Source organism: Leucoraja erinacea, chromosome 16 (genome assembly GCF_028641065.1).
Source record: "Leucoraja erinacea ecotype New England chromosome 16, Leri_hhj_1, whole genome shotgun sequence".
NCBI lineage: Eukaryota > Metazoa > Chordata > Chondrichthyes > Rajiformes > Rajidae > Leucoraja > Leucoraja erinaceus.
Window position 1 is genome coordinate 40,324,911 of NC_073392.1, and position 135,291 is coordinate 40,460,201.

Here is a 135,291-nt window from a genome sequence, read left to right on the forward strand (position 1 = left end):
CCATGACCTTTCTCTAGGCTTGGAGAACAGACACTTCCTCGCTCTTGGGCGGTAGTTTGAAGTGCCTGTTCCATCTTCCGTGTCTGTCTCCAGCCCGAGGTTTGGTTGCCAACTTTGCCAAGAGGCTGCCTGCCGATCTCGGGCGGCGTTTCTGCCGTTCTCGGGCGGCGAGTCTCCTTGTCGGAGTATGCAGGGATTACCGGCCGATGCAGGGATTACTGGTAACCAAATCCCTCCAGTCCGCTGCTGTTGGTCAGACAGCTCTTAGCGGACTGGGCATCGGCTCAGTACCCTGACTGTGGACCGCAGCGGGTGCTGTCCAGGTGCCGCCTCTCGCCCCCTCCACTGACGGAACGCTCCTTCCCACGAGTCGAATGGGGGCGGTTTCCCTCTGTGCTGCTTTGCTCCAGTTTCCCCTGGTGCACAAAGACGAGCAAAGTTGTGAGTTTGAACCTGTGGGTAAGTACATTCCTTCAAGCTTGTAGCGGGAGCGCCCGTACTCCCGTTCGTCGCTGTTGCACTGCGTGAACGCTCATGTCGCGCATGCGTGCTGGACGGGTTCTTCACGTAGTCACTCACGTGACTCCGAAGTAAAATGGCCAGATATTTTTGCCACCACTATTATTCAACAAGTGAATTTCAGATCCCTGATACCATCAGCGTGATTTCTCCTCAGTTACCCCTGTAATCCTTCTATAAATGACCTTAAATCCTAGTTTTAGACTACACAGCCAAGAAAAGCTGTTCCTCTCTGTTGAAGGTGTTGGAAGGAACTGCAGAAGCTGGAGTAACTCAGCAGGTCAGACAGCATCTGTGGAGAACAGGAATAGGTGATGTTTTGGGTCGAGAGAGAGAAAAATAGAACAAATGAATGATAATATGCAAAAATGTAATGACCACAGCCTGTTTCATTATCATTATTACTTTTTTACATATCTTTCATTCATTTGCACCATATCTCTCTATATCTCCATATCTCTCTATATCTCCATATCTCTCTATATCTCTCATTTCCCTTTTCCCCTGACTCTTGGTCTGAAGAAGGACCTGAAACGTCACCTATTATTTTTCTCCACAGATGCCGTCTGGACTGCTTTTTTCTCCAGCTTATTGTGTCTATCCTGTCTGTTTAATCTCTCTGGGGCCATCATAACTTCATACTCCTCAATTAAGTCTTCCCTCAGTTTTCTTTGTGCTGTAGAAAACACAAATCTTATCTAATCTTTCCTCAAAGCAGCAATTTTCCAGTCTTGGCAACAGCCTCAGAACGCTTTCTCTACACCTTCTCCAGTATAATCACATCTTTCCTGCAATGTGATGACCAGAACTGTAGGCACAACCTGACAGGTTGCCATTGCAGCAGAAACAATGACTACTTTGTTTTGTTGGTAATAGTTTTAAATTGCACGTTACTCATCAATCATCCTGTTCCCACTCCTACACTTCCAGTGCTTCTTTCGCAGCAAGACAAAAACATAGAAAATAGATGCAGTAGGTTTCAAATCTGCTCCAACATACAACATTTATTGGGGGGCACAGTGGCAGTGTGGAGCTGCTGCCTACACTTACTTAGAACTGTTAGAACGGTAAGAAAATGGGGTAGGCCATTTAGAACGGAGATGAGGAAAAACTTTTTACACCCAGAGATGTTGTGAATCTGTGGAATTCTCTGCCTCTGAAGGCAGTGGAGGCCAGTTCTGTGGATGCTTTCAAGAGAGAGTTAGATAGAGCTCTTAAAGATAGCGGAGTCAAGTGATATGGGGAACAGGCAAGAACGGGGTACTGATTGTGGATGATCAGCCATGATCACAGTGAATGACAGTGCTGGCTCAAAGGGCAAATGGCATACTCCTGCACCAATTGTCTATTGTCTATAGACCCGAGTTCGATCCTGACTACGGGTGCTGTCTGTACGGAGTTTGCACGTCTTCTCTGTGACCGCGTGGGTTTTTCCTGGGTGCTCCGGTTTCCTCCCAGGCTCAAAGATGTACCGGTTTGTAGGTTAATTTGGCTATGGTAAAAATTGTAAATAGTCCCTAGTGTGTAGGATAGTGTTAGTGTATGGGGATCGCTGGTCCGCACCAGCTCGATGGACTGAAGCGCCTGTTTCTGCATTGTATCTCTGAACGAAACCACACGACTGGCCATGAGAGTGTAACCCCAGCTTGATTTCTGCAGCTGGACATTTGGTTTCTGATAAAGCAACTAAACTAAGTTAAAAAGATGAACATATAGTTTTTAAGAGACTTAGAGATAGGCATATGGATATGCATGGAATGGAGGGGTATTGATTATATGCAGGTCGATAAGAGTTGGTCTTGGCATCATGTTTGACACAGACATTGTGGGCTGACAAGCATACTCTTGTGCTGTCCTGTTTTACGTTCTATGATCATGGTTGATTGTCGGTCTCAAGATCAAATTCCAGATCTCTATAATACCACCTCATGTCTTTTGCATCTTGAAATTTTACCATCTCCTTCATTATATTCTGTGTCTGGTCTCTCAACCTCTCCGTGGCAGTAAATTTTACACGTTGACTTCCCTCCCTCCACACTCTATAACTTTCCCTTCGCACTACCAATTGTACTTGTGTTTGGCTTGACTGTATTATATATAGTATTATCTGGACAGCATGTAAGACAAAGCTTTTCACTGTACCTCAGTACACGTGACAATATTAAACCTAAAATTGTCAATGATGAAATTTCTCCATATCTCAATGCTAGATCTCTAGCCAAAGTCAATTTTATTTGTCACATGCACCCGAAGGTGCAATGAAATGAATTTGCCAGCAGCGATACAATTAAAAACACACAATACTCAATAAGATTTAATACAAACATCCACACAGCATTCTTCACTGTGGTGGAAGACAGAAAGTGCAGTCAGTCCTCCTCCTTTGTCAAGTTAAGTCAAGTCAAGTCAAGTTTATTCGTCACATACACATACGAGATGTGCAGTGAAATGAAAAGTGGCAATGCTCGCGGACTTTGTGCAAAAAAACAAACAAACTACAAACAGAATGGAACAGAATCACATATCCACATATTACATATTTGTGGGAGGGAAGAAAAAGGAAAAAAACTGCAATTTTAAAAAGACACCACACACCAGTAGAATGGTACAGTAAAGTTAGTCCCTGGAGAGATAGGAGTTTACAGTCCTAATGGCCTCTGGGAAGAAACTCCTTCTCATCCTCTCCGTTTTCACAGCATGGCAACGGAGGCGTTTGCCTGACCGTAGCAGCTGGAACAGTCCGTTGCAGGGGTGGAAGGGGTCTCCCATGATCTTGTTGGCTCTGAGTTGCACCTCCTGTTGTATAGTTCCTGCAGGGGGGGCGAGTGTAGTTCCCATAGTGCGTTCGGCCGAACGCAGTACTCTCTGCAGAGCCTTCTTGGCCTGGGCAGAGCAGTTCCCAAACCAAATCGTGATATTTCCAGACAAGATGCTTTCCACAGCCGCTGAGTGGAAGACTCATCTGTGGTCAGGGCCATGAACCCTCCGTAGTCGCCGCTACGGACAGCTCGATGTACAGGCCCTCTCGTCGGGATGATTGAAACTCCGACGTCGGGATGGTTGAACACACGCCACGGCTTGGAGTACCTGAATCGACCACTTTCCTACTGGAGACCACGGCTTCAGGATGTGATAGGCCGCAGGCTGGCGGTTGGTGCTCTTCTCCCAGGCGGTAAGTCCACTCCATGCCCACGGCTAGAAGCTCCGCAGACTGCAGCTTCAGGATTCTAAACTGCAACTCTGACCCCTCGTTCGAACTAAGGTGAAACACACTCCTCTCATCCAATCTGTCTAACCTTGTAACAACTTTGTAAGCTTCAATTAGATTCTCTTTCATTCTTCTAACCCTTGTGAATACAAAGGTAGTCACCTTAATCTCCACTCAAAAGACAGTCCTGCCATCACAAAAATGTGTTGTGAAAGTTCACTTTGTTCCTCTGTAATAAGGATATTATTTCTTAGTTCAGGAGACCAAAACTGTATCTAGTGCATAAAGTGGCCCTGCATAACTGTAGCAAGTCATCCATGCTCTTGTACTGGAATACCTTTACTCTGAAGGTCAACATGTCATTTGTCTGTTAATTACTGCTGCACCCAATGAGTGAGTTAACATATGATGAGCGTTTGATGGCACTGTGCCGCAACTCACTGGCATTTAAAAGGATGACGGGGTATTGAAAATAGTGAAAGGCCTGGATATAGTGGATGTGGAGAGGATGTTTCCACTAGTGGGAGAGTCTAGGACCAGAGGTCATAGCCTCAGATTTAAAGGACGTTCATTTAGGAAGGAGATGAGGAGGAATTTATTTTGTCAGAGGGTGGTGAATGTGGAATTCATTGCCTCAGAAGGTTGTGGAGACTAGATAGATAGATAGAGTATGGGTGTCAGGGGTTGTGGGGAGAAGGCAAGAGATTATAGTTAAGTGGGAAAGATAGATCAGCCATGATTGAATGGTGGAGTAGACGATGAGTCGACTGTCTAAATTCTGCTATCACATGAATTTATGAATTTATGAACTTATGGATTAATATTCTACTTGATTCATAACTTTAGATCACTCACTGGCTGATTATGTTTCCAATTCCTTTCTCACTGAAGTATTTCCCAATCTGAGTAACATTGCCATCAACCTAGGTAGACAAAATTGCTGGAGAAACTCAGCGGGTGCAGCAGCATCGATGGAGCGAAGGAAATAGGCAACGTTTCGGGCTGAAACCCTTCTACAGACAAATGCAGGGTGGGAAGAAGAAAGGAAGCTGATGGAGAGCTGAGGGCTGATGGAGAGCTGAGAAGGGGAGGAGACAGCAAGGGCTACTGGAAATTGGAGAAGTCAATGTTCAGGCCACTGGGATGCAGACTGCCCAAGCGGAATATGAGGTGCTGCTCCTCCAGTTTCCGGTGGTGCTCACTCTGGCAATGGAGGAGGCCCAGGACAGAAAGGTCGGATTGGGAGGGGGAGTTGAAATGCTGAGCCACAGGGAGATCAGGTCGGTTAATGCGGACCGAGCGGAGGTGTTCGACGAAACGATCACCAAGCCTACGCTTGGTCTCACAGATGTAGATCAGCTGACATCCAGAGCAGCGGATGCAATAGATGAGATTGGAGGAAATGCAGATGAACCTCTGTCGCACCTGGAGAGACTGCTTCACCACCGGTGCAGAGATATGAACCAACATGCCAACAAGTCATACCTACAACTGGTGAAGGCACTAAGCAGTTAGACATTTGTGAGGACTAAGAATGCTGTGAAGGTTGCAACTGCAGGTTGGAGGCAGAACGCAATAGCCCATATTGTGGGAACTCAAACCCTTATCTCGATTTAAGCCCAGGGATACCAAGGAGCTGGGCACACAGGCCGATTGGTTTAACACGGGTATATATTTAGTTTAGTTTAATTTAATTTAGTTTAGAGATACAGCGCGGAAACTGGCCCACCGAGTCTGCGCCGACCAGTGATCCGCACGCATTAACACTCTCCTGCACACATTAGGGCCAATTTACATGTATACAAAGCCAATTAACTTACAAGCCTGTACATCTTTGGAGTGTGGGAGGAAGCCGAAGATCTCGGAGAAAACCCACGCGGTCACGGGGTGAAGGTACAAACTCCGTACAGACAGCATTCGTAGTCGGGATCGAACCCGGATCTCTGGTGCTGCAAATGCTGTAAGGCAGCAATTCTACCGTGCCGCCCGAGTATTGGTGGTGCACAGAATTGCCATTGTCCGACACTGGGTATACAATGCTGGTAGTCAGCAATCTGTTAACAGAACACTGAGATTTATTACTAGCGAACATAGATCTCTCATTGATCTCTCCATCAAAGGGTTAGGGTTAGTACTGTTGGGCACAGGTCTGTCTATGTATAACATTGGCATACAGAACTGGTATTGGAGTTCTATCAATGTATTATCTGAAGCTTGTGAGAATTCAGGAAGCATGACCAAAGTACATGCTGATTCCTTGAGGGGTGGGAAGTTGGAATGAGGGGGCGGATGGGTTTTGAACTATTCTGCAAGAACGATAATGAATAAAGATAATGTGAATAGGTATGACCCTTGTTTATAGCCACTGCCTCCTATCCCTCCTGCTCACCTGTCCTTATTCATAACTCTTTCATTTGTTTCCATGACTCTTGTAATGTTTCTTCTTGTTAGATTTGACTATATCCACACTTGTACTGTTTTGATTCTAGATTATTTCCAACTATTTTCCACAGTCAATCCCATTTCTACTTTCTGTCCTTAATTGTTATGTCATTTTGTCCTTGAGCCATTTCTACATTAATCCTTTTTTTGGGGGGGGGAGGGTTGTTGTTTATTTCAATTATTATGTTTCCTCTGTTCATTCGTTGTTGCTCATTCTGTGCTGCGTTAATTACTGCCCTTGTCTTTTCCCGCTGCCGATCTCTTTCAGACACAGAAACTGTTGGCAGCAATTTGTTGCAGCTGCTTGAACAGGAAGCAACTGGCCATCTGCAGAAATCATGCTGGGGCTACATTCCCACTGGCAGTAGTTTAGTTTAGTTTAGAGATACAGAGCGGAAACATGTCCTTCAGCCCATCAAGTCCGCACCGACCAGCCATCCCCATGCACTGACTCTAGGGACAATTTACAATTTTTAACAAAGCCAAATTAACCTACAAACCTGTACGTCCTTGGGGTTGGGAGGAAACCGGAATTCCCGGAGAAAACCCAAGTAGGTCACGGGGAGAACAAACAAACTCTGTACAGACAGCACTCGTAATCAGGATCGAACCCGGGTCTCTGGCGCTGTAAGCCAGCAGCTTTACTATTGCACCCCTCGTGAAATAGTGTATACCCTGAAAGTAGAAAAATATTCTGCAAGTGTTACCCTCAGTATAAAAATAAACTCATTTTAATTTATAGGAAACATTCACCAGGATGAGCTATTAACCAGTAAATCAAAAGACAAAGAGCTTGAGACATCGAACAGCAAGTTTAGATTGCACTTGAGCAAAAATGGGAAATAGTAAAATAAAACAAAAACGTAATTTGAGGCGAAACTGGGGCATCCAAGGAAAACCCACGCGGTCTCAGGGAGAATGTACAAACTCCATACAGACAACACCTGTAGTCAGGCTCAAACCTAGGCCTCTGTGGTGTAAGGCAGCAACTCTACCGCTGTGTCACCGTGCCACTCCTAAATTAAAATCAAGCTGAAGGAAAAGGAATGAAATGAGATCGGTATCTAAATCTCCAATACTCCAGGAGTCACAGGTGGCCAGGAGCAGATAAAGAAGGGATTGGACACCACAACTTTAAACACCATCCAAACTAATCTGTGCAAAGTTATCAGGTGGTTCCACATCTATATAACTAAAAAATTTCATCTTGACCACTTTCTGTCCGCGCTGTATATTGATTTTAGAAAAAACGCTACCCTATATAGCTATGATTTTTTGGCCATCTCACTCACAGTCCTCCTCTGCTGAGGCAGCCCCAAGGATTGTTCCGATCAATGAAAAATAAAAATAGTTATGAGTGTTTAATAAAAATCTAGAGCAGCTGATTGGTCCTCTCGCCTGTCAATCTCCAGGATGAAGGTAACGCCCCTTCTGGGGGGGGGGGGGGCAGGGCTATAAAACCCTGGATGCCTGGATGTGAGTCAGTCACTGGAAGATTGTAAGGGAGAGGCCACAACTGTGATTCTAAGATGTGAATCAACTGATCTGTGAGTCTGCAATATACTTGCAATAAATGATTTGTTAGCCCTTAATGAAAATCCAATGACTTGTTTGGGCTGCCCTGTGCTTGAAATTGCAATGGAAATGGAAATGAAATGAAAATGCAATGAGCTGTTTGGCCTGCCCTGTGCTTGAAACTGCAATGGAAATGGCAATTAAATGAAAATGCAATGAGCTGTTTGGCCTGCCCTGTGCTTGAAACTGCAATGGAAATGGAAATGAAATGAAAATGCAATGGAGCTGTTTGGCCTGCCCTGTGCTTGAAACTGCAATAGAAATGGAAATGGAAATGGAAATGGAAATGAAATGAGTTGTTTGGCCAGCCTGAAACCACTAATTTCGACCTACATGGCCCCTATTAGGTGAGAAACCAGTCCCCTTTGCACCAAAATGCCTGTATTTGCCCAGGAGGAGGATTTTGGCCCAAAAGGCCTGTGCCAGGCCAGGAAAAGTCCTGAAAAAGTGCCTTTCGCTCAGATTTTCACTCAGATTTTTATTAAGAGACCCTTTGGCCCATCAGGCCTGTACAAGCCCAGGAGGAGTCCCTTCGGCCCATCAGTAAGTATTCCCCCTGCAAGTATTAGACATCACCCCAGTATTTTTCTCCCTCCTTTCATTGGCTCCCTGTGAGATCCAGGCTAGGATATACTTTCCTCCTTCATTGCTGTGATCTGCAGAAAAAGATGAAAAATATCTAAAATTGATTCCTCACCCTCTCCCCCATCTCTTTCTCACATAGTTTCTCGCCTGTTTTGGGCAGAATTTCTGGCAGTTTCTGAGTTGCCAGCCCACCAGGACTGAGTGACTGAGCTGCCAGCCCACCAGGCCTGAGTGACTGAGCTTCCAGCCCAAGAATCCATTCGGCCTACAATGTCCATACTAGCCCTCTGGAAACCAGTCCCTTCGGCCCACAACACCCATACTAACGCTCCAGAAAGCTCCCCCAAAACCCCGCACTGGCCACCAATATTATTTTTCCATTTTGAGACGTATGACATATGACAATAAAACACTTTTGACTCGGCAATGGCTTTAAGGAACTTACCACTAGAACCAATATTTATTGGTCCACGTATTTTCGACCCCCATCCTGGTTTGAACGGTCATGTGTTTTTTTTCCCAGTAACTTTGATAAGCCCAGCGCAGACAGAGTGGCTTTTGACAGTTCTGTTCATCTTACCGAATATTTGGCATCATCCAGAAAATAAAACAAAACAAAACAGCCATTTGATAGTGTAGGAAGGAACTGCAGATGCTGGTTTAAACCAAACACAAAATGCTGCAGTATCTCAGCGGGACAGGCAGCATCTCGGGATAGAAGGAATAGGTGACGTTTCAGGTCGACACCCTTCTTCAGACTGAGAGTCAGGGGAGAGGGAGATACAGAGGCATGAAAGGGTAAGGTGTGAAAACGAGACATTAAAGGGGACGAAGGTCAAAGAAAATGTAGAATAGATAATTGTTAGCTAGGGGAAGAAGTCAACAAAGCATACAAAGATAAAATGTAATCAGGAAGACAATCGGACTGGCTGGAGAACGATGAAGGGGGAGCGATGGAGAGAGTGGGAAAGCAAGGGTTATTTAGAGTTTAAGATGTCGATCTTCATACCGCTGGGTTTAATAGCATCGACCGTGATGTCCAACTGTGACCGGGCAGTTTTATTTAGAGGAGTCAAAACCTCACACTCTGCATTGTATTGATCAGTTGGACTGGTCACATTATGTGCATCTTCCCCACAGGGACCTGGAACTCTTCAATCATGGTCGGGGGGTTGCAGGAATTCGGAACCCTATTGTATGTGGCTCTTATTCACAGTCCAAATGAAAGGCAGAAATCCATAGGAAGCAGTAAAACACAAATAGAGGGCATTTTAAATAACTTGCAGTTGAAAATGAAATGGATGCAACATGTTGAGAGATTTAATAATAATAATAATAATAATAATAATAATGCATTTTATTTGCTGGCGCCTTTCTGGACACCCAAGGACAACTTACAGGACATAAAATCACAATACATTTATCAATATTAAAATCAAGTTGATTAAAAACAAAAAACATATTTAGCGATCTATGTCAACATTGGAGCTCTATTATTAACCATATGACCATATAACAATTACAGCACGGAAACAGGCCATCTCGGCCCTACAAGTCCGTGCCGAACAACTCTTTTTCCCTTAGTCCCACCTGCCTGCACTCATACCATAACCCTCCATTCTCTTCTCATCCATATGCCTATCCAATTCATTTTTAAATGATACCAACGAACCTGCCTCCACCACTTCCACTGGAAGCTCATTCCACACCGCTACCACTCTCTGAGTAAAGAAGTTCCCCCTCATGTTACCCTTAAACTCCTGTCCCTTAATTCTGAAGTCATGTCCTCTTGTTTGAATCTTCCCTATTCACAAAGGGAAAAGCTTGTCCACATCAACTCTGTCTATCCCTCTCATCATTTTAAAGACCTCTATCAAGTCCCCCCTTAACCTTCTGCGCTCCAGAGAATAAAGACCTAACTTATTCCATTAAGCCATGTGAAACAGGACAGACTAGAGTAGAATAACTTCTTGTCAGCGATCCATTTCCCCCAAAGTCTACCGCTTAACTCCATTGGACAATGCACGGCATTGTTAGCAGAGGTTCTCTTGCACCTCCCCCAACCTCATCTACTGTGTCCATTGTTTGACCAAACGCAGACTGGGCGATCTTTTCGCTGAACACTTTCGCTCAGTCCTCCTGGACCTACCTGATCGCCCGGCTGCCAAACATTTTAATTCTCCGACCCATTGTCACACTGACCTTTCTGTCCTGGGTCTCCTCCACTGTCAGAGTGAGGTCAAACACAAAATGGAGGAACAGTACCTCATATTTCGCTTGGGCAGCTTACACCCCAGCTGTAAGGATAGCAATTTCTCCAACTTCAAGTAACCCTTGCATGGCCATAACCCTTCCACCCCCCCCCCCTCTCACCATCCCTCCCCCACCCCAGTCGCACCGCTTCAAAGTCATCTTGCTGAGTCTCATTGTCTGTAACTCATTTTCACCAGGCACACAGCTGACAATGACCCGTTTCCTTTATCATCATTACTTTTTTTGCATATCTTTCATTCATTTGTTCTATATCTCTCGACATCACCGTCTATATCACTCGTTTCCCTTTCCCCTGACTCTCAGTCTGAAGAAGGGTCTCGACCCAAAATGTTTCTTATTCCTTCTCTCCAGAGATGCTGCCTGACCCGCTGAGTTACTCCAGATTTTTGTGTTTGTGCACAGCAAACTAGCTTCTAAATTTAAAACAAAAGCGATGAAGACATTCAGATTTAAATTCCCATTTCCACACACATTGGAATTGGTCGATTTTATTTTGATAATTAAAAGATAGCTGTCCGGTTTACAGCTGAGCCGGGCATCTCCTGATTCCCCCAATCCTGACTCCAGTTGTTCTGGTGGAAGGCTAGGGTTTGTTCATGCTCTTGTGTCAGGAGTAGGCTACAGCAGGAAAACAACACACTAGAGAGCAAGACAGACAGTTTATGACGAAAGTAGTCTAGTTTAATTTAGTTTAGATACAGCACGGAAACAGGCCCTTCGGTCCACTGAGTCCGCACCGCCCAGCGATCCCCGTACACTAACACTATCCTACACACACTAGGGACAATTTACATTTATACCAAGCCAATTAACCTACAAACCTGTACGTCTTTGGAATGTGGGTGGAAACCGAAGATTTCGGAGAAAACCCACGCGGTTACGGGGAGAACGTACAATGATATAATTGAGGAGAGACACAAAAAGCTGGAGTATCTCAGCTGCTCAGGCAACATCTCTGGAGAAAGGGAATAGGTGACGTTTTGGGTCAAAACCCTTCTTCAGACTAACTTAGTGGTGGAAGCAAAGGGTAGTTGTTTTCAGATTGGAAGCCTGTGCCCAACAGTGTACCATAGGAATCAGCACTGGTTTATATTGTTCATCATTACATTAACGATTTAGTGAGGTGGTAGGTTTGAGTGAGTAGGAGGTAGTGTGCCTTAATGACTACTGTCTAGTGTCCATGACATCCACCATCATGAAGTGCTTCGAGAGACTGGTGATGGCTACACATTGACTCCAGCCTCCCAACCACTGTAGCTAGCTTAGTGTTGCAACATGTCCACAGCAGACGTCATCTCTCTGGCCCTAAACGTATCTTTGGTACACCTAGACTCCAAGGACTCTTATGTTAATCTCCTCTTTATCCACTATAGCTCTGCCTTCCACACCATAATCCCATCTAACTCATCTCCAAATCCTGGGCCTAAACCAGCATCTGCAGTTCCTTCCTACTCATTTTGTCTGCTCCACTGCAAAATCTCCTCAAGGTATGCCTACATTGAGTAAGTTCTTCTCTTCTCTTCTGCAACACCCTCTCTCGCTGCTCCCCTTCATTGATTCCTCCTGCTCTCCAACTGTACACATTCGTTGGTCTATATCTCTCTACATCATCGTCAATGTCTCTCGTTTCCCTTTCCCGTGACTTTTAGTCTGAAGAAGAGTCTCGACCCAAAACATTACCTATTCCTTCTCTCCAGAGATGCTACCTGCCCCGCTGAGTTACTCCAGCATTTTGTGTCTATCCTGGACCTAGGAATCAGTTCTATCCTCCCCCCCTTACCCTCTGCCACCGAACTCTCCACTCTCTGACCCACTGAGCACAGTCAGTGAAGATGGGTGACAACACCTCCTCCATAATAATTCTCAACATTGATGTCTGGCAAGGAAGGAAGGAATCTTTTTTTTTCTTTTAGAATCTTTTTATTAGTTTTTTCCAAAAAACAAAAACAAAACAAAAAAGACAGAGCAAAAAGAGTAATGATAAACATAACAATTATATTGATATGTAGGGATCAGGATTACATTAATAACAGGTATAACCTAATATGAGTCCAGTGTCAAAATACACATTGAATATAGACATCTATGTAAATATAGTTAAATCTTTAAAAGAAAACTTATATATGGAGAGAAAAAACACAAAGATAAAAAGACAAAAAAAAGAAAAAAAAGTAAGAAACAAAACCCCCCTAAACTAAAGAAAAAAAAACAAGAAAAAAAAAACAGAATCTGAACTGAGAATTTCAACAATTTGTCATCAAGTCCGTTCCACCAAATAGAGGTAAAATTGTTTTTATAATGGTTAGAGAGAGAGAAATTTATGTTGTGTGAAAGTGTTGAATACATTTTCCCCAAGTTTTATCAAATTTAACCAAGGGTTCAACAATGTCACTCCTGATTTTTTCTAAATTTAAACATGATATAGTTTCAGAATAACACTGGAGTGTGGTTGGAGGGTTGGAGTCTTTCCATTTAAATAAAATAGATCTTCTGCCGATTAGTGTGGTAAAAGCAATCAACCGATGGGTTGAGCAGGACAAATGAATAAAATTTAACATTGGTAGCCCAAAAATAGGTTGAGGTTGTAAATCGATACCTAAGACTACAGAAATAGTATCAAAAATTTATTTCCAATATTTTTCCAAAAGTGGGCAGGACCAAAACATATGGGTCAGTGAGGCCACTTCAGAGTTATATCAGGAATCTTAATCCCTTACTGTACTCCTTACACACTCACGACTGTGTGGCCAAATTTGTCTCAAACTCTTTCTACAAGTTTGCAGATGATACCATTGTGGTGAACTGGATCATGAACAATAATAAGGAGGTGTAGAAGAATGAGATAGAGAACTTAGCAGCCTGGTGTCAGGACAATAGCCTCTCCCTCAATGTCAGCGAGAGCTAGTTATCGCCTTTAAGAAGCATGGTGAGCCCGATCAGCATCATTGGTGTCGAAGTGGAAATGGTTGAGAACGTCAAATTCCTTGGTATTAATATTGACAATAATTTGTCGTGGATCAGCCGCATTGATGCAACAACCAAGAAGGCACGCCAGCACCCTTCACTGGAGTTTAGAAGGATGAGGGGGATCTTATAGAAACATATAACATTATAAAAGGACTGGACAAGCTAGATGCAGGAAGAATGTTCCCAATGTGGGGTGAGTCCAGAACCAGGGGCCACAGTCTTAGAATAAAGGGGAGGTCATTTAAGACTGGGGTGAGAAAAAACTTTTTCACCCAGAGAGTTATGTATCTATGGAATTCCTGCAACAGAGGGCAGTGGAGGCCAAGTCACTGAATGGATTTACGAGAGAGTTAGATAGAGCACTAGGGGCTAGTGCAGTCAAGGAATATGGGGAGAAGGCAGGCACGGGTCATTGATAGGGAACGATCAGCCATGATCACAATGAATGATGGCGCTGGCTCGAAGGGCCGAATGGCCTCCACCTGCACCTATTTTCGATGTTTCTACTTGCCGAGGAGACTGAGAAAACTCACCATGCCTCCAATAACCCTTACACACTTCGGCAGTTGCACCATAGATGGCATACTGTCGGGTTACATCACAACTTGATTTTGGAACAGCTCTGCCCAAGTCTGCAAGAAATTGCAGAGAGTTGTGGATGTAGCCATGTCCATCACACAGACCAGACACCCCATTATTGCTGCCATCTACGCTTCACGCTGCCTAAGAAAAGCAGCCAACATAATCAAAAGCCCGGTCCCACCCCAGTCATTTCAATTTCTTCCTGGTCTCGTCTGGCAGAAGTTACAGAAGTTTGAAAGCACGCCTCAAGGCGTTTGAGGCTTCAGAATGGCCCTTCCATAAGCGAAGGCACTGTTTGATTGACCTTAGCCCCATTGTGGATATTGGACTATGTCTGTGGGACTGATGAGCTACAATCCCACAAACTATATTCTGCACTCTGTATCTTCTCCTTTGCTCTACCTATTGTACTCGCGTTTGATTTTATTTTATTCATGTATGGTATGTCTAATATGTTTGGATACTGTGCAAAACAAAGCCTTTGACTCAAAAATTAAACACAAAAAATGATACAGTAGACAGTGAAAATGTTTTAACTAAGGATTATTATTATTATTATTATTAATCATTTTTAATAATGCATTATTGATTTATTAATTCATTTATTAGACTTTATTTTTCTGAAATAAAAATATTTAACTGTATTTCAACGGCTGCTAAATGTTTCCAACCATTTAAAAAATGCAAGATGTGGGCAGTCCCTGGCCTGGTTTGTTAATTCACCATGGGAGAATGTGGAGGAAAATGAAATAACAGCATACATTAAACATCTGACACTTCAAGTACTTCGGCAATCAGTCAGTCTGGATCAATAACGTTTGTGTTAACCTTTTATCATCTTTCAGTCACCACACACAGCAGTCTCATTTCAAAGACCTCATGGGTAGAAAATATAATTTCAATAAATTGCTTTGTTTTTTCATTTTCTGCCTTTCAGGGTTACTATTCCTTTGGTAGCGGCAACCCAGTTATTAGTCTGTGCAATTGTCCTTTTTGAGGTGACTACCGATTGCGGGTTTCAGTAGATTAATTGATCAAGAATTGATTCAGACCTGAATCTGATACAGTGCTCCATTTTTTTGTAGAGGCTGGTATTTATTACGCCTGTTCAGAAAACCTGTCTATCTTTACATCCAACCTTCCCTGAGTTTAGAGTTGAATTGTATCTTCATGTCCAGGATTGATAGAAACATAGAAATTAGGTGCAGGAGTAGGCCATTCGGCCCTTCGAGCCTGCACCGCCATTCAATATGATCATGGCTGATCATCCAACTCAGTATCCCGTACCTGCCTTCTCTCCATACCCCCTGATCCGCTTAGCCACAAGGGCCACATCTAACTCCCTCTTAAATATAGCCAATGAAGTGGCCTCAACTACCCTCTGTGGCAGAGAGTTCCAGAGATTCACCACTCTCTGCGTGAAAAATGTTCTTCTCATCTCGGTTTTAAAGGATTTCCCCTTTATCCTTAAGCTGTGACCCCTTGTCCTGGACTTCCCTAACATCGGGAACAATCTTCCTGCATCTAGCCTGTCTAACCCCTTAAGAATTTTGTAAGTTTCTATAAGATCCCCTCTCAATCTTCTAAATTCTAGAGAGTATAAACCAAGTCTATCCAGTCTTTCTTCATAAGACAGTCCTGACATCCCAGGAATCAGTCTGGTGAACCGTCTCTGCACTCCCTCTATGGCAATAATGTCCTTCCTCAGATTTGGAGACCAAAACTGTACGCAATACTCCAGGTGTGGTCTCACCAAGACCCTGTACAACTGCAGTAGAACCTCTCTGCTCCTATACTCAAATCCTTTTGCAATGAAAGCTAACATACCATTCGCTTTCTTTACTGCCTGCTGCACCTGCGTGCCTACCTTCAATGACTGGTGTACCATGACACCCAGGTCTCGCTGCATCTCCCCCTTTCCCAATCGGCCACCATTTAGATAATAGTCTGCTTTCCTGTTTTTGCCACCAAAATGGATAACCTCACATTTATCCACATTATACTGCATCTGCCAAACATTTGCCCACTCACCCAGCCTATCCAAGTCACCCTGCAGTCTCCTAGCATCCTCCTCACACCTAACACTGCCCCCCAGCTTAGTGTCATCCGCAAACTTGGAGATATTGCCTTCAATTCCCTCATCCAGATCATTAATATATATTGTAAATAGCTGGGGTCCCAGTACTGAGCCTTGCGGTACCCCACTAGTTACTGCCTGCCATTGTGAAAAGGACCCGTTTACTCCTACTCTTTGCTTCCTGTTTGCCAGCCAGTTCTCTATCCACATCAATACTGAACCCCCAATGCCTTGTGCTTTAAGTTTGTATACTAATTTTTTATGTGGGACCTTGTCGAAAGCCTTCTGGAAGTCCAGATACACCACATCCACTGGTTCTCCCCTATCCACGCTACTAGTTACATCCTCGAAAAATTCTATAAGATTCGTCAGACATGATTTACCTTTCGTAAATCCATGCTGACTTTGTCCAATGATTTCACCACTTTCCAAATGTGCTGCTATCCCATCTTTAATAACTGACTCTAGCAGTTTTCCCCACTACCGATGTTAGACTAACTGGTCTGTAATTCCCCGTTTTCTCTCTCCCTCCCTTCTTAAAAAGTGGGGTTACGTTTGCGCACCCGCCAATCTTCAGGAACTACTCCAGAATCTAAAGAGTTTTGAAAGATTATTACTAATGCATCCACTATTTCTGGAGCTACTTCCTTAAGTACTCTGGGATGCAGCCTATCTGGCCCTGGGGATTTATCGGCCTTTAATCCATTCAATTTACCCAACACCATTCAATATGATCATGGCTGATCATCCAACTCAGTATCCCGTACCTGCCTTCTCTCCATACCCCCTGATGTTGCAAACAAGGTCAGCTGATGTTAGCTGATGTTGCAAACAAGGTCAGCTAACTTAGTACAAATAAAAGTTTGAATGCAAGTTCTTGCTGCTTGTATTGCCAGCACTATTAAAGTGAGCAGTGACAAAGAAGTTATGATTTAGCTAGGAAGGAAAATCACACAATAGACAATAGGTGCAGGAGTAGGTCATTTGGCCCTTTGAGCCAGCACCGCCATTCAATGTGATCATGGCTGATCATCCCGAATCAGTAACCCATTCCTGCCTTCTCCCCATATCCCTGACTCCGCTATCACTGTAATCCCCTTCTTCTCCCCCCCTTCTCCCCCACTTCTCCCCCCCCCCTTTCTCCCTCCCCCTTCTCCCCCCCCCCCCCCCCCCCCCCCCCCCCCCCCCCCCTCTCTCTCTCGTGCTCTCTGAAGGACTTACCTGTTGTCCTTTTACCTTCCTTTTCATTTCGGGTGTGAATTTCAGACAGCACTCCCCCGCTTTTCCCTGGCCCTCGCCTTTGCGTGCGTAACGGTAGATCCAGCTCACGATTTAATTGCTGAAGGAAGATCCAGTTCACGGTTTTTCAGGCGTGTGCCCTCGAGCTTGAAGGTCGAAGACAGTGCTGAAAAGCCACGTAAGTAGACAGGTACATGGATAACACAAGTTTTGAGGGATATGGACCAAACGCAAGCAGGTGGGACTAGTGTAGCTGGGACATGTTGGCTGGTGTGGGCAAGTTGGGCCAAAGGGCCTGTTTCCACACTGTATCACTCTATGACTCTTTGACAAACATGCCACCCACCTAAACAAAAACAAGACCCAATGTTATCATTAAAAACCTAATATGGAAGATTATCTATCTAATGACAAGTTAACACGGGGTCTTAATTCCGTGGGTTGAGAGATACTTGATATTTCTCCGCTTGCAACATAATCTGAGGAAAGACATTCTTGCCATAGAGGGAGTACAGAGAAGGTTCACCAGACTGATTCCTGGGATGTCAGGACTTTCATATGAAGAAAGACTGGATAGACTCGGTTTGTACTCGCTAGAATTTAGAAGATTGAGGGGGGATCTTATAGAAACTAACAAAATTCTTAAGGGGTTGGACAGGCTAGATGCAGGAAGATTGTTCCCGGTGTTGGGGAAGTCCAGAACAAGGGGTCACAGTTTAAGGATAAGGGGGAAATCTTTTAGGACCGAGATGAGGAAAACCTTTTTCACACGGAGAGTGGTGAATCTCTGGAATTCTCTGCCACAGAAGGTAGTTGAGGCCAGTTCATTGGCTATATTTAAGAGGGAGTTAGATGTGGCCATTGTGGCTAAAGGGATCAGGGGGTATGGAGAGAAGGTAGGAACAGGATACTGAGTTGGATGATCAGCCATGATCATATTGAATGGCGGTGCAGGCTCGAAGGGCCGAATGGCCTACTCCTGCACCTATTTGCTATTTTCTATGTTTCTATAAGAAAACCCACTATCAAATACAGCAGATACATAGTAAGGAATTAAGCTTCAGCCTGAAGGGCCTGTCCCACTTAGGCTATTTTTTAGGTGACTGCCGGCGATTGTCATACTCATAGCACATCGCCGAAAAACTGGCGACTAGACCCCCCCCCTACGACAATGTCTACGACAAGCTACAACAACCTACCGCCTGGTCGACGTCAAGATATGGCAAGCTACTGTCAACCGGCGACACATTAGGACGTCCACCTATGACCACATCTACGACAACCTACGACCAAACAGGCGACAACCTGCAACAACCGAAGTCAACCTACGTCCACCCGGAACAATCTACGTCAAGCTACCACCCTGTCGGCGACAACTGAAGACAATTCAGTCGCCAGTACCTGTGGCCGGTTGACGTAGGTAGTCGCCAATTGAATTCACCGAAGTCAGCTCCGGCGCCAACCTCCGTCACCTGGCGCCATCCCACGACAGCACCTACGTCAGGAGAAGTCAAGCTACGCTCATTGGCGTCAACCCACTGTCGCTGACTGTCGCTGAAAATTTTTGAACATGTTGAAAATCCAGCGGCGATCAGAAAGACGCTACGGCTCTTTGGGCGACAGAGGAGACCACTCACGACCATACAGGCGACACGTCCCGGCGACCATGTGGCGCCTGTAGTCGCCTAAAATATAGTCTGTGGGACAGGCCCGTAATATGATGGGTTTCAGAAAATTAACAGAATGCTGCCTTTTCTCACGAAGTGGGTGATGCATAGTAGCAAGGAGCTGCCGGAGGAGGAGATGGAGGTGAAATTACATCACATCAATTATAATACACTTGGGCATGTACATGTACAGGAAAGGTTTGGAGGGATATGTACCAAGTGCAGGCAAGTGCTCGGTTATGCTACTTGATCGACATGGACAAGTTTGGCCGAATGACCTGTTTCCTATAATGTTCTTACTCTAATACTAAATGCATACAGGTAAACTAGGCATCACTTTAACAAAGGCACACTTTCTTGCATGTATGGTGTAAGATAAAGTTTTTATTTGCTTTCCAAAAATTTGACAACATATATATGACAATCATGCCCTTTTATCAATAACACCATTTAGAACTTAACTACACCATGTAATATATACGTTGAAAACTGTACATTTGATCAATGTAACATTTATAAATCTACAAAAGAATACTCTCTTTACTGGACTCATTATATATTGAATGTATTTTATACAAATTAAATACATAGCTGATGCTCAAAGAGTAACACCATAATTATGTTTTTGTGTTAAGAGTTATTGCAGTGTTAAGGTCTATGATGGAAGAATTGTTATTTTTGGACAAAACTACATTAAATAAGATATCGACATTTATACTTTTTTTTTTTTACATATTTGCTATACAACAACATTTTGACAGATATAGTTGTAATAGATTTTTTTAAACAACCAATATTTAATCAATGCACGCGTACTTTCTATGTTTTTTTACTCAGAATACATTATACAATATAGTTAAAATTTCTTCCGTGGTTCTGTTTCCCTGTCACATTTGCTTAGCTGCCATAGACACAAGCTGATGTCTGCCTCAAAGTGGAAAATTGTTGATGTCTTACCTTGATCTGCTGCTACCTGATGCTCTGAGATCAATAAGCGTTCACCACTCCTTGGATTATTAAGTACACTGTTACTTCCTAGATCTGAATTGATACACGTGACAATTCCAAAATATTTTTTGCAACTATTTTTGTATTCTACATGAAATGGAAGGAATATATGGGAGTGAATACAATGTTCATACAAATATGTAGATATATTCAAATACTGAACTGACCCAGATGTAATAGTTTGGCTTCTGGCCATCAGGGTTTGAAAGAGTATACGATGATCTATTTAGTTGAAGCTGTGCTTTGTAGCTAATGAAATCACTTCGGAGTTGGAGTCGGATAAGATAGTTGGAGATATCTGAGAATACTCAGAGGAGAAAGTTCAACATTTGCAGCAATCGAGCAGCAAGAGCTGGAAAAGGGAGGTGATTGATCCAATTTCCAATCCGTATGTTCACTAATCCCCTCTGATCCTCCATGCATTATATCACATTCATCCATATCTACTCATGAACATACCCTTTCCCATACATCTTCCCCCCTATTTCTAATTTCTATCCCCCCTCCTTACTCCAGTCTGTATGACTTATGTTGCCTATTGTGGATAAATGAGTCATTTTCACATTGTTACAATAGACAGCAGTGGAACCGTATTAAAGGTGATTATCTCAAACACTGTAATTGAAATTATAAAATTCTATGAACTATATAAAGAACGTCTTTACATTTATTCTTTCTTCTAATATCAATACTCTGCTTTCCCTAACAGGATAAAAAATAGTGAATGCCCACATTGGCATTTGACAACAGTGCTTAGGTGGATCAGGAACATGATGTTTCCACACTGACAAAAGAGTGGACAACAGTGGCACAGGCAATTTCATTATGGGAGCATATGGAATGCAGGAAAAGAGAAGTAGACTCCTGGGAAGTATGGCTGGGACAATTAAAGTGTAGGAAAGGAAATTCTACACATTTATCGTAAAACCATAATTTTGATTAATGCTCTTAGTGCTATAAACTTGACGGACTGAAACGTTGATGTGCGTACAATAAGACGGTGATTATAATCACGTCCATGTGATCACAAAGTCTTTGACCATACAACTCAGGAGGAAGCCATTCGGCCCATCGTGCTTGTGCTCACTCTTCAAAAGAGAAAACCATGGTTTAAAAATGCTAACAGTCTGCCTCTGTTGTTGGTCGTTTGCCAAAATTACATTGTTATCAAAACCTGAAATGATTTTCTTTTAGTTAAGAGTTTTACTTGATGTCCAAGAACAAAGGTTTATAGCCTTTTTTTAAAAAACTATTGGTCATATTTGTGGTAGGAGGTAGGTGCACAATAATGTAACTACAGTCCTTGGTCTCGATCAACCATTGTAAGAATTTATACTCTGGGCAGTGTTAGTACCTTACACTTAATAAATAATCTACATATATGCTTCGTCACTTGGAGTAATGCCATGCTCGGGTTGTTCAGGTCCATTCTCCCGGCATTTCATGTCCTCGGTTGGTTGAGTCATCAGCCGCAGGCGCTGCAAGCAGAATAACACTGACATCATTACACGCTTTGAATATGGAGAGTGATGGCCGTGGGAGAAAATATCAGGAACTAATCTCAACACAAGGTTAACAGTTCCACTTTGTCAATTCCTAAGATCTCGCTAATAACCGTGATGGATGTTGTCCTAAATAACCAGTCATTCTTTGACTTCAAGAAGAAAAACATGAGCAAAATGTTGCCAAATCCTTCGACTTTTCTAATTGTATGATTCATTGGCAACTGAATGAGGGATTTCCTATCTGCCAAGTGATATCATTTTTGTTTAGATTAAATATGTACCAGCATTCTTTCAGAGGAAAAAATATAATTGTATTCCCAATCATTTAATTTATCTTAATCTAGTGCTCTGGATTAACTTTGATGCTAATCCAGAGGCATTCAGAACAGGAAAGATAGACACAAAATGCTGGAGTAACTCAGCAGGACAAGCAGCATCTCAGGAGAGAAGGAATGGGTGACGTTTCGGGTCGATACTCTTAATATTTGTGCTATAATGTCCTGGCTGAACAGTACTTAACCTGAGTGCCTTGATCTTTACTCTGATCCATGCTAACTGATAGCAGATGAAAGGTGATGCCGATAGGTTCATGCTGAACCCCCTTCCAAATGTGATGTCTATATCTGGATTGAATGTATGAATGATAACCAATAAAGTCAAGGATAAAATTGGATAATGAATGGAAATCTATGGTTTGGATTAAGATGTGTGATCTGCTCACACCAATTCAGAGACGATTTACGAGGATGTTGCCAGGACAAGAGGGTGTGAGCTATAGGGAGAGGTTGAGTAGGCTGGGTCTCTATTCCTTGGAGCGCAGGAGGATGAGGGTTGATCTTATAGAAGTGTATAAAAAAAAATGAGAGAAATCGATCGGGTAGATGCACAGAGTCTCTTGCCCAGAGTAGGTGAATTGAGGACCAGAGGACATAGGCTTAAGGTGAAGGGGGAAAGATTCAATAGGAATCTGAGGGTAGCTTTTTCACACAAAGGGTGGTGGGTGTATGGAACAAGCTGCCAGAGGATGTAGTTGAGGCTGGGACTATCATTTAAGAAGCAGTTAGAGGGGTACATGGATAGGACAGGTTTGGAGGGATGTGGACTAAATGTCGGCAGGTGGGACTAGTGTACCTGGAACATGTTGACCGGTGTGGGCAAGTTGGGCTAAAGGGCCTGTTTCCACACTGAAAGGCTTGGATAGGGTCGATGTGGAGAGGATGTTTCCACTAGTGGAAGAGTCCAGGACTAGAGGACATAGCCTCAAAATTAAAGGGCATTTCTTTAGGAAGGAGATGAGGGCAAATTTATTTAGTCAGAGGATGGTGAATCTGTGGAATTCTTTGTCACAGAAGGCTGTGGAGGCCAAGTCAAGGGATATGTTTAAGGCAGAGATAGATAAATTCTTGGTTAGTACGCATGTCAGGGATTATGGGGAGAAGGCAAGAGAATGGGGTTAGGAGGGAGAGATAGATCAGCCATGATTGAATGGCGGAGTAGACTTGATGGGCCGAATGGGCTAATTCTCCTCCTATCATTTATGACCTTATGGCACTCACACCCTGCCATCCACCACCACGACACACCCATCCAAACATATGACAACTAATATACTTCCTCCACAGGGCTAATTGTTGATGAACATGAGTGATCCATATAGTGGACTTGGTACTTGCATTCACCAATACCCTGTGATGTTTCAAGTGGGAGTATTGCATTCAGAGTAAGTACGTCTTCCTTATTCGTAGGTTACAGCCTGAAGTCAGAGGCCACGTGTAAAGGGATGGACTTTGTTATCCTGGCAGGTAAACCATGCCCTCCATATATGGAGGACACAGTGACTGGCACAGAACATGTGTATCATCTGTTTGTCTCTGCCCATCATGACAAGCCCCTTTTGATCGTGCAGTGGCTATGTATTGAGCAAGTCCAATCCACCTGTTCCATAGGTTTTCTTTATTTCGCATGCACTGTTTCAGTGGGACTACAGTGACAAACATCTGACCCCACTGGGTGCCTCTTTGAAACTGTAGAAACTCTCTGCCAGAATTCTGCTCTCCGGGAATTGGATTCCATCTTTGAGCTTCTTGAAGTTCCCGTGTGTTAGAAACAGTGCAATGCCGCAGATTCCAAATGTTCCACTTTAGAAGGAAATTTACCTCAAGAATCGTTGCCAAAGCAGACTGACCTTGCTCAACAGTTGTAAGTGTCTTTACAGAAAGTGGCTGCAAGTTCCTGTTGGGACTTAGACAATAAACAATAGGTGCAGGAGTAGGCCGTTCGGCCCTTCGAGCCAGCACCGTTCCACACCCATTGGACCTCTGAGGTGTTGGTAGAGATTTGCTCTGTGAAAACCCTTATGGATAATACCCCCCTGTTGGGGATCATTTATCCCTTCCTCAGCTCTTCCCCCCCCTTCTGTAAATCTCTCCTCATTCCAGTATGGTTTATTCTGATCGGAAATATTAACTAAAACTGTAGCAAGCAGTTGGATTGTGCTAAAGGTTTGAAGTGAAAACACAATCTGCTTTACCACTGCATGTGCACTCCAGTTGCAGATAGACACAAAAAGCTGGAGTAACTCAGCGGGTCAGACAACATCTCTGGAGAAAAGGAATAGGTGATGTCACCTATTCCTTTTCTCCAGAATTGCTGTCTGACCCACTGAGTTACTTCAGCTATTTGTGTCTATCTTCGGTTTAAACCAGTATCTGCCGTTCCTTCCTGCACGACGCTAAATTATAGTTTGCACAACCCCAGTTTGGAGATCGAAACCAATCATGAATTATTATTGATTCCCTGAAGCAGCATGGGACAGGTATCTCTCCGTCAGCTTAATCTGGTTGCTCTCTATAAACTGAATACACACCATTGAGTTGGTGGCCCAGGCAGCCATTCAGCATTGTGCAGTGAGCGATACACACACAGTCTGTACACGTGCACCACATGTTGAATGTTTAGTAGAGTGTTAAATTTGTTCATGTTACATGTATTTTTTATTTCTATTTATTTTTTCATGCACACTGAATGGACACTGGTTGAGCAACGTTTTTTTGTTTCCTCTGGGTATGCGAATACTCAGGAAATGACAATAAAGATATACAATACAATACAATACATGCTACATTAGAAGCTAATCAGCATCAAACAACGGGAGACTTGCAGCCTCATATCTTAGATCTTAGAGAATAAATCATCACATACATTGAAGGATTCGCCAGAAACAGTTTAGTTTAGAGATACAGCGCGTAAACAGACCCACCGAGTCCGCGCCGACCAGCGATCATCCCGTACACTAGCACGTTCCTACACATCATTTACAATTTTTACCAAAGCCAATTAACCTAAAAACCTGCATGTCTTTGGATTGTGCACCGGGAGATAACCCACGCGGGTCATGGGGAGAACATACAAACTCCGTACAGACAGCACCCGCAGTCAGGATCGAACCCGGATCTCAGGCGCTGTAAGCGCTGTAAGGCAGCAGTTCTACCGCTGCACCACCGTGCCACCCGTTCTCACGACCTCGATCTCAAGCACCAATTACAAGAGCAGCAGTCTCATAGGATATATAACCTGCAGGCTTCCTTCAAGTGATAGACCATCCTATCTTGGAAATGGATCACCGATCATCATTGGGTCTGAATTGTGGTACTCACCACTCAACACATCCTCACCACAAATACTACAGCGGATCAAGAAGGCGATTCACTACCATCTTCTCAAGGGCAATTAGGGATCGGTATTCAACTCTGGCTTTACCAGCAAAGTCCATATTCCAACCAAGGAATACGTAAATAAATAAAATCTGTGATGTATTTCACTGTATATGTGGGAAATGATATGTATACAAAGTATCTTTCCCTTGACACTGAGATAAAAGTAACGTTAAAAATGAGCTATACGTGAACAAACAGGCTTTGACATTTCTAAAAAAAAATATCACTTGTCTTAAGATTTCCAATTGAAGAATGGGGAAGCTAGCATTACATCAACAGTATATATATATATAACTCACTTTTATTCACTGGCTTTCGACACTGGCTGAGACATTGCAGTTTTTAAGAAATAGTGGCAATGGTTTTTGAACACCAGCACTTTGTGGTAACTTGCTAAAAGCGCTTTATAAATAAAGTTATTATTATTATTATTATTATTATTATTATTATTATATTACAGAAATTTACTGTACAGCAGAGAAGTTGGCCATTTGAACCACCATTCCTTGCTAAGAATAACAACAGGATAACATTTAACCAATTGGTTTGGTTAAGGTTCTAAGATGTTTTCATAGCTTTGCTAATTTGGGCAATTTGTAAAATAGGTAACAAAAGTCTGTAGATGTTTTCCAGATCTGCTGTAACTCGAGTGGGAAGGCAACAGTAAAACAGTCACAACATGCTTGGTGGTGGTGAGAGTGGAGGCAACAGGAGGCTGCAGATGCCTCGAGCAAAAACCAAAGTGCCGGAGTAACTCAGTGGTCAGGCAGCTTCTGTGAAGTACAAGGACAGATGGCATTTCGAGACTGGGCCCTTCTTCAGAATGATGAAGGAGTGGGGACAAAGCTGGAAAAGAGAGGGATGAATGGGACAAAGCTTGGCAAGTGAACGGTAGATAAAGGCGAGGGAGATAATTGAGAGGTGGGAGAGATAATACCGAAGGCTAGAGCTGAAATACAGACAAATGAGTGTCAAATAAGGGAAGGAGGAGTGAAATGTAAAGCTGGAGGGAATGATATGGTGGGTGGGGAGGGACAGGAGGGGAGGGAAAGAGGTGTGGGGGGGGGTGAATTGGAAATGGGGGATGGAGTAAGAAGGAGTGGGAGATGAGTGGAAAAAGGGGTTGAGGGAATGCCTCCTCTTGAGAACAGATGTGGTGGAGACGGAGAAATTGAGAATAAAGGGCCTGTCTCACTTGGGCATCATTGGCGCGTCACGCAGATGGCGAGCGAAAATTTTGTACATCCCAAAATCCTAGGGTGCCGCACGCAACCGCCTACGTCACCACGCACCATGCGTGCATCACATACGAGTCACGACGCGCGTGTTGTGTGTCGTGATGCATAAATGATGTCGCGTAAATGACGCGCAAATGGCGCCCAAGTGGGACAGGCCTTTAAGGGATTATAACACCTCCTGCCAAGTGGCAATGGTAGGAGTGTGGTCAAGGTAGCTGTGGGAGCCAGTAGGTTTGCACTAGATATCATTTTGATAGCTCTGACCGAAGTGCTGGCTTTCAAAATAATTGTTTTGCATTGTTTTGTGTTACAAATAGCAGGCATGTTTCAATTTGGGCATCAATTTCAAAAGGATTGGACAAGCTAAATGCAGGAAAAATGTTCCCAATGTTGTGCGAGTCCAGAACCAGGGGCCACAGCCTTAGAATAAAGGGGAGGTCATTTAAGACTGAGTTGAGACAAAACTTTTTCACCCAGAGAGTTGTGAATTTGTGGAATTCCCTGCCACAGAGAGCAGTGGAGGCCAAATCACTGGATGGATTTAAGAGAGAGTTAGATAGAGCTCTAGGGGCTAGTGGAGTAAATGGATATGGGGAGAAGGCAGGCACGAGTTATTGATAGGGGACGATCAGCCATGATCACATGATGAATGGCGGTGTGGCTCAAAGGGCCGAATGGCCTCCTCCTGCACCTATTTTCTATGTTTCGATGTCATTTTATCTGGTGCATTTGAATGGATTGGACCTGGCAGAATTCAGTCACTTTAAATTGATCAAACACAGCTTTTCAAGTGTTCACACCTACCTGTTTTAAAGAGCCCTTCGAAGTGAGGAACAGGTAACCCATGTAGCCAGGAATCAGCATCATGGAGGATAGAGCCATGAACCAGCCCACACCTTGGCCCCACTTTGGGAAGATATAACTCCCCATTGTGAGTGGTTTCATTTGAATTGCGCTGAAGAGAAACACACCCTGAAGGTACAAAAGAAAACTAAATTATATTGAGTTTTAATTAACAGATTAAAACAAAAATTCAATTCAATGAAGTACTTTGAAGCATAGTTAATGGTGATGTGTACGAAACTGCAGTTCAAAGATATTCAAAGAACGTTTGACGGCACTGGGCCTCTACTCGCTGGAGTTTAGAAGGATGAGGGGGTACTTCTTTGAAGCTTACCGAATCGTGAAAGGCCTGGATAGAGTGGATGTAGAGAGGATGTTTTCACTGAATTAGCAGGAGAGTCTAGGACCAGAGGTCATAGCCTCAGATTTAAAGGACGTTCCTTTATAAAGGAGATGAGGAGGAATTTCTTTAGTCAGAGTGTGGTGACTCTGCAGAATTATTTGCCAAAGGTTGTGGAGGCCAAGTCAATGGATATTTTTAAGGCAGAGATAGACATATTCTTGATTAGTACGGGTGTCAGGGGTTATGGAGAGACGGCAGGAGAATGGGGATAGGAGGGAGAAATAGATCAGTCATGATTGCATGGTGGAGTAGACTTGATGGGCCGAATAGCCTAATTCTGCTCCTATCACTTATGACCTTATGACCTTATGAAATCCTCACCATAACAATGAGATGAATGAATAGTTAAGAGATTTTTAAGAGGAAATTGGTGTAACATTGTTTAGCATTTAATATTAACTAATGCTGTTGTGCATTGATCCTGCCACTTTAAAATACCAACATATTGTGGGCAAATATTCTCTTTCTTACCCCCACGATAATTGGAGTGAAGAATGACCAGCAAAGTTTCCACCACAGGCATGGTTTATGGCCAACCATCTCCTCGATGTTACCAAAGAATCTGTTCACACCTGGAGAAAGGGAACATCACTCTTATTTGGACATGTCAAACTATTGTAATAAGATTAAACATATTCCTATGCATCTGAACATACTGATACCAAGTACTAGTTAACTAACAGTTCAATAATTTTATTTAGAGTTATTATTTTAATAAAATGTAACCGAGAAGAATAAATTGTATCTGTGAAGGCGAGAGGCAATGCTTAATTACAGCACATAATATTCTGCAACAGAAAGTATTGTTAGTGTCTTTTCCCAACCCTGTTGGTTTTTGAGGTGATCTGAGAAAAGATGTTGCCTGCTGTACAGATAAACAGATATCTCCTGAATTGTATTGTGGTGTGGTACCTTATTGCTGAATACACCTCACGATTTGCAGACTACGGATGGAAATGAACTGTGAATTGCATAGGTTTGTCAGGGATAATCTGTGTAGGAATAATGTGTAGAAGATATCCTGTGTTGATTTTGGATTTTGTTGGGTTATATGTTCATCGCATTTATAAATGGGTTAATCTTCTGTTGTTTAACTACCCCTAAAGACAACCTCTCTGTTACCAGCAGGAAAGTTAAGGTAGCCACTTTCAACTGTGACAATGAACTGATTATTTTCCAATCATCTTATTTATAGTTCTTTCCAGTCGGTGCTCAGTAATTATTTACAGTGCAGTTTCACTTTGAAGCAAGAATCTTTACCACAACAGCCCCCCATGTTCCCATGGATCGCCATTAGACTTCCACCTATTGTGATTAATAAATGCTGAGTTTACTGCCCCCAAGCAATCTATTTCTTTTTTTTGCTGTATCCTTCAGCTTTGTAGACAGATCAAAGAGAAAATGCACCCATTTCTCTTATTGGACTAATGATAAATAAGTGCAGACATTTTCCCTCGCTCTTGAGAGAGACCTCTATTGTGTACTGTTGGAAATAAATCTTTCCCAGGAAGTTTCAGTGAATCCAAATTAAGGGGCTATAGACTGTGGGGCAATCTAACATATTCTTTTGATCATGTTTGAATAAGAATTTTGGAGGTTTCTTTGAAAAATTGAAGCAACAGCAGAATCTTTTCCAGTGAATCGAGTATTACTTAAATAAAAATTGCAAGGACCTTGCTATCATGATGAAAAACTTGGGATTATTCAGGTTGAGCATTGGGAATTTATTTGCCTGCAAATTCAGATGTATCGGAAAATGCTAATGAACTAAAATAACAAGTAAGTTTCTCATGAGATTTTTGGCCAAAATATTTACCCATAATATTTGATTACTTATTTAATGATTCTTTAACCTTAGATCACTGTAGAGCAAATTCTGCTGGAATTAACTCCAGTGACCATTCATGACGATGTATTTCGCTGTTTGATACTTGGTTGTTATCCTTACTGTACAAGGGTGATGGGCTTTTTTTTGTTGTCAACATCTATTTTGTGCAAATTGTCATTTAGTTCCATTTTTAATAAATCTTCTTCAGCTGAAGATGCTATTTGTCTTTCGCTCTGTTCACCTATGGCCACAGTTGAAAATTCCTCCGTTCAATTCTTCCTCATTACTGTGTGTATTTATCCATCTTCTTTACAGATGATTTTCTTTCTTCCAGTATTCAATCTTCAGTCATATAGTCGTCTGAAGAAGGGTCTCGACCCAAAACGCCTCCTATTCCTTTCTCCAGAGATGCTGCCTGACCAGCTGAATGACTCCAGCTCTTTTGTGTCTATCTTCAGGCATCATAACAATCCTGTCCTATTGCAACTGGCAAATATGGTGTTGCATTTCTTTACATTCTTCATATTCATTCTTCAGTTGCATTTCCCATATTTTGTTGATGCGTTCTATCAGCTGATTCTGCTGTCTTTCAGGAATCACTCGGCTTTCCTACATCAACTACAGAAACTACATTAAACGGGAACCCTTCATTGTTTCCAGTCAAAGTGCAGAACACTGCATTATGCTGAGCGAAACATAGCGACATTTTGACGATACTGATAATATGATATGAAAGCTCAATGGTTCTGTCAGGAGAGCCAAGCAATATTGGATGGAGAAGGAATGATCCGCTTAATCCACCTTGAGAAGGAAGGACTGTGAGAGAGTGATGGAATGATACAGCATGGAAACAGGCCCTTCAGCCAACTCATCCATGCCAACCAAGATGTCCCATCTGCACTAGTCCCATTTGCCTGCATTTGGCCCCTATCCCTCTAAACTTTTCCTATCCATGTTCCAGTCCAAATCTCTTTTAGATTCTGTTATAGTACCTGCCTCTTCTGGCAGCTTGTTCCATATACTCACCACCATTTGAGTGAACAAGTTGCCCCTCAGGTTTGTATTAATTCTTGTCCCTCTCATCTTAAACATGTCCTCTTGTTTTTGATTCCCCTACGCTGGGTAAAAGACTCTGTACATTCACCCGAACTATTCCCTCCAATGTTGGTGAATTTCCATTGGGAATGATTCCACACTTTCCAAAATTTGGGCTTGGACAAGAGTGACATAAACATTCATGCATATATATTCAATGCATTTATGCATTCCTGAGTATATAATTTTTATATATATATACAATTTAAATGAGCAGAGCAGGCTGATCTAACACTGTAAAAAATATTCCTGGTCTACAGAAAACATAAAATAGAACAAAAGCTTTGTTCCAGCAGGCTGGAGAGTTGTAATTATCACACCTTTTGTGGATACTACAGAAATGCTATCAAAATAATTGTAACAGAAATTATATTTTACAAAATTAGCTACTATTTGCCAGAATATTGAATGTCAGATTAAATAGTGATTCTATTTCCTATGAATTTTAGCCCTAAGTTACAATCATACTAAACCTATCATTACTAGATTATTGGGGGTCAAGGAAAGAGCATTCAGTTTCCACCAATCTTTCCACCACCACGGACAAGAAGCACAAGAAGCGCGAGACGCCATTGTATGCGGGTGCCGAGACGTGTGTTCAGCTCTGGATGAACAATTTCTAATCTTCTGATGTGGACTCGATAAGAAGAAGGCTGGGTTATTAAATGCACAGTGTGACACCCAGTTAGCAACAGATGAATTGAAATTGAGTCTGAAGAACGGTCTCGACCCGAAATGTCCCCTATTCCTTCGCACCATGGATGCTTCCTGACCCGCTGAGTTTCTCCAGCATTTTTGTCTACCTTTGATTTTTCCAGCATCTGCAGTTCTTTCTTAAACAATTGAAATTACAATGTTGCTTTGAGCACAGTAAGCAGACATCTTTGCTTGATTTTATACTTGTTAACCAATTTATTTCCAAAGGGCTTGAAAATACATCTTGGAAAAGCAAGGAGCAAATTTCCACTACATTTGTGCTGACTTCCTGCCTCCATTATCATCAGAAGTGACAACTTACTTTGTTTACATGTGTTAATAACCCTGAAGTTGGGGTTATGTGGAGAAGGCAGGAGAATGGAGTTAGGAGGGAGAGATAGATCAGCCATAATTGAATGGAGGAATAGACTTGATGGGCCGAATGGCCTTATTCTGCTATCACTTATGAATCTATGAAGTAGGTCTTGAGAATGAAGATCATGCTGAGCCAAATTTCAACCCAATTGGCCTTTATACTTCTTGATACTTTTACTATAAAGAAATCAATCAAATGTAATCAGAATTATTCCAATATCTCCAGCATCCATGACATTTTGTACAGTTCCAGATTTGAGGGTGCTATCTGAATCCCCCCCCCCATTGCCCCTTACCTCTATCAAGATTGTGTTCCAATTACCAGCATCTATTCAATTGAAAATAAAAATGTGTTAAAACCCTGCACGATTGGTTCCAGATATTAATTATTACATAGCTATACATTAAACTTGTTTAATATAGTCCTTAATAAAGTGTTAATAATCTTCTGAACCTAATTTGGGTTCTTATTCCCTCTCATCTATAAAAACATTTCCATCTTCATTTGGAGAACATGAAATTATAAAAAGGTTGGCATAGTAGGGAGAATTATTTTCATAATTTGAGTGAATTTCCCAAAGAAAACTAATATATTTATCCAATGGAGGACAAATAAATAAGGTAACATCTGAGGCAAATAATCTATCCATATCTTTTTAATTGCATTCTAGAGAAAACTATTTAATTCCGTAAATTTCTTTTTTTTTTTTTCTATACAATGTGATTTTCTTCTTCCTTTTTTTTATGAATCATTGATTTCTAAAATTATAACAATATTTGTTACACAAGATTGATGTGTTTTTCATTAGAAAAAACATATGGCAATTTAATTAAAAACCATATAATTAAATTAAATTAAATGGGTTCTAGCTTGATAAACAAATAGATTTACCTACTAAAAAACAAATAAAAAAAATTGGCAATTTTACATTAAAAATCATTTCTACAAAACAATAATATAATTATAAAAAGTAAATATTAAAAAAATTATATAAAATATATAAACTTATAAAATTGAATAATTATAGAAATAATGTAAATTTATTAATATAAAAATATAGATTTTATTTCAACTATAATATTATCGCAGACTTTAATATATATTAAATATACCCAACAATAAATTTTGTATATTGACTATAAATCTCATTAACTTGTCTAAACAATATTAAATAATATTCAAAATATAATAAATTCAATAATTCCAATAATTCTAAAAAAATTCATACTGAGAATGAATGACATAAATTTATGAAATTACATCAGAAAAAAATATAAAATCATAACTCATAAAAAAAAATTATGATATGTACAAAACCTCAATTACAAATTATTAAAAATAAATCTAAATAAATTTTACTTTTATCTCCTTAAATAAGTATTTTAACTAGGCCATATATATAATTTAATAATATGATATATAATAAATAACATATATATAATAAATAAAATAGAATAGATGAAATATTAATAAATTAAAAATATGGAACATTTTGTAATTATAAATTACTATGAATCATAATAATCCTCATCAAAATAATATAAATTATAATAAAAGATTATAAAAATTATGGAAGTGTATCATAATTGATTTATAATATAATATTTAAAAATAATATATTGCCTTATATCAAATTTGAAGGGAAATTGGCTACTGAAATGTAAAACCCTTATAGATTTTTCCCTATTAATAGCAAATATTCAATTATTAAATAAAATATTTTAATAATAAATATAAATCAAGATATATATTAGAGTGATTTATAAATTAACAATACCTAGAATATCTTAAAATTTTAGAAATATATTAATAATAATATTCATATTTGAAAAGATATATATAATCACAAGTATGGATAGATATATATTTTATTAGAATATAACAAAATAATATCTCCTTAATCATAAATAATAAAATAAAATTCATAATTATATAAATATAATATTATTATAATATTAGAATGTAAATATATAAATTTCTTTATAAGCTAATTAATCTTAACCACTCTCCTTCCACATTAAAATAAATGTATAAATAAATTTAATTCACCTATTAATATGAACTTAATCTTATATATGGTGAACTATTTAATATTCAATGATTCTTTCTAGATCTTAGTAAGAAAAATTATAAATCTGTTAGGTCCTCAGATCTTACCCCTAATTTAGGGAAATATACTTATTCTAATGACTAATATGAAATTAATATCTATAAAGTACCTTTTCATTAAGATTATGAAATAAAATAATGATAATAATATTTTATAAATATATATATTAAATCATATTTCAATATTTATTAAACCTTTAAGATTTATAAATCTAGAATTTGAAATAATACAAATGTCTAATGCTTCTATATTAAACACTCTCTTATCAACCCTTTTATCTTCCTATAAGATTTGGGAGAATAATGTCTGACTCCCCTGTGATTAATTTACCGTTCAAGAATACTCCCATTTGTCTTTTCTTTGAGTGCACATCCAATTCATCAGATTAGGTTTTAAGTCCTTCCAAACATTTCACACTTCATAAAAGCAACCCCTTGCCCTATTCGTCTTTTTGATCTCATCTTATTCACTTTTTTTTTAAAACTTACTATAATTCACCCTTCCAATTTTCAGGCCTTGATTTCTTGTTGAAGAAGCAAAAGATCAATCTAAGCATTAACAACTTGACGTTTGAGAAGTACTTTATTCTTTCGTAACATTTGTTCATTCTCTTTTTCCTCCCTCTTCCCCCTTCTTTCCCTTGCTCTCCTCATCACCCCTAACAGTGCCCTCCCCCGCCCTCTGGTCCAAGACCATCCTTAGATTCTTTCTAAATTCTCAGTGCATGGCTTAGATCTCATTTTCACTCTTCCCTCTTTCTGATTGGTTTTCTTTTCCACTTTCATACCTCCCCTCTCTTTCCCCCCCTCTCCTCTCTCTCCTCTCCTCCCTTCTGGTGCCCCCTCCTTCCTACCCCTCTCTTTCTCTATTCCCTCTCTCTCTCTCCTCCTCCTCCTCTCTTCTCTCTCTCCTCCTCTCCTAAGATACCTCCTCTCCTCTCTCTCCCCTTCCCTCCCTTCTCCTCTCCCCCTGCTTCCTTCATCCCTCCTCTCCTCCCTCCACTCCCTTCCCTCTCTAGACTCCTCCTCCTCCCCCATCTCCTCTACCCTTTCTCTCCCCTCTCTCTCTCTTTTCCTCTCCTCCTCTGTCCTCGCCTTTCCCATTCCTTCTACCCCCTTCTCTCCTCAACCTGCCTCTCCTTCTGTAATCCCTCTCTTCCTCTCACTCCTCCTCCCCTCTCCTCTCCTCTCTCTCTCTCTCTCCTCTCTCTCCTCTCCTCTTCCTCTCCTCTTCTCCTCTCTCCTCTTTCTGCCTCACTCCTCTCTCCCCTTCCCTCTACCTCCCACTCTCCTCTCCTTCTCCTCTCCTCCCTTCATTTCCTCTCCTCTCCTCTCTCTTCTCCTCCTCTCCTCTCCTCTCCTCTCTCCTCCCCTCTCCTCTCTCTCCTCTCCCCTCCTCTGTCCCTCCTCTCCTCCTCCTCTCTCCTTCTCCTCTTCTCTCCTTCTCTTTTCCTTCTCTCTCCCTCCCTCCCCTCTCTCTCACTCTCTCTTTGCCATCGTCTCCTTCATCTCTTCTCCTCTCCCTCTCCTCTCCTCTCCTCTCCTCTCCTCTCTTCTCCTCTCCTCTGCTCTTGTCTTCTCCCCTCTCCTCTCCTCTCTTCTCCTCTCTCCTCTCCTCCCCTCCCCTCCCCTCCCCTCCTCTCCTCCTCTCTCTCCTCATTCTCCCCTCTCCTAACCTCCTCCTCCTCCTTTCCTCTCCCTCTCTATTCCTCCTTCCTCCTCTCCTCTCCTCTGCCCCTCCCTTCTCCCTCTCCCTCCTCTAATTCTTCTCCTCCCCTCCTCCCCTCTCCTCCTCTCTCTCCCTCCTCCTCTCTCTCTCCTCCCCTCTCCCTCCTCTCCTCCTCTCCCTTCCTCTCCTCTCTCCTCTCCCTATTCCCTCCTCCTCTCCTTCTCCTCCTCTCTCCTCCCTCCTTCTCTTTCTCCCCTTCCTCTCTCTCTCCTCTCCTTTTCCTCCCTCTCTCCCTTCCCTCATCTCCCCCACTCCTCCTCCCTCTCCTCTCCTCTCCCTCCTCATTCTCCTCCCCTCTCCTCCTCTTTCTCCTCTCCTCCTCCTCTCCTCTTCCTCCTCTCCTCCCCTCTCCTAAACTTCTCCTCCCTTTCTCCCCCCTCCTTTCTCCTTCCCCTTTTTTCTCCTCTCTCTCTCCTACTCCTTCTCTACTTCACCCCTCTCCAACTCTCCTTTCCCTCTTCACCTCCTCCTCTCACATATTTCTCCCTTCTCTCCTCTTCCTTCTCCCTTCTCTTTCACTCTCACATCTTCTGTTCTCTCTCCACTCTCTCCCCTTTCCCCTTCTTCTCTCCCCTCACCTCCTCTATCTTCCTTCCCTCTCTCGTTACATACCCCCCAATCCTCTCCCCTCTCTGCCCTTCTTTCCTCCATCCACCTACACCTCTCTCTCCTTCCCTTGTCCCTTCCGCCTTCCATTCCCCTCCCCCCTCCTCTCTCACACCCTTCCTATCCCCTAAGTTCTTCTCCTCTCCCCCACCACTCCACCTCCCCTCTTTTCTCTCTATTCCCCTCTTCCCTCTCCCCTTTTCCCATCACCCTCCTCGTTCCTATCCCCTCCCCTTTACTCTCCCCGCCTCTCTTTCCTTTCTCTCTTCTTTCCTCTCCGCTCCCTCGAGCTCTCGATTCCCTTCTCCTCTCCCTCTCTGAAGTCTCTCCACCTCTCCTCTCCATCGTCCCCATCTCTATCCTCCTCTCCTCGCTCCTCTCTCCTCCTCTCCTCTCTCTCTCGATCCCCCTCTCCTCTTCTCCCCTGAATGTCTTCCCCACTCTCATCTCCTCTCCTCCCTCTCCCTTTTCCCTCTCTCCTTCTTCTCCCCTCCCCCTCTCTCTCCTTCTCTCCCTCCTCCCCTTCCTCTCCCCTCAAAATCTCTCTCTCCCCTCTCGCTCCTCTCCCCCCTTCAGTTCTCCTTTCCTTCTCCCCCTCTCCCTATCCTCCTCCTGCTCCTCCCCTCCTTTTTTTTTCCCTCTCCTCTGTTTCTGTCTTTTCTTCTCTCCTCTCTTCTAGTCGGGGTTCTCCTCTCCTTTCTCTCTATCCCCTCCCCCTCTCCTCTCTCTTTTTTTTCTCTCCCTTCTCCTCTCCCCCTCCTCTCCTCTCTCTGCCTGGCCCTTCTCTCCTTCTCCCCCTTCCTCTCCTCCTCCTCTCCTCCCCCTCTCCCCTCTCCTTTCCTTTCCTTCCTCCTCTCCTCTCCTCTCTTTCCCTCTCTCCTCATCTCTCTCTCCCCTCCTCCTCTCTGAGACTCTCCCCCTCCTCCCCTACCTCTCCTTCAGGCCTCCCATCTGAAGCTCTCCTCTCCTCCCCTCTCTCCCTCCTCCTCCCTTCAGGCTCCGCCTATCTCTCTCTCTTTCCACCCTCTCCTTCCCTCTCCCCGCTGACTCCCTTCTCTACCTCTGTTTCTACTCTCCTCTCCTCTCCTCCCCCTCTCCTCTCCTCTCCTCTCTCTCCAATCCTCCCCTCTTCCTCCCCTCAGCCTCCTCTCTTCACTAGTTGAGCCCTGTCCTCCCTCCTCTCTCTCCCTCTCCTCTGATCTTCCTCTAGTCTCCTCTCCTCCCCTCTCCTCGCATGCACCGCTCCTCCCCTCCCCTCTTCTCCCCCTATCGCCTCTCTCTCTCCTCCTCTCTCTCTCTGCCCTCTCCTCCTGAAGCCCCTCTCCTCTCCTCTCCCTCCCTCTCCCCCTCTCCTCTCCTATCCTCCCCTCTCCTCTCCTTACCCTCCCCTGAGTTGCCTCTCTCTCTCCCCTCTCCTTCCTCCTGCTCCCTCTCTCTTTTCTCCTCCCCTCTCCTCTCTCATCTCTCTCCTCTTCCTCTCCTGGTCTAATCTCCTCCCCCTCTCCTAGTCCTCCCTCTCTCTCTTCTCCTCTCTCTTCTCTTTTTTCCCCCCCTCTCCTCCAACCTCCCTCCTCTCCTCTCCCCTCCCCTCCCCTCTTCTCTTCCTCTCTCTCTCTGCTCTCCAGACCCTCCCTCCCTCTTCCTCTCTCTCCTCCTCCCTTCTTTTCTCCCCTTCTCTCCTCATCTCCCCCCTCCTCTCCTCTTTCTCCTATCTCTCCCCCTCTCCTCTCCTCCCCCTCTCCCCTCCTCTTTCTCCCCCTCTCCTTCTCCCTCTCCACCTCCCTTCTCCTCTCCTCTCCCTCTCCTCTCCCTCTCTTCCCTCTCCTCTCCTCTCCCCTCCCCCTCCTCCCCTCTCCTCTTTCCCTCCCCCCTCCCCTCTCCCTCTCCTATCCATTCCCCTCCTCTCCTCCCTCTCTCACCCTCCCTCCCCTCTCCTTCCCTCTCCTCTTCCTCTCCTCTCCCTCCATTCTCCCTCCTCCCCTCTCCCCTCCTCCTCTCCTCTCCTCTCCCTCCTCTCCTCTCTCGTCTCTCCTCTCCTCTCCCTCCCCTCATCTCTCCTCCTCTCCTCTCCCCTCCTTCTCATCCCCTCTCCTCTCCCCCCTCTCCTCTCTTCCTCCCCTCCGTCCTCTCCCTCTCCTCTCCCTCTCCTCCTCATCTCCTCCCTCTGCTTCTCCTCTCCTCTCCTCTTCCCTGTTCCTCTCCTCCCCTCTCCTCTGCTATCACTGTAAGACAACCGAACTGTGAGTCTCCTCAACTCTCCTCTCACCGAACTGTGAGTCTCCTCTCCTCCCCGCCCCTCCCTCTCCTCTTCCTCCCTTCCTCTCCCGCATCCTCTCCTCTCCTCCCTCCTCTTTTCCCCCTCCTCTCTTCCCATACCTCTCCTCTCCGCTTGTTTTCTCTTTTTCCTCCTCTCTCTCTCCTCCTTTCTTCTCGCCTCCCCTCACCTGATCCCCTCTCCCCTCTCCTCTCCACTCCTTTCTTCCGTCTTTCTTTCTCTCCTCGCTACTCCGCCCCTCTCCCTCCTCTCCCCTACTCCCTTCTTTTTTCCTCCCTACTCGGTTTCACTTCCTCCCCTCGGTTCTCCCTCCCTCTTTCCTTTCTTCCCTCCTCTCCTTTCCCCTCTATCTCCCTCCCCTTCCCCCCTCTCTTTCTTCCGTCCTTTCCCTCATTTCCTTTCCGCTCCTCTCCTTCTCTTTTCCGCATTTGTTATTCATGTAAAACCATTGTTCCTGAGTCTTTTTTTCTCTCCTCTGCACAATAGTCTTTTCCCCCCTTTCCTTGACATGCCTCTCACTTTTCCTGGTCCCCCATTGTCTTCACTCAGTCTCCTTGCATCAACTTATTCCCCCTCCTCCTCCCCCCCCCTCCCCCTACTATCCCCCTCTCCGATCTCTCCCCTCCTTCCCCTCCTCCTCTCCCTCTCCTCTCCCTCTCCTCTCTCCCCCCCCTCGCCTCCCCGCTCCTCTCCAACCCTCTCCTCCCATTCCTCCTCCCCACCTCCTCCTCTCCTTCGCCTGCCTTCTCCCCCTCCTCTCTTTTTCCCTCTCTCCTCTTTTTCTCACCCTCTATCGTTTTTCCCTCCTCCCCTCCATTTTCCTCTTTTCACCTCTTCTTTTCTCTCTCTTATTCCCTCCCCCCTCCCTTCTTCGGCTTCTCCCTTCTTGTTCTACTCTCCTCTTCCCCCGGAACTCACCCTCCCCTGCCGTTTCTCCCATTCCCCCTCTCTCCGCCAATGGCCGACATTCCTTGCCCTCTCTCCTTTCTCGGTGGCCTCCTCTCCCTCTCCTCCTGTTTTATGCTCTTTTCTCTCCACTCCTTCTTTCCTTTCTCCTTCCTCCTTCCTTTCCCCTCTTGGCCCTTTCCTCTCCCCCCTTTATCCTCTTCTCCCCTCTCGGGAACTTCTTCCTCCTCTTTCTCTAGCGTTACGTTTTATCTTTGAAAACCTCTCCCTGTTTATGTTCCTCTCACTTTCCCCTATTTCCCTTCTCCCCCTGGTCCCACCTCCTCTGTCCTCATCTCCCCCTCTACCACTCCCCCCTCTCCGATTCCCTTGTCCTCCTTCCTCCACCTTTGTCCCTTTCTCCCCACTCTCTTTCTTCTCTTCCTCCTGGATTTTGTTTTCCTCATCTCTCCCTTCCTATCTTCATCTCTCTCCTTCTCCCTCCCCTTTTTCTCCCCCTCTCCTTTCCCTTCTCCCCCTTTCTTTTTCCTCCTCGCTTCGTCTGCCCTCTTCTTTCCTTCTCTTTCTCTTTCCCCTCTTTCCTCTCTCTCACCATTTTCTCTCCTCTCCCCTACATCTCCTCTTTTTCTCTTCTTCTCCTTATCTTTCTCCTTCTCCTCCCTTCTTCTTCTTCTTCCCCCCTCTCCTTCTGCATTTCTCTCTCGTTTCCCTCTTTTTCCCCCCTATCCCCCTTTCCTTCTCTGTCTCCTTCCCTCTCCCCTCCCCATCTTTTCTCCCTTTCCTCCCCTCTTCCTCCCCTTCTCCTAATCCTAGACCTCCTCCTCCTCTTCTCCCCCCTTTCCTGCCCTCTCCTCTTTCGGTCAATCCTCTCTCTCCCTCTCCTCTTTCCCCTCCTTCCTTTCTCTCCCCTCCCCTCCTCTTTTCCCTCCTCTTCTTCCTTCTCTTCTTTCTCCTCTCCTCTCTCTTCCTCCCCTTCTCCTTCTCCTCCATCCCCTTCCTTCTCTCCCCCCCTCTCCTCTGGCATCTCTCCTCTTTGATCAACCAGACCCTCCTTTTTATTTTTTCTTTTCCCCTCCCTTCCCTCTCTTTCCCTCCTGTCCCCTCTCCCTCCCTCTTCTCTCCCTCCCCCTCCTTTTCCTCCTCCTCTCCTCCTCCTCCCCTTCCCCTTTCCTCCCCTCTTCTTCCCCCCCCCCTCTTCCTCTCTCCTCCCCCTTTCCCCCCCCTCCCCTCCCCTCCCTTCCCTTCTTTTTTCTCCCCTCTCTCTTCCTCCCTTCCTTCTTCTCCTTTCCTCCCCTTTTCTTCCCTTTCTTTTCATCTTTCCCCTTTCCCCTCCCTTCCCCCTCCCTCTCCTTCCCTCCTCTCCTTCATTCCTCTCCCTTTCCTTCTGGTCCCTCCTTTTTTTTTCTCTCCCCCCCCTCTTCCTCTCCTCCTCCCCTCCTTCCCCTCTCCCCCTTCTCCCCCCCCCCTGCTCTCCCTGATCCCATCCAAAAAAGCTTCTACACAGAAGTGGCAGCAGGGGTGCAAATTAACACATCCAACAAGAAGAGAAGGGCCAGAATAATGGCATAAAAAGAATCCCCATCCATATGTCTGCTAGCAGGATTGAAATAATTGGCTCAAGGCCATATGAGAACAAATCCACTTTAGCTTAGTTAATCAATTTTTCCCCCCTAGTGATTCTAGGTCAACGTAATCTCTCACAATAGGTTCACGGTCCAGCGATTTTAGATCGGCCAGATGGCCAGATCAGCTAGCCTTGTCATTTTCCCCTTGATCAAAAAAGGCATTGAGACACAGGAGTTTGGGGGGAGGATAATCACACGAGGACATATATACTAAATGTGTCCTGCTTTTTTTAAGAAAGCCCACCCCTGTTGCCTACCCAAAAGCCACCCCTGTCAATTTAACAAAGGCATTGACATAAGTTTGTTGGAGGATAGATCACACGATGGAAATTCATATCTAAAGTGGGCTGCTTGAGCCCCTACCCCCCTCCACCCCCCCTCCACCACCATCACCACCTCCACACCTCCAGCCCAACTCTCCATCAACAATCATCTGGCCTTTAATAGACACAAAATGCTGGAGTAACTCAGTGGGATCAGGCAGCATCTCTGGAGAGAAGGAATGGGTGGCGTTTCGGGTCGAGACCCTTCTTCAGGCTGACGTCAGGGGGGAGGGAGGTACATAGATAAGGAAGTGCGAAGGTGTGAAAACATTGCAAAGGGAATGAGGATCAAGGAAAATGTAGAATAGATCATTATTAGCTGGGAGAAGGTAACAACAAAGCAAACAGAGATAAAATGTAGTCGGAGGCAGTAAGACTGGTCGGAGAACTTGGAAGGGGGACGGATGGAGAGAGAGGGAAAGCAAGCGCTACTTGAAGTTAGAGAAGTCAATGTTCATGCCGCTGGGGTGTAAGCTGCCCAAGTGAAATATGAGGTGCTGTTCCTCCAATTTGCGCTGGGCCTCACTCTGACAGTGGAGGAGGCCTAGGACAGAAAGGTCAGTGTGGGAATGGGAGGGGGAGTTGAAGTGTTAAATCGTCTGGCCTTTTGTGCTGTGTTGTTATAAGTTTTAGTTTTTGAGTTTCGATTCAGAATGAAGCTATTCTAGAGAGTAGATTCAAGGTAGTAGGAAGTAATTAATTTTTTTAAACCCAGCATGTTGCCTTGCATTACAGCTTGCCTGGAGAGATTGATGAAATTAACAGGCGTGAATCTGTTTGAATTCTGCCTCTCTGCTGGCATTCTGAAAGAGGGGAGATATCACTCGCTCTGAGATGTGATATGCTGCTTATGATTTCTTCTTTTGTATTTTTACATTAGTATGTCGGTCTCTTCACTCTTTGTCCCCTGCTTTAACCATTTGTTTGTTTACCATAAACATAATTGATCTTCTCAGCCATGTTGCAGATGCATTTCCACTTGCTTGACTATTATTTAACATTCTTTGCATTTCAACAAAGATTTTCCTCTTTGGAAATTGTAATCCATTTATCAATCATCTGTGAGCACTGATCCAAGATTGCAATCTTAATTTCCATCTTCTGGGAGACTTTGAAAAAAACCCGGCAATTTTTCATCAAGAGATTTTTGCATCCAAACAGTGAGAGATTTGAAATCAATCCTTTGATTAAATCAATATCATAGAAGTTGCAACATCGAGTATACCTCAAGTTTCAGAAGTCAAGTAGTAATTAATGTTCAGCACATTTGGAAGGTCCTGTGGATTTTATGTCCTATCGGTTCATGCATTTTGCAATGTTCAGTTGGTCAATAAACTGAAGCAGATCTGCTTGTTGGTCCAAGAGACTTGATGAAACGTTGATTACTTTTGAAATGAATGGGCTGAAGAATAAAGTGATCGTATCTTTCCTTCGCATTTGCTGTCAGAATATTTTTCTTCATGTGCCGTCATTATTTTTTTTGGCATTTTCATTGCATTGCCTTTCTGTGTGCCCTTGGGTCCAAAGTGCCGGCCAGTATAGTGAACAGTAGGTAAAATATCCCATTACAGCTCCAAGTATTACAGCTCCACGCTTTATCTTGCTGATCGTCTTAAGACCATCTTTGATTGGGATCGTCTTTGTCATATAACTTTGGATTGGAATTAGGGAGCTAAGCATTTATGGCCAAGAGTCTTTTTTTGCATTCAAACGTGTTATTGCTGTTGAAGGTCATTCGAAAATACACTTTGTTCTGCCCTTTTGTGGCTCCCATCTTTTTCCTTAACCTGCAGTTTTCCTGGTGTTTTATACATGGTGTGTTGGGGGTGAGGCCGTGTTATAATCTGATCCAACAAATACTATGTTTCTGCGCTCTACTGATTTGTAGAGTTCCACCATATCAGTTTAAGGTACAGTCTATGCTTCCATCCTTTCCCACATTTTAAACATCTTCAGACAGATTCCTCATCTGTTTTTAGTTCACAAATACCATGGTTTGTCCCCACTTTCCCCTTGATCTCACTAAATGCGCTTTCCTTTACTTCCAACGTGACTACTGTTGCCCCAGTTTGTTATTCAGAGCCTGAGTTGAATGGTTGAAATAAATAAATAATGTCAGGTATGTGTGTAATTCAACTGAAGTTATTTATTTACTTCAATAATGAAGAGAACCAAAACAACATTGTGAATTCCAGAGAGCTGTGCCCTCTGGCTCCCTCTTTCATCCATCACTCCCTCCCTTCCATTCTACTTTTTGGTCATGGTGGGTTTTTTTTTGGTATTTTTGGTAATGGAGGTTTTTCTATTGATATTTCACTTGGAACTCCGGTAAGTTTCCAATTGCCACAAGTGTGAAAGCCCTTGGGGACATTGATATGCCACCCCTCCGGGCATTGAATAGCAGTGCCGGCTCAAAGGGCCGAGTGGCCTACTCCTGCACCTATTTTCTGTGTATCTATGTTGCAAACTTGGAGAAGGGAAATTGCAGGACCTTCGAAGGCTTTGCGTGAACTGATAATTGAATGGCATTGGAAAGAAGCAAAGGAAAATGTGCACATACGTTTTAGGACTTCTACGATGAAACTTCATTTCATGGATCAAGGATCAGGTGCAGTGAAAATCGGTATAAGTGAAAAAAAAGTCACAATGACTCTGGTCCATCATTTTGTTTATGGATATTTGCTGTATGATACTGATGTTTAATCTTTTTTTAGTATATAATAAATTTAAGCTAATCATTTTTTGGCCTGATGGGCATTTTTACAGATGCATTTTTATCACATCTCTTATTGACCCTGAATATTGTTCAGAAATGTATTTAATAATAATTTCCCATTATTTCTGGACTTCTTGCTGAGAGCTTTTTGATTTTCAAAGCATTGAATGGATGTGAGAAACATGGATGTGTTTATTTCCTTCAGGGAATTCTGCATCAAGGCAGACTCTTCCTCAGTTGAATGATAGCATGAACGGAAAGTAGCTTCATTGAATGTTGATTCCCATTTGTGTTGCAACAGTAGTAAATGGCAGCCTTGCCTTTTTCTGCTACAGTCTATGTAACAAACTAATTTGTTGGTGAATTAAATGCTTAACTGTGGCTTAGCTGTTGGGAAATAAACGATCGGAGCATAGCCAATATCCAGATGAACTAATTACATCTGAGATGATCACTGTCTTCTATGGTGGAGGTTCAAGCCATTCCAGAAGCAGAACGGGACGTGACTGAATTTGGTTAATGAGCAGAGCAGGCTGATCTAACACTGATTAGTATAGAACAATAACATTAAAACAAATCATTACCATGGCCACAGTTCAAGCATTCAATGGGACTATGTATGCCATCGCCAAATAGTGTCAAATCATTGCTTGAAAGAAGTGTGAAATTTTAGTTTTGTTTAGTTTAGAGATACAGTGTGGAAACAGGCCCTACGGCCCACCGAGTCTGCACTGACCAGTGATCCCTGCACATTAACACTATCCTGCACACACTAGGGACAATTTTACAATATACCAAGCCAATTAACCCACAAACCTGCACGTGTGGGCGGAAACCGAAGATTCTGGAGAAAACCCACACAGGTCACGGGGAGAAAGTACAAACTGCGTACAGACAGCACCCGTAGTCAGGATCGAACCTGGATCCCTTGCGCTGTAAAGCAGCAACTCTACTGCTGCACCACTGTGCAGTCCAAATGTTGATTGCTTTAAGAACATTTCATTTGTAACAATAAGGCACGAGATAATGGCCAAGACGCCAAAGATTAATGCACCCGGCCTAGAATTGTGAATCTGCACATTCCCTTTGTCTATCAAAATTAGATTTGATCACCTCGGTCTCTTTGGGTTTTTTTTAAGTTGACCGCAGAATGTTCCTTCTGAATCACTTATTCCGATATCTCCCAAACTATGATAGACACAAAGAGCTGGAGTAACTCAGCGGGACAGGCAGCATCTCTGGAGAGAAGGAAAGGGTGACGTTTCGGGTTGAGACCCTTCTTCAGACCCTTCCAAACAATAATGTGGTAAAGAGGAAAGCATCTTTAACCCACTTTAATAAATCTACCTGAGGAAATGAATCACTGGTATATTTAATAATTATCTGCTTTAATTTAGGCTGGATAAAATGACTGCTTTTTGAGGAACAGTAACACAACCTGTTGGCCATTAGTTAGAACAGAAACATGCAAAACTGTAACTTTTCTGTTTTTACATTGCTATTCCTCGAGGAAGTGATGATTGCAGAGTTAGTCATTAATAACCAAGCATTTGTATACATCATGCAGAATAGTTACCATCCATATTGACCATGCAAACCTTCCCTCTATTTCAGTGGTAATCAGCTACTTTTGTGGCCGTAAATAGCTGACCAGCCTTTATATGGCCTGCAGTGGTATTGTGACCAATTTGGTTGTTGAAGGGAACACCAGCACATTTGCCTGGCCTTTACAACGCTCATTGTTTTCATGTGCTGACCATTTTACTCGATAACATGCTGATGAGAAGTGTTCTTAGAAAGGATACATCAAGGCAGTGGCAATAAGGGAGAAGTGTAACTAACATGCCGCAAGTTTTGCTCTGCGGTGCCTTCATAAGGATCAATCTCCATATCAGCCAAAACAGTACATGCCCCACCAGCATTGCTGACAAATAATCTTACATACTCTGCTGGTACAGACATAAGAAATGCATTTTGTCTTTCATATAGAAATATGAAATATGCGTGGGAATAGGGTTTAATTGTCAAGGAGTTGAATATATTGCTCCAATGATCTGGTAAATGTAAACCATGATTACGTCTTGATAATACATGTTCTCCACAATTGCTCAGAAACGGTGAAATGCTGCAAGCTTGCACACTTCTTGCTAAAGCTCGTAAGGTTGTACATGCTAGTATGTTCTCCTTATAGGAAGACCTGGGATCTTACCACCTGTAATGTCCGGAATGTGGTTGAATGTGATTTCCAATTCTGAATTAAAGCCAATTTCATGAGCAAATGTTGGTTCTGTAATGCCCCTGTCCCACTTAGGAAACCTGAACGGAAACCTCTGGAGACTTTGCGCCCCACCCAAGGTTTTCGTGCGGTTCCCGTAGGTTGCAGGTGGTTCCCGGAGGTTGCAGGTAGTGGAAGCAGGTAGGGAGACTGACAAAAACCTCCGGGCACCTCCAGGAACCGCACTTGGGTGGGGCACAAAGTCTCCAGAGGTTTCCGTTCAGGTTTCCTAAGTGGGACAGGGGCATAAAGGTTGTAATAGCCTCTGTAGAATATAAATGAGTAAAACCATTATTGGGTGGTCAGATATCCAGATATCTGATAAAATCACCATTACTTCTCTCCCCTATTGTGCAATGGGGTTGAGCAGCCTGGCAAGATAACTTATTATGGCTTTGTAATGGTTACATTGAAGGAAAAAGGACATTAGTGTATTTCACATAGACCAAGGGTTCCCAACCTGGGATATATTTTGCCTACCCAGAGGGTAAATTTGTTGATTCTAGATTTGTCCATTAACTGACTCTGATTGGTTCTGGTATCTGTTCATCATTAGTTGCTCATAAATAAATGAAATACCATTGTGTTTAAGAAGGAACTGCAGATGCTGGAAAATCGAAGGTAGACAAAAGTGCTGGTGAAACTCAGCGGGTGCTGCAGCATCTATGGAGCGATGGAAATAGGCAACGTTTCGGCCCGAAGAGTTGCCTATTTCCTTCGCTCCATAGATGCTGCTGCCCCCGCTGAGTTTCACCAGCACTTTTGTCTACCAGTGAAATAACATTGTTATGAGTGAATCTATTAAAGTTGCCAGGGGTAAACAGGACGGAAAATGGTTGGGAACCCCTGATATAGACTCAAACTACATTTAGCAGGTAAGTTTCACAGTGCAAAATCAACAAAAACATTTGTGGTTAAAAATTCTTACCATAGCACCACGATATTGAGATGGTCTCAAAGAAAACTAGAAAGAGCAAAGACATTCCACTAGCAGAGTAGTAGTCAAAAAGTTTAAAGACATATAGACCACCCTAGGGAAGAAAAATACATCACTTAGATATCAGTTTTTCATGCATAATTCTTCCGTATCTCTCAGTCATGCAACGGTTAACGGACTGTAAAAGACATCCTAGCTGCATACTCAATCTGTAGTCACCCTACATATAATTAACAGATTCAGAAGTCTGACGGCTGCTATTCTGAACTAATTCTGATCCATCAGATTAATGAAAGATTACAGAGTGTGCATAATTTCCACATCACAAAACTGAAATTACAATTAGCATTCCATCCCCTGTTAGTTACACATGAGTTACACACTTTAATTAAAGTACCCACCATCAGTGCTTGAGTGTACTTGTACAGATATGCCGACATTTATGAGTTCCCCTGTATCCGCTGCTAAACTTTAATAACAATTGATTATTAATTTTCATTGCACTTTCATGGGAAAAATCCAACAGAAACATACTCCCAATAGCCCTAGTATCCAAAATATATGTATTTTGTTTAAGCAAAAACACAAGTTCCTCTTGAAACTCCGTAAGAGGATAGCACTGAATCGATCCATTTATAACAAATTTTATACATAAGATGGATGTAAAATGCTGGTGTAACTCAGCAGGACAGGCAACATCTCTGAAGAGAAGGAATGGGTGACATTTCGGGTAAAGACCCTTCTTCAGACTGATAATCAAGCCACTTAATACCTTTTCTATATTAAATTAGCATCTAACACATTTTTATACTGAGCATGCATTTAATTAGGAAACTGGCAATCTTACTTTAATTACTAATCTCTTTAATATGAATATGAGAAATTATATAATAGAAAAATTGAAAATAGGTGCAGGGGTTTTCCATTCGGCCCTTGGAGCCAGCACTGCCATTCAATATGATCATCCAAAATCAGTACTCCATTCCAGCTTTTTCCCCATATCCCTTTATTCCTTTAGCCCTAAGAGTTAAATCTAACTCTCTCTTGAAAACTATAAATAGCGTATATATAGAAAAATATCCTAAAAACCATTAACCAATTTTGGTAAAATTTTGTTTCAACATACAAAAGATGATTTTATAAATGTATATTTATGTGCAAATATAACCATACATCTGCAATAGATAGAACATCTGCAAAGTGCAATACTTTGAGAAAATGTGGGAAGAGATTGTTTGACCATGGTTGTATATCCACATGAAAAGCTGACATCAAATACCAAGGACTGAAGTCATATCAATGTCCATGGCAAAATATAAATCAATTTTGGAATGAAATGGTTTTATGTTAGGACTGCTAGAAATTACCCTAAGAACTGAGTGAACAATATCAAATAGTGCTGATATCATTAACCTGCAAAAAATATGATGAGAACGGAAATATGATTTCATCTGTAGGTCTGGGCTGATAGATGTTAGATACAGTTTCTTTTAAACAAGAAATTGCTCAAAGGAGAAAATATAGAATGCCCCGATTTAAATTTTGCCAGAGGATTGCTGGTCCCTGGATATGCAGAAACAACTTATTTTCAGTATGGCATAAAGGGATAAATCACGAAAGGACAAACTAAGGAATACAAAATACAAAAGGAAGGAAGCAATGTTAAGATTCTACAAATCATAGACCACAGTTGGATTACTGAGAGGGATTTCTAACATGCAGATATATGAAGGGTGTAGAAATAACAGAAAAAAAGTTCAAATTAGTGTTAGTTGGTGTGTGACTGCCAGGGTTATAACAAGAAGTTAGAGGGAACCAAGAAACTGCAGATGCTGGAATCTTGAGGAAAATACAAAGTGCTGGAGTAACTCAGCAGGTCAGGCAGCATCTCTGGAGACATGGATAGGTGACGTTTTGGATCAGACTGAAGAAAGGTCTGAAGAGGGTCCCAACCCTAAACGTCGCCTGTCCATGTTCTCCAAAGAGTTGCTCTAGCACTTAGCATCTGTAGAGGGAATGGACAGACGACATTTTGGATTGGAACCCTTCTTCAAACTGGATTAGAGTTTCAGTTCACTGTATCTAAAAAGTTGAAGTAAGACCTGCTCAAAATGAGAGCTCTGAGGAGCAAGAGATAATAAACTGCAATAACTGTTCACATTGATGGGTATGCAGTGGCAATGCAAAACGTATTTAAGCTAATGATAAAATGATTTGAAAGACTGTTGGTGCCACAAGTAATCATTGAAGTAAAATCAATTGCTTGTGTGAACCAGGAATTAGACAATTGCTTAATAAATGAAAGCATAGAATGAAAGGTGAAACAAATGAGAAAATTGGACGAAAATAGCTGCCTCATGTCGAGAGGGAAATCTGAGATAAGCCCGTCAGCCTCGATGTATCAACTTTTACAACCAGGTCTGGAACATTTACTTGACTTCAGTCGGAATGTGTGACAGACCTGTTTTGATATTTTGTGCACGCGTTTTAAAAATAGCCAGGTTAAATATGGCTGAGAGCTACCGCTGCATGGTTTTGATTGTAGTGCAATCTGACAAAAAATGCCCAGAAGGAAAACATTTGTAGGTTCTGCAAAAAGGAACTTGAAGATTTTTGATTGGTAAACTCATTTAAACAACCCTCACACCCAAAATCCTATACAATATAATCTTCACCTGCTGAAACTAAATGATTACAGATGCAGATTCTTATGGCTCCATAACGTTATATATTGTGTACGAAGGAACTGCAGATGCTGGTTTACACCAAAGATAAACATAAAAGGCTGGAGCAATTCAGTGTTGCAGGCAGCAACTCTGGAGAGAAGGAATGGGTGACGTTTCAGGTCAAGACTGTTCTTTAGACTGAAGAAGGGTCTGGACCCAAATCATCACCCATTCCTTCTCTCCAGAGATGCTGCCTGTGCCACTGAGTTACTCCAGCATGTTATATTTCGTACCTGAAACACCTGCTAAAATTGCAAGTGCCCCCAAACCAGAATGAAATAGAGTTAAAAAATTCAATTTGGGAAAATCACAAAATCGTTTCAGTGATTCTGTTGGGGTTTTGTTGGTGTTACATGAAACAGTAAGTACTTTTAACCACTGAGAATGCTGTTAGGTCTATATAAATCAGTTGGTTTAGCACAGCTGGGGATGGAATAATACAAGAACTGACTTTGTTCTTGTAGACGATGGAGATGCCAATCAGTTTGGATTGTTCTTCCTCATCATTGTTCATTGAACCTCAGAAAAGACCAAACTCAGCGTTTTCCATAATGCTACTTAGAATTTAGGTTTAAGAATTAAGATTAACAGCAGGGATGAACCAAGCCACATCTGCAGTTCCTTATTATTACATTATTCACTTTTCAGGTTGAAATAGATGCTGTGGAGAGTAGGAAGAAGGTTGAAGCAACAAACCTCAATGATATTAAAATCTCATAACAAAATGCGTGTGAAAAAGAACCACCAATTTTCCTGACCTTAAGTTGAATTGGTGTTGACATGTAGATAATAGACGCAAAAAGCTGGAGTAACTCAGTGGGTCAGATGGCATCGCTGGAGAAAAGGAATGGGTGACGTGTGGGGTCAAGACCCTTCTTCACCCAAAAGCTCATCCATTCCTATTCTCCAGAAATGCCGTTTGACCCGCTGAGTTACTCCAGCTTTTTGTGTCTATCTTCGGTTAAAACCAGCATCTGCAGTTCCTTCCTACACACTTCACATATAGTTAGTAATTTTCAATTTATTAAGAATGTTTACCCGATCTAACCACAGGGGAGCAAGGTGGTGAGATGCAGTGAATTCACAGCAACACATTCACTGCCATTTAAGTGCAAATAGACAGAAAATAAATCACGGAGTGTGATTCTCTACATTCCCAATACTAAGTTACAGTGACCAATTTTCCTCATGGGAAAAATAAAGTTTGATTATATCATATCATATCTACTCGACATGTAATGCAATTTGTTACATACAACGGCTTGCAGTTCAATATTTAAATCTCTTGTTTTTGTATCTTGTCATCTCCCAAATTGCAGGAAATCTATACCAAGCAACGCAACTTTTATCCACATTATTAAAAACTACCTGATATATTTTTTAGTGTACAGGAATAATATTGATACCTCAAGGTAAACCTGAGAGAATTGGCCTCAGCAGAACTTGTCCGATTCCGCAGGTGAGATTACACTTCCAGCGCAATTACTGTTGCCAATTTATGTAACCATTTGAAAACACAAGCTCATTGCAATTGGAATCCTCATGTAAATGGAATTAACAAAGTTTCTAGATAGGCTGACGGTCAGTTTAAAGATCTAGCCATTAATTTAAAAATAACCCTAAATTCTGTAAGGAATATTTAACAAGTAATTGATTTTTTTTTTTTAATTAAGATTGCAAAAATTTAAATAATAGAAATAACATTTTTAATAACATATTCAGTATTAACAATCTAAACTGTGGGCTCAGCTGTTCATTTCATATAGGACAGGACAATCAGTGACTACTTGCTATGGATATTAATCAGCTGTATGCAAAAGACATGATATTCTCATCAGACCCCTGCAATATTGAAAGGCAAAGAATGGAAAATTGTGTTCATTCAATAGGCTGTTCAGGGAGAGCAGTGATTTTTTTTTTAAAGTGTGAAGAAATACAATGTTTGTAATAGAGTTGTGATTTTTTTTTACTCTTCAATTTTATTGAAATTTGAAATATCTCTCGGGATGGTCAAACTAGTTTCAGGCAAGTTCAATGGTACATTGTTCTAAAGTGACACTGGGAAAAGTGAAGCCATGCTTTGTTTAAAGGTAAAACCCTTTAAAGCCCCAGAGATTCAAATAAGGTTCCTGAGGTAAATTATGGAATAATTGTTGCTGTATAAAGAGCTGCGTATTATGTAAAAGATGTCTGATTGTGGATAATAAGAAACCATTTAAATTAAACACACTTCTTTAAGCATGAATATTTCTGGTTTCAAAATGTTTAGGACAAACATGTGTGGTTGGTGGTGGTATGCCTTTTTTATTCGTGCCGTGAGATCCAGATTATACTGTGACATGGCATCTATTTCCATCTGTCTAGCATAAATCAAATCAGGTCAAAAAAGTTGAATGGCATTAAGGTAATAGAGTCTGAGGACTTTCCATAATCTACCCAGAAATGCATGGTATGCATTGTCTAACTCAGAGTCCTGGAGTCATAGAGTGATACAGCATGGAAACAGGCCCTTCGGCCCAACTTGCTCACACCGGCCAACGTCCCAGCTACACTAGTCGCACCTGCCAGCATTTGGTCCATATCTCTCCAAACCTGTCCTCTCCATGTACCTGTCTAACTGTTTCTTAAATATTGGGATAGTCCCAGCCTCAACCACCTCGTCTGCCAGTTTGTTCCATACACCCACCATACTTTGTGTGAAAATGTTACCCCTCAGATTCCTATTAAATATTTTCCTCTTCACCTTAAACCTATGTCGTCTGGTCCTTGATTCACCTACTCTGGGCAAGAGACTCTGTACATCTAAATTGCAAAGAAAATTGCAGTTGGAGTATCATGTACTTCATGAAATCTCAGTTTATCTAACAGAAGTGGCCAGGAAGTAGCCTGGTGCTATTTTAAATAGCATTGAAACATAGAAACATAGAAAATAGGTTCAGGAGTAGGCCATTCGGCCCTTCGTGCCTGCACCGCCATTCAATATGATCATGGCTGATCATTCAACTCAGTATCCTGTACCTGCCTTTTCTCCATACCCTCTGATCCCTTTAGCCACAAGGGCCACATCTAACTCCCTCTTAAATATAGCCAATGAACTGGCCTCAACTACCCTCTGTGGCAGAGAATTCCAGAGATTCAACACTCTCTGTTTGAAAAATGTTTTCCTAAAAGATTTCCCCCTTATCCTTAAACTGTGACCCCTTGTTCTGGACTTCCCCAACATTGGGAACAATCTTCCTGCATCTAGCCTGTCCAACCCCTTAAGAATTTTGTAATTTTCTATAAGAACCCCCCTCAATCTTCTAAATTCTAGCGAGTACAAGACCAGTCTATCCAGTCTTTCTTCATATGAAAGTCCTGACATCCCAGGAATCAGTCTGGAGAACCTTCTCTGTACTCCCTCTATGGCAAGAATGTCTTTCCTCAGATTAGGAGACCAACACTGTACACAATACTCCAGGTGTGATCTCACCAAGACCCTGTACAATTGCAGTAGAACCTCCCTGCTCCTATACTCAAATCTTTTTGCTATGAATGCCAACATTCCATTTGCTTTCTTCACTGCCTGCTGCACCTGCATGCCTACTTTTAATGACTGCTGTACCATGACACCCAGGTCTCGTTGCATCTCCCCTTTTTCTAATCGGCCACTATTCAGATAATAGTCTACTTTCCTGCTTTTTTGCCGCCAAAGTGGATAACCTCACATTTATCCACATTATACTGCATCTGCCATGCATTTGCCCACTCACCCAACCTATCCAAGTCACCTTGCAGCCTCCTAGCAGCCTCCTCACAGCTAACACTGCCCCCCAGCTTCGTGTCATCCGCAAACTTAGAGATGTTGCATTCAATTCCCTCATCCAAATCATTAATATATATTGTAAATAGCTGGGGTCCCAGCACTGAGCCTTGCGGTATCCCACTAGTCACTGCCTGCCAAGGACCCGTTTATTCCTACTCTTTGCTTCCTGTCTGCCAGCCAGTTCTCTATCCACATCAATACTGAACCCCCAATACCGTGTGCTTTAAGTTTGTATACTAATCAGTTATGTGGGACCTTGTCGAAAGCCTTCTGAAAGTCCAGATACAACACATCCACCGTTTCTCCCTTGTCCACCCTACTAGTTACATCCTCGAAAAATTCTATAAGATTCGTCAGACATGATTTACCTTTCATAAATCCATGCTGACTTTGTCCAATGATTTCACCACTTTCCAAATGTACTGCTATCCCATCTTTAATAACTGATTCTAGCAGTTTCCCCACTACCGATGTTAGACTAACTGGTCTTAAAAAGTGGGGTTACGTTTGCTACCCGCCAATCCTCAGGAACTACTCCAGAATCTAAAGAGTTTTGAAAAATTATCACTAATGCATCCACTATTTCTGGAGCTACTTCCTTAAGTACTCTGGGATGCAGCCCATCTGGCCCTGGGGATTTATCGGCCGTGTTTTTAATTTTTTCCATTCAAGTTTTTTACCTAACAACACTTCCCGGCTAACCTGGATTTCACTCAATTCCTCCAACTCCTTTGACCCCCGGTCCCCTGCTATTTCCGGCGGATTATTTATGTCTTCCTTAGTGAAGACAGAACCAAAGTAGTTATTCAATTGGTCTGCCATGTCCTTGTTCCCCATGATCAATTCACCTGTTTCTGACTGCAAGGGACCTACATTTGTTTTAACTAATCTTTTTCTCTTCACATATCTATAAAAACTTTTGCAGTCCGTTTTTATGTTCCCTGCCAGTTTTCTTTCATAATGTATTTTCCCTTTCCTAATTAAGCCTTTTGTCCTCCTCTGCTGGACTCGGAATTTCTCCCAGTCCTCTGGTTGGCTGTTTTTTCTGGCTACTTTGTATGCTTCATCTTTTGTTGAAGCCTCTGCTGAATTAACACTTGACACTTGACACATTGGTTCTATCATGTACCAGATTATATCAAAGGTTATAGTACATGGAAGAGCATGGCAAAGCAATGGGCCTTTTAGCCTACGATATCTGTGCCAAATATGATGCCAAATTAAATGAATCCCTACAGTTCACATATGATCGGCATCCCTCCATTCCCTGCGTATTCATCATTCTATCTAAAGTCCCCTTAGATGCCACCATTGAATTTGCTTCCATCACCACTTGTAGCAGAGCATTTTAGTCACCCATCACTCTCTGTGGAAATAAAATGATCCACACATCTCTTTTAAAGTTTCCCCCTCTCACCTTCCAGCTATGTCACCTTGTATTTGACATTTTCACCTTGGGAAAAAGGTTCTGACAATCTGCCCTCTCATCATTTTTATAAACTTCTATCAGTTCTCCTTTCACTTCAGAGAAAACGATCCAAGGCTATCTGATCCCTCCTCATAGCTAATACCTCTAATCCAGGCAGCATCTGTTCTGCAATCTCTTCTGCGCCCTCTCCAAACCTTCCACATCTTTCTTGTAATGGGGCGACCAGAACTGCATGTAATACTCAAAATGCCGCACAATCAAAGAACTGTAAACTGCAACATGCCTTCCTCATTCTTGTACTCAATGACCTGACCAATGAAGACAAGCATACCATTCATCTTCTTTACCACTCTATCTGCTTGTGTTGTTACTTGCAGGGATTTGGACCCCAAGATCCTGTGGTACATGACCGCTGTTAAGGGTCCTGCCATTAACTGTATACTTTCCCTTTACATTTGACCTCCCATAAGTGCAGCACCTCACACTTGCTCGGATGAAACTCAACTTGCCATTTCTCCGACCATATCTGTAACATATCTTTATCCTGCCATATACCTTGACAGTCTTCTTTGCTATCCGCAACTCCACAAATGTTGGTGTCGTCTACAAACTTACTAACCAACTCACATATATTTTCACCCGTCATCAGAAACAACAAAGGTTCCAGCACTGATCCCTGCAGAATCCTACTGATTAAAGATCTCCAACTAGACCTGACAAATCTCCACCCCCACCCACTCCCTTCTGTAGGCTACCCTGTTCTGAATTCAAACTACCAGGTCACCATGAATCCCATGCATCTTAATCTTCTGAATCAGCCTAACATGAGGGACCTTACTAATATCCACACAGGCAGCATATGCTGTGCTACTCTATTTGTTCATCTTTATCACCTCCACAAAAAACTCAGTCAAGTTTGTAAATCATGACCTGCCCCCAGACAAAGACATGCCGACTGCCCCAAATTAGTTCCTTCTCTTCTGAATGCAATTTAGTTCTATCCTTATGGATCCTCTCCAATAGTTTCTCCACCACTGATGTGAGGCTCACAGGTCGGTAATTTCCTGGATTGTTCCTATTTCCCCTCTTGAAAAAAAGGCAAGATTGTAACTCTTCTGTTTATAGATTTTGTAGATTTACTTTTCAATTTCGGTTCAGGTGAAATCATAGCTGAACACGGATAAATCATGTTACATTACAAGATGCAAAATATTAAAATATAGCTGTCACTTTTTCAGGTGGAAATCAACTTACATCAAAAGATTTCATATAGTTTCATATACATTGATCATGTAATTTACCTGGGTTATGTTCGATAAACCTATCAAGTAAGAAATAATGCAGACCACAGCAATGAAGATTTCTCTTCTTCCTCGTAACAATTTGGGAAACTCATCCACCAGCGCAGTTATGAAACCTTCGACGGTGCAAAACTGAAAATTAAGAAACAATTTGCATGAACGTAAGTTTATTTGTCTTAATTTTTGATAATTATTTCTTGCAAACAACAATATCTAATTTAAAAGGGAGGTGTTCTGATGGAAGATCATTAATCAGAAACTCTTTCTTACTCTAGGGATTCCTCACCTGTTGGCTATTTCCAACACTACCTGGTTTTAGATTGGGTTTCCAGCCTTTTACAATTTATTGCATTTTAATAGCTTATTTATACTTCTTATTACTGTATAGAATTAAAAACAAAATGTACAAATGTAGACATTTCCTATTATCAAACCAGTACAATTGTAACTGTATTTGGAAATTAGTCAGGAATAAGGGTAGGCTGTGATTTCAGAAATATTCTAGACCAGATGCAGACGGTGTGCGTTGGGAAGCTGATGGAGCTGTTTTTGAAAGGTCCTTCCCCTGACGTCACTGGAAGGTGGTGGAATATTATGTTTCACTCTACCGTTGGGGGGGAGGGGGACATTGTGACGTCACTGGAAGCTGGTGTTCTAAAAGGTGTTTTTTGTTTCTTTGAAACTTTTATCATGAATAACCCGGGGGGGAAGGGGATAGGGGGTGTGAATAACCAGGGGGGGGGGAGGGCATTTGGCACTCGGCAGCCTGAGTACCCATTGTGATTATCATCACTGGAAGCTCCTTGAAAAAGATTGTCTGTGAGAATCTGCGGTTACCGTTGGCAACGGCCCATTGTGATGTCATTGCTGCACTCTGCAGTTTGAGAGCCCATTGTGATTGGTGCACTGTACATGGCATTGTGACATCATCAGTGGGAAGTCCTGGAAAAAGGCTGTGTGTGAGAACCGTTTTTTGCCTTTTTTAAAAACTTGAATCGTCAATAACCTGTGAAATGTAGGATGAAATCTTAAGTGAACCTGATTAGTGCGTGGATGGGAAAAACGTGAGTCAGAATATGTAAACATTTAAGCGCTACCACGTAACGTTTTGACGAAGGTACAAAAATGCATACAGACACACGCACGTATACATACCTACAAGATGAGACTTTTAATAGCATACTAGACCAAGGGGGACCCGTTGGGTCCCGTCCCCTCAATCGCGCAGGTTGCAGGGGGGGGGGGGGGGGGGGGGGCATCACACAGACAGTAAATAAACCCCCACACACACAGGGGGTGGGGGGGGGAGGCGGTGATCAAAAAGGTTTTCATGAAAGATAACGAGGACATGGAACATGCGATCGGAGGTCAGGGTTGCGAAGAAGAAAGGGGACCCCATGTGGTGGGGCACTGAGAACAAAGGGGGAACTCAGTGTGGGGGGCCACCAAGAACGTGTGGGACCTGTGGTTGTGGTGGTGGGAGGTGGGAGGGAAGAAGAAGTGACCAACAATATTCAAGGGTACTTTGTAACTTTGTCTGTGACTTGTCTTTGTGTACTGTGTGTGCAAAAAAAATCACTATACTTTCATGGTACATGTGACAATAAAGTATCTATCTATCTATCTATCTATCTATCTATCTATCTATCTATCTATCTATCTATCTATCTATCTATCTATCTATCTATCTGTCTGTCTGTCTGTCTGTCTGTCTGTCTGTCTGTCTGTCTGTCTGTCTGTCTGTCTGTCTGTCTATCCTACATTGGATCCTTCCATTGTGGTTTTTTATCTTCCTCTATTAGGCTTATCTGGTTTAAAATTCATTTTTGTTTACACCACATCAACATGCATTGTGTATAAATCTTTTCTTTGAATCAGTTTGTAATTCAAATTTTCTATTCATCATTCATATTGGCATGATTGCATTAAGTATGACAAGCTCTAAGCAAATGAATGCAGAGTTTCTGTTTGAGCAAATGGAATTTATATATTGTGGGAAGTTCCCTGTAAAATACTTTCACCTTGATATATGTAATTCAACTCCATATCTTTAAAAATCTACCTTGGGTTTGATAACTTCTGGAAATTCCATTCTCTGGAACTGGATGTAGATAGGAATCAAAGGTGTCTCACAGAATCATAGAGCTATGGGAAAAGTTATTTTGGACTAACTCATCCATGCCAACTAAGTTGCTTAACTGAGTTAGTCCCACTTGCCAGTGACTGGCCCATATCCCTCCAAACCTTTCCTATTCATGTACCTTTCCTATCCATGTACCATTGTAGTCTTTTAAATATTGCCACTGTACTTCCTTTGTGCATGCTCCAAATACACACCAAGTATACAAAATAAGTGTCCCTATTTTAAATCGTTCCCCTCTCACCTTAAACCTATCCCTTCTAGTTTTAATCTCTTCTGCCTTGGCAAAAAACTGTGGCAATACAACATACCTATGCACCTCATGATTTTATACACCTCGACAAGGTTACTCCTCAGCCTCTTATGCACCAAGGAAAAAGACCCAGACCTATCCTTATATTTCAAACTCTCCAGCTCTGATAACAACTTCCTAAATCTTTTTTGCACCGATTCAAGTTTAATGGCACCCTCTCTATAACAGAGTGAACAAGTTGTACACACAATTCCTAACATGACCTTACCAACGTCTTGTACAGTTGTAAAATGATGTCCCAACTCCTGTACTCAGTCCATGTACAATGAAGGCACACACACCAAATACCTTCCTAACCACCCTGTCCACCTGTGTCGCCCAGTTTGTGGAATTATGTACCCCAACAGCTCTCTATATTACAACACTCCCCAGGACCCTACTATTTATTGTGTAAGCCATGCTCTGGTTTGTCCTAACAAAATTGAATGCCTTACATTTATCTGAATTAAACCCTATTTCCATTGTTGTGGACCATAGTCCAGTTGGTAATCATACTGTTGTAATTCTTCAGCATATCACTCGGCTGAGTGTCGTGCACACGTTTATTATCGATGCCACCCGTATTTAGGTCCAAATCATGAAATAATGAACAACAGTGGACCCAATACTGATCCCCGTGCCACACCACTCATCACGTGCCTCCAGTTTGAAAAACAACCCTCTACCGCCATCTTCTGTCCCCCTTCAGGCCAATTTTGTAGCCAATTGGCTGGATCCTATCTGAACTAACCATCCAGATCGACCTACTGTGCAGTAGCTTGTCAAAGCCGCTGCTAAAGTCCACGTCAAGAACATCTATCATAATGCCATCATCAATATTCTTGATGACCTCTTTCAACACTCAATCAAATTGGCAAGAACAATTTTTTTCACGCTGCCTTACGGCGATTAGTTCGTTTAGAGCTGAAGTTATCTAGACCTTACTAAACCCCTCTTCCTATAAAAATGACTGTGTGTGTGTGTGTGTGTGGGGGGGGGGGGGGGGGGGGGGAGGTAAAGAGGTGAGTGTGAAGTTACATCTCACTTGTCCATTACACAATGAGCACATGGGCAGTAGGAAAAGGAATTGACCATTGAACAGATCAAGTTAAATAGCTCCAGCAATATATGATAATAACATCTACCTTGTCAAATTACAGTTGTGTTGTAAACTGTCCAGGGCAGTGTGCCTCAGATCACCTTTTGCTTTTTTTGTGCAAATATTAAATAATGAAAAAAAAATTAAATTCCCTGTCTCAGTCACTTTTGACATTAAATGCTGACCAGACTGCTACATCTGCTGTCAAATATTAGCTCAAAGTAAATCCCTCAACCTGCAGAGTGAGCTGGAGTTTACTTAGACTGTTATATTCTGCAGCCTTCAATGCAAGTCTAAATTGAGAATAGAAGAATTCTTCACTTTGACATATGTAACCTAACTTGAACTACTGTTGACATACAGAACATTGATTTTATCCAGTAATGAGTTTGTTTTTTTAAAGTACTGCTATTAATTTCGAGCATGACAAAGCTTGTGGCTATAACTGGGATTGTACACTTCTGTTATTGATAAGATTTGAAATGTAATAGTAATAATGTTAAAATGTATTCAATATAGTTGAACGTATCTTACATGTTTAAATAAATGAATTGGACTTCAAACATTTACAGTGTATTGAGCGTCTTGTATTATGCCTCAAGAATGATAATTGACACACATTGCAATGCAACACAAAATTATAGCTTTACAGTCAGGGCTAAACAACAGTGTTACCCTTAGCAACAGAATGCTGTTCAGTACTGATGCTTGACTGAGGCAGAGATTCAATATGTCGACACCTGTCAGATGCAATCAATAAAGGCATTCTTGAAGGGTTTTATTTTCAGCCACTCAACTATTAAATTTATGGTGCTAGATTAATAGTGGCAGAACACATCTATTGCTAAACCTATCTGTTCTGTAACTGTAACATTGTAATGTTGTCCTGCATTAAAGCATGCACTCATCATCTTTGTTAAGGTGCAATACAAAATGTTCTACACACTTTAAAATTCTCTTTCATTTAAATTGCATTTTTAAATGTCCATCTACATTGTAAATTTAATACACTATTTGCATTAAATTTTAAATACTACTACTAACAGATGTGCAGATGCTAGATTCCTTTGCCTATTGCCCACAATAATTAGAACTACTTTCAAAGGTTTGGCCTTACTAATTTTATTTTGCCTTAAAATATTGGTGAAATGCTATTAAGAAAAACACAGAACTAATGATTAATTCAATTCAAAAATGAACTATCAAGCCTCACATCAAACGGTGTGCATGCTGAAAGTAAAACACAAAACGCCGGAAGTAACGCAGCTGGTCAGGCAGTATCTTTGGAGGACATGGATCGGTGACATTTTGGATCAAGGCCTTTGTTCAGTCCGAAGAAGGGTCCCAACCCAAAACATCACCTATCCATGCTGCCTGACCTGCTGAATTATTCCAGCACTTGGTGTTTTACTCAAGTATCCAGCATCTGCAGTTCCTTGTGGCCCGTAAATGAAGCTTACCTGGCTGTCAATACCCAGCATAAGTAACATGGAAAAGAACAGAATAGACCAAAACGGAGATATTGGTAACTGTGTCACTGCTTCAGGATATGCCAAAAATGCCAGACCAGGACCTTGAAAAAAAAAAACAAGTATACATCTGTCATATCTGGTATGAGTTATATTCAAATATTAAATATTTTTTATTATGTTTAACATTATTATGTTTGTAAGATAGCATATTTTAGAATGCCAATTTTTCAAACCAGTTTTCAGTATAGGATGCACATTATAGCAATAAATGTCAAAATGTTATTTTCCAAAATGAATGTTCAGTTCAGGATCACCCATTAAAGTGTTGAAAGATTCCCCACTAAATATTCAACATTACTCTTCTATGTGTGTGGTCTTCTGTTGATATGCACATCCATGTGGTGTAGACCATTGTGGTGTATTAACCTTTCCCTTGCTAACCTTTTAATCAGGTGTTTCTGCTCCTGTTTTTTCAATGAGTAATTCTCAACATTCATCATTGTGCCACTGGCAACGTTGATGGAAGACCAGAAAGTACATTTATAGCGAGAAAAAAAACTATTTTGTCAATAAATTGTTTTTACTCTAATTCACATTAGTCATTAATAACTATTCTTATATGTGACAGGAATATGTGACTTCTCATTTAAAGTTTGCTTGATTTCACATACTCTTGACCTTCTGACTTAACATGCTTCCAAGAGCATAAAACTGTAATAATTTTCAGGAAGGTTAGATATGATTTATTTTATATTGTTGCCAGCAGGCTTCAAAGAATGATTAAATTTTACATCACTGTCAACATTTTAGTGGGCTGCTTCCCGCTCTGTCGCTAAATGGAAATATGATTCTGCATATGTCTGAATGCAATATGCGAGTCCTAATGAATGTATCATGCATTCCCTTGGCAAGTTTTAAATCATAGAATTAATGATGTGGAGTTTATAATGGGAAAATGATGAAGCTGTCAGTCCATTGTATAATCAAGGGAATCAGCCAACAATGTCTGGAGTACACATATCCACAGTAAAATACAGACATGGAGAATTGCTGCTGTATAGTGCGGTGCATTGTTGATCCTTTCTCCAAGACCATCAATGTAGAATCAGTGAATTGAGATGAAATGCTATTTTTTACGAACTGTTTGCACTGTAAAAGTACATTGGAAACCTGGCTCTTTCATGAGGTGTAACTAATGTTTTCTAGCCCTGAAATGGTGATGTTATGTTTGTGGATTGTTATTCACACAGAATTTTTATTTCAAATTTATGAGGATTTAAAAAAAAATCTAAGAAAGTTTCTATGATATGCCTTCATCTGCTTTAATCCTTGTATATGTATATTCCTTTTCCCTTTGAGAATAGGGAAGATTCAAACAAGAGGACATGACTTCAGAATTAAGGGACAGAAGGTTAGGGGTAATATGAGGGGGAACTTCTTTACTCAGAGAGTGGTAGCGGTGTGGAATGAGCTCCCAGTGGAAGTGGTGGAGGCAGGTTCATTGGTATCATTTAAAAATAAATTGGATAGGCATATGGATGAGAAGGGAATGGACGGTTATGGTACGAGTGCAGGCAGGTGGGACTAAGGGGAAAAAAATTTGTTCGGCATGGACTTGTAGGGCCGAGATGGCCTGTTTCCGTGCTGTAATTGTTATATGGTTATATGGTTCCAATATTTATTTTACTCTGTAAAACATTCAGAAATGTAATTCATAATATTTCAGTTTTCTTGCTGTTTTTTTGTCTGAGAATGTTTCATTAAGATCACTGGACAACACTGGGTGCCTTACAGATATTAAAGAAAGAGGAAATCTATCTCGCATCAAAGCTCAGTGACCAGATTCGTTAAGTGAAAAGTGAGCATTGGTGTTTCACTTGCAATTCCGAGCCGTCAATTGTGAACTGTTGCTAATCTAATGGTGTGTATGATCACATTTATGAGTTTTTCACTGTCCTGTAAAGGCAGCATGAGCTGTTCAAGACCTTCCACATACTTATGTATTGCAAAATATTCCAATTGCCGTCTATGCCCATTCTACGCTTGATCTTGGCTGGCCATGCAGACAATGCTTCCCCTCTTTGAGCTCACATTGGAGCAACCTCACCGCTCTTCCCTTTCTCTGTTCAGCAACATGCAGTCATTCCTTTGGCACCAGCCTTGGATTCACAGGGAGGCATTTAATATGAGAAATTGTGCAAAAGTATAGCATCTGAAGAAGGTCTGAAGAAGGGTCTCGACCCAAAATGACACCCATTCCTTTTCTCCGAAGATGCTGCCTGTCCCGCTGAGTCACTCCAGCATTTTGTATCTGCTGGTGAAAACCAGCATCTGCAGTTCCTTCCTACACATATAACATTCAAACCCTCCCGAGGCTGTAACTGTCCAAGTTGGTAGGATTTCATTCACAGTGGCATGCTGGGCTTTGATTCCACTCTTCCATTAGGCTGAAAGCTTCTTAGTCCACTCTTCCACATTGAATAATTGTCTGTGAATGATATCGGATTCCAAGGTTGATGGAGAGACCACACTCTGGACGCAGGCTGACGAGTCACTTCTTTCTTCTTCGGCTTAATTCATTGGCGAAATCAGCCTGCAAGCCACTTGTAAATCAGCCGCTAGTGCCTGGCAGATGCCCCCTCAGTGTGAGCAAGGCTATGCATGAGATCTGTTTTGGCAGGGTGTCAACTGCAACCCATAAGTATAGCCCTCAGCAAACAATACCTTATTTTGAGAGTAATGCTCTGAGTGATAGAAAACATCTATGATCTTTTCTAACCCCCACCCACTAAACACATCTCTTATAATAATTGTGTGGGAAGGAACTGCAGGTGCTGGTTTACACCGCAGATAGACACAAAATGCTGGAGTAACTCAGCGGGCCAGGCAGCATCTCTAGAGAGAAGGAATGGGTCAAGACCTTTCTTCAGACCTGATTGTTTCCGGTTCTCAGTCTGAAGGAGGGTCTCGACCCAAAACGTCGCCCATTCCTTCTCTCCAGAGATAATGCCTGTCCCGCAAAATTACTCCAGCATTTTGTGCCTATCTCTGTCATAATAATTGCTTCAAAATCAAACAAAATTTTTTTCTTTCCCAGTAAGTGCCATTGTCATCATTTTGAGGAGGTGTCATTGGAAAAAAAATGCTAATATTATTCAGAAGTGGGCAGAAAATGCTCACCCCCAGATGAAATCCGTGGGTCTAACCGTGGGCCTTAAGCATCTAACTAAAACCCAGAGAAAGGTGGGGATGTTTTCATACCTGAAGCTGCCACATCGGCGATAGGCCTGTTGGTCACGTGTGCCATGAAACCGACAATGGAGAAAATGACAAATCCCGCAAACATGCTGGTGGTGGAATTTATGCAGCAGACAATGATCGAGTCTCTGAAACAAGGAGGGAAGAAACGAGGTTGACTTTTGCCCGCGGTGTAACTTGAATCATTCCTTGGGCACCCGTTGGGATTTTGATTCGCCCTCGTGATGTCGAGCTACCCATATAGGTGATGGTCTATCTGGGGTTGTCACACCGTGGGAAGCGGGATGTGGAGGCTGGGCATCCCCTCCCAGGGCCACTGCGAGAGTGGGAGAATCTGCACGGCTCCCTTGGCCGCTAATGCCGTACACTCATGGGCCAAGCCGAGGGACACTTCAGCGCCCTGCCTTCTCCCCTGCAATGTGTTGTCCGGTTTGGATTTACTTTGGAGATGCATTGACAGATATATTACGCGAGAGAGATAGAGGGGGTGGGGTGAGGATGGGTCGGGGTTGGGGGGGGGGGGGGGGGGGTTATAGATCGTTTTAATTTCCAATATATGAAAATTATCAATTTTGCCCGAAGTCTCAATCGATTTAATGAAAGAACTTGTGTAGGAAGGAACTGCAGATGCTGGTTTACACCAAAGATAGACACAAATGCTGGAGTAACTCAGCGGGACAGGCAGGCAGCTCTGAAGAGAAGGAATGGGTGACGTTTCGGGTCGAGACCCCTCTTCAAGTCCAAAGAAAAGTCTCGACCTTCTCTCCAGAGACGCTGCCTGTCCCGCTGAGTTACTCCAGCTTTTTGTGCGCCTATATTTAACGGACGAACTTGCTGGGAATAAATACTGAACCCCCAACAGCGGGCCGTGCAGAGGCGAATGCTTATTGCGATTACGTGACATGAATTGGCAGTGACGATTTGTTTTTTCACATTTAAGGATGAAATAAGCGGTGGCCTCGCTGTTATTTAACCAGCTGCTGATACGCATTAAGCATGGTTTGCAAAATGTTAGGTTTGCTCATTTTGAAAAGGCTGCCGCCGAGAATGAAACGTGGCAAAGCGGTGCTGATGAATAAAACAATGAAACGTTCATCTCGTCTATGTAAAGCCCATTATAATCAACTGCCCTTCCCCCTCCCCTCCACATCACACACACATATATTAGGACCAAACAAAGAATAGTGTTCGACCACGAGCTATTGTTATGTACTAATGTCGTTGTCAGATTTAGACGACTCCTAAACTAAAGTGAAGTTAGAGAGAAAAATAGATGTTGCTAGATGCTACAAGGGGGAAACGCCAGGTTTCTGCGCAAAGCGCCGGGTGGAGATGAATTGGGGACCAAATGCAGATGCTGAAAGTCCGAAATTAAGTGGGAATCGATGGGAGCACCCAGCAGCTCAGGTAGCGACTGCGGGGCGAGAAACGGAGTCAATGCTTCTGGTCGAAGATTTTTTAGTCAGAACTTTATCCTGACGAAGATGAAGGGAGTTCATCCTGAAACGTTACCCCCGCCCCCCTCTCTCTCTCTACGCGGAGTGTTTCGGTTTTCATTCTGGATAAAGCGTGGACATGGACGCGATGGGCCGATCGGACTCACGCCCAGCATGATCCAAGTATCCATTAGACATACAGGATTGTGAGCAAGACCACGTGGATAGTGTGAACGCAGATGAGATTAGATTAGTTAGGCGATGGTCAGGTCGCATTTGGAGTACTGTGTGCAAATTTGGGCCCCTTATCTGAGGAAGGATGCATTGTGTCTGGAGAGGGTCCAGAGGAGGTTTACAAGAATGATTCCAGGAATGAGTGGGTTAACATACGATGTGCGTTTGACAACACTGGGCCTCTACTCAATGGAGTTTAGAAGAATGAGGGGGGATCTCATGAAATTTACAAAATAATGAAAGGCATAGAGTGGATGGGGAGAGGATGTTTCCACTGAGTTCACGGCCTCAGAATTAAAGGGTGCTCTTTTAGAAAGGAGGTGAGGAGGAACTTCTTTAATCTGTGGAACTCATTGCCACAGATTGCTGTGGAGGCCAAGTCAGTGGATATTTTTAAGGCAGATATAGACAAATCTTTAATTAGAAAAACGGGTGTCAAGGGTTATGGGGAGAAGGCAGGAAAATGGGATTAGGAGGCCGAGGTCAGGCATGGTTGGATGGCGGAGGAGGCTCGATGGGCCGAATGGCCGAATTTTACTCCTGTAACTAGTCAACGTGTCTTGGCATTGTGTTCGCCACACACGTATTGTAGGGCGAAGGGCATGTTTTGTATGTAATGCATAAAGCTGCCAATGGGAAGTCAGTTGTTACCTGTATATGTTGTTGTGGAATGTGTTGTAGCTGCCCAGCGCCACCAGCGAACCAAGACCCAACCCGTAGGAGAAGAATATCTGCGTGGCGGCGTCCAGCCATACCTGAGAGACAGAGAGAGAGAGATAGATGGTCCAATTGTCCACGAGTAGTGGCGATGCCAGTGATTTCACGCACACACTGTAGGGGCCTGACTGGCACAAGTGCCACAACTGACATACCTCGGAATCGGTGAGGCGACTGAAATCTGGAGTGATGTAGAACAAGATTCCTTCACGGGCGCCTGGCAGTGTCACTCCACGGAAAAACAACGTGAGGAGCATGATGTAGGGATAGATGGCTGAAAAGTAAACCACCTGCGGAAAGACGCGGACAGTTTTTTAAAAAGTGGATACAATGATGTAGATTGCACCATGTGTAGCGAGGGTCAGCATACCGTTTTATAACCATACCGATGGTTGTATAAGATTGTGAGTACTGGAAGCACCAAAACACATCTCCAATTTCAGGGACAGTTTCTTCCCAGCCGATGTATTCAAGAGAGAGTTAGATATAGCTCCTAGGGCTAACGGAATCAAGGGCTATAGAGAGAAAGCAGGAACCAGGTTCTGATTTTGGATGATCAGCCATGAGGAAACACTTTTTTCTCACAGTGAGTGGTGAGTCTGTGGAATTCTCTGCCTCAGAGTGGAGGCAGGTTTTCTGGATGCTTTCAAGAGAGAGCTAGATGGGGCTCTTAAAAATAGCGGAGTCCAGGGATATGGGGAGACGGCGGGAACGGGGTACTGATTTGGATGATCAGCCATGATCACATTGAATGGTGGTGCTGGCTCGAAGGGCCGAATGGCCTACTCCTGCATCTATGCTTCTAACTGAATCATCCTACCACAACCAGAGAGCAGTCCTGAACTGCTATCTACCTCATTGGAGACCCCCACACTATATCCCTGATCGGACTTTGCTGGTTGCTGGACCATGCACTTAACATTATTCGCTTATCATGTATCATGTATCCATGTAGACTGTGAATGGCTCGATTGTAATCATGTATTTCCTTTCGGCTGACTGGTAACACGCAACGAAAGCCTTTCACTGTATCTCGGTACACGTGACACTAAACTAAACTAAAACATGGATTGCATGACCGGCCTGTTATATCAGCTACGTGTTCTGAGCGTTTCAAAGTTTTAATTGCATCCACGACCCCCACCCCCCCCTTCATTGGACGAGTTTCCTTGTTCTGTACCACGAGGTCAGTGTGGGGATAAGAAAGGTGGGATCGTATGTGAATAATGCCTCCACAACCCTTGCACATTTCAAACCTTATGTCACCTAATGGCCATACTTGTAGGAAGGAACTACAGATGCTGGTTTACACCGAAGATAGACGTAAAATGCTGGAGTAACTTAGCGGGACAGGCAGCATCTCTGGATAGCCCGAAGAAAGGTCTCGACCCGAAACGTCACCCATTCCTTCTCGCCAGAGATGCTGCTTGTCCCGCCGAGTTACTCCAGCATTTTGTGTCTATCTCTAATGACAGTACTTCCGATTGACCTGTTGAACATTCCCCCTTGGTTAGTTGAGGCTAGGCCATCTATTTATTCAAACTGGGCTGGGAGGGAGGAGGGTGGCAAATGTACGATATAGCTCGTAGGACTCCCTCGCTCCAAACAGTACAGAGACGATGGGCCGAATGGTCTGGTTCTGTGATTGAAGTTCATTCGACTGCTTAGGTAGCAACGCCCACTGTCCAAACCGCCGACCAAAGCCAATTTGGGACGTTCTGGGCGCACAGTGAACTACTCCACGCCCTAAGGTGGAAAAACTCGGCCGTTTTTCCCGTCACACGGGTTCCAGCTTCTGTGCACTGTTGCTCGTTATCGGCGTAAAGACTTTACCTTTCCCGTCCAACTGACACCCTTCCAAATGCAAAAATACACAAGAACCCAGGCGATGGCTAGCGTTATTGCAAGCGGCGCTCGAATTTGCCCCGGCTGATCCAATCCGTCAGATAACTGATGCATGTTCCTCCTGCGGACAAAGTCAGATAAAGTTATCTCCCATTTCAATGTTTGTGAAAGGTACGCATTAGTTGACAGAATAAGAAAGAGATAAAAAGACATCTTACTCCCAGAACTCCACGATCGGGTTGGTGAAATTGGTTGTGTTGGACATACTGTAGTTTGAGGAGCATCTTTCAGTGTTCCAGGCGTTTCCGCAGCTTTGCCAAGGAAGTTCCTGCAAACGAAACGTTGCCATTACTTTGTAATTTATTCTGGATATCCTTTATCCTTTGCCATTTACCGTTCCCCGAACCTCCCCGCTGCTCTGAGCGCAGATATACGACCTCATTAAAGGTGCTTGGCCGCCACTGGACTGATTCACACCGCGAATTTTACATCACCTTGTTTTTGACTGTCAGCTGCGGTATGTTCTTTTTAATAATAAAACCGCGAAGAATCCATTTCGCGCTCGGAAATTGACAGAGCAGTAACTTACCGACGTGAAAGAATTATACAAGTAATAAATGGCCCAAGCAATGATCACGACGTAGTAGATATTCAGCCAGAAAGAAAGCACGGCGGCTGCGAGACCCACGCCTGTGGACAGATAAGCCCATACGGATTTTAATAACACATTAACTTAAAGGCACGGTAACAAGTATAACCAAAGCTAACGGGAGTTTCAAGCGAATACTTCACAGCTTATTCTGTGCAACACGGCGGTAATTTCCCCTGCAGTTTCTTCTATAACATCGAGTGCAGACATTACAGGTGAGTTCCCCCCGCCATGGTCTCTTGACATTCAAACTACACCGGCCTTAATGTTTACAATGTTTATCTATTGTGAGAACAGGTCCATGGAGAAAATACAATGTTCATTACATCCCGTTCAAAACAAATCATGAAAGCTTTAATTCCAAATGTTGCAAACATGTATTAATATTTGTAGGAAAGTACCGCAGATGCTGGTTTAAATCGAAGGTAGACACAAAATCCTTCTCTCCAGAGATGTTGCCTGTCCCGCTGAGATACTCCAGCATTTTATGTCTACCTTGAATTAATATTTGATAGGTTACTAATTATTCAGTGTTTTTTTTTTGTTTAAAAGAGATTGGGGGGGGGGGGGGGGGGGGGGGGGGGGGGGGGGGGAAGCCGCTACGTGATGAAGAATTCTTCCTCGCGACTGCAATGTTTAATATTCTGTCCACCGAGGTCATTGGGCAGATGTGCTCCAGCGCTGGTCACGGTGCTAACTCGAGCCATTACCTTTGAACATTGGCGCCAGTCTCCAGATGCCGAGCCCGCCGACAGATGTGTACTGACCCAGGGAGCACTCCAGCAGGAAGATAGGCATTCCAGCAAAGATCAGTGTCAGGAAATAGGGAATGAGAAATGCCCCTTGGAGAGAACAATAAACAGCTGGTTAGAAATTCAAGGGAAATTGATCTATTAAATTCAGGCGAAATAGACAGATGAATGCATTGAGTTATGTGCCTAATGCCGGAACTCAGCAAGCCATTTAAAATCACAACAGACCCGTTAAAACCATTGAATTCTATTTTTAAAAACGTTTTTTTTTCTTATTCGAACTTCGAATATTAAATAAAAAAAATGTTGTAATCCACATCAACAATCTAGAGTAAATAGTCTTTAACGCGCGGTTGTCTTTGGCATTTGAAATCCAAAACAGAGAAGTGGGAAATAGTATAATTTACACGAAATTATTTTCCTTTCCCCCAACTCTCATTCCGAAGAAGGGTCTCGACCCGAAACGTCACCCATTCCTTCTCTCCATAGATGCTGCCTGTCCCGCTGAGTTACTCCAGCTTTTAGTGTCTGTCAATAGTATCTCTGTTTCAATGCGTGCAACATACATATACCAAGTGTACACTAAAGACATTTTTTACCTCCGCCGTTCTTCCCACAAAGATAGGGAAAGCGCCACACATTCCCCAGGCCGATTGCATATCCAACACAGGAGAGCAGAAACTCATATTTTCCTCCCCACTTCTCCCTCTCGGGAATCGGTTTCGACTTTTGCACCTTCACCACAAGCGTTTTCGGTTTGTCGTTCGAGGTGGGGGCGTCGTGGAGTTCGGTGGAGATTTGTCCGTCGGGCGTCTTTGCGCTGTTGGTCGCCATGGCTTTAAACCTGGGCGCCCAGCGCCGGGGAGCCGATCGGAAATTTTCAGCACCAGACCACGTGGAAAGCAGCTTTGCGGTTCAGTCAGAACTGTGCAGGCCGAAAAAAAACATGCGATGGATGGGTCGGAGGGCGGGTGGGCTTGCTGCGGCCGGTGCCGGGGGGCGTTGGATGAGGCTGGCGTCAGGATTGAACCAAGGGGAGAGATGCTGCAAAGAGACAAGGAATCGCAGGCTAGCTTTGGTAACGATAGAAACAGCCAGACGCACGTGCCTTCACTCGGCGATTGGCTTGGTCCTATTGATGGAATTGGGACACGTCACGTCAATTTCGACTTAAGTTAAAATCAACGCATCTATGATTTGGGAGCAGCGCACAAGGGCCACGCTTTGACTTTCTTTACAAGTAAACCTCGATGTAAAATATCACCTGGAAAAAATAAATAGAAAATATAGAAGTTAATTCAACTGTTGATCATCTCTTGCTATCCACAAACTGCTTCATGTAATGAAACGCTGCGTTTAATATCAGGCACAGTATAGAATAGAGCCGCGGAGATACACCGCATGGAAACAGGCCCTTCTGCCCACTGCTTTTGTGCCGAACATCAATGTTCCCCGCATTCTCATACATACATACATACATACATACATACATACATACATACATACATACATACATACATACATACATACATACATACATACATACATACATACATACATACATACATACACACACATACATACATACACACACACACATTCATACACATATATACCAGCGTAAATACATATAAACATACATGCATACTTACATACATACACGCATGCATACATACATAATACATACACATACACATACATACATACGTACGTACATACATACTCACATACATACGTACACACATACTTACATACATGCATACTTACATACGTGCATACCTACATACATGCATACATACATACACACACATACAGATATACGGACGTACATACACACGTGCATGCGTACACACATGAATGCACACGCACACACACACACCTACACACGCACACACACACACACCTACACACACACACATGTGTACACACACACACACACACACACACACACACACACCTACACACAAACACACACACACACACACACACACACACACACACACACACACACAAACACACACACACACACACACACACACACACACACACACACACACACACACACACACACACACACACACACACACACACACACACACACACACACACACACACACACACACACACACACACAGACACCCACACCCACACCCACACCCACACAAGACAGATTCTCTCATTCCCCGACATACTAGGGGCCATTTGTTGCGGCCAAATTGTCTCCCAACATGCTCGCTTTGGGATGTGATGGGAAAGCGGACACTGTGAGGACACAGTGGCAGGGAGAACGAGCAAACTCCACACCGATAGCACCGGTGGTCAGGGTTGAACTCGGAAGTCTAGCGCTGCGAGGCAGCGGAGATACTAGCTGCACCACCGTGCCACAACCTCTCCTTGCGTATAGTCTCGGACACGGTCACAACATTTAAACAGAGAACTGCCCCAGATTTGCGCAAGCAAGGCGCCTCTAGCTCCGAGCTTTGCCCATCAAGCAGTCTACTTCTGATGTGCACAAACACATCCCTTGTCGCTTCCCATTGATCTAGGTTCGCCAGAGTTTGTCTCCGGCACAATTTCTAAGTCTGTCGCCTTGTCCCTGGAGATGAAAGTTTAAAATGAGAGACCCACGATGAAATCTCTCCCGTTCACCGCTCCATCACATTCCCATACTACAGGATTCCAACTTTTATCTGTATCCCTGACTGAAATAAAGTGCAGGGAATTATTGCTGCAAGACCATCCTAGAAATCTTTCAGAGAAGTGTGATCCTCTCCCACTTTCAATAGGCTTACCGGCTCTATGACTGCGGTTCTATGCTTCTATGTTTCTATGTTCCAGCCCTCGCTTGCTTCTCTGGGAATGTTACACGGCTGAACCGTACACTTACTGTTCCGAGTGCCCGGGTGTCCACTGCTTCCCAAGTTGCCGTTGACAAAAAACCCAATCTTTGTTGTGTTGGCGCTGCTGCCTTTTTGTGAGGCAGGAGGTTGAGAGCCAAGAGCCAGGCAGTGCGCTCTCTCCACCACACAGCGCAGCTCTGGGTACGAGGAGAGTGAGGAGCGGAGAGGGGCAGGGATGATCTAGGCTCCCGCGCAACGGGCTAATAACTCAGGCACCAACGTAGCGTGCGGCGCCCAGCCTGACACCCTCATCTACATAGCGTCAATGTCATCTCAAAGTCACCGTGCACTGGGACTGCTCCGCTCGCCCAACCTTTACCCATTCTGGAGGCTGCTGCTATCGATGCTCGCTGGCCCCCCACAAATCGCCATCGTGCAAATCTCAAACACGCACAATTTCATTTTTTGTTTAATGGGATGGCATCTTATTTTGAAAATCTAATCCTGGGCACTCCACCGAATGCCAGGTCTAGTAATGGAGACTAATAATCTGTTTATTGGGAAATAATGGGAGGGAAATACAGAGCTCACTTTTAATCGGCGTCTTTCCCCCCCAATAACCTCAGCCCAATACAGTCCAATTCCATTGAGCCAACATTTCCCCTTCTTTCTGTTGTGCATTTTGTAAACAAATATAGTCTGTAACCAGTTTGGAAAGCTAAGCACCAGCTTCTCGTTTTCACCCAACGAACAGCTAACAATGGCCTGAATCAGAACAATCAGTCTGAAGAAGGGTTTCGGCCCGAAACGTCGCCTATTTCCTTCGCTCCATAGATGCTGCTGCACCCGCTGAGTTTCTCCAGCATTTTTGTGTACTGACAGTGGCCTGTCTCCTTTTACATTTTTGCATAACTTTCATTCATTTGTTCTACATCTCTCTACATCATCGTCTATATCTCTCATTTCCCTTTTCCCTAACTTGTCTCGACCCAAAACGTCACCCATTCCTTCTCTCCAGAGATGCTGCCTGTCCCGTTGAGTTACTCCAGCTTTTTGTGTCTATCTAAGAGCGTGAACATTTGGTGCCAGGTAATTCAAGTCCAGAAATGGAATAACTGTAGTATGGTATAAACTAGCATTTAAATTGAGTATTTCAGCGCATTCCAAAGCACCTTATAGTCAATAATATATAGTTGCTATTATAAGAGAAGGAAATCGCTCAACAATTTTCATACTGCCAGCTCTCAAATCAGCATTGAAGAGGAGTGAAACAATCCACGATAGAAATGTTGACCGTGAAGTGAAGGCTGGTTAGGACCAAGGAGGTGACTCATACATGGAATCACCTTGCTCTGCCGAACAAGGATATCTGCCTCATGCTACAACAGCCTGGTTTCTTCAGCAGTGCACTGAGATTGATGTGCTTTAAGTATTTGATGTGTACTTGCCATCTTTTCACTAGGAAGCATGAGTGCCAACAAGTTAACTACACTCAGTTCCAAGTTTGGGTTTAAAGGACATTATTTAAGGAAAGAGATGAGGAGAAAATGTCTTTAGTCACAGGGTGGTGTATCTGTCGAATTCTTTGCCACAGAAGGCAGAGGAGATCAAATCAGTGGATATTTCTAAGGCAGAGCGATATATTTTTGATTAGTATGGGTGTCAGGGGTTATGGGGAGAAGGCAGGAGAATGGGATTAGGAGGGAGAGATAGATCAACCATGATTGAATGGCAGAGTGGACTTGATGGGCCGAATGGCCTAATTCTACTCCTATCACATGACCTTATGACCAAGTCATTCTTGCATTAGTTTAGTCTAGTTTAAAGATACAGCATCAGCCCACTGTGTTTACGCCGGTGACACTAGTTTTAGGTGATCCCACTTTCTCATCCACTCCCAATTTGCAGAGGTCAATTAATCTACACACCCGCACATCTTTGGGAATTGCGAAGAAACCGGAGCACCTGGAGAAACCCACTCTGCCACAAAGAGAATGTGCAAACTCCACACAGGCAGCACCCGGGGTGAGCATCGAACCCAGGTCACTGGCGCTGTGAGGCAGTAGCTTTGTAGCTATACGACTACTTGACTTGACTTGACTTGACTTGATACTGCTGCTTAATGGTGAGCCGAAGGACCTGTTTCCACACTGTATCTCTAAGCTAAACTAAACTAAGAGACAAAAAAGGTGCAATAATGATCATTGCAGTAACAATGCATGGGATACGTTCTATTTTACTTCGGAGTCACGTGAGTGACTACGTGACGAACCCCGCCAGGATGCATGCGTGTCATATATCGCTACACGCATTGCGAAACAGTCATGCAGGTGGAACGATGTTCCCCCTCAGCGGCAGAATTTAAAAGCCGGGAACTGCAGGTAAGGAATACTCTGCGTTCTTTTTGCTCCATTTACTGTGTTACAGGTGGAGCCAATGGACAGGACAAAGAGAAATAAGAAGGCTGCGACAAAGCTGGCGGGGGAGGACCTCGGAGTTGCGGGCTGCCAGCAGCGGCCAACGGCCCACGAATTCGCCCGTAATGGGAACAGCTGTGCCTGACTTCGCCCCCGCACCGGACAGATCTACACCGTGGCCGGGCGGCAAGGCAAAGCAAAAATCTGACAGAGTCGTTGACTCCGATGAGACCGACTTTCAGCAGCCGCGAGCGGTCAGTGACCGAGAGCATTGGAGCCAGTTGGAGCGGCTGATGGAGCAAATGCTTCAACGTGACAGGCTCCGGGAGATGGAGGCTAGTCACTGTGGGCAATTTGTAAGTCTTACAGCAATACCTCTTGTAGGGCTGCACAGTGCTTCTCCCTCGTCAGAGGGGAGTACTGGGGGTCACTTCTGGGCTGACCCTGAAGAGGGGTTTGCAGAACACTCACCAAGTGTGCGAGGGGTGCAAGAAAACGAAAATTTACTGGACATGGTGTCCCAATTTATACAACCAGACCTAACTGGCCAAAACCTGGAACCAAAGCTAGCTGCCAGTATTGACTATATGTCATTTAAGCAGCTACAAGGACAGGCATTAATGGACACCACGTCAAGACATTTACCACCAGGGAACTGTACATCACTGAATGTTCCCATTGTAAACCAGTGCATATGGAAACACGACGGAGTAGCAATTAGAGCCAGGGTCTTGAAACTCCAAAAAGTACTGAAGGTCCTAACAGCGGGAATTACAGCTTTCGTCCGCACTATAGAGGAAAAAGACATGTCACAGGATCAACAGGATGCACTTGCTTTATTCTGTAACACTCAATACAAAATAAACAGTATTAGGAAGAGTGCCATCCAACCCGGTTTAGACCCTAAATTTGCAGGTCTGTGCAAACCTGGAACCCCTAAACCACCAATTCTACTATTTGGAGGTAATCTGTGAAAGAACTCGATGAGGAGGCAAAAACCCTGGGGCTCATCAAAGCAACATCAGCTAAAACCTACATCGGCCACAAACAGCACCCTTACGCCCCCACCAGTCGAACAAAACAAACTGGTGAAAGCTCGAAGGCCAGGTGCACTGAACATCGGTCTTTTTTAGGCCATGGCCCAGACCGGCCTTCCTGGAAAATGTGCAAACCCCCAAAACCAACCCAACCACAGACCCAGACACCGGCGCCTCAACGTCCACGGAGGATACCGAGAAAAAAAGTAAACCTACCACTGGTAACCATGGAGGTAGGTGGGTCTGGTTCCTTACGAATTAAAGGGAGCATGGAGGTTGGTGGGAGATTACACTTCTATTTGGATGCATGGAATAAGTTAACTACCGACACATATTTTAAGCAGTATCCAGGGATATACCATAGAATTTATACATAAATATAACCCTCCAGTTCAGCATGTACTGAACCGAAAGTTTGTGCTTTCAGGCAAAGAAAAATCAAAAGCACACGCTGAACTGGAGCGGCTTAATGAAAAACGGGTAATTGAAAAAACCCAACCCGAATCAATGGAATTCGTGTCCAATATCTTTATCAAAAACAAAAAAGATGGTGGTTGTCTCATCGTCATAGATTTGACTAATTCGTACAATATATTCATTTCAAGATGGAAACCTTTGTTACTGCTAAGCAATTGATTTCCAAATGTTAATACATGGCAAGCATCGTTTTAAAAGATGCTTACTATTCAGTACCTATATGAGGTGACTACAGATGTTATTTAAAATTCAACTGGATGGGTCATTACTGGCAGTACAGAGCACTACCTAATGGCCTAACATCAGCCCCCAGACTGTTCACAAACATTTTGAAACCAGCCCTAGCGTTTCTGCGGAAACAAAAACACATGGTGATGGCATATCTAGATGATATACTTATTGCGGGGAAAACTTTGGAATTGGCTAAACAAACGGTAACAGCCACTAAACAATTATTTGAAAACCTGGGTTTTATCATCCATCCAGTTAAATCTAAATTAACGCCTTCTACCACAATGGATTATCTGGGGTTCACCATTAACTCAGTTCACATGTCAGTGACTTTGCCTAAGGAAAAGGTTACAGCCTTAACAGAGGCTTGCAGTAACCTCATTGACATCAGTAAACCATCCATCAGATTGGTAGCAAGAATAATTGGCAAAATAGTGGTTGCCTTTCCAGCCACACAATTCGGACCTTTGCATTATCAAAATTTACAGAGGGCAAAAATACGAGCACTCAAAAGTAATGGTGGTCATTTTGACAGACCAATGAAACTACCAACCGAGGCCATAATGGAACTAAAATGGTGGAAAGATAACATTCAGCATTGTTCCAACCCAATCATTATCAGCAACCCGTCTATGGTACTACAAATTGATGCCAGTGCATTTGGTTGGGGTGCTACCAATTCCATCTCCAGCTGTGGAGGTAGATGGAATGCACAGGAGGCATCATTATTACTCACACCGGGCATAAACTACCTGGAAATATTGGGTGCATTCCATGGCCTTAAGTCATATTGTTCTGGGTTATATCACCAGCATGTTAGACTACAAATTGACAATATTACCATGGTAGCATATATCAACCACATGGGTGGAAACAAATCGACATCATGTGACAATCTGGCCAACACAATTTGGCAATGGTGTATCCAGAAAAATATTTGGATATCAGTTACCTACCTACCAGGTAAACTAAATTTAGTGGCAGACACCAGGTCATGCAAATTTAATGAAAACACCGAATGAATGTTGGATAAAAAAGTATTTGCTGATATTGCAGCATGGTATGGAACACCAGATATCAATCTATTCGCATCCAGGCTTAATCACCAGTTATCAAACTATGTTTCATGGGAACCAGACCCTGGGGCAGCGGCAACAGATACATTTTCGCTGCATTGGGGGAGATAGTTTATTTATACATTCCCTCCTTTTTGCCTCATCAGTCGGGTATTAAGGAAAATACAGCAAGACTCTGCATCTGGTATTTTGGTAGTACCCGATTGGCCTACTCAACCATGGTTCCCAGTGATACTCAACATGGTATTAGAACCATGCATCACCATCCGGCATAGACCAAATTTACTGGTTCATCCCGTAACAAAAGAAAGCCACCCATGTAATAACCATATGAACTTATTAATTTGTAGAGTTTAAAAGCACCTCTACTGCATCTGGGACTGACGGACCGAACATTGGACATTATTTCAGCGGACAGTATGTTGACAGTCCACCAAAAAACAGTACCTGGTGTACATCAGGAAATGGGAAATGTACTGTCACAACAACAACATCAACCACAGATCAATGAACATCCCGTCTGTTCTGGAATTCCTGGCAGGCCTCCATTACGATGAGAGGCTCAGTTATAGTGCCATCAACTGCGCCAGAAGTGCTCTGTCAACATACCTATGGCAAGCAACAGAGCAGCATTCTGTTGGGACACACCCCCTGGTAACTAAACTCATGAGGGGAATTTTTAATGTCAATCCCCTGAGAACCAGGTACTCCCAAATATGGGATGTGAGCATTGTACTAACCCTGCTAAGGAACTGGTCTCCAGCTACAGCTCTGTCCCTACAGAAACTGACACTGAAACAGTCATGCTGATGGCCTTGGTCATGGCACAAAGGGTACAGTCGCTACATAAATTAAGACTGGACAACATGACTTCTTCATCTGGAAACTTAACTTTTCACATCAATGAATTAGTCAAGCAGAACAGACAGGGGTCAGCAGGCCTAAAAATAGAGTGAGGGCCTACCCGACAGATGATCGTCTCTGTATAGTGAGACACTTACTATTATATATGGAGTATACAAAAATCATCAGATGCAAAGAAATGGCACTTTTAATCAGCCACAAACAACCACACAAAAAAGTGACAGTCCAGACCATCTTGAGATGGCTGAAATAATAAAGGCTGGAGTGGATCCTAACATTTTAAAATCTCACTCCACCAGGGCTGCAGCTACATCAGCAGCTATGCTGTTGGATGTTCCAATGGACCAAATCCTCAAGACAGCAGGATGGTCAATGGAGAAAACTTTCCAACGATTTTATCACAAACCAGTAACTAAACCTGGAACATTTGCAGAAACAATTTTGAGTTCTGTAATATAATTTTACCCCATGAATAGGGGCTATAATTTGGTGTTAATAAATTTATCGTTGATTTCAACGTCAAATTCATATCTAATAATGTTAACACTATTCTTCCCATAATCATCAAGGCAGATGTGATGCATGGACTCGTTTCCACTGCATTAAATCACAGAGCTTTAAAATCTTTACGTAGTCACTCACGTGACTCCAGAGTAAAATAGTAAGATTAAAAGAGAACTTACCAGTTTGAAGTTTGATCGTTATTTTATGAGGAGTACGTTGAGGGAATACGTGCCCTCCGCTCCCACCCATGATCATATACTCAACTGGTATCTTCTTCTCTAATCTTACTATGTTTAAGTCATTACAGTTATCTGTGATTTCACACCGCTGCTTTGAAGAATGACACGCATGCGTCCTGGCGGGGTTCTTCACGTATTCCCTCAATGTACTCCTCATAAAATAACGATCAAACTTCGAACTGGTAAGTTCTCATTTAATCTTACTATTGTAGTACAAAAAAAAGGTTTTATAATAAAACCTCAGTAAAAATCAACAGCGCTGTTTAAACAGGCAGAATTTAGAATCCTGACTGACTCAGATAAATGAAACGGTCAATAGTTTTCACACTGGCGTTAGAGAGAAACTGAATAAAGTGTTTATAATCTTCTTAACTTTCACACACCAAAGTGGGAAAAGGCCCAGTGCCCAAACTCCGGAACATATGCCTTTGCTTAAAAGTTTAAATAAATAGATCAGCCCCTCGCCTAGGGACACTGGAATGTTATTCTATAGATGGAGTGATTCCAAGGATAACTGAACTCGTCTTTGAAATGTGCATGTGAAGAGTATTGAGGTCACATCTATTCCCGCACAAGTATGCTGCGTTTCTCCATGTTTGCTCCTCTTTTTAACAAGGAATAGTAAACCAGAACATATACCTGACCATGTACAGAATTCAGTACTCCATTCGAGGGCCTACTCCCTGCCCCTATTTTCTCTGTTTCTATAGATATAGATATGCCATTTATTGTCACTATACATGTACAATGAGATTAAAAGCTGCTCGTACTCAGTGCATACATATAATTTAGTACAAAAAACAAGAAAGAGAAAACAAAACAAAAGGGGGAGGGGGGGGATAGGTGCACAATTCTGCGGCGCTATATACATATCTATAAAGGCAAAATGGTGCAGGATGAATAGGTAGTATTCTTAGGCAGATGTTTAAAGATTATATTAAATATTAAAAAAATAAATAAAAAATATTAAAAATTACAGTTACAATGCACATTGCAGTTCCAAATTTCAGTACGTGGATAGAATAGATGGAAGTCCGGGTGTTGGGCTGTGAAGTCTGTGCACGTGTGAATTAAGAGTAGTTATGACTTTCGGAAAACAACTATTCCTGAGTCTGTTTGTCCTGGATTTGATGCACCTATAGCGCCTTCCAGAGGGCAGCAGGTCGAACAGTCCAAACGCAGGATGGGAGCTGTCCTTGATGATATTCTTTGCCCTGCTAAGGCAGCGGGAGGTGTAAATATCCATCAGGGAGGGGAGAGGGCAACCAATGATCTTCTGTGCTGTCCTAGTTACCCTCTGAAGCCTCTCCCTGTCTGCCATGGTGCAGCTGCCATACCATGCTGTAATGCAGTATGTCAGCAGGCTCTCGATGGACGAGCGGTAGAAGGTCAGCAGCAGGTTAGAGTCCAGGTTGTGCTTCCTGAGGACCCTCAGGAAGTGCAGCCGCTGCTGAGCCTTCTTGATGACCGCTGTCGTGTTGTCCGTCCAGGAGATGTCAGCAGCGATATGGACGCCGAGAAACCGGAAGGTGTTGACCCTCTCCACACACTCGCCGTTGATGTGTAGGGGGACTAAGTCGGTGCTGTGCCTCCTGAAGTCGACAATGAGCTCTTTTGTTTTCCTGGTGTTCAGAGCCAGATTGTTTTCTGAGCACCAGGTTGTCAACTTCAGGACTTCCTCTCTGTAGGCTGCCTCGTCTCCCTTTGAAATAAGTCCGACTACAGTAGTGTCGTCAGCAAATTTGACGATGCGGTTGTTGTTGTGGGCCGGACTACAGTCGTAGGTGTAGAGACAGTATAAGAGGGGGCTTAGCACACAGCCCTGTGGGGAGCCGGTACTCAACCTGCGAGTGGAGGAGAGGTGGGGGCCGAGTCTCACAGTCTGGGGCCGGTTGGTGAGGAAATCCTTTATCCAGGCACATGTGAGAGTGGGGAGGCCGAGAGTGACCAGTTTACCAATGAGAATGTCCGGAATGATTGTATTAAAAGCTGAACTATAATCCACAAAGAGCATCCGGACGTAGCTCTGCCCCTGCTCCAGATGGCTCAGCACAGAGTGGAGAGCTACAGTAATGGCGTCTTCCGTGGATCTATTGGTGATAAGCAAATTGGTGGGGGTCGAAGTCTGGTGGTAGATAGTCCTTGATGTGCTGGAGGACCAACCTCTCGAAGCACTTCATGATTACCGGAGTGAGGGCCACGGGACGGTAGTCATTTAGGCTGGTGATGGGAGACTTCTTCGGCACAGGGACGATTGTGGCTGATTTTAGGCAGGACGGAATAACTGCCTGGTCCAGGGAGAGGTTGAAAATTCTGGTGAAGATGGCAGTGAGCTGGTGGGCGCACGCTTTGAGCACCTTACCAGGGACTCCATCTGGGCCGGTAGCCTTCTTGGGGTTCACTGCCAGGAGCACCTGTCTGACATCATGCTCCCTGACAGTGAGTGGAGTAGTACAGGAGCTAGGTGAGGGTGGAAACAGGGCTGTAGCAGGTGAGTGCTGCTGTTGTGATTTTTCAAAGCGGGAGAAGAAGCAATTTAGCTTTTCTGCCAGCGGCACACTCAGGTCTTCTGACTTTGTGGCATAGCATCTGTAGTTGGTGATGTCTTGATTGCCCCGCCATACCTCCCGTGTATTATTGCTGGACAAGTGGGACTCTATGCTCCTCTTATGGTCTGCCTTGGCTTTTTTAATACCACTTTTCTGATCGGCTCGAGCAGCCCTGTACAGAGCTCTGTCACCTGACCTGAAGGCAGCATCGCGGGCTCTGAGGAGTGCGGACCTGTTTCCATTCAAAGCACAGAATGGAGAGTGTGCTTTACAGGTGGCGATTGAAGTCGTGTTTGAGGTCATCAAAATCCATTGGGATAACGATTGAAAATGTATATATTAATGTTCTTAATTCTCTTAAGATCAAAGATGAGGAAAGGAAAGGAGAGGAAAGGAAAATATCATATATTATGACTTGCCTCAGTGGAATGAATGAGGTGTAAGGATGAAACATTTAAATAAAGTGTAAACTTCAAAATGCATTACCCTGGGATGAGCCCGTGAGTTAATAAAGGGATCAGCAAAGCATTTAGTTTTGCAGTTTTGTTAAATTTTGATTTAATTATATGAATTCCCTAAAACACTTTTCGTGTGCTCCCTTTCCTCACCGCTGGTTCTCACATAAGAGCCTTTTCCGGAATATGTGTCTGGACATTAATTGGGAGGCGTGCACAGACACTTTCAGTATCACCTAATGGTGTTGTATACTAGTACACACACACCTGTTGTATATACTGTAAGATCATAGCATCATAGTATCATTTGGATAATGATTCTGTCAGGATATCAAGGAGCTCACTCTTGGAAAGGTGAATTAGGTATGTAGAAAGGAAGAGATTAGTGAATGTAGGTCCCTTACAGTCAGAGACGGGTGAGTTTATAATGGGAAACAAGGAAATGGCAGAGCAGTTAAATGAGTACTTTGGTTCTGTCTTCACTAAGGAAGACACAAACAATCTCCCAGAAATACTAGGGGACCGAGGATCTCGTGGGAGGAAGGAACTGAAGGGAATCCACATTGGTCAGACAATGGTGTTAGGTAAATTGTTGGGACTGTAGGCAGATAAATCCCCAGGGCCTGATGGTCTGCATCCCCAAGTACTCAAGGAGGTGGCCCTAGAAATCGTGGATGATTGGTGATCATTTTCCAATGTTCCCTCGACTCTGGATCAGTTCCTGTGGACTGGAGGGTAGTCTGTAACCCCACTTTTTAAGAAAGGAGGCAGAGAGAAAATAGGGAATTATAGACCAGTTACCCTTACATCGGTAGTGGGGAAGATGCTGGAGTTGATTATTAAAGATGTTACAACAGCGCATTTGGAAAGCAGTGACAGGATCAGTCATAGTCAGTATGGATTTATGAAGGGAAAATCATGCTTGACAAATCTTTTGGAATTTTTTGAGGATGTGACAAGTAGAATGGATAAGGGAGAGCCAGTGGATGTGGTGTATATGGACTTTCAAAAAGCCTTTGACAATGTCCCACACAAGAGGTTAGTGTGCAAAATTAGAGTACATGATATTGGGTGTAGGGTATTGACATGGATAGAGAACTGGTTGGCAGACAGGAAGCAAAGAGTAGGAATTAACGGGTCCTTTTCAGAATGCCAGGCAGTGACTAGTGGGCTGCCGCAAGGCTCGGTGCTGGGACCCCAGTTGTTTACAGTATATATTATCGATTTAGACGAGGGAATTAAAAGTAACATCTCTAAGTTTGCAGATCACACAACGCTGGGTGGCAGTGTGAGCTGCGAGGAGGATGCTATGAGGCTGCAGGGTGACTTGGATAGGTTGGGTGAGTGGGCAGACGCATGGCAGATGCAGTATAATGTGGATAAATGTGACGTTATCCACTTTGGTGGCAAAAACAGAAAGGTAGATTATTTTCTGAAAATTATTTTAACTTTAGGAGCAAGGAGTTTATTGCAGTTGTTACTACAAGGAGTTACTACTGCAGTTGTACAGGGCCCTGGTGAGACCACACCTGGAATATTGTGTGCAATTTTGGTCTCCTAATTTGAGGAAGGTCATTATTGCTATTGAGGGAGTGCAGCGTATGTTCACCAGGTTAATTCCCGGGATGGCGAGATTGACATATGATGAAAGAATGGATTGACTGGGCTTGTATGCACTGGAATTTCGAAGGATGAGAGGAGATCTCATAGAAACATATAACATTCCTAGAGGATTGGACAGGGTAGATGGAAACATGTTTTGATATTGGGGGAGTCCAGAACAAGGGTCACAGTTTAAGAATAAGGGGGAGGCCATTTAGGACTGAAATGAGGAAAAATATTTTCACCCAGAGAGTTGTGAATCTGTGGAATTCTTTGCCACAGAAAGCATTGGAGGCCAATTCGCTGGACATTTTCAAGAGAGAGCTAGATTTAGCTTTTTGGGGCTATGGGAATCAAGGGATATGGGGAAAAAGTCGGAATGGGGTACTGATTTTGGATGATCAGCCATGATCATATTGAATGGTGGTGCTAGTTCGAAGGGCCGAATGGCCTACTCCTGCACCTATTTTCTATGTTTCTATGGTTTATGTTTCACTTGAAAGTGGGAGATCGGGTTTGAATATACGAAGATTGCAGATGCGGCCAGCATTTGGGAACCCTACTCCTTACCAATGTGATGTGCCAAGATACAACAAGACAAGATACAAGATACATTTATTTGTCATTTGGTCCCCTTGAGGTCCAAACGAAATGCCGTTTCTGCAGCCATACATTACAAACACATAGACCCAAGACACAACATAATTTACACAAAACATCCATCACATCGCTGTGATGGAAGGCCAAAAAAAACTTATCTCTCCACTGCACTCCCCCCCCCCCCCCCATGTCAGAGTCAAAGTCAAAGCCCCCGGCTGGCGATGGCGATTGTCCCGCGGCCATTAAAGCCACGCCGGGTGGTGCGAGGTCGCACACCGGGTCTTGGTGTTAGAGCCCCCGGCGTGCGCTCGCAGTGTCCCGCGGCCATTCCAAGCCGCGCGGGGCAGTGCTGTAGGCCCCGCTCCAGGAGCTCTTCGACCCCGCAACTCGGGCGGGGGAAGTCGCCGTTGTGAGAGCCCTGAAAAGCGGTCTCCCTCCAGGGACCCGCGGGCTCCCGGTGCCGCCGTCCGCCAGACCCGCAGTTGAAGCCTCCGAATCTCCGGTCGGGCCGCAGCAGCAGCAGCAGCAGCAGCAGCAGCAGCAGCGCTCCTCCACCGCTCCACCCGCTCCGGACACGGCCAGCCCCGCGATGGCGACGGTGAGTCGTAGCACCAGAGTCCCCGGTCTCTTCCTGTTGGAGGCCGCTCCTCGTTGCGGCCCCAACGACAACGGAAACCCGACGAGAAAAGATCGGGTCTCCCGTGCAGGGAGAGATTTAAAAAGTTCCCCCCCCTCCCACCCCACCCCCCCACACACACACCCCAACAAAAAATAACAAAAAGAGGCCGCTGCTGACCAGAGTCGCGCCGCCCACCGGATTTCTCAGCGGTTCTGACTGAGACCCAACATCTCAGAGGTTCTGACTGAGACCCGATATTTCCCTTAATAAATTCCATCAATGTATTGGCTCAATTTATCCAGCGTCACCCGTGGTAATCATGTAACTTTAGACTGCAACGTTATTTACCATCTCCTAGTAGGCAATAGACAATAGACAATAGATGCAGGAGTAGGCTATTCAGCCCTTCGAGTCAGAACCGCCATTCACTGTGATCATGGCTGATCATCCACAATCAGTACCTCGTTCCAGCCTTCTCCCCATATCCCTTGACTCCGCTATCTTCAAGAGCCCAACCTTGCTCTCTCTTGAAAGTATCCAGAGAACCGGCCTCTACTGCCCTCTGAGGCACAAAACCCCACAGACTCACAACTCTCTGTATGAAAAAGTGTTTCCTCATCTCCGTTCTAAATGGCGTACCCCTTATTCTTAAACAGTGGCCCCTGGTTCTGGACTCCCCCAACATCAGGAACATGTTTCCCGCCTCTAGCGTGCCCAAACATTTAATGATCTTATACGTTTCAATAAGATACCCTCTCATCCTTCTAAATTCCAGAGTATACAAGCCCAGCCATTCCATTTACTCAGCATATGACAGTCCCGCCATCCCGGGAATTAATCTTGTGAACCTACGCTGCACTCCCTCAATAGCAAGAATGTCCTTCCTCGAATTTGGAGACTAAAACTACACACAATACTCCAGGTGTGGTCTCGCTAGGACCCTGGAGTATTGTGTGCAGGGGGGCCTGTACAACAGCAGAAGGACCTCTGTGCTCCTATTGAACTTTAACTGACCTGTCAGTATTCTGAGTATATAGATACTCCCGAGTTCGCCAATGCAAGTCTTGTATGGCGCCCACACATATGCACCAATGTTTGGAAGATCTGGATTTTCCAGATATTGCGGAGCGACGGACATCTTCTGCGTTGCTGGAAGTCGGTTCGCGGTTTCATTTCCGACTTCTGAGCTGAATTGGTGTTTGTGAACTCGTACAAAATTTGAACATATTTGAAGATTTAGCACAGTAATCCATAAATATTGTCATTTTGGAGACAATCTTGGGAGAAATGGGAAGCAATTTTCCCCTTTTGGAGCGGGTATCCAGAATACATAATCAATAATCATTATTGACGTTCAGGTTCTTCTATGATTTCATATAACCATATAACCATATAACAATTACAGCACGGAAACAGGCCATCTTGGCCCTACAAGTCCGTGTCGAACAACTTTTTTCCCTTAGTCCCACCTGCCTGCAATCATACCATAACTCTCCATTCCCTTGTCATCCATATGCCTATCCAATTTATTTTTAAATTATACCAATGAACCTGCCTCCACCACTTCCACTGGAAGCTCATTCCACAACTTCTTTACCACTCTCTGAGTAAAGAAGTTCCCCCTCATGTTACCCCTAAACTTCTGTCCCTTAATTCTGAAGTCATGTCCTCTTGTTTGAATCTTCCCTATTCTCAAAGGGAAAAGCTTGTCCACGTCAACTCTGTCTATCCCTCTCATCATTTTAAAGACCTCTATCAAGTCCCCCCTTAACCTTCTGCGCTCCAGAGAATAAAGACCTAACTTATTCAACCTATCTCTGTAACTTAGTTGTTGAAACCCAGGCACCATTCTAGTAAATCTCCTCTGTACTCTCTCTATTTTGTTGACATCCTTCCTATAATTGGGCGACCAAAATTGTACACCATACTCCAGATTTGGTCTCACCAATGCCTTGTACAATTTTAACATTACATCCCAGCTTCTATACTCAATGCTCTGATTTATAAAGGCTAGCATACCAAAAGCTTTCTTTACCACCCTATCTATATGAGATTCCACCTTCAAGGAACTATGCACGGTTATTCCCAGATCCCTCTGTTCAACTGTATTCTTCAATTCTCTACCATTTACCATGTACGTCCTATTTTGATTTGTCCTGCCAAGGTGTAGCACCTCACATTTATCAGCATTAAACTCCATCTGCCATCTTTCAGCCCATTTTTCCAAATGGCCTAAATCACTCTGTAGACTTTGGAAATCCTCTTCATTATCCACAACACCCCCTATCTTGGTATCACCTGCATACTTACTAATCCAATTTACCACCCCTTCATCCAGATCATTGATGTACATGACAAACAACCAAGGACCCAACACAGATCCCTGAGGCACCCCACTAGTCACCTGCCTCCAACCCGATAAACAGCCATCAACCATTACCCTCTGGCTTCTCCCATTCAGCCACTATTGAATCCATCTTGCTATTCCGGCATTTATACCCAACAAGTTTAACCTTCTTAACCAACCTTCCATGAGGAACCTTGTCAAAGGCCTTACTAAAGTCCATATAGACAACATCCACTGCTTTACCCTCGTCAATTTCCCTAATAACCTCTTCAAAAAATTCAAGAAGATTAGTCAAACATGACCTTTCAGGCACAAATCCATGTTGACTGTTCCTAATCTATATATATATTATCTCTAAGTATCTTTTCCATTAATTTGCCCACCACTGAAGTCAAACTAACAGGTCTATAATTGCTAGGTTTACTTTTTGAACCCTTTTTAAACAATGGAACAACATGTGCAGTACGCCAATCCTCGGGGACTATTCCCGTTTCTAATGACATTTGAAATATTTCTGTCATAGCCCCGGCTATTTCTACACTAACTTCCCTCAATGTCCTAGGGAATATCCTGTCAGGACCTGGAGACTTATCCACTTTTATATTTTTCAAAAGTGTCAGTACTTCTTTTACTTTGAAACTCATAATATCCATAGCTACTCTACTCGTTTCCCTTACCTCACATAATTCAATATCCTTCTCCTTGGTGAATACCAAAGAAAATAAATTGTTCAATATCTCCCCCATCTCTTTTGGCTCTGCAGATAGCTTCCCACTCTGTCTCTCCAATGGACCAATTTTATCCCTCGTTATCCTTTTGCTATTAATATAGCTGTAGAAACTCTTTGGATTTAAGCAACCTCATATCTTCTTTTAGCTTTTCTAATTTCTTTCTTAAGATTCTTTTTACATTCCTTATACTCCTCAAGCACCTCATTTACTTCATGCTGCCTATAATTATTGTAGATCTCCCTCTTTTTCCGAACAAGATGTCCAATTTCCCTTGAAAACCAGGGCTCTTTCCAATTTTTACTGTTTCCTTTCAACTGAACAGGAACATAAAGATTCTGTACTCTTAAAATTTCCCCTTTAAATGTCCTCCATTTCTCTTCTACATCTTTCCCATAAAACAAAATGTCCCAGTTCACTCCTTTTAAATCATCTCGCATCTCATCAAAGTTAGCCTTTCTCCAATCAAAAATCTCAACCCTAGGTCCAGTTCTGACCTTCTCCATAATTATATTGAAACTAATGGTATTGTGATCACTGGACCCGAAGTGCTCCCCAACGCATACCTCCGCCACCTGTCCCATCTCATTTCCTAACAGGAGGTCCAGCACTGCCCCTCCTCTAGTAGGTACCTCTATGTATTGCTGCAAAAAACTATCCTGCACACATTTTACAAACTCCAAACCATCCAGCCCATTTACAGAATGTGTTTCCCAGTCTATGTGTGGAAAGTTGAAATCTCCCACAATCACCACCTTGTGCTTACTACTAATATCTGCTATCTCCTTACATATTTGCTCTTCCAATTCTCGTTCCTCACTCGGCAGTCTATAATACACCCCTATAAGTGTTGCTACACCTTTCCCACTTCTCAGTTCCACCCAAATAGCCTCCCTAGACGAGCCCTCCAATCTATCCTGCCAAAGCTCTGCTGTAATATCTTCCCTGACTAGCAATGCAACACCTCCACCTCTTGCCCCTCCAATTCCATCACACCTGAAGCAACGAGATCCTGGAATATTTAGTTTCCAAACACAGCCCTCCTGCAACCATGTTTCACTGATCGCCACAACATCATACTTCCAGGTGTCTATCCAGACTCTAAGCTCATCCACCTTTCTTATAATGCTCCTAGCATTAAAATATGCACATTTAACAAACCCCCCGTCTCTTCTTCTCTGTTTATTTCCTTTTTTTTCTTTCTCCTCTTGTGTCCGAGTGCTTCCCTTTTCTGCTTCCTGCCTCCCATTCTGTCTACTAGCTTTCTCTATTTGAGTCCCTCGCCCCAACCATTCTAGTTTAAAGTCTCCCCAGCTGCCTTTGCAAATTTCCCCGCCAGGATATTGGTCCCCCTCGGGTTCAAGTGCAACCCATCCTTTCTGTACAGGTCCCACCTTCCCCAAAAGAAGTCCCAATGATCCAGAAACTTGAATCCCTGCCCTCTGCACCAGTCTTTCAGCCACGCATTTATCCTCCACCTCGCTCCATTCCTACTCTCACTGACGCGTGGCACAGGCAGTAATCCTGAGATTGTTACCTTTTTGGTCCTTTTCCTTAACTCTCCTCCCAACTCCCTAAATCCTCCCTTCAGGACCTCTTCCCTTTTTTTTACCTATGTCATTGGTACCTAAATGTACCACGACCTCAGGCTCCTCTCCCTCTGATTTCAGGATATCTTGGATGCGTTGAGACACGTACGAGACCTTGGCACCAGGGAGGCAGACCACCATCCTGGTCTCCCGACTGCGTCCACAGAATCGCCTATCCGACCCCCTGACAATAGAGTCCCCAATTACTAAATTACCATTGCCCTCTTTTTTTTTCCCTACCTTTCGGAGCAACAGGGCCGGTCTCTGTGCTGGAGGCCCGTCCGCTGTCACTACCCCCGGGTAGGCTGTCACACCCATCCGTACTCAAACAGGAGTACTTATTTGCAAGGTGTACCAACATTGGAGTACTCACTGGTTCCTGCCCCTGCCCCTTGCCCTTCCTTAACGTGACCCACATGTCTCTCTCCCGTGGTTTTGGAGTGACCACCGCCCTATAACTCCCCTCTATGACCTCCTCACTCTCCCTGATCAGACAGAGGTCATCGAGCTGCTGCTCCAGGATCCTAATACGGTCCCTTAGGAGCCCCATCTCGCTACACCTGGTGCAGATGTGGACGTCTGGAGGGAAAACAACTTTCCCAAAATGCCTTCAGCGCATCTGCCTTCATTTGTCTCTGAACTTTGTGCAATTTCTTCCCTCCCTGGTATTTTAGTCTTCCGTAGAGTTTTTTTTCCATCTCACGCCCCAGACAAAAACAAATAATAGCAACAAGGAAACCATTAAGTTGTAACACGCAGGATCCCAATCAAAAAGCAAGTCTAATCTCGTCAACGGGGCCCGGTTCTCTCCAGCTGCACGCTGTTAACCCATCTTAAGGCTACGTGACGTTCAGCTATGATCAGCCTGAATGGCGGAGCAGGCTACTCATATTATTCCTGTTCCTGGGCATCATTGGTGTTTACACTCTGGGGAAGCTACAACGGCAGAACATCCCTGTGCATGCTCCCTAGGATTGCAGGAACATTGAGCAGTGCGGCACAGAAAGAGGCCCTACAACCCAGGGTCTCGACCTGAAACGTCACCCATTCCTTCTCTCCAGAGATGCTGCCTGTCCCGCTGAGTTACTCCGGCTTTTTGTGTCTATCTACAACCCATAACGTCCGAGGAGACAGCTCTCAGTGAAGACCTGCTCAGGGAAAACTTGGCCTGCACATAGAAAAGTCTTTGAAAAGTCGTATCTCCATACTCCAGCTGAACAATATCGTGCTTAATGAATCCATGTTTCCTTGCACACGGTTCCCAGACTGCCTCCGATATGTGCTCCATCTTCGTAGTATCCAGCATGAGAAGAGGTCAAACCCAATTGGAAAGGAGTTTAGAGCAAAGAAAAATGAGTTGAAGTAAAGAAGATTCAATCTTAACTTTGAGCACTCTTCAGAACAAATAAAAAGTCCCCAGGATGGAAACAAATTTGTCATCAGTTAAGATAATTTTATACCTGCAGGATGTTTCCATGCAAATAAAAATCCTGCTGGAAAGACAGGGATGAAATTTCTAACCAAGGTGCTTGCAGACTTGGAAATGGGCTGCATGGTTAGTTTGCTCTGGGCCAATTCTGCACAACATCGTTTTTATTTGGAAATTAACATTAGTTTCACAACACTTGGACAATTATACTATAAATTGGATTATATGGCAGTATTTCTGCTGTTCACTGTGATTTGGTCCCCTTGACACCAAGATTAAGAACGAGCACACTGTTCTAATGGAGCAAAACAGACTTGTTGACCAGTCTAAGTACAGCTCCACCCTAGAAACACACGTGGAAAAGGTTGGAAATACTTGGCTAGTCCAGCAGCATCTGTAGAAACAAATAGAATGAATCCATCAGTCTGAAGTCATTTCCATCAATTAAAATTCTAGATTTTTTCCATACTGCTTTGCTCTTGGATCTTCAGTAATTTATTTGAAACTGAAATTGTGCAAACAGTTCTTTAACTAAGCTACTGCAAATCAGTCAGGAATGTCAATATATCCAAAAAACACACTTGGAACTATTCCAAACTCGAGTAACTCAGCAGGACCGGCAGCATCTCTGGAGAGAAATTAATGCAGAGTTTCAAATTGAGCAAATTGAATTCACTGTATATAAAGTTCTCAGTTATATATTTTCACCTTAATATATGTAATTTAACTCCATATTAAAAAAAAAACTACCTTGGGTTTCACAACTATTGGAAATGTCATTCTCGGAAACTGGATGTAGGATAGGAAGTGTATAGGAAGGAACTGCAGATGCTAGTTTACACCAAAGATGCTGGAGTAACTCAGCGGGAGAGGCAGCATCTGTGGATAGAAGGAATGGGCGACGTTTAGGGTCGAGACCCTTCTTCACACTGAGAATCCACGGAATCAGCATTTATTTCAAGTTACTACTGTAAAGAGATAAACGTGTCAACAACTGCGTTTAAGCCAACATTAAGTAATGATTGTGTGTGCATACAATCAATGCTACCCAGCTTACAGTATCTGAAGAACTATGTTTTGAAATTAACTGCATCTATTTGGGTTATATTTAAACCCAGACATAAATCTTAGTGACTTTGGTGCAAAGTGAGTTATATGTTTGACTGCACAAGCTGTCTTAATAGAGATTGATTAACACAAGCTCGGGTGGTGATCTAAACAGGATAAATCCATTGGATTTTCATTAGATGGGTAATCCAGGATAGAAACCTCCTGAATAGATGGACATACAAGGCTGTGCGTTTGCAGCTGGATTTGTGCAGTGAACTGGTACACGAAAATGAGTCGACTCCATGTGAAAGAATATCAAATCCAATCGAGCATTTCAAAAAGGATTCATAGTTTTGCCCAGACATGGTTGACTGGATTTGATGTTCTTTCACCTGGAGCTGGCATGAGTGATGTTTGTCACCGCGAGCGACTATGCAAACTCACGCTGCAGATTTCAACCCTACATCTGAGCTGCATTTGAATGACCACCGAGTGTAAAACACAATGAAGAGGTAAGTAGTAAAATCCTCACTGCAATAATGAAATTGATGCAGGTACATCGGCCATTGCCATATTCCAGTCATTTTATATCAATATCGTGAGAGAGTCATGAGAGATACAGCGTGGAGACAGACCCTTCAGCCCAACTTGCCCACACCGGCCAACATGTCCCAGCTCCACTGTTCCCATCTGCCCGCCTTTGGCTCATATCCTTTCAAATCTGTCCTATCCATGTACTTGTCTAACTGTTTCTAAAATGTTGGGATAGTCCCAGCCTCAGCTTGTTCCATACACCAACCACCCTTTGTCTGAAAAGGTTATCCCCCAGATTCCTTTCCCCTTCACCTTAAACCCATGTCCTCTGGTCCTCAATTCACTTACTCTGGGCAAGAGACTCTGTGCATCCTTCGTCTCATTTTTGTCAAAGCACAAAGTACTGGAGGAACTCAGCCGATCAGGCAGCGTCTGTGGAAGGAATGGACAGGCAATGTTTTGGCTCGGGACCCTTCTTTAGACTGATTGGAGTCGGTGAGAGAAAGCTGGAAAAGAAAGGTTGGGGCAGGACGAGGCACCTGAGGCTGTTCATCGACCGGAAACAAAGAAAAAAATCTCTACAGGCACTGGAAATTTGAAATGAACATAAAACATGCTGGGGAGGCCAGGCAGCATCTATGGGGAGAGAAAATTAACATCTCAGGTCCCGAAGTCTTCATCAGAATGGGAAAAGTGAGAAAACATGCAGGTGTGACAGTAGGGATGGGATGGTGAAGAGTCTGTGATGGGGTGAAATGTGAATGATTGCCAACGGAAGCAGGAAGAGTGTAAATAGAGGGATGGGAGTTAGCAGAATGCTACCCAGCCAGGGGAGAAACCTGAGGAGATTTCAGAAGGACCAGAAGATGTCCACAGTATGGGTTGAAGCCTCCTGGCCAAAGACATGAGCATAGAGCTGTGGGCAGTGGAAGAAAGCTCAGTATAATGTAATGTAAGACTTGAAATTAATTGAGATGGGGATATAAGGGGAAGGAACTCTGGCGAAGAATAATCCCTCAGGGCCAGAGAGGGGAAGATTAGAAGGGATTACCAACATATATTAAGAGACTGGGGGCTAGACATGGTCTTAACGGAAACTGGAAAAGATCTGGAGTAGTATTAGAATTCTAGTGCTCCTGATGTTTCTACAAGTAGTTTGCTCCAGGATACAATTTATGTTCCTTGAAAACCTCCTGCTGTAGAAAGTCCCGTCACAATAGCAATTGCATCAAGAAGGAAAAGTGGTTTGGAGACTAGAGAGTTTCAGACTCATAATAACAGCTGTTTCTGCAACAGGGCTTTAAAAAAAATGGTCTCTTTAATAACCACAAGTTTATTTTTGTTACTGCAAGTTGAAAGTACTAATGACTTTGTCTTAATGTTTAATATAATCTTATTGTGCAAAGATCAATAGAAGCAATTCCTGTCCATTTCAACACCCATTTAGGGTGATCTTAAGAGACAATAGGGTCTGATTACAAGGCTATTTCCCCAACTTGTCCATGCCGACTAGTGGACACTGTTCCATATTAATCCAATTTCCCATCACTTGGTCCATAGCCTTCTATGCCTTGGTAATTCAAGTGCTCATTGAGACTTGAATGCTGTCAGCAATCTAGCTTCAATCATCTCCTTAGTCATCAGTGCATTCCCAGATCTTTACCCCTCTCTGGGTGAAGACGGTCTTCTTTTTATCCACTCTCAATCTCTTCCCCCTTAACCTAAATCTGTCCTTTAATCTTATCTATCTTTGCTGTTTGCCCTTTGTTGAACCCTCATTATTTCGATCATGTCTCCTCTTACCCTTTTCTTCTCCGGGGAGAACAGACCCAGCTTCTCCAGTCCCTCCTTACAAATTAAATCTCCATTCTAGGCATCATCCTGGCAAATCTCCTCTGCATCATCTCCAGCGCTATCACATACTTTCTGTAGCATGGTGATCACAACTGCGCACAGTGCTCCATCCGAGGTCTGACCAACATGTCATGAAATTGAATCATGAATTCCCTACCTGTATTTGGTGCTCTTACTAATGAAGGCCATTTTACCGTATGTCTTCCTCAGCAAGTTATGGATCTGTGCTGCCGTCTTCACCTCTGTGCCTCAGTATTCTCTAAGGCCCTATTATTTCTGGTGTATGTCCTAGCCTCAGTATATTCCTAAAATACATTGCCTCACATCTGCCTGGATTAAACTTCATCTGCCATTTTGCAGTTCTTTTTGACCAAAACACCAATATCTCTTTGCAGACTAAGAGTATCATCCAACAACTCACCGAACTTTGTGTAATGACTGAACTTATTGATCATGCCTCTCACAAACTCATCCCAATCATTCCCTGCACTGATCCTTGAAGACACCAGTAGTCACAGGCATTAAATCACAAAAGCACCCTCCATTATTGTCTACTCTCCTATTGCCCACCCAATCGTTGCTCCCCCTCTGTGATTCCTCCCGCCCCCCTCCTCTACGACCATGTTTAAGGCCAGACTCGCTACCCCAGGCTCTATATCTCTCTACATCACCTCTCTACATCTCTCGTTTCCCTTTCCCCTGACTCTCAGCCTGAAGTAGGGTCACAATCCAAAACGCCACCTATTCATTTTCTCCAGAGATGCTGCCTGACCCGCTGAGTTACAGGGAGCACGTACAAACTCCTCATTGACAGCACCCGTTGTCGGGATCGAACCCAGGTCTTGCGTTTGCAAGTGCTGTAAGGCAACAACTCTACCGCTATGCCACCATACTGTGGACGAGGATGGGGGTTTAAGTGTTAATGTTTATAGGACTGGGGGGTGAATGGCGAAATGAGTTGTGACAGATTGCATGTTGCACAGCAGAGGCATCCTTCTGCATAGTCCTAATCTCTACAATATCGGGCAAGGCCGTTCTATTCACAAGAATCTGTGGGCCTATGGCACCAGGTATTCCCAGATGGGCTCCCATCCAAGTACTAACCAGGCCTGAGCCTGCTGAGCTTCCGAGTACAGACTGGATCTGGCGTGTTCAGGCTACACATCCTGTGGACTCTGAATTAGGTTATCATGTTATGATAAAAGGAGAGAATGTAGAGGATGATGGGGGTGTAAGTGTTAATGTGTATGTGACTGGCAGGGTGGTGGCACAATGTGTTGTGACAGATTGCATGTTGCGCGTGGTGAGCCTGCTTTACTTACTTAGAATTGCTAGCTAATGAATAACAGGAGGTTTTGCAAAACTGCAAAGGTTGCTGCGCCTATACCCAATACCAAGTAGAACCACAGAGAAAACAAGTCTGTTCTGGACACAATAAGATACCGGTGCAGGAAATGTGCTGTGTGATTAGCTGAACCCGTGACTACTCATGTAGAAAACAAACATAGAACATAGAAAACATAGGTGCAGGACGAGGCCTTTCAGCCCTTCATTGAGATCATGGCTGACTGCCGATGACTCTCAAGTTGCCCACAGTTGCCTGAAAAACCAGCAACTGGAACGGCGACTGTCAGAGTGCAACACACACACACACACACACACACACACACACACACACACACACACACACACACACACACACACACACACACACACACACACACACACACACACACACACACACACACACACACACACACACACACACACACACACACACATCGCTTCCTTCACCAGCCAGTTATGCAGGCGGGGAACAGGGCAAGCGCTGTCTGAGTGAAATTCACGCGGTGCAAAGCCAAGGTGATACAGACACACACTACGATGAACAGGACAGTTGGTGCTGTAATTAAGAAGGTTAAAGAAGGTTAAAGCAGAGTGTATGGTGAGTCCTCTAAAAAGGGGGGGGGGGGGGGGGGGGTGAATGAGGGAGAAGGAGTGGAGACAACTTTTAATAAGCCCAGAGATACTCGGCTGTGAAGCTCGGCGGACATTTAACATTACCGGTCGGTTATCCTTGGTTCTGAAAACTATTGCTTATGTTTTTTTCCCCCAATGAGCCAATGAAATTCATCGGTCAGCATCGGCTACAACCTACGAGAACGTACGAGAACCTTCGACCTCCTGGCAACCCACTAGGACCTCCTGGCGACCCGCCTACGGCACGAGAATTCTCGCTACTCTCCGCTACTCAACATGTTGAAAAATTTGCGGCGACCATAATGAGGCCGCGACTGGTTCCCAGAATGCGGGAACTCCTCGCGACCATGAAGGCAACTCCCCGGCAACCACCCGCGAACATGTGGCGACTAAATGGTGACTGCAGAATCTCCTGCAGTCGCCTGAATAGTCGCCTAAGTGGGACAGGCCCATTACTCTCTTTTAAATTCATGTAGTGAATTGGCCTCTACTGCCTTCTGTGGCAGAGAATTGCACAAATTCACGACTCTCTGGGTGAAAAGGTTTTTCTCATCTCAATTTTAAATGGCCTCCCCTTTATTCTTAGACTGTGGCCCCTGGTTCTGAACTCCTCCATCACTGGGAACATTTTTCCTGCATCTCGCTTGTCCAGTCATTTTATAATTTTATGTTTCTATCCTCTCTTTATGATCCTCTCTCATCCTAAATTCCAGTGACTACAAGCCCAGTCTTTCCAATCTTTCCTCATATGACTGTCCTGCCATCCTGGGGATTAACCTTGTGAATGTACGCTGCACTAGTAAGGATGTCCTTCCTCAAATTAGGAGACAAAAACTGCACACAATACTCCAGATGTGGTCTCACCAGGGCCCTGTACAACTGCAGAAGGACCTCTTTACTCCTATACTCAAATCCTCTCATTATGAAAGCAAAACATGCCATTAGCTTTCTTCACTGCCCGCTGTACCTGCATGTTTACTTTCAGTGACTGGTGTACAAGGATAAACTAGGTCTTGATGCACTTCCCTTTTTCCTAATCTGACACCATTGAGGTAATAATCTGCCTCCTTGTTTTTGCCGCCAAAGTGGATAACCTCACATGTATCTATATTATACTGCATCTGCCATGCATCTGCCCACTCACTCAACCTGTCCTGGTCACCCTACAACCTCCTAGCATCCTCTTCGCAGTTCACACTGTCACCCAGCTCTGTGTCATCTGCAAATTTGCTAGTATTACTTTTAATCCTATTATCTAAATCATTAATATATATTGTAAATAGTTGCGGCCCCAGCACCGAGCCTTGCGGCACTTCACTCGACACTGCCTGCCATTCTGACAAGGACCTGTTTATTCCTACCCTTTGTTTCCTGTCTGCCAATCAATTCTCTATCCATGTCAATACCCTACCATGTGCTCTAATTTTGCCCACTAATCTCCTGTGTGGGACCTTATCTAAGGCTTTCTGAAAGTCCAGATACACTACATCCACTGGCTCTCCTTCATCTAGTTTACTTTTCACATCCTCAAAAAATTCCAGAAGATTAGTCAAGCAGGATTTCCCCATCATAAATCCATGCTGACTCGGACCGATCCTTTTACTGCTATCCAAATGCGCCGTTATTACTTATTTAATAATTGACTCCAGCATCTTCCCCACCACCTATGTCAGGCTAACTGGTCTATAATAACTCGTTTTCTCTCTCGCTCCTTTCTTGAAAAGTGGGATAACATTAGCTACCCTCCAATCCACAGGAACTGAACATTGGAAAATGATCACCAATGAGTCCACAATTTCCAGAGCCACCTCCTGGGATGCAGACCATCAGGCCCTGGGGATGTATCAGCTTTCAGTCCCATCAGTCTACCCAATACTATTTCTCCCCTAATGCAAATGTATAAATATACTGCCTGTGCACAATATAACTGAGTGGAACTGCGAGGAGCTGGTAAGTCTGTGACTATAATTACAGTGACTCTCCGTAATAGAGTTGTGTCTGTACTATGAGCATCAGTGTCTGACTGTATTTATTATTCCAGAGCGCGGGAGAGCTTTAACAGTATCACCCCTTCAGTCTATCTTCAGATTTGATCCAGTTTGCCAACTTGTCCTGGATCCCTAAACATTTAGAGCAGTCTTCCATGTGGGATACCGTCAAAGGCCTGCGTAATGCTCATGTACATTGCATCTACTGCCCTACCCTCATTAATATATGCTGTTACCTCTTCAACGAATTCAATCAAATTGGCCAGACGGGATCTGTCCTTGACAAAGCCATGTAGTCGGCCTTTGATTAATCCTTGCCTTTTCAAATGATCATTCATATCCTCCCTCAGAAGTTTTTTAGAGGTATCTTCCCCATCACTGACGTCAGGCTCATAGATCGACAGTTGCCAGGCCTTTTGCTGCTGCCTTTCTGCAAAAGGGAGTTAATATTTGTTATGTGGAGGAAGGAACTGCAGATGCAGGTTTACACCGAAGATAGACACAAAAAGCTGGAGTATCTCAGCAGGTCAGGCAGCATCTGTGGAGAGAAGGAATGGGTGACATTTTGGGGTGCTAACCCAGCGGTATGAATGTTGATTTCTCTAACTTCAAGTAACCCTTGCTTTCCCTCTCTCTCCATCCCTCCCCTATCCCAGCTCTCTGATTAGTTCCACTGTCCTCCTGATTAAATATTACTGGTTGAATGCCTCGTTGTCAACTTCCCCCCAGCCAACAGTGAAGCATTCTACATTCCCTTATCACCATCCGCTGTGATCTGTTGTTTTCACACCTTATCCTTCTATATCTTTAGACTCTCTCTCCCTTGACTCTCAGTCTGAAGAAGAGTCTCGAGCTGAAGCATCACCCATTCCTTCTCTCCAGCGATGCTGCCTGCCCCGCTGAGTTACTCCAGCATTTTGTGTCTATCTTTAATATTCATTTTGGTCCAGTCATCTGTGTCTAGTCCAGTATCTTGTGTCTCCCATCTGGTAACTACTTTGGTCCAGCAAAGATTTAAAGAGTTCAGCCAGAGCTCCTGCAATATCTTCCTTTGCCTCCTGTGGCAGTCTGTGGTAAACATCCACTCCCAGGGATACATCCACCTTTAAGCCCACTTATGGGGCTGTCCCACTGTACGAGCTAATTCAAGAGTTCTCCTGAGTTTCCCCTGATTCGAGCTCGGGGAATTACGGAATTAGCCGCTTGTAGGTACTCGGGGCTCTCGTGGACATTTTTCAACATGTTGAAAAATCTTCACGAGTCTTCCCGAGCTTACCGCGTTTCCCGAGTACCTGCGTTAGCGTTACGAGCCGCTAAGAGACGTCCCGAGCTCCAACATGCCCACAACGTACATTCTACGTGCTTACCACGAATTTGATTTTTTTTAAACTCGGGAGAGCTCTTGAATTAGTCGTACAGTGGGACAGCCCCTTAAGGCATCGAGTGCTTTCACTTTATTTCACCAAACCCTTCACTGAATTCTCCAATTACAGTCTGGTTCCTTTGGGAGTACATTAAAAGTATTAATTTAAAACCATATTTAAGATCTTGAGGGTTATTATTGAGCAGAGAATTAAAAGAAACAGATTGTCAAATGCATGGTCACAAAACAATATCAGAGGCTCAGTATTTTCTAACTGAACTTCACTCACCCTAAACCTTTTTCACCCTCTGCAAAACACACCAGTGACAGGCAAATTTTGGTGAATAACCTGCTTCTTTCAGCATCGCTTCAGCCATTCATCTGTTGATTAAAACCATCACTGCACTGGGGCAATGGTTGCCGAAGGGCCTGTTTGCCCGCTGTATTCTCTAAAAAAATAACTCACTGTGTGGCAACCCTGATTACAGATTTCACTGCAAAAAGTTAAACATGTTGGACGATGGAAAAATGTTGGCAGCAAGCCAGAAACTGATGAGATAGTGGACCTTGGGATGGTGCATGTTCAAACACTGGTGGATAATAGATTAGATCACAGGAAGTCTCTCTATATCTGAAATACTCTTGTGAAATGGAGATTATAAATGCAGATTCCCTGCCCGAAAGACCATTTGCCATCAGAATGTTTGTGTCATGTGAGTCATAAATCGAGTCATTAAAGCAGTTGACACGAGGAGGAGGCTTCAATAATATCCCCAATGGAACCAGAATGATCCCAGGAATGAGTGGGTTAATATATGATGAGCATTTGTCAGCACTCGGTCTGTACTCGCTGGAGTTTAGAAGAATGAGGGGGAACCTCATTGAAATGTACCAAATACTGAAAGGCTTGGATAAGGTGGATGTGGAGAGGGTGTTTCCACTAGTGGAAATTCATAGCCTCAGAATTAAAGGGTGCTCTTTAAAAAGGGGGTGAGGAGGAACTTCTTTAGTCAGAGGGTGGTTATTCTGTGGAACTCATTGTCACAGAGGGCTGCGGAGGCTGTCAGTGGATATTTTCAAAGCAGAGATAGAGAATTCCGTGATTAGAACAGTTGTCAAGGGTTATGGGAGGAAGGCAGGAAAATGGGATTAGGACGCAGAGATCAGTCATTGATTGAATGGCGGAGTTGACGTGGTGGGCCGAATGGCCTAAATCTACTACTATAACTTGGGAACTTGTGAATTAGTCCATCAGGTGCCACTTAGTCACCAAATAACCTGCTCACCGATATCGAGGTTGCATTTTGCTAGTGCCACTCAGCTCCAAACCACACCACAGCCTTGGTCCGAAGAATCCTGGTAAAACTGAGGGTAACGAGCTTCATGGAGACTATATTCTTTGTACAAAAGATGATGATTGTTAGAGATTAATCATCCTATGCACAGCACACCAGTGCAGGAGTATTCAGGCAGCCATTCTCAGCTGGTTTATCAGTCAACCTCTTTCCATCATAGGCTCAGAAGTGAGGACATTTATGCCCCCGTCCCACTTAGGAAACTTGAACGGAAACCTCTGGAGACTTTGGGCCCCACCCAAGGTTTCCGTGTGGTTCCCGGAGGTTGCAGGTGGTTGCCGGAGGTTGCAGGTAGTGGAAGCAGGTAGGGAGACTGACAAAAACCTCCCGGAACAACACGGAAACCTTGGGTGGGGCACAAAGTCTCCAGAGGTTTCCGTTCAGGTTTCCTAAGTGGGACAGGGGCATTACAGTACACCATGTTTAGGCCCTTTCTCAATTCCTCAAGACATGAAAGAATTTGGGTAAAGGTGCAGCTAAAGACAACATTCAGTTATGGGTGGCAAGTGAAATGCCAAACAATGACAAAGCCGTAAAAGAAAGGATATAACCACTTATCTCTGACAATGAGTGCCCCAACATAAACATCTGGGAATCACCATTAAAGAGAAATGTAACTTGATCAGCTGCATAAATACAGCAGCTACCAGACACATTGGAGGCAAGGTATTCTGTGGCAAGTTATCTTCTGCAATCTCACGTCTTTCCAGCATCTACAAGCATCTTGTGGAGGGTGCAGTGAAATGGTCTCGACATGCCTGGATGAATGCGGCTTCAAAAATACTCAAGAAAATTGAATCCAAAGTAATCTGCTTGATGGGTACTCCTTTAACAATTCTCAACATTCACAGCAGTGGCTGTGGTCTGGGAGATGCAGCCAATGTAACTAAGGCAATGGTAAGTGTAGTGTACCACCTACATAATATTGGCTCGGCTACATTGACTGCACCTCCCAGACCCTTCATCTCTTGGGCTCTATCACCACAAGGGATGCAGGGACATGGCAACACCACCCCTGCATGGTCTCCTCCAAGTTGCATTCTATACTGACTCGGAAATATATCATTGATTCCTTGTTGTTGGGTCTAAATCCCGGAAATGCCTCCTCAACAACACTGTGGAAATGTATTTATCAAAAGGACTGCAGGACTCCAGGAAGGGAATACACCATTGCTTTACAAGTCCTCTTAGGCATGGTCAATAAATGATCCTTTCAATGCTCAGATGGCAAAGAAAAAGAATGAATAAAACAGCAACTGGAGGTAAAAAATGCCCCTGGACACATTTCTATGCCTCCAAGGAGGAGCTTTGCACCTTGAGAAAAGTATTTGTAGGTGGCACGGTGGCGCAGCGGTAGAGTTGCTGCCTTATAGTGCTTGCAGCGCCAGAGACCCGGGTTCAATCCCGACTACGGGTGCTGTCTGTACTGAGTTTGTACGCTCTCCTCATGACCGCGTAGGTTTTCTCCGAGATCTACGGTTTCCTCCCACCCTCCAAAGACATACAGGTCTGTAGGTCAATTGGCATGGTGTATGTGTAAATTGTCCCTAGTGTGTGTAGGATAGTGTTAATGTGTGGGAATGGCTGGTCAGCGTGGACTCGGTGGGCCGAAGGACCTGTTGCCGTGCTGTATCTCTAAAGCTAAACTAAAGGTGATCTGATGGGGATAGTACATAGGTGATCAGACTGGGAATGATTAAACTGAGGTAATTTATTTTCATCTGATTGGTGTGGCTGACCTTTCATTATCTACTTCATGGAGAACTATATCATTGTTTACACAACAATCCAAGGCTTTGCAATGTTTTGGAATGCACCAGAATAAGTAACCAGCCAGTTAAACGAAGTAAGGTTCAATTCACTCTATTACTTGTTCCTATCTTTAATGTCGACATGATGTATGTTCGCTAGCACAAGCCAGGTTCACGTGGCCAGTAGGGCATTTTAAAGAATGGTTTCTTTAACAACTACAAGTTTAATTACAAGCTAAAAGTACTAATGACTGTATTTCATATTGTTTAATAGTCTCAAGCCAGGTTTATGAGGCCAGCAGACTCTCAACTTTATTGGTGTCTGGTTCATCTGTGCCAGCTAGGCCATCTTTGCTATTGCATAGCATTTTAGCATTTGGTCATTGGGACACCTAAAGGGCCTGTCCCACTTGGGCGACCTAATCTGCGAGTTCTGGCGAGGTTGCCCTTGACTCATACTCGCAGCATGGTCGACACGAGGTCGTACGAGCTCTTTGTAACTCTCGTTCATGCTTGAGAGTGGTCTCCGCGTACTCGAGGCCTCAGCTACGTCGCGGCGTATGTTTCAACATGTTAAAAAATGCCCGCTGTACACGTGACAAAAAAATGCGAGTAAAAAAAGGTCACCATGGAAAAAATCAATGCTTTTTTTTACTCGTGGTAGGTCTTAGTAGGTCGGCATGTTAGTCGTAGGTAATCGAGGGTAGTCGAAGGTAGCCATAGATAGTCTTCATCATAGTCGAAGGGAGGTCGAAGGAGATCGAAGGAGGTCGTCTTCACTCTCCACTATTCGGTGTCCAATTTTCCCGAAGTTGAAGCTAGTTGAGCTGGTCTTCAACAAAGGAGGTCGAAGGAGGTCTTCTCCATAGTCGAAGGTCTTCAACATGTCATTTCTTCAAACTCTTCAAAACTCGCCAATTTGGTTGCCTAAGTGGGACAGCCCCTTAATCCTTCTACACTCATCTGCAACAGGATCTTAGATTCAAACTTGCTGTTCATAAATCGAGTGCCTCATTCACAGATCTAGTGTCATGCAAAGTCAATTGCGATCATTGTAGAGAATTGTGGACACATCACAAAAACCAACCTCCTTTCCATTGACTCCATTTATACCACATTTATGACTTGACTGTAATCATGTATTGTCTTTCTGCTGACTGTTTAGCACGCAATGAAAGCTTTTCACAGTATCGCAATACACGTGACAATAAACTAAACTCAACGACTTATGTCATGACCTATGGGCGACACAGTGGCACAGTGGTAGAGTTGCTGCCTTACAGTACTTACAGTGCCAATGACCCGGGTTCGATCCCAACTATAGGTGATTGTCTGTACGGTCTGTACGTTCTCCCAGTGAGCGCGGGAGTTTTTTCTCCGAGATTTTTGGTTTTCCCCCACACTCCAATGATGTACAGGTTTGTAGGTTAATTGGATTAGTATCAATGTAAAACTGTTCCTAGTGTGTAGGATAGTGTTAATGTGTGGGGATCGCTGGTTGGTGCGGACTCGGTGGGCTGAAGGGCCTGTTTCCACACTGGATCTCCAAACTAAACTGGTCAACTACACTATAGATCTTCCCCAGTTACAAATGTTTGAATGAACAATTGGAAGACCATCTGCCAGCAAGAGGATTGATTAGGGCATATCTACAAGGACATAGCTATAAGAGTTTGCAGGGCCTTTGATAAGGTCCCACATAACAAGCTTATCTGGAAGATTAGCTTGCATGGAATCGAAGGCAGGATAGCCACACACATGGATTCAAAATTGCCTTGGAGGAAGGAATCAAATGGTAGTTTTGTTTTTCTGATTAGAAGTGTTCACCCGACGCCGGAGTTCCATCTACCCGGCAAGAGGGCCTGAAAACATTTACTGGCTGCGGAGGCCACAAATAGGCCCCGGCCTTGTGTGATCACAGAGGAAGAGAACTGAAACTTTTTGATGCCTTTCCCCACAGTGGAAAATTTTGATTCTGTTGTGGGGGGACGTTCATGTTGAATTCTATAATGTGTTGTGTCATTTTTTTTGCTATGGATGTACGGAAACTTAATTATTTTTTCTATGTAAAGCACTTTGGTTTCAACGCGAGTTGATTTAAATGTGCTATGTATAAAATTTACTTACTTACTTACTTACTTACTTACTTACTTACTTACTTACTTACTTACTTACTTACTTACTTACTTACTTACTTACTTACTTTACTTACTTACTTACTTACTTACTTACTTACTTACTTACTTACTAGAAGCCTTTGACCAGTGGTATACCACATGGGTCAATGTTGGGTTCACTGCTGTTGGTTATACATTGAATGATTTGGTTGACAATGTAGTTAATATTGTTAGTAAATTTGCAGATTGCACCAAAATCAGTGGTATATTAGACAACGAAGAAAGATATCTAAGTTTACAACAAGATCTCGATTAATTATGAAGGTGGGCCAAAGTATGGCTGCTACAATGTAATTCGGACAAATGTGAGGTATTGCTCTTTGGTATGTCAAACCAGGGCAGGACTTTCACAGTACATGGTAGAGTCCTGGAGAGTGTTGCAGGATAGAGAAATCTGCGGGTAAAGGTGCATGGTTCTCTAAAACTAGTGAGTCAGATAGACAGTGTGGTGACGGAGACATTTGGCGTGCTTGCCTTCATTGGTAAGGATATTGAGTACAAAAATTGTCACAAAAGATTATACAAGTTGTTGGTGAGACCACATTTGGAGTACTGTGTGTAGTTCTGGCCGCCTAGCTACAGGAAAGATGTCATTAAATTGGAAAGTGTGCAGAAGGCATTCAGCAGGATGTCACCTGATTGGGCTTGTGGGCTTGAGTTAGAGGGAGAGGTTGGATGGGCTTGGACTTTTTCTTTTAAGTGTAGAAGGCTAATTGGCTTGCTATCAATGTAAGTTGTCCCTAGTGTGTGTAGGATTGTGATAGTGTGTGAGGATTGCTTTTCGGCATGGACTCGGTGGGCTGAAGGGCCTGTTTCCACGCTGTACCTCTAAGTAAGTAAGTAAGTAAGTAAGTAAGTAAGTAAGTAAGTAAGTAAGTAAGTAAGTAAGTAAGTTTATTGGTCAAGTATTCACATACAAGGAAGTTGCCTTGGTGCTCCGCCCACAAGTAACAACATGACATACAGTGACAGTTATGAATGACTGAGAAAACACTAAACATTAATGATAATAAGACATTAATGATAAAAACACTATTGATCAAGCATGTGAACCAACACAAATTAATAAAACTATTTTTTTTTGCAGGATAGATGAGTCTCCATTGCCAGAGTGAAACTGCAGATGCTGGAATACTGATTAAAACACAGGAACTCAGCAGGTTAGACAGAATCTGCGGAGGGAATGGATAGGCGTTGTTTTGTATCGACCTTTAGATTGTTTTCGGATTGGGGCTTTTCTTCAGCCCCTCCACAGATGCTGCCTGACCTGCTGTGTTCCTCCAGCATGTTGTGTTTTACTCAAGTTTCCAGCATCTGTAATTTCTCATGCATACATAATGCTGTGCCACTGCAAAATCTCCTCATCATATGCCTTCTTCGTAGGAGTTCTCATCCTCTCTCTGAAGGGAGGGCAGTGGAGAAGGAGTCTCCTCTCTGTGTCTCTGTCTCCGCTGTCTCCTCCCTGTGACTCCTGCCATTTGTCCGTATTCGGAGTATTAATTCTCATTGCTACCATCAGGCAGGAGGTAAAGAAGCTGGACAATAGATAATAGGTGCAGGAGTAGGCCATTCTGCCCTTCGGGACAGCAGCGCCATTCATTGTGATCATGGTTGATCATCTACAATCAGTACCCTGTTCCTGTCTTCTCCCCATATCCCCTGACTCCACTATCTTTAAGAGCTCTATCTAACTCTCTCTTGAAAGCATCCAGAGAATTGGCCTCCACTGCCTTCTGAGGCAGAGAATTCCACAGACTCACAACTCTCTGGGTGAAAAAGTTTTTCGTCATCTCCATTCTAAATGGTTTACCCCTTATTCTTAAACTGTGGCCCCTGGTTCTGGACTCCCCCAACATAGGGAACACGTTTCCTGCCTCCAGCATGTCCAATCCCTTAATAATCTTATATGTTTCAATAAGATCCCCTCTCATCCTTCTAAATCCCAGTGTATACAAACCCAGCCGCTCCATTCTTTCAATGTATGACAGCCCCGCCATTCCCACACCTCCAAATTCTGGAACAATCGCTTTCCTACAGCGATCAGGTTCTTGGATTAACCTGCACAATCATAATCCTTCCTTAGCATCATAATCCTACGGACCACCACTTCCATTATCAATAAACTCCATTTGACTTGACATTAGTTACTTTCTTGGCATCTGCTATCTTCTTCCAACCTGCAATCGGTCCACCAACAGAACTTAAAATGACTACACTATCCACCTATATACCCCTAAACTAATCACTCTTGAGGAGAATGTCTGTTAGACATATGCAGGACATGTCTGCTTTTGTGAACTTCATTATTGATAAGTGCAGGAAAGAACTACAGGTGCTGGATTAAATTGAAGATAGACACAAAAACCGGAGTAACTCAGCGTTTAGCGTCGAAGAAGAAGTTTCGGGTCTGAAGAAGGGTCTCGACCCGACACGTCACCCATTCTTACTCCCCAGAGATGCTGCCTGTCCCGCTGAGTTACTCCAGCATTTTGTGTCTATCTTCATTATTTGTAATCTATAATGTTTTGTCCTCTAATCTAGTCTTTGCTGGCCTCCATTTAACAGGATTATTCGACTTAACTCTCAGCCTGTTTGCCAATCAAAAATGCATGTGTTTAACAGACAACCTGCCATGTGGATAGGGAATTACATGGTTTGCACATGATGCTAAAGACATTGATATTGGCATGGTTTTCAGGTGAAAATATGCCCTGTGTTTGCCATTTTTCCATAACAATGGAAATTGGACTGCAATCGTGTTGTATAGATGTCAAATTAGAATCTTGATGCTTTACTTAATTTCTTCTGGGACTTGGAAGAAATTTCATTTGCTCCTTGAAACTTTTACATCTTTGAGTCTTGCCCCCTCCAGGCAATATAATTCATCACCAACAGCTCTCGATGGTGCAAAATATACAAGGCTGGTAGATGGGAATGGAGAATGAAAGGTGAATGCCTTTTCATGCCCTTTGCTTTCAGATGTTTCAGATCAAGTTGTGAGTATTACATTTATATTAATGACCATTGCATTTTTCATATATATTTCCTTTGAACGTAGGCTGCCATTCAGCCCATCAAATCTATGCTGGGGGAAATTCTACTCCCCCCAGCATAGATTTGATGGGCTTTAGTTTAGAGATACAGCACGGAAACAGGCCCTTCGGCCCACTGGGACCGCGCCGACCAGCGATCCCCACACATTAACACCCACCAGGGACAATTTTTACATTTACCAAGCCAATTAACCTACAAACCTGTGCGTCTTTGGAATGTGGGAGGAAACCGAGGATCTCAGAGAAAACCCACGCAGGTCACGGGGAGAACGTACAAACTCCGTACAGACAGGGCCCGTAGTCAGAATCAAACCCGGATCTCCGGCGCTGCATTTGCTGTAAGGCAGCAACTCTATCGCTGTGCCACCGTTTCCATTTCCCCCCACGACATTTCTCTGTAATCTATTTTCTATACATTCCCATCAACCCACTTTGAATCCGACCATGCCATACACCATATGAGGAATTTATGTTTGTTAATTAACCTACTAATCTGTATAACGTTAGGGAGTGGAAGGAAATCAGCGCACATGGGGGAAATGCACACAGTCACAAAGAGAACATGCAAACTCCACAGAGTATCAGAAGTCACGATTGGACCCGTGTGACATCAACTGAAAGACAGCTCCTCTACCACTGCATCACAACTACTTACAGTATAACTTGCCAAGTATGAATCTTTGTTCAAGAAGGAACTGCAGATGCTGGAAAATCGAAGGTACACAAAAATGCTGGAGAAACTCAGCGGGTGCAGCAGCATCTATGGAGCGAAGGAGATAGTAACGTTTCGGGCCAAAACCCTTCTTCAGACTGTATGAATCTTTAACTGTTTTACTTAAGATTTGATGTGTATTAAACTTTGCACTATGTACTTATAAAGGCATATTATAGAACTGTACAGTGCGGAAACAGGCCCTTTGGCCCTAATCACCCATGCTGACCAAGATGCCCATTATGCTAATTCCGTTTGCCTATATTTGACTCATATCCCTCTAAAGCTTTCCTATCCATGTACCTGTCCAAATGTCTTTTAAATTGTTAGTGTACCTGCCTGGGTACAAATCCATCTCAATTTATAAATTAGCAGACAAAACAACCGTGGCGGGCCGGTTATCAAACAATAACGAGACAGAGTACAGGAAGGAGATTGAGAGCCTCATAACCTGGTGTCAACACGACTGCCTTTTCCTCGCTGAGATAGTTCTCGACTTCAGGAAGTGACGTGTTAGACATACCCCAATATACATTGATGTGGAGAAGGTTGAAAGCTTCAAGTTCCTATGAGTAAATGTTCTGGAGAACCCATATCGAAGCAATGACCAGGAAATCACAGCAATGCCTCTATTCCCCACGAAGGCTTAGGATGTTTGGCATGTCCCCGTGAACTTTCACCAACTTCCACAGATGCGCCGCAGAAAGCATTTTATCGGGACGCAACACAGAATAATTTGGGTCAAACTCCACCCATGACTGTAAGAGATTTCGGAGAGTTGTGGAAGTAGCTCAGACCATCATGCAAAGCAACCGGCCTTCTATTGATCCATCTACACTTCACGCTGCCTCACCAAGGCCACCAACATAATCAAGAACCAGTCTCACCCTGGTCACTCCCTCTTCTTCCTGCTCGCATCAGGCATGGTGGGAACACAAGGTACAGAAGTGTGAAAACACATACCTCCAGATTCAGGGATAGTCTCTTCCCAGCTATTATCAGGCAATTGAACCATCCTATCACCAACTAGAGAGTGGATAGACACTAAATGCTGGAGTAACTCAGCGGGACAGGCAGCATCTCTGGAGAGAAGGGATGGGTGACGTTTTGGGTCGTGACCTTTCGTCAGACTGATGTCAGGCCCCTGACTTCAGTCTGAAGAAGGGTCTCTACTCGAAACGTCACCCACTTCTTCTCTCCAGTGATGCTGCCTGTCCCGCTGAGTTACTCCAGCATTTTGTGTCCACCTTTGATTTAAACCAGCATCTGCAGTTCTTCCCTACCCAACTAGAGAGCGGTCCTGACCTACCATCTAACTTATCGAAGACTTTTGGACTATCTTTAATCGGACATTGCTGGACTCTATCTTGTACTAAACATTATTTCCTTTATCCTGTATCTGTACACTGTGGATGGCTTGATTGTAATGTTGTATCGTCTTTTCACTGACTGGATAGCACGCAACAAAAAACCTTTACACTTTACGTCGATACACGTGACAATAATAAACTAAACTAAACCAAAACTAAACTAAATGCAACTCAGGTTCCTATTACATTTTCCCCCTCTCACTTTGAACTCTTGTCCTCTAGTTCTTGATTTCCCAATCTGGGTAAAGATTATCTGCATTCTTTCTGTGTGTGGCCCTCATGACTTTATACACCTCTTAGATCACCCTTTAGTTTTCTATCTTGCAAGGAATAAGATCCCAGTCTTCACAATCTCTTCCTATAAGTCAGTGCTTCGAGTCCTGGCAACACCTCTGTAAGTATTCTCTGGACTCTTTGCAGCACAATGGGATCTTTCCGAGAGCAGGGTGACCTAAAGTCAACACAATAGCCCAAGTGCAGCCTCACCAACGTCTTGCACAACCGCAACATAATGTTCAACTTAAAGACTCAGTGCCCTTGCTGAAGGCCAATGTGCCTCTTCATTACCCTGTCCACTTGTGAAGCCACTTCCAGTAAAGGTCCAGGACTTAGTTCATCTCCATGATATTGATCAATTCTGTTATAAACGATGGCATTATCCATTTTGCTTAGAAGCATTACTGCTTGAATTGCATTCTGCTTGGAAGAATTTTGTTTTTGTATTTGCATCACAGTACTATTGGAGTACGTTCACATTTAAAAAAACGTCTAATACTAACACACGTTCACTTATAACCCTGCTATCAGATCATCATTGCCACAAGCCACTTTAGCAGGTCAGCCTGGAGAAGGTGAATTGTCTACCTTTCTCCTGGTGGCTTCTCAACACTTGCTTCCTCTCAACACTGCAGGCAGTCAGCACCCCATAAGTCAATTGCAGCCTAGAAATTGACGTTACCTTTGGGAAGTAGGCTTCTCCTAGGTCCTCTTCTTCTCGCTGCACTGGGAGGCCTTTGTATCGGTTCCAAAAATGTTTTGCTGCATTATATCAAGCTTCCACTGTCAATCTTTGCCTCCTGAATCTAGCTTTGTGCTGTCTGCCTGGGCTTTGCTCTGTTCCTGCTGCCAATTTCCCATGGATTTTGTGGAGTGCCTCGCCATGGCACTGAATTCAAATGAGCCTGTGCATCATTAACATGTTGTTTGGCATCCTGGAGTGTTGGAGTTGTCTGTGAGTTGCAACTGGTCAGTGCAAAGCTGTGTTGAGAGTTTGTACTAGATCTGAGTGGAAAACACAGTTTTCTTGGCAAAATATAAATGCAGAGCTACTTTCAATTGTGCTTGTGCTACTTCCTGAATTTTGTGTTAGACAAGGTAAAAATTCAGCTCAGAACTAACTGTGTGGTATTTTAAAATCTTATAAAGGCTCCATTTCTCTTGATATATTTTGACGAAAGTAAGTTGTTTTGCAGTCTTTAATAGCTGGAGAGCGAAGATTCTGCAAGGAATTTATCACATTTAATGATTTCACGTAGAGTAGAAATTGTGATGCAATAGCAATCCCTCAGCCAAGTAAATTAATTTGAAATATAATTAGCAAAGCAGCCACTGTGATGTTTCAGCTTTCTTCTCATCATTTATATCTTTGTCCTGGCATGATACAAGAATGGCAGGTATTTAAGAGGATCGATGTTTGCTTTTGGAATAATAATATTAGTAAATACAATCTGGTATTTTAAAGATGTGTGAAGCTCTGGGAAAAATATAGAAATGAAAGTGCCTTGGTGAAACCTTCAGATAAATTGTAAATCAGACAACAGACGGTGATTGCTCAGTTTAGTTAATTGCCACGTGTACCGAGGTACAGTGAAACGCGTTTGTTGTGTGCTAACCAGTCAGCGGAATGACAATACATGATTACAATCGAGCCATTTGCAGTGTACAGATACTATATATATATATATATATATATATATTTCATACAGCAGGATCCCATACTGACTAGTGAGATGAATGATCAGTCTAGGGAGATCATAGGGAAATATGTTGGTGTTCTGACATAATTTTTAGTTGTGTTTAGAGATACAGGGGGAAAACAGGCTCACTCAGTACTCACCGACCAGCGAACTACGCACACTAACACATCGTCCTACACTAGGGAGAATTTTTACACGTATACCAAGCCAATTAACAATCAAACCTGAACGTCTTTGGAGTGTGGGAGAAAACCAAAGTTCTCGGGAAAAACCCACGCGGTCACTGGGAGAATGTACAAACTCCGTACAGACAAGCAGCATTAGCCGGGATCGAACCAGGTTCTCTGGCACTGTAAGGGAGCAACTCTACTGCTGCGCCACCCAAAATAAAACAAGAAAAACAAAAAAAATATATCTCTATTAGAGATAGTTTAAAAAGCTCCTTAAAAAGTTTCTTGAAGAGAGGTGTCAGCATAGATAATATGGTCATGTTGGGAGCGGGGCTCAGACCAATGGAGTAGATGCACATTGGGAGCAGTGTCACCTATAACACCGTGGGCGACACGGTGGCACAGTGGAAGAGTTGCTGACTTACTGCGCTTGCAGCGCCAGAGACCCAGGTTCAATCCCGACCATGGGTGCTGTCTGTATGGAGTTTGTATGCTTCTCCCCATGTCTGGGTGGGTTTTCTCCGAGATCTCCGGTTTCCTCCCACACTCCAAAGACGTGCAGGTTTGTAGGTTAGTTCGCTTGGTGTATGTGTAATTTGTCCCTAGTGTGTGTAGGGTAGTGTTAGTGTGAGGGGATCGCTGGTCGGTGCGGACTCAGTGGGCCGAAGGGCCTGTTTCCACGCTGTATCTCTAAACTTAAACCAAATCTATCAAGGCCCCAATGAATGTGGACAAAAATGCTGGAGAAACTCAGCGGGTGAGGTAGCATATAAGGAGCGAATGAAATTGGCAACGTTTCGAGTCGAGACACTTCAGTAAACAAGGCCCCAATGCTTTCTTTATTGAAGTTAGTGCAACTCAGTGTCATGTGTTGGATGGTTCAGGCCTGAGATTCAACACTGCTCCCGTGATTTTTATCTCAGAGGTGTGTGGAACCACCAATTGAACCATGTTGGGACTTATTTATTATCTGGGTTTATGTATTACATTATCTCTGGCACCTACACTGATTGATCTTCATGCCGGCAGTCTCTGACAGTGGAGTTACGCAGGGATCTATGCTGGGACCTCTGTTGTTTGTGATTTTTATATATATACTAGACTAAGTGGGACCCGTTGGGTCCCAGCATCACACGGGAGGGCTGGTCACCCAACGCAATATTCCACTTGTCCACCAATTCCAATATTGCTCGCCAATGGGGGGGGGCTTTCTGTTGCGCTAGTATGAGTGTTGTGGGCTGAAGGTACTGGTTTCCAGTGGGATAGTATAGATATTGTAGGCCAAATGGAATTCTTGGGCTGGCAGCCAACACAAACTTTTTTTTAAAAGGCAAGGCAAACAATTGGGCTGCAGCCACCTGACAACCAAAATTTTGTGAACACAAACTTTTTTAAAAAGGCGACGCAAAATATTGGGCAGCAGCCACCTGACAACCAAAATTCATTTTGTGAACACAAACTTTAAATAAAAAGGCAAACAATTTGGCAGCAGCCGTGGAGTAGACGTGCGTTCAGTGTTATTCACAGCTCAGAGAGCCGTGACCCTCTCGCTTCCTGGGTCTGGCAGAGACTGAGTGAGGCATGACACTTCTGGGTTTTATAATGCCTCCCTCCTCCCCCTTGCCTCCTTTCCAAAACTTCCACATGCTTCCTGCAATGGGCCAACCAGCAATGCATACAATACTTCAAATGCAGCCTAACCAACGTGCTATATAGCCGCAGCATCACCTCTTATACACAATGCCCCATCCTATGAAAGTAGGCATACTATATGACTCACTTACTACTCTATCAACTTGTATTGCCACTTGCTTGGAGTAAACGCGACCTATCATTTCTGAATGTCTCGACCGAAACATCACCCATCTCCAGAGATGCTGCTTGTCCCGCTGAGTTCCACCAGCGTTTTGTGTCTATCTGATCATTTCTCCACCCACTGATCCATATTCCACTGTATGCTTTCACAGTCTTCCTCACTGTTCCCAACTCCACAAATTTTCGAGTCTGTCTGCAAATTTTCCAAGCCATTTATCTATATTACTAAAAGTCTGATCTTGACCGCTTTTGGCCCACTGTGCTGCGATTTCTGAGAGAACGCCGCCACCTATGGCTGTCATTTTTGGTCACCTTGCTCAGAGCCCCGCTCCGCCTTCCATGACTGGAGGCTTTTTCGCATAGATGAAAACTCAGAGCGATATTAATGTTTTTAACAAATTCGCCATTCTCTCTGCTGCCCCCACTGGCGGCAGGGGGTAGGACTATAAAAACCGGAAGTGTAGTGCCTCACTCAGTCTCTGCCAGACCCAGGAAGCGAGAGCGTTACGGCTCTCTGAGCTGCAAATAACACTGAACGCATGTCTACTCCATGGTGAGTCCCCTCGATGCGGCTGTAAAGTGGCTGTATTGTCTATTGTCTATTGTCTATTGAGGCCCAACACAAATTGGAGAAACAGCACCTCATATTTTGCTTGACCAGACAGTATTGTATTGATTTCTCTAACTTCAAGTAACCCTTGCTTTCCCTCTCTCTCTGTCCCCCCCCCTCACCCTAGTTCTCTGACAGTTTCACCGTCCTTCCGATTAATTCTACTGATTGTATGCCTCCTTGTCACCTTCCTCTCAGCCAACAATGAACCATACTACATTTCTTTACCATCGTCTAGTTTGATTTGTCATTTTCACACCTTGCCCATCCATATCTCTAGACTCACTCTCTCCTGATTCTCAGTCTGAAGAAGGGTCACCCACCCCTTCTCTCCGGAGATGCTGCCTGTCCCGCTGAGTTACTCCAGCATTTTGTGTCTATCTTCTTTTTAAGAGGCATTGGCCACAGGGAGAGGTTGAACAGACTTGGATTGTTTTCTCTGGAGCCTCAGAGGTTGATGGGAAATCTGATAGGATTATATAGAATTATGGAAGCCCTAGAAAAGGTAGACAGTCCAAACCTTGTTCCCAGGATGGAACAATCAATTACTAGAGGGCGTAGGTAGCTTTAAACTGAGAGGGTCAAAGTTTAAAGGAGTTGCGCAGGCAATTATTTTACACCAAGGCAGGCGAGTACCTGGAATGCCCTGCAAAAGGGTGGTGGTTGAGGCAAATATTATAGTGGCATTTAGAAATATAGAAACATAGAAAATAGGTGCAGGAATGGGCCATTCTGCCCTTCGAGCCAGCACTGCCATTCAATATGATCACGGCTGATCATCCAGAATCAGTACCCCGTTTCTTCTTTCTCCCCATATCCCTTGATTTCATTAGCCATAAGAGCTATGAGCTATATCTAACTCTCTCTCTTAAGAGACTTGTCGATCGGCATATGGATATGCATGGAATGGGTTATGTGTAGGCAGATAAGAGTTGGTCTTGGCATCATGTTTGGCACAGGCATTGTGGGCTGAAGGGCCTGTCCCTACGCTGTACATGTTCTATGTTCTACATTCTCCAAAAAAGTGAAGCAAGGACTGTCCATTGTCTCATTTCCACCATTCAAATGTTGGCAGGCATAATAAGAAGCAAAGTAATTCAGAGATAGGTTCCTATTGTGTTCCCATTTACTGGGATGTTGGCCTGATTTTAATGACCTCATTTACTTGTGCCCATAACAATAATCAGAGCGAGCACACATTTTTTCTCCCTCGCCTCTGGCAGCAGTTTTGAAAACTGTGCCACAAAAGAGCAACGACTGAGATGTATTCCTCACCTACACCATCTGGCTGGAATGAGATTTAGAAGAACTGGAAACTGAGGGATTTTTTTCGCTGTTTAATGTCAGTGATAAAATGTGGTTGTGTGTGTTTTTTATAAGGTATGATATTGATTGCAATTACCTCTTCACCAGCGCTTCTGGACAAATATATTCAGAGTTGAAATTAGAGGTTTTATTATCCATATCTAATATCTCTGGATTTGCGATAACATGATTATTAAAATAATTTGTGTACAGATAGAAAACAACATGGAATGGGTTATGTGTAGGCAGATAAGAGTTGGTCTTGGCATCATGTTTGGCACAGGCATTGTGGGCTGAAGGGCCTGTCCTCTTGAACATCAAACAGCCTCCTCTTGAACATCAAAAAAACGAAGGAGCTGATCATGGACTTTAGGAGGGCACATCATCCGAGGACGTACACTCCATTGAGTATAAATGGTGATCCTGTGGATAGGGTGAACTGTTTTAAATATCTGGGAGTCCACATCTCTGAGGATATGACATGGTCATCACACGCCTCAGCACTGGTGAGTAAGGCAAGGCAGCGCCTTTACCACCTCAGGCAATTGCGGAAATTCAGAGTGTCTCTGAGGATCCTCCAGTGCTTCTACGCAGCAGCGGTGGAAAGCATCTTGTCCGGGAACATTACCATCTGGTTCTGGAATTGCTCTGCCAAGGACAAGAAGGCTCTGCAGAGAGTAGTGCGTTCGGCCGAACGCACTATGGGAACTTCACTCACCCCCCTGCAGGAACTATACAACAAGAGGTGCAACTCCAGAGCAAACAAAATTATGAGAGACCTCTTCCACCCCTGCAACAGGCTGTTCCAGCCGCTGCGGTCAGGCAAACGCCTCCGTTGCCATGCAGTGAGAACGGAGAGGCTGAGAAGGAGTTTCTTCCCAGAGGCAATTCGGACTGTAAACGCCTTTCTCACCAGGGACTAACTGTACAGAACGTTTTTCCTTCTATTATTTATTACGTAAAATAATATGTGTGTTATGATTGTGTTTATAATTTGTTTGGTTGTTTTGTTGTTCCGCGAGCATTGCCACTTTCATTTCACTGCACATCTCGTATGTGTATGTGACAAATAAACTTGACTTGACTTGACTTGATCTTATTACAATTCAATCCCTTTTGTTTCTGGGGCTCCTATGTTGTAATAACGGAAAAGACTTGTATTCACATGTGTAGGGAGGAACTGCAAATGCAGGACAGACACAAAAGGCTGGAGTAACTCAGCGGGTCAGGCAGCATCTCTGGAGAGAAGGAATATGTAACGATTCAGGTCGAGACCCTTCTTTAGACTGAGTCAGGGGAAGGGGAACAAGAGATATAGATGCTCTTAGGAGAAATGAATGGAAGATATGAAAAAACAACGATCATCTAGGAAATTCAAGGGATTCAAGATTCAAGAGACATTTATTAGTTGAGTTTGCTTCTAGTTGAGTCTGCAGATGTGGTTTAAACTGAAGATAGACACAAAGTGGTGGAGTAACTCAGCGGGACAGGCATCATCTCTGGAAAAAAGGAATAGGTGACGTTTCGGGTCATTTCGTCTGAAGAAGGGTTCCGACCCGAAATGTCACCTATTCCTTTACTCCAGGGATGCTGCCTGACCCGCTGATTTACTCCAGCACTTTGTGTCTATCTTATTGGAACCTTACATGTCTACTTGGAGAGCAGACGGATTTATATTTTGATGTTTCATCTAAAAGATGGCAGCTCCAGTAGCTGGGATTCTTTTTAAGGGTCTCTCAATTTTTGTGCATTTCACTGGAGTGGGTTTGAACCTACTACATCCAAGCTCAAGGCAAGAACACACTGCGGTCTCAGGCAGGGATGAGAAATTTTGAAAAAGCACTAATCAGCAGAAATATAGAACTTAAATCTTTGCTGTAATCTGTGCACCACATCCCCAGTTTCAAAGCACGGTTCACCACCAAATGCTATCCAGCAAAGATAGACACAAAAAGCTAGACACAACTCAGCGGGTCAGACAGCATCTCTGGAGAGAAGGCATAGGAAACAGGCCATTGTTAGCTGTGTGCTAGATGAAAATGAGTTACTGACAATGAGACACAACAAGACGACCTTGAAGCTAGCACAGCGACTTGGGTTGGGGCTGTGAACTAGTAACATGTATTTACATTTTCAGAAACAGTAAAATCATCGCTTACAAGTTAGTACATAGTGCTGGGAATTCTTAAATCTTCCAATCTTCCTTCTGTGAACAAGGTCCATGTGCATTCATTTTAACTACTATTATGTTCCATATTTTTTACTCATATTAAGCATATTTACCCATATGAAGCTTATGTAGGAGGGGATTGCAGAGGGAGGGGGAATGGACAATTCTGATTTCATACATATTGGACTAGTGTGTGCAGGCAAGTTTTGACATGGGTCTGCCTAATGGTCATTTGAGTTATGAATCGATTTACCAGTGACAAGCTGTAGTGCCATGAAGTATATCTTGCCAGTTATTACTACAGTACATGGCGCACAGCTTTACACTGCAGCACCTGATACCATGATACCTGGTGTACAGACCAATTCATAGCAAATTTACATCTATCAAGCCTACCTAATGTATTAACGGACTTGTGGGTGCCGCCTTACACAATAGACTGAAAGAATCCAGTTCATCCTGAGATTATAAATGCATTTTAGTTTGTTATTTAGGAGCCAACAGAATGCAGCTGTTATTCAGGAGCCAAAATCAAACTGCTGGAGGAACTCAGCATATCTGCTGCTGTTCAAGCATCTGCAGTCTCAGGTCTGTCTGTATTATACTTGGATAATTATTAATATAAATTATCTCCAAGCAGACCATTACCACTATTTAAGCACAAAGCAAAGCACTAAAGGTGTTGAATTCAATATATTTTATACTTCCATCTTGAGATTTTTAAATAAATACACAGATTTTAAATGTTCAGTATTACCATGATATCAGCTCTTTTTTCAGAAACACAACATACTGTACTTAGCCAAAGATGAAATGGCTTTCAAGGCACGATAGCTATAAATTTCAAAATACCAGATGGTGAACAAATGAGGGATAAAGCAATCTGTTAAATGATGGGAAAGACATTTAGCGTTTACAGTTCCCAGCTGGTATTACCCAGCTTCCTGATTGTGCTCTGTTCTCAGGTTCGACTGTGAAACATATCACACACCCTTACGGGTCCTGTAACATAATTTGCAAAGACTTGCCATTTGTTGCAGAGGGCTACGTGGCTGTAGGAGTGAAATAGAGTAAGGCTCGGTGCCAGAATAAGGTATCAATTACCTTTCCTCATGGAGAGGGTGAGTTGGACAGTATTCTGCATTTTGTTAGTGTACTGTCACCCTCTATAAAGAAGGCCTCGCCAATTCAACTCAAGAGTCAAGATTCAAGAGAGTTTATTGTCATGTGTCCCTGATAGGACAATGACATTCTTGCTTTGCTTCAGCACAACGGAACATAGTAGGCATGACGACAAAACGGATCAGTGTGTCCATATACCATTATATAAATATATACACACATGAATAAATAAACTGATAAAGTGCAAATAAACAGATAGTGGGTTATTAATAATCAGAGTTTTGTCCGAGCCGAGTTTAATAGCCTGATGGCTGTGGGGAAATAGCTATTCCTGAACCTGGTTGTTGCAGTCTTCAGGCTCCAGTACCTTCTACCTGAAAGTAACCGGGAGATGAGTGTGTGGCCAGGATGGTGTGGGTCCTTGATGATACTGCCAGCCTTTTTGAGGCAGGGACTGCGATAGATCCCCTCGATGGAAGAGAGGTCAGAGCCGACGATGGACTGGGCAGTGTTTACTACTTTCTGTAGTATTTTCCGCTCCAGGGCGCTCAGGTTGCCGAACCAAGTCAGCAAGCTCTCTACTGTGCACCTGTAGAAGTTAGAGAGAGTCCTCCTTGACAAACCAACTCTCCGTAATCTTCTCAGGAAGTGGAGGCGCTGATGTGCTTACTTAATAATTGCATCAGTACTCTCGAACCAGGAAAGATCTTCAGAGATATGCACGCCCACAAATTTGAAGCTCTTGACCCTTTCAACCATCGACTCGTTGATATAAACGAACTGTGGGTCCCCATCCTACTCCTTCTAAAGTCCACAATCAGTTCCTTGGTTTTGCTGGTGTTGAGAGCCAGGTTATTGTGCTGGCACCATTTGGTCAGTCGGTCGATCTCACTTCTATACTCTGACTCCTCCCCATCAGTGATACGTCCCACAACAGTGGTGTCATCAGCGAACTTGATGATGGAGTTCGGACTAGGACCGACTATGCAGTCATGAGTATAGAGTGAGTACAGCAGGGGGCTGAGCACGCAGCCTTGAGGTGCTCCCATGGTGATTGTTATCGAGGCTGACACATTTCACCAATACAAACAGACTGTGGTCTGTGAATGAGGAAGTCGAGGATCCAATTGTAGAGGGATGCGCAGAGACCCAGTTCTGCGAGTTTGGTAACCAGCTGGGAGGGGATGATTGTATTAAAAGCCAAGCTGTAATCTATGAATAACAGCCTGACATATGAGTTTTTGTTGTCCAAGTAGTCCAGAACGGAGTGGAGGGCCAGAGAAATCGCATCCACTGTTGATCTGTTGTGGCAGTAAGCGAACTGCAGTGGGTCCTAGTCTTTGTCGTGGTAGAAGTTGATTTGCGCCATGATCAACCTCTCAAAGCACTTCATCACCACCGACGTAGTGCCACTGGTCGACAGTCATTGAGGCACGTCACCTTATTCTTCTTGGGCACTGGTATAATTGATGCCCTTTTAAAGCAGGTGGGAACCTCAGACCTCAGTGAGAGGTTGAAAATGTCCATAAAAACTCCAGCCAGTTGGTCCGCACAGGTTTTTAGAACACGACCGGGTATACCATCAGGACCAGGTGCTTTTCGGGGGTTCACCCCTCTGAAGGATTTCCTGACGTCGGCCTCTGTGACTGACACTGAAATACCATCACAGCGAATGGGGGCTCGGGAAGGCACATCAGTATTCTCCCTATCAAAGCGTGCGTAAAATGCATTGAGCTCGTCATGGAGTGATGTTTTGCCGACATTCGAGCTGCCTCCTGGTTTCGCCTTGTAGGAGGTGATTGCATTCAGGCCCCACCACAGCTGCCGAACATCTGTCTCATCCTCCAGTTTGGAGCACAAGTCCCTTTTGGCCTTTTTGATGGCCTTACCACGGTCGTATCTGGACTTCTTGTAGACCCCTGTATCATCAGACATGATATTGGAATTTCTCGGCATCTGCATACAATGGTGTCTGTCTTGTCACTTCTTGTGAGTGGTGGAGGAAAGATCGGTGGAAACAGGGCCGCGACGTGAACGCTCTTTCCTTGACCCTATTAAAATGATGAAATTACAAGAGAAGAACACGGCAAAGTGTTGGAATAATCTGACGGGTCAGGCTGGATCTCTGGCGATAGTTGGTGTCATAATACAACTAAAGAAATCCATCCCTGTGAGTCACAGTGTCAGTTTAGTTTATTGTCACGTGTACCGAGTACAGTGAAAAGCTTTTGTTGCGTGCTATCCAGTCGGCAGAAAGACAATACGTGATTACAATCGAGCAATACAGTGCATGAAGGAACTGCAGATGCTGGTTTAAACCAAATATAGACACAAAAAGCTGGGATACATCAGCGGGCCAGACATTATCTTATTTACTTTACTTTAGAGATACAGCATGGAAACCGGCCCTTCCGCCCATCGGTCCGCGCCGACCAGCAATCCCCGCATATTAAAACTATCCTACACACACTATGGACAATTTTTACATTTAATAAGGCAATTTACCTCCATACCCACATACATGGATTATTGGAGGAAAGATGAGGAACCCGGATAAAACCCACGGGGAGAAGGTACAAACTCCGTACAGACAGCACCCGTAGTCGGGATCGAACCCGGGTCTTCGGCGCTGTACGTGCTGTCAGGCAGCAGCTCTACTGCTGTGTCACCGTGCAGGCCTGGCGAGAAGGAATGGGTGACATTTAAACTCGAGAGCCTTCTTCAGACAGCGTACATTGTATAACAGCACATTTACAGTATAGTATAAGGGAATCAAGTACGAGATAAAATGAACACTGAGAGACCACCAAGTGGGACCTACAACACTGTTGCAAATTAGGCAGAATAACGATGCTTTAACTTTGCCAACATCGTATTGATCCAACATCCCTCTGGGGGTCCGACTGGATTAGGTGGTCTCATTTCACTGTTGCTTTGCATCAGGCACAGTTACATTGCAATTATACTTGGCAATAATTTGGTCCTCAAAGCACAAGGAGAACAATCTATCAACCGTGAGGCTGCCCTAGATTGCATTCTGCATGTTAATTCAGCCATTATGTGGTATACTTTAGCAGTTAGCCCCCTCTTTTTGATAGACGTCAGGTAGATGTTATTTTTTAACCAGCATTGTGTGTTGGTTTTGGCCAAGAAATTTGACTGGATGTGTTGTCAACATTGATTGGTATTGTCTCAGACACAGCTCTCTGCATTGGAAGCTTGGACCAGATGGTCAACATCTCTGATGCTGTTTAAAGGCAGTCAGCATAGTTGGCCTTTATAAGTCGGCAGTTGGCCTTTATAACAAGAGGAATCGAATATAGGAGCAAAGAGTTCCTTCTGCAGTTGTACAGAGCCCTAGTGAGACCACACCTGGACTATTGTGTGCAGTTTTGGTCCCCTAATTTGAGGAAGGACATTCTTGTTATTGAGGGAGTGCAGCGTAGGTTTACAAGGTTAATTCCCGGAATGGCGGGATTGTCATATGCTGAGAGAATGGAGCGGCTGGGCTTGTATACTCTGGAGTTTAGAAGGATGAGAGGGAATCTTATTGAAACATATAAGATTGTTAAGGGCTTGGACACACTAGAGGCATAAAACATGTTCCCAATGTTGGGGGAGTCCAAAACCAGGGGCCACAGTTTAAGAATAAGGAGTAAGCCATTTAGAATGGAGACAAGGAAACACTTTTTCTCACAGAGAGTGGTGTGTCTGTGGAATTCTCTGCCTCAGAGGGCGGTGGAGGCAGTTTTTCTGGATGCTTTTAAGAGAGCTGGATAGGGCTCTTAAAGATAGCGGAGTCAGGGGATATGGGGAGATGGCAGGAACAGGGCACTGATTGGGGATGATCAGCCATGATCACATTGAATGGCGGTGCTGGCTCGAAGGGCCGAATGGCCTACTCCTGCACTTATTGTCTATTGTCTATTGTCTATTGTCATACACCTGTATTCTGAATAACATTCACTTTATGGGCAGCAGATACTGTAGACTGTTCTAAATGCAGAAAAGGATGCAGCAAGTAAAGGGAAAAACTCTCATAATGTCACCTAGGACATCCTGATACTGGTTTAATTTAGTTTAGTTTGGTTTAGTTTAGTTCAACTACAAAGACGTACAGGTTTGTAGGTTAATTGGCTTGGTATAAATGTCAATTGTCTCTTGAGTGTGTGGGATAATGTAAGTGGTGTTTGTAAGTGTGCGGGGATCTCTGGTCGGTATGGACTCAGTGGGCTGAAGGGCCTGTTTCCGCACTGCAATACTAAACTAAACTAAAACAAACTTTTCAGGTAACAACTCCTTTCAGAAGGGAGGAACATAATTTAGGAGATTCATGCAACATTGTAACTGTAATTGAAGAGATTCAATGTTTTCAGAGTTTTGCCAAAATAACCATTCTTCTCACTTGTACACAATTAAACCCTCCCAGCCTACCCCTCTCCTCTCGTCTTTTCACCACCCCAAAGTGCACCATGATTAATATCATCCTTGGTCGAGACCCTTGTTCAATGCTCCCTCTCCCATCTGACACACCTTCCACACCTCATACCTGATAATCTGCTCACCAATGCTTCAAAACAGGCAGATAGACACAAAAAGCTGGAGTACCTTAGCGGGACAGGCAGCATCTCTGGAGAGAAAGAATGGGTGACATGTATAGGGTTAAATCCCTTCTTCAGCCAAACAGGCATGTTGTCCAAGGATCTTAAAACTGCCAACTGTCGAAAAATCTTATCCTTTCTTGGAGGATAATACCAGACACAACACTAAACAATGGGAAGTTGGGCTCCCTTCTACAACTGCCTATCCAGGAAGAAGTGTACAGGTCTGGAATAGAGTAAAGGGCCTGTCCCACTTAGGCGGTTTTTTAGTCGACTGCTGGCGATTGTCACAGTCGTAGCACAGTCGCCGAAAAAACGGTGACTGGACCCCCTTATGACAATGTCTACAACAAGCTACAACAACCTACCATCTAGTCGATGTCAAGCCACAGCAAGCTACCGACAACCGGCGACCCATTAGGACGTCCACCTACAACCACACCTACGACAACCTACGACCACACAGGCGACAACTGAAGTCAACCCACATCCACCCGCGACAAGCTACGACAGGCAACGACCCTGTTGGCGACAACTGAAGACAATTTAGTCGCCGGTACCTGTCGCCGGTTGACGTAGGTTGACGTAGGTAGTCACCAATGGAATTCACCGAAGTCAGTACCGGCAACAACCAACGTCACCTGGCAACAACCCACGACAGCACCTACGTCAGGAGAAGTCGAGCTACACTCATTGGCGTCAAACACACTGTCCCCGAAAATGTTTGGACATGTTGAAAATCCAGCGGCAACCAGAAAGATGCTACGACTCTTTGGGCGACTGAGGAGACAACTCACGACCATACAGGCGACACGCCCAGGCGACCATGTGGTGACAGCCTAGTCGCCTGCAGTGGCCTAAAAAATTGCCTGCGTGGGACAGGACCTCTCATCACAGAGGTCCTGTCCCATGCAAGAGGTAAGCAAGAGGTCTGATGAAGGGTCTTGACCCGAAAAGTCCTTTTCGCCAGAGATGCTGCCTGACCCACTGAATTACTGCAGCTTTTTGTGTCTACGTTTTAAGCCAGCATCTCCAATTCCTTCCCACACTGCTGCAAGAGTTGTCAGGTATTGTTTATCCACATAACTCTGTTTCCTCTATTACCTGTTTTTTGCCCCTACATTCCATGCATAATAAAGTGCAGATTGCCAGTTCTCCAATAAACCTGTAATCCAATGTTTTCTCCTTTGAGAACAAATGTTTACTTAGGTAGGATGCTTGGCATGCAATGAAGCTGATTAGCTAATAAGCCACAACGGATTTGCTGTTGAAAGCTGCAAAAATGAAATCATGCCCCAGAGATGTTAAATTTATTGAAATAAAACCACAAAGTTAATTCTGTTGTGCCCTGGAGTATGAAAGAAATGATAAAGCTAAATAGATTTCTACCTTCCAAATGGTGGAGGTTAGTTCTGTGTTTGCCATTGGCGGAGGCAATGAAAGGTGTTCTCAACATGTATGTGAAAACATAAGCGATTTATGATGGAAGCGATCTTGGTAATAGTTAACACTGATGGAAAGAATGCAGATCTGTCAGATCAAGTGGCAACTCTGATTTGATTCCAGTGATAAGGTTAGCTTAGTTGATTGTCACATGTACTGCGGTATAGTGAAAAGCTTTTGTTGCGTGCTACCCAGTCAGGAGAAAGGCACTACAAAAGTACAATTGAAGGTAGACACAAAATGCTGGAGTAACTGAGCGGGACAGGCAGCATCGCTGGAGAGAAGGAATGGGTGACGTTTCAGGTCGAGACACTTCTTCAGTGATACCACTTTAGATATTAACACTCCATCTGACGCCCTTAAACCCAATGCAACACTACGTATATTTAGCCACTTGAAGGTGTGTCATTGCCACAATGTAAAGAGGTTGCCTGCAGCGTTCAGACCAGTTATTGGGTGGGTTCTTGTGGCTATTCCCGCAAGTCTGCCTACACTTGATTTCTCCATCTAGTTCCAGGTTTCACGGACTATGGTCAGTGCTGTGGCACACGTGCGGAAGGAAAGTGCAATCATCAGCACTTCTCTGTTAGTCAGTTGGGCTCCACTTAAAAGCAACCACATCTGTGAAAGTGAATGAAGGAAGTCAGAGCAGGGCAGTGGATGCTGCTAGATGACAATGGAGGAGGAGAATGAAGATGCTCTCAGACGGTGATCTGTCCAACTTAACAGCCACCTTTGTTTGCGGTACCAAAATGCATCATACTAGATTTCTGCACAGTAAACTAATATTGCTGGGATGTAATGTTAAAATTGTACAAGGCATTGGTGAGACCAAATCTGGAGTATGGTGTACAATTTTGGTCGCCCAATTATAAGAAGGATGTCAACAAAATAGAGAGAGTACAGAGGAGATTTACTAGAATGTTGCCTGGGTTTCAACAACTAAGTTCCAGAGATAGGTTGAATAAGTTAGGTCTTTATTCTCTGGAGCGCAGAAGGTTAAGGGGGGACTTGATAGAGGTCTTTAAAATGATGAGAGGGAGACAGAGTTGATGTGGACAAGCTTTTTCCCTTTGAGAATAGGGAAGATTCAAACAAGAGGACATGACTTCAGAATTAAGGGACAGAAGTTTAGGGGTAATATGAGGGGGAACTTCTTTACTCAGAGAGTGGTAGCGGTGTGGAATGAGCTTCCAGTGGAAGTGGTGGAGGCAGGTTCATTGGTATCATTCAAAAATAAATTGGATAGTTATATGGATGAGAAGGGAATGGAGGGTTATGGTATGAGTGCAGGCAGGTGGGACTAAGGGAAAAAAAGTTGTTCAGCACAGACTTGTAGGGCTGAGATGGCCTGTTTCCGTGCTGTAATTGTTATATGGTTATATGGTTATTAATTTAGATATTCAGGGCAGAAACAGGCACTGCGGCCCACCGGGTCCACACCGACCAATGATACCCGCCCATTAACACTATCCTACACACAATAGGAATAATTGTACATTTACACCAAGCCAATTAACCTCCAAACCTGTACACCTTTGGAGTGTGGGAGGAATCTGCAGATCTCGGGGAAAACCCACGTAGGTCACGGGGAGAGCGTACAAACTCTGTACAGACCAGCGCCCGCAGTCAGGATCGAACCAGGGTCTCTGGCGCTGTGCAGCAGTAGTTCCACCATTACGCCACCATGCCGCCCTTAGAGAGATGAATTACAGGGTGGTGAATAGTGTAATTTCTGAGTAGCTGGGGTTGGTGGTAATATGACAATAACATGGCAATGCCTCTTTTAAGAAGCACCTCTATTTATTATTGACATAGGGCAGTGTTTATGTGAAAATGGATGCCTTGAAACAAGAAGGTGTATGTAGGAGCAGCAATATCATTGGTGTGTCTCAACCATTGATCTCAAGCTCCTACCTGCTTAGAAACAAGGGACATAAATATTGATGTAGTCAGTCTTTCCATTAAACTGTAACGTTCCAAATAGTCGTCAATAGTTGTTTTATTTGTCATTTATGCAAATGCTTGGTGACATTTATTTTGCATATATTACACATGTTGCGCTGACAGTATTGGGTGCCATTATTCAAAGTCCAAAGTCTGGTCGGCCCACGTGCTCGATGTACTGGAGCAGTTCCCTCGAACTGACGTCCCTCTCCTCTCCTCGCCCGGCCATCTTTGTGTCTCGGTGGCACCTGCTGCAGCTTACCTGAAGGTGCTGGAGGCATTACCCCGGTTCACCCCACTGCTGGTCCTCCAGCAGGGGGGGGGGGGGGTCCACTCCAGCGATGCCTTGATCTGAAAACATCCGTGTTATCCCACTTTTTCATCCATTCCCTTGACACTAGGGACAATTTACAGAGGCCAATTAAGCTACAAAGCCGCACATCTTTGGGATATGGACGGAAACCCATGTGGACACAGGGAGAACATGTACACTCCACACAGACAGCACCCGAGATCAGGAACGAACCCGGGTCTCTGATGCTATGGGGCGGCACTCTACCAGCTGCGCCACTGGGCCGCCACCTTTGTCAGTGAATTAATCTTTGAACAAATCAACCCATCCTTTACCAGTTAGCAAGTTCTAGGGTTCCTGTGTCTGAAGTAGACAGCCGTTATCGACGAACAGAACAAAACAAAAATGTTGAGTGTACTCACAATGTTTGGTCACCCATGTAGATGAAGCATTGATGTGGGGGGGGAGGGGGGGAGGGGGGAAACTACCTTTCAGGGTCCCTACCTGGTCGGAGAGGCAGCTTTTCTCCGGGCTGCAGCTTCGACCCGTCCTCGCGGCCTACCAGCGGGCCTGGAGCGGCGTATCCTGTCGGGGACCGCCCAGAACCTCGGCTTCGGCGGCAGCACAGCGCTGGAGCGCTACCGTGGAGCGGAGCGGAGTGGGCGATGCCTTGCCCGGGTCGCTGCGCTGGAGCTCCGGTGAGCTGGGACCGCCGGGAACAACATCGCGGAGCTGCGGGACTGTGGAGCGGCCAGCTGCGAGCGGCGGCGCTGATCTTAACATCGGGAGCCTGGGATCTCTCAACGAGATCGCCAGTAGTGGAGCTCCAACCGGCGCGGCCTTGTCGGCTTCGGAAGCCGCGGCCTCCAGTACGGAGGCGGCCGTTCCAGGGTTCCCATGCCGCCGTGAGGACTCTCCCGACCCCGGAGCACCATCACCCGGCGAGAACGGCCAGGAACATCGGGCCTCTATAGAGGCAACTGTGGAGGCCTCAATAGGCCCGACTATGGGTGAACTGGGGTTGGGGACTGGACTTTGTGCCTTCCCTCATGGTGGGAGCCATTGTGGGGGGATGTTCTTTGTGTTTAAGACTCTCATTGGTGTTATGTCTGTATTTTTTTTGTGTGCTGCAAAATGGCAAAAAGCATTTCACTTCACTACACCTCGGTGTATGTGAATGTGACCAATAAAATACCTTTGATACCTTTGATGTAGTGGAGGCACATTTTGCAAGGATGAGAGAAGAATGTAACGTGTAGAGTAGGTTGACAGATGACACAATGTACTGCCAGCCCCAGTGGGCACAGTCCTTTAGATGCTCCGGATTTGTGAAAGAAAAACTGCATGACAGATAATCTCTTGTCAGGCAGCATGGTCTACTGACTTCAGCACCTTAGATAATGAGGATGCTAAGGAGAAGGCTGCAAATGTGACAGTCATGGAACAACCTTTCAAGAAAAAAAAATCTATTTTGAAAATCTTACCTTAGACGACATGTTGCTTGAAAGATTAGCACCTTGTGCCTATCCTCAATATATAATTAGCAACTTAATTTGGTGTAAATAAATGGTGGCAATAATTGGTGTCATGCTGGAAGCAAAGACATGAAATGCTCAAAGATTGATCATTATTTCCCCACGAGAGATGGCAGCATCACATTTATCTGTGAAACCGAGTGTTTCCACAGTGTAATCATAAGAGTTGCATGTCAAATGGCAGGTAACCCATAGCATCCTATTGTATAACGACAGCTAGATATTCACTATAATTGTGCTCCCTCATAATCTCTTCTGACGACAATATAATATTCTTGTTCCCAACACAAAGAGTGAGTGGTGCATCGAGAGCAACAAAAGTTCAAGCGACAAAAGAGCATGTAGCCAGATTTTCTTCGGATGTTATTAATAATAGATGATATTAATAATATAGACATTGATGTGAGTTGAATGGGAACAAAGGATTGGAAACCACAAGGATTCTCCTTCCATTTTATCAGCAGTCTTGGCCTTACTTGGAGAGTGGGAGAGTCTAGGTCCGGAGGCCATAGCCTCAGAATTAAAGGACCTCCCTTTAGGAAGGAGATTAGGAGGAATTTATTCAGTCAGAGGGTGGTGAATCTGTGGAATTCTTTGCCCCATAAGGCTGTGGAGGCCAAGTCAATGGATATTTTAAAGGCAGAGATAGATAGATTCTTGATTAGTAAGGGTGTCAGGGGTTACGGGGAGAAGGCAGGAGAATGGGATTAGGAGGGAGAGATAGATCAGCCATTATTGAATGGCAGAGTAGACGATGGGCTGAATCGCCTAAGTCTGCTCCTATTACTTATGACCTTACTTACTAATTATAATGAGCTAAAAACCCTTTAGTCAAGAATTATGCAACTCGTTTGTCCAGACTCCAAACTATAGCCTGAAACAATCGTAAAAGTGTCACTGGAGACCGTCATTGCAATCCCTGTGAAGCAAGTTGTCGGTGAAACTCGGCATGTCAGGCAGCATCTGTGGAGACTTTAGGATGGATGACGTTTTGGGCCATGGCACTCTTCCAGTTTATGTGGTCTTTGATATATTTTCCAATTGCAAGTTAAACAATGTAAGTATAGTCATATGCGATTATAGTATTAAAGCGATTATAGTATTAAAGTATCTGACAGTCATTCAATACACGCCTTCATAAAAGTGTTAGGGAGAAAGCACAGAAGTATTTAACAATATCTAAACACAACCAGTAAATTGATTTAATTAATTTCATAAACGTTCCTGTTTTCTCCGATACAATAAGATATGATACAATAGAACTTTATCCCAGGAGGGAAATTGATCTGCCAATAATCATAAAACACAAGATACATGAAAAATGAAATTAAAGTGACGAGTGGAAAGGATTGGGGGTGTGCAAAGATTAGGAGGGGGGGGGGGGGGTTGGAGTCAGTCTACCCCACGACAGAAGGGTGAGGGTTATACAGTTTGATAGCCACAGAGTAAATGGAAGCTGCCTTACAGTGCCTGAGGGGTTTGATCCTGACGATGGGTGCGGTCTGTTCGGAGTTTTTTTCGTTCTCCCCGTGACTTGCATGGGATATCTCCTTGGACTCCATGCTACTGGATCCTGACCCAGATCTGTCAAGGACCGTGGGGTGGCTGTCTGTGCACCAGTCTCCCCACGTGAAACAACGTCGAAGGGGGCCTAAAAAGAACACTAGGTACAATAATTTCTGAGGATAAATTGCATTTTCCAAAGGAAGTATCTAGGTTAACTACAAATTCTGATACGTAGAAATAGTTCTCAGAGATGGAACCTTATATAAATTAATTCCTGGATGTGGAAGTGGTGTTGCCAGCAAGTCCTGTTCCCAACAAAGGTTTTTCACTGTACCTCAGTACATGTGACACTAAACTCAACTCAACTCAAATGAATATTTTTCATCAAGCAGTCCCCGCAAAGGACTATATAATTAAGGTAGACAAAAGTGCTGGAGAAACTCAGCGGGTGCGGTAGCATCTAATGAGCGAAGGAAATAGGCAACGTTTCGGGCCGAAACCCGTCTTCACACAGAGAGTGGTGAATCTCTGGAACTCTCTGCCACAGAGGGTAGTTGAGGCCAGTTCATTGGCTATATTTAAGAGGGAGTTAGATGTGGCCCTTGTGGCTAAGGGGATCAGGGGGTATGGAGAGAAGGCAGGTACGGGATACTGAGTTGGATGATCAGCCATGATCATATTGAATGGCGGTGCAGGCTCGAAGGGCCGAATGGCCTACTCCTGCACCTAATTTCTATGTTTCTATGTTTCAGACTGATGTAGGGTGGGGGATGGGGGGGGGGATGAGGGGGGAAGAAGAATGGAAGAGGAGGGGCCAGAGGGCTGAGGGAGAGCTGAGAAGGGGAGGAGACAATAAAGGCTACCGGAAATTGGAGAAGTCAATGTTCATGCCGTTGGTGTGTAAACTGCCCAAGCGGAATATGAGGTGCTGCTTCTCCAATTAAGATTCTGGATAAGGTAAAAATCGCTAAAGAGACAGTGCAGGAGAGTGGATGAAGCACCAGCCTATAGGGGATGCATCTGTACTGCAGTGGGAATTAAATGTGGAAATTGTAAAGATCCTGCTTATCATCATTCAAATCTCTGACGATATCGGAATGGTACCTCAGCACCTTCGAGAAGTGGTTTCTGTGATAAACCCAGCAAAACGTGGTGACTTTAAAGCCTGGAGCATGGGAATTTTACCAAAGATGAGAAACTTTTGTTATGTGAATATATTGAAGTCTGAATAGTTTGCAACTACCTCTGATATAACCATATAACAATTACAGCACGGAAACAGGCCATCTCGGCCCTTCTAGTCCGTGCCGAACCCATCTCCCCTAGTCCCATCTACCTGCACTCAGACCATAACCCTGCATCCCTTTCACGTCCATATACCTATCCAATTCATTTTTAAATGATAAAATCAAACCTTCCTCCACCACTTCCACTGGAAGTTCATTCCACACAGCTACCACTCTCTGAGTAAAGAAGTTCCCCCTAATGTTACCCCTAAACTTCTGTCCCTTAATTCTCAAATCATGTCCTCTTGTTTGAATCTTCCCTACTTTCAATGGAAAAAAGCTTATCCACGTCAACTCTGTCTATCCCTCTCATCATTTTAAAGACCTCTATCAAGTCCCCCCTTAACCTTCTGCGCTCCAAAGAATAAAGTCCTAACTTGTTCAACCTTTCTCTGTAACTTAGTTGCTGAAACCCAGGCAACATTCTAGTAAATCTCCTCTGTGTGCTATCTATTTTTGTATTGTATTGTATTGTATATCCTTATTGTCATTTCCTGAGTATTCGCATACCCAGAGGAAACAAAAAAACGTTGCTCAACCAGTGTCCATTCAGTGTGCATGAAAAAATAAATAGAAATAAAAATACATGCATCATGAACAAATTTAACACTCTACTAAACATTCAACAGCCGTTCCGACCGGCAGCGGCACAACAGTGGCTCTGCTGCAGTGTGGGGGTTTGTGCGCGATACTTGGCAGGGGGCAAAGTCCATTTAACAGTCTTATAGCCTGTGGGAAGAAGCTGAGGAGCATCCTGCTGGTTTTGCAGCTAATGCTCCTGTACCTCTTCCCAGATGGGAGGATGGAGAAAATGTCATGCGAAGGGTGGTAAGGGTCTTTGATGATGGAGATGGCTCTGTTGATACATCTCTTCCTGTGTATGTCCAGCAGGAAGGGGAGTGGAGCACCAATAATCCTGCTTGCGGTCTTCACTATCCTGTCTAGTTGGTGCCGTTCGTACGCCTTGCAGCTCCCGAACCAGGAAGTGATGCCGTAGGTCAGTGTGCTCTCGACAGTCCCCCTATAAAAAGTCCGTAGGTGTGTAGTGGGGAGGCCTGCTTTACGTAGTCTTCGGAGAGGGTGTAGTCGCTGCTGGGCTCTCTTGACCAGAGCTGTGGTGTTGGCCATGGACGTCAGGTCATCAGACAGATGTAGTCCTAGGAACTTCATGCTGCTGACCCTTTCCACATCAGCTCCGTCGATGTGCAGAGGTGTATGGTGTTGTTTCCCTGCCCTCCTGAAGTCAACCACCATCTCCTTAGTTTTTCCCACGTTAAGAATGAGGTTGTGGGATTTGCACCAACCTGTGAGCAGCTCCACCTCCATCCTGTATGCCGATTCATCATTGTCACTGATGAGACCCACCACTGTTGTGTCATCAGCGAACTTGTTGATGAAGTTGTTATTGAGTCTGGCAGTACAGTCGTGTGTCAGCAGACTAAACAGAAGGGGGCTTAGGACACAGCCTTGGGGTGAGCCAGTGCTCACGGCTATGGTTTTTGATGTCCTACTGCCCACCCTGACTGTCTGCTGCCGTTGCGACAGAAAGTTCAGGACCCAGTTGCATGTGCCAGCATCAACCCCCAATAGCTCCAAATTATAGGAGAGATAGCTGGCATCTTTCCTATAATTTGGCCACCAAAATTGTACACCATACTCCAGAATTGGCCTCACCAATGCCTTGTACAATTTTAACATTACATCCCAACTTCTATACTCAATGCTCTGATTTATAAATGCTCTGTATAATGCTCTGATTGTTCTTTTTACATCATGAAGAAACTGGTCCCATTGCTGAAGGGGCCAACACAAGGGGACATGGAATGCAAAGGAAGTTTAAGTGACATAGGAAAAATGTTTTCACATGGCAACAGTTTAGATTCTGGAGTGCATTGCTGAGATATTCGTGGAGGCAGATATAACTATGGCTTCTGCCAGCCATATTGTAGCTGCCTACAGAACATTGCAAAGAATGACGAGGAAAGGCTGGCATTGTGGGAGGCACAAGGATCACATTTGAAATACTCTTAACACAGTTTGAGGTACAAATATAAGATGAGTTGGTGCAGTCATCACAGCTCGGTTTGGGAACAGCGCCATCCAAGGCTGCAAGAAATTGCAGAGATTTGTGGACGCAACTCAGACCATCACACAAACCAACCTCCTTTTCATTGACTCCATTTACACTACACGCTGCCTCGGGCAAGGCCAGCTATATAATCAA

The 135,291-nt window shown here is 43.6% G+C and overlaps 1 protein-coding gene across 2 annotated transcripts; it reads right to left on the reverse strand.

Annotated features, from left to right (window-relative positions):
- Positions 1 to 19,499: 19,499 nt before the first annotated feature.
- Positions 19,500 to 112,370, reverse strand: slc6a1b (solute carrier family 6 member 1b). 2 transcript variants are annotated; one of them, XM_055648237.1, is made up of 15 exons: positions 112,248 to 112,370; positions 71,099 to 71,763; positions 70,458 to 70,589; positions 69,688 to 69,788; positions 69,317 to 69,426; positions 69,087 to 69,219; positions 67,409 to 67,543; positions 67,188 to 67,291; positions 64,870 to 64,994; positions 61,597 to 61,709; positions 56,606 to 56,737; positions 47,336 to 47,438; positions 28,320 to 28,420; positions 27,407 to 27,574; positions 19,500 to 21,621 (listed from the first exon to the last, which is right to left on the reverse strand). In XM_055648237.1, the coding sequence occupies exons 2-15, from the start codon at positions 71,331 to 71,333 to the stop codon at positions 21,517 to 21,519; spliced, it is 1,797 nt and encodes a 598-aa protein (XP_055504212.1). In that variant the 5' UTR covers positions 71,334 to 71,763; positions 112,248 to 112,370; the 3' UTR covers positions 19,500 to 21,516. The 2 variants fall into 2 exon arrangements, with proteins under 2 accessions (XP_055504212.1, XP_055504211.1); XM_055648236.1 differs by lacking the exon at positions 112,248 to 112,370 and adding an exon at positions 73,387 to 73,662.
- Positions 112,371 to 135,291: the final 22,921 nt, after the last annotated feature.

Excerpts from the sequence above, each read along its gene's own strand:
- slc6a1b (XM_055648237.1), bottom strand. The coding sequence starts at position 71,333 with ATGGCGACCAACAGCGCAAAGACGCCCGACGGACAAATCTCCACCGAA. Across the intron at positions 69,220-69,316 it reads CCGATCGTGGAGTTCTGGGA|GAGGAACATGCATCAGTTAT; the intron begins GTAAGATGTCTT and ends CTTTGTCCGCAG. Across the intron at positions 56,738-61,596 it reads TGCTGGGTATTGACAGCCAG|TTTTGCACCGTCGAAGGTTT; the intron begins GTAAGCTTCATT and ends CTTAATTTTCAG.